We start from the raw sequence: 144,179 nt of genomic DNA, 5'->3' as shown, positions 1-144,179 counted from the left end.
ACTCAACATGTCAATGAAGTTGCATTCCAAGATACAACTAATGTTGGTTCATCTAGGAAAGGAAAAACTATTTATGAATCTAATGATTATGAAGGTTTATCAGTAGAAGAAAAGGAATTAGGAGATATTTAACTGCACCAAGACTGCCACAACATAATGGTATTGTAGAAATGAGTATTAGATATGTAGTAGAATGTGCTAGAAGACTAATAAGATAAAATGGAACCACACAAAAATTTTGGAGAGAAGTTGTCAATATTGCACTATACACACTTAGATGAGTAAAACTCGAGAAAGGATTTAACAAAATGCCAAATGAAATTTGGCATGGTCAAACACCTAATGTTACTTACTTTAGAATTTGTGGAAGTGAATTTTATATCAACAAGGATGAAATAAAATGAAAATTTTGATAGTAAATGTAATGAAGGAATATTCTTAGGATACTCTACCAAGAGTAAGGCATACACATATTTGAATAAAGAACAAATAAGATAATAGAAATTCCAAATGTAAGGATTGATGAATTTTTCACTCGACTGAAGAAAGTGATACTAAAAGATCATGAAGTTGTAGTAAATTAATTTATTATGAACCTAAGGAGATAGAGACAAAACAAGAAGGCATAGGTACCGATAATGGACAACTGATAAGAACATTACAACTGACAACTATTTAGCAAGGAGAAACTAGTGAAAGAAGAGAACAAATCCAAAATACAGAGCATGTGACACCAAGAAATAAATGGATTAATCATATTTTATCAAACATAATTGGCGACAAGAGTGATGGCTTTTAACAAGAAGCCAATTAAAGTCAAGGATACAACATGTTTTCTATCAAAAATGGAATTGAGAATAGTCAAAGATGCATTAAAGAGTTAAGATCAGATGTAGGCAATAAAAGAAGAAATTGGTCATATTGAAAACAACAAAACATGGTCATTGGTATCCTGATCTAAAGACAAGAATGTTATAGGAACTAAGTAGGCTTTCAAGAATAAACTCAATGAAAATGGTGAAGTAATAAGGAACAAAGCTAGATTAGTTTTCAAAGGGTATGCTCAAGAAGAAGGACTTGATTATGGTGAAATTTTGCACTTGTGGCCATATTAGGAGTCAAAATTTTACTTTCCTATGTAGCATATAAAGGATTAAAAATCTATCAAATGGGTGTTAAGTTGGTGTTTGTGAATAGAGTGCTTGAAGAAGAAGTTTATGTTAAGTAGCCTAAAGGTGTTGAAGTTGAACAAGGCAAAGACTTGGTTTGTAGATTGTACAAATATTTGTATGGATTGAAGCTAGAAATGAGAGCATGATATAACAGATTACACTCTTACTTAATCAATATAGGATTTGAAAGAGCCGGTGATAACAGTAATGTTGACTTGAAAGCTAAAAGTGAAAATAAATTTTTAATTGCTGAAATTCGCGTTGGATGATATAATCTTTGGAGAAAATGATGAATTAAATAAGTCATTTTCTAAAGAGATGAGGAAATAGTTTAAAATTAGCATGATTGGTGAAATAAAGTTCTTTATTGGTCTACAAAACCAACAGATGAAGAAATGGATTTATGCAACTCAATCCAAGTACATCAAGGAGATATTGAAAATATTTGGAAAGGAAGACTCAAGACTTGTCACTACACCTATGACTACTAGTTGTAAATTGACAAAAGAGCATGAATCTATGGAAGTGAATGAAACTTTATACAGATCAATGATTGGGAAGAAAAATATGTTGTTCATAGAAGACCTGATATTGTACATGTAGTTGAAGTTATCACTAGATTCTCATCTAATCCAAAAGACTCACATATGATCGTAGTAAAGAGGATATTCATGAAGATAAATATGTTGTTCATAGAAGACCTAATATTGTACATGTAGCTGAAATTATCGCTAGATTCTCATCTAATCCAAAAGACTCACATATGATTGTAGTAAATAGGATATTCATATATTTCATATATAAATATATATATATACATACATACACACACACATATACATACATACATACATACATACATACATATGTGTGTGTGTGTGTGTGTGTGTGTGTGTGTGTGTGTGTGTGTGTGTGTGTGTGTGTGTGTGTGTGTGTGTGTGTGTGTGTATATATATATATATATATATATATATGTATGTATGTCTATATATATATGTATATGTATATATATATGTATGTATATATATATGTATGTGTTTATATGTATGTATGTGTATATATATATATATGTATGTATATATATAGATGTATATGTGTGTGTGTGTGTGTGTGTGGCTGTGTGTGTGTCTGTGTGTGTCTGTGTGTGTGTGTATGTATATATATATATATATAGATGAAAATTGAGCAAAAAAATATTGACGACAAGAAAAGTACAAGTGAAGGAGCATTCTATCTACAAAGAAGATTAGTGTCATGGACAAGTAAAAAGAAGAATTGCATTTCAAAATATATTATTGAAGTTGAATATGTAGCAGTGATAATTAATTGTCAACAAGTGGTATGAATTAAGAATCTACTTCAAGGAATACATGAGAAGTTTTGAGGAACCTATTGTGATACATTGTGACAATACATTATCAGAAAAGCATGAGTAAATGAGCATTCTATCTACGAAGAAGATTAGTGTCATGGACAAGTAAAAAGAAGAATTGCATTTCAATATATATTGTTGAAGTTAAATATGTAGCAGCGAGAATTAATTGTCAAAAAGTGTTATGAATTAAGAATATACTTCAAGGAATACACGAGAAATTTTGAGAAGCCTATTGTGATACATTGTGACAATACATTGGAAAGGAAGACTCGAGACTTGTCACTACACCTATGACTACTAGCTATAAATTGACAAAAGAGGATGAATCTAAGGAAGTGAATAAAATTTTATATAGATCAATGATTGGGAAGATAAATATGTTGTTCATAGAAGATCTGAAATTGCACATGTAGCTGAAATTATTGCTAGATTCTCATCTAATCCAAAAGACTCACATATGACCATAGTAAAGAGGATATTCATATGTTTTAGAGGAAAAAAGGACTTTGGATTATGGTATGAAAAGAAAGAATATTTTGATCTCAAGGTATATATATAGATGCAGATTGAGCAAAAAATATTGATGACAAGAAAAGCACAACTAAAGGAGCATTCTATCTACGAAGAAGATTAGTTTCATGTACAAGTAAAAAGAAGAATTACATTTCAAAATATACTATTGAAGTTGAATATGGACTAGTGATAATTAATTTTCAACAAGTGTTATGAATTAAGAATATACTTCAAGGAATACATGAGAAATTTTGAGGAACCTATTGTGATACATTGTGACAATACATTATCAGTTCTTCTTAAATACTTATTTTGAATACATTTGTGCAATGGTAAATATTTTCCTTGTTGGCTCCAAAATAATGTGTACGTTCTCATAAAGAATTTATTGAACTCTTCTATGTATTCATGGAAAAATATTTTTTCTTGCTTCAACCATTGCATTTTCATCAATAAATAAATCTCATGGTCAACAATAATGAACTACCTCTTCAATGTTTCTAGCATTCAATCACATCCTATTATCTTCTTCTTCCCTCTTTTATTTATCTTTCATGTTTGGCTTTTGCAAAGCTGCCCTCTCAATATCTTATATTCCATATTCAAAGTACTCTTTTATATCATTATATCAAATCAATTGACTCTTCTAGATTAATATTTCCAAAAATGCAAAAACTTCAGTTTTTGGTATATTTCCAATCTTGAAAATGAGTCTAAAAAACCTAGTTTCATCAAGATCTATAGTCTTTTTATTTATCTTCTTCACATTGTCCTTCTTTAGATTCATCCTCACTCTCATTTCTTTCTCTAATATTGTTTCCTCTATACAACTTCTCTTGTAATGCCTACACTTACCCCCAAAGGGCTCTAAAACCCTCTTCTACCACACGCATTACTCTTCCACCATGCTTTTGGGGTCTGGGGTGCCCTCTTTTTCAGTCCATTCTAGTTTTGGATGCTTGGGGGTTATGAAGGGGCCCTCTTATGCCCACTCTATGCACAATGGTGGGGGTTATAAGACTATCACTAAACCGGCAGAAACTAAACCATTTCCTATATATCACTATTCTAGTCAATTTGGATGAAGAGATAGTATCAGACATTGAGAAATGGATTGTTACCCTTTCTGAGGATGTCATTGTTTTCCATTTTAGGTGTTTCTAGCCCACTCTCCTAGGGATCCATGCTTGGATCTCCAAGCACTCTAGTCCACATCTTACTAGTTTCTATCAAATCTTTCCTCTAGTAAAAGTTTTTTTTATTGCTAGGTTCAATAATCCAAAGGATAGGATATCCATTCTTTGTGATCATTTATTTACATGGTTAAATCATTTTCCTTTAATGGTTAAACCTCTTCATAAGGAATTTAACCCTTTCACTTAATTTTTTTGCAAAATGCCTATCTGAGAATGACTTTCTAACCTTCCTCCTCATCTTTGGTTGGATTTTTTTCTTGAGGTTGTTGGAGAGGATTTAGGTGATTTCTTAATGGTGGATTTGGAATTATCTAATATATATTTTTCTACATATGCATGTATTCTTTTTTATATAGATGATTCTAAAGGCCTTCTGGTTAAGATTAGACTTTGTGGTCCTAACGGCTCTTGGATCCAATCTTTAGATTATGAAGTTATTTTGTTCAAATGCAAAAAAATCTTTAAAATTGGGTATGTTGTGGAAAAGTGTGAGATTGAAAAATCAAACCCAAGAAACCTTATTCATGGTGGAAGGGTTCTTTGTTGCATCATTATATGGTGGTTTAAAAGTTTGCTACTGAGGAGGAAGTTCCTTGGATACTACTATTTATGGTTAGAAAAATGAAGGAGATATGGTCCCTTCTTCTGCTCATGTGTTGGAAGATGCTTATCCTACTATTTCTGGCCAGAAGGGCAGGAAGGTTGTGGTTTCCACTAGTTCTTCTTAAATAAAAATTTTGGATCTATGAGGGAGGATCTTGATCAACAAATTGCTAGCAATACTCTAGCGGTTGGATCTATTTATGGTATTACTTTAGCTACTTCTATTGTTGATCAAAAAAATATTAGTGTTATTAGTTTTGTCCAACATAATTTTGTTGAGTCTATTGAGGCTAGAAGTGACCAGCATAAAAATAATGTGGCTTTTGGAGAGAAGATTAATGGTATTGGCCCTACCCAAAAGGATTTTGTGGAAAGTGCTTATTGTGTTGATGGCTATGCTCCCCCTGGTAATCCTGCTTTTCCTATCATTTATGGTTTTGCATCTTCCTCTCTAGGTAAACCTAATGTTCCTATCATTGATGGTTTCAACAATTTTGCTAATTCATTTGCATGACACTCAATGGAAGCCAAGATCAGATAGGAACAGATTATGGCCAAAGGAAAACATTCAAAAAAAATCCCTCTCATTCATCGAACACAATCCTCAGCTCACAAAATATGAGAGCTAAGGGGAAATCAAAATTATGTTATCTTTTTATTTTCTTGGGTGGTATGGTTATTTATTATTTGTCCTTTCATTCACCACTAGTTTGTGTTGGTAGGGGTTGTCAGTTGTTTGGCTTTCCCTTCTTTGTCTCAATTATTTGTTTTCTATGTCTTGTTTATCTTTGTGGAGCATAGTTTTATCTTTGGTATTATTTGTAGGTACCTTAGTTTTGCACCTGCTTTGTACTTAGGTTTCAAGGTCCCTTTAAAAGTTGTTTTCCCTTAATCAAAAACTCTTCCACCATGGTAATTTCTTCAAGGAGGAATTTTTTGCACTTAAATTCAATGATCTTTGTACACATGAGCTTCTTCTCTGATACCTTATGATGAAGGTTACTCCCCTTGCTAACATAAACACACACAACACATAGAAAAATAAATGGAAAGTTGCAAGAATCAAAAAGTTACAAGGGTATAAATACTTTCTTTCTATTATCTTCAATAAAATGACATTAAAATATTCAAGAATTAATATGTTATAGCCACATAGGTATTTTCATTATATTAATTGGCAATTCAAAGCCACCAGATGCACCATCTTAACTTTCCCTGGTAACCTTTATTTTGGGAAGTTTAGATGCGCTAGAAAGTTCAAGAAATTGTAATCCAAGTTTTGAATTAGACCATCCTTATATTATTTTTCTCTACATAGGAATATGTAGACAATACATTCTTAAATGGATTTTAGAACTCATTTGAGTGTTTTAAGGGATTTTATTTTTCCTCACAAAGTAGTGTAACTTCTAAAGGCCATATCTTGTGGATTGTGGAATCGATTGGCTATTATAGCCACCATTTATAAACCTCTCGATGCACTCTACAACATTGAGATAGAAAAGCACCACCCATGAAAAGATTGACCCTCTTTCAGAGCATATAAAGCCTTCAAAACTAAGTTCAAAGTTTTTGTACCACCCCACCAAAACTAGAAAATTTAATATCTTCAAAATTGGACTTGATCTTACCATGAAACTTTACCCAGGCTTGCACATCCAAAATGAACCTCCATAGAAATGATTGAAACAATTTATGTTGAAATGAAAATTTTATTAAATATAGCAAACTTGATACAAATAATAACCCTAGCTAAAGATATCCCTTATTGAAGAACTAGATGATAATTTTGGTTGATTCAAGATTGATCTTGCACCCTAGATATTCCTGAATCACTTCTAATATCATTTCCATTAACAGATCAAGATATAAAATAATTAGACTTGCTAGAAATTACTTAACCAAAATAATTGAAAATGATATGACTGTTATCACCACACATCACATGAAATAGTTATAATAGTTATAATATAAAATGGTCATAGAAAAGTGATGTAATAAAACAACTGGCAATTTTGTCAGTTAATGTACAAAGTTGACTTCGATTTTATGTAGACAATGTTCAAACAAAATTGAAGAGATAAGTCTAACAATTAATTATAGATAAAAACCATAAATATCATTAAATTAGAAAATCAAGTATCTATATTTATGTCACAAGTGTGAAGAAAAAGTGCTTAGGACATATGCAATGTAAAACAACAAGCACTTTCCCATGATTTATGTCACCAATAATCATGCAAATTTTATTTTTTATTTTTTTTTATGGTATCGAGTTTTGAAAGTTTTCCTCTCTCCCATGTCTTCACCATCTAGGTTCCTTTTTCTGACCATGGATCTGGATGTTTGTCTCTCAATGGTCCATCAGAAAATATTGTTGATGCTTCTATGTTAGTTGTGAATGATTCTTTTGTTGTAACTGTGAATGGTCATTTGGTGAAGAATGGTGAAGGTGTTTCTTGGTAGGTGTTTGGGACAGTCTTTTCTTAGGAAGGGGTTGTTTATCTTTCTACCATGGATGTGTCTATTCTATAGGAGCTTATGGCTTGGAAGGCAATGTTGGGGGCCTATTTGGACCCTTTTATGCTCAATCCCTATGAAATGGTGGTGGTTTTGGGGTTGTCTTTAAGTCTAAGGCCTCTTCATCTTTTCCTACATGCAATCTTATTTATGTCAATATAAATAAAGAAATTGTTATAGAGATTGAGGAATGCACTAAGGCTCTTGAGGTGGATATGTTCATTTTTTGATTCATGGGATTTTGGCCCTCTCTCAAGGAGCTCCACGCTTGGATCTTAAAGCATTCGGATTAATACCTTACTAATTGTGTCTAGATTTTTCTTTTGGTAAGGGGTTTTTTAATTGTTAGATTTGATAATGCAAATGATAGGAGAGAAATTTTATGTGATCATTTTTTCACTTGGGATAACTACTTCCTTTTAATGGTTAAACCTTGGCGCAAGTACTTTAATCCTCCCTTTGAATCTTTTTGCAAAATGCTCATCTTGGTACATCTTCCTAACCTCCCTCTTCATCTTTGGCATGATTTGGTGCTTGAGGAAGTTGGTGAGGCTTGAGGTGATTTCTTAATGGTGGAATCAAAATCCTCTAATATAATGCACTCTACCTATGCTCATATAATTTTTGATAGAGATGCTTCTAGAGGTCTTCCTTCGAAGGTTAAACTATAGCCCTATTGGTTATTAGGCTCATTCACTAGATTATAACGGTCTCCAAATTAGATGTAGGAAATGTTTTAATACTAGGCATGTTGCAAAAAATTGTGGGGTTCAAAAGATTAAACCCAAGAAGCTCACTTCCTAGAAAGGGGTTTTGTGGGAACATTATATAGTGGTCAAATTTAATGTGGATGATCCCTGAGATGTTGATGCTCCTTAACGTTGCGAAGATGAAGTTGTCCTTACTGTTGTACAAGTTCTTGAGGTTGGCCATAAGGACAACTTTATGGATGGTTATGTTATTGTAGATTCTAATGTTTCTACTCCTAATGATAAAATGTTGGTTAATTTTTTTGGATCAACCCAACAAGTTGTTGTGATTGGTAGTGTTATTGGCCCTATTAGATGTGGTCTAGTTTTGGGTGGGTCCTGTGTTGTTGTAATTGCTTTTGCTAATCTTGTCAGATTTGTGGCATGTATTGATAGCTTTGTTGAGTCATCGACCTAGCATTCTATGGATGTTGAGATTGAGGAGGGATGGATCATAGTAAAATAAAAAATTCCCTTTCGTTCTTCTTCTAATCCCCAAAAAGTGGGGGATTAAGGGGAAATCTTAATTTCTGTTATTTTGTTGGGTGGTCTAATTTCTAATTTCTTATCCTTTCTTGGATCATCAGATTATGTTGTGGGGTTTTTTGTTCACCCCCTTTCTACCTTAGTTTCATTATGGTTTTTCCTAGTTTCACTTAGTTGTACATAATGCTTATCTTTTAAGTTGGGTTAGTTGGTGTTTTGTTTTACACCATTTTGTATTTGAGTTTCAAAGCCCCTTAAAATCATGTTTTCTTTATCAAAAAAATCCTAATTTTTTTGTGCTCCAAGATTATTTCCTACAATTTCATGCCCTGAAGTTACTCTCAAGAAAATCTCAAGTAAAAAATTGAGCAAATATTTATCAACTAATTAGACAAAGATCTAGATCTAGACCAATTGACAAGAGTGTACAAATCTTCTCAACTTTAAATTTTGCTAAGCATATGGGCACCATAATACAATTAAAAAAACATGTTTCAATTATTCTTTAGACAAAAACCAAACTTGAAAACACACATTAAAAAAAATATTAATATTACTTTCTACTTGTAATATTATCATAAACCAAAAAAATGCAACTTCCAAAGTTACTATTTTTCAAGAACTTCAAGAAGTACTCTACCCAGGAGCTCTTTGAAACTCTTTAAAGACAACTCTAGGCTAAATGGAAATTAATTATGTTATTGGGAGGACATCATTAAAATAAAGATTTGATAAATTGTATCTTAAGATGAGGTCATTGATCCATGGAAAACAAGGTCAAATTTCAAAATGAGCAATTGTAGAATCACAATTTCTTTGAAAGGGTGTTAGATATGGATCAACACTTCTTAGATCAAATGTATAGTAAAGCATTGAAATACTACGTAATATAGGAGGGAATGGCTCTCATCTATGGTTACCTCCATGGCCCTTAGTGCTCATTACTTGACTACCCTTAGATACAAGTGTGAAGTGTGTTGAAAGTGTGAATGAAAAATATAGAATGGCGAGATGAAAGAGAAAACACAAACACACAGATTTATCATGGTTCACCATAATTTGTGGCTATGTCCACACTACAGGGGAAATCTCTTATTGATTTTAAATCTAGCTTTCACATCACAATTGTAGCTTCAACTTGTCAAATACAATATGAAACATGGTGGGTGGATAATTTGTAACCAACAATTTTGTGAAAATCCAATCGCAAAATAGGTAGACCAACCACAACGTATGAGAAAAAGTCACTCTACCTTAAAGGGAAGACTCCCCCTTCTGACTCTTCCTTGGACCATCTCAAGGTAAGAAAGAAGTTAAGAGATTTGAAGGGATGTTACCAATATTCTTTCCTCTTAACTTTCAAGAAAGAATCCACTTACTCATGGAGCGAGTAATGGGCAAGATGAAAACTCTAACAACACTTCTATCTAGTAGTTGGAAACGATGATACCAATAAACCAATGCCAACTCAAAGGCTGATTGAAATCATACAGGTTTGGCTCTAAGTCATGTTTGTCTAATTTATAAGAAAATCACTACCATTGGGAAGTAAAGACTTCCAAAAGTAGATGATCTCTATTCTATAATTTATTTTTAGTTTTAATCTATTCTATAAGAAAAACCTCTACCATTGGGTCGCGAAGACTTCTAGAAGCAGAGAAATTCTAATTATTTTTTATAAATTTGAGATGGTAACACAAGCTACAGTCAAAGCTTCTAGTCTATGTATTACCACAACCACTCCCATTCAAAGCTTTGGCTTTGATTGCTTCTTAACTCACTATGGTCTATGATTAAACACACAATGATAACATGAATTGAAGATAATAGGCACAAATTACAATCAAAGATTCTAACTTGTGCTATCATAATTGCTTCTAGTCAAAGCTTTGAATCCAATTTCTTCCTTTATTCACTTTTCTCCCAAATTGGTATTACACATTCAAAGTTATGTTTGCACAAGTTTGGTAGAGATTGCTTGCATAAAAAAAAAAGATGATTTTTATAAATGAGAGAGAAACTCCTTTTATAGGAAGAGAAGTGAGAAAAAGGACGAAAATTTGGGAGCAACTCAACCACTTTGACCTAGTAAAATTAGGTGACAAAAATTATTGGATTACATGTCATGAGGGACATATAATTGGATTACATGCATTTGAGTCACATGCAATTGAATTACATGCAATCCATCTTCTGCATCTACAAGGAAGAAAACTACACTTGAAGAAAAGATGAAGAAGATGTTTGAATTGTTGACTCTGAATGAATCAATCCTATAGAAATTCAGCAAAATCCTTGTACTTCATAATGACCGTGGGATCAGGGATTCTTGTATTTAGCAACATTGCATTCCCTCTGATGAGTTTCTAGTTGTCATGTGAAAACATGATCTGATCAAGCTTTTTCTTGTTTGAGTTGTCATGTATTCTCCTTTGTAGATTGACAAATTCTAGTCTCTGACACTTTGAAAACCTTATCAATGGCGTTTGGATGTATACTCGAAACAAATTTGCATCAGCACCTTTAACTCTCTTTTTTGGAAGCAAAGTGTTTATCGTGTTCCCACACGAACTCGAGTTCTCAGACTACCATTGGGAAAGTGGAGACCAAATGAATTACTACTTCTTTTGATTTGAAGCACGCCTTGTTTACTGGATGTCTTCATTCTTTGTAGAAATTCTAGCATATCTTGACTTGTTGCAACATGAAAGTTTCACAATGGGATTGAATCCATGAAAGCTTTGAGATTTTTGAGTGTGGATGATAAGTCTATGAAGGATGAGTATTTGAAGTATGGACTAGATACTTATGAAACACATATGATGGCTAGAAATGAATTCAAAAGCATATGTATTTGGCCAAAAGGGGCCAAAATTATATTCTCAAGGGTGGAACACATATGGTCAAAGATGGGCTTTTGTGGGTATGGCCAAGAATGCAAGTTGGGTGCATATGGATGTGTGCAAATGGCAAATTTGGTGTTTAAAAGTGTGACCTTTTACCAAAATTGGGTTCTCTTTATAGAATTACATGTAAATTTATTTATATGTAAAACATGTAATTGTTACTTGATGAGGATGGAATTACATGTAAATGCATATGGATGCAATTGCATATATTGAAAAATGGATGAAATATGATTTGACAACTGTTGGTGAAGTATGAAAAGATGTGACGTACTTGCACGAAGAGGTGGAATGTGAAATTGTGCAATATGCACTTGCATTCTTGGGAAGGAAAAACTCTTTGATTTTCTTCCAAAAAAGGAAACCAAACAAGAAATCAAACAACGAGCAAAACTATGCACAAAACAAAAAAAACATACCTTTGGTTTTTTACTCAAATATGACAAATATTAAGTTGTTCTCTTATATGCAATTATGAAATTGGAGTTTGGGGAAATTCCAAGCAATTGAAAATATAAGTTTTATCTTATTTAAAGGAAATTTGAAAAATGCATGGCATGTCTTTGAACAAGTGTACAATGATAAGCCAAAACAAAACTTCTACCTATTTAGAGCTCAAAGAGCCAAATGTGGAAGATTAATAGGTTTGAATGATTGACTTACCTCCAAATTTGAATTTCCCAACAATTCCTTGAACTTTTCAATGCCTACAAATGATGGCTTTGTATGAGGCATTTTTGTATGTAAATCCCCAAAAATGTGATCTCAAACCTTCAACATGTCAATGTTTTTGAAGAACTCATGCATTTGGGATATTTTTGGAAAAAAAAAGTGCCCTTGTTTTGCAAGAATATCAAACATTTTTTGCATTAAATGGTAAAATAATGGACTTCAATAGCAAGAATGTAGATTGGAAAGCTCAAACACCTCATTTGAATGTGCATACATGAGCTAGAAACATCACTTCCTTAGAAGGAAATGAATCATTTTTTGCAAGAAATAAAGTATGAATGTGCATAGAAGTGCAAAAATGCCCCTTTCTAGACAGATTTCATGCCTTACAATGGAGAAATTTGGACATTCTCATAAAAAATGTGCCCTTCAAATGCAAGATCATGGGTATTTTTTGGCCTTCAAGAAAAAGCATGGTCTCCAATAGCAAATGCATAAGATGATATGCTAAATCACACTCTATTGGAGCCTTTACATGTTTTAAAATGGATGCATTCTTGGGAAAGAAGGGAAATCGCATCCTCTATGTGTTATTGCATGTTTTAAAATGCATACATATAACAAACAATGCAAATCGCACTCTCCAAGCTCCATTACATATTTTGAAAACATGTAATATGAATAAGAATGTAAATTGCACTCTCCATCTTCCATTACATATTTTAAAAATATACATTATGTAATAGGCATTGAGAAATTTTGGCCTTGGAAGGCGAAATCATGGACTCCATATGCATTTACATATTTAAAAAAGTCAAATCACATTCTCCCAAGGGCTTTACATGAAACACTTAATGCGTAAAAGACCATGTTCATGCAAATTGCCCTCTTGGAGGTCTATTACATGTTCTAAAAACTTGTTTTTAATGTTTAAAAATACTTTTCAAGTGCAAATCACACTCTCTCAAAGCAATTACATGTAAACATGTAAACTGGTTAAAAGTTGATTTTGCACAACTTAAGTGATCAATTAAGCACATGTTTAATTGATTTTCAAGGAAATGTCACTTAATTGGGTCAAAAATAATATTTAACACTACATAGTTAATATATCATGAGCAAATATTATTTAAAAAGCAATGTTTAACTTATATGTTTTGAAATAAAACATAAAGTAACTCAAAAATAAATCAAACTATATAGTTAATAATGTAGAAGTTGATAAAAACAAGTTCATAGTTTGACAAGATCACCTGCATGCAAATAACCTGTTGTTGAAAAGAAACCAAAGAGAAAAAAAGCTAAGCCTAGAAGTCTCAGTAAATTGAGAGTAAAATATATTCCAAGATAACAAAAATACAAAGAGAGATCATCCTTATAAAGGAGATCGATACCAAAAAAGGTAACATAAAACTCTTTAGGGTATTTAATAATTACAAGATAATTATTAAATACAAGAAGAGTATTAAACAAGGTATTTAATAATTAAGAGATAATTATTAAATACAGGGAGAGAAATAAATCTAGGTTGTATCATTTTTATTTTTATTGCTAAGAGGCTAAGGCCAAGGTTAATTTATTATTTATTGTGATTAATTATTTTGATTATTAGTTAAGCTTGAGTAGATTCGAACCCAAGACCTCTCAATTAAGAGGCTCACAATTCACCATTGTGGTGTAGGCTCTTTCCTAATCTGGGTCGTATCATAATATTTAATAAAAGATATTAATTATTAGATACCTAAGGTTTAGCTTAAGCAACCTAGAGTTAATTAGAAAATATCTAATTACTCTGATACCCCCCTTTAAGGAAAACTTAGGCAGTAGCTAAAAATCTAGAAACAACTATTGAAAGAAGATTTGGGTCCCAACAAAAAAGGCTTGATGAGGTACCCAAGGGCAACCAAATCTCTCTAAATTGGAGAAATAAAGAAAATCCAATGGGAAAACCCTACTCCAAAAAGAGATAGAACAAACATGCTGAAAAAAAACATGAAGGGAAGGAAGGCCTCAATAAGACCACCCAAGGACAACTTTTGTAACCCCAAGCATAGATTGGAAATGGCTCAAGAGACTCTCTCAAAAACATAACTACAACCAGCCCCCCCATGAGAGAGAGAAGAGACACCAAAGCCCCCCCAAAATGATGGAGCCTCTATAGAAAGGATCAAACCAATGAAACTCCAATGCGCAAGAAACAAGGAAATAGAACAAGGAAACCCCTGAATGAGAGGTGAAATTGGAAGGCCCAATTGATGCTCAAAGGAGAAAAAATGAGAATCCTGGAAGGGAATCCCCAAGGTAGGTGTGTTGACACTGTCATGAAAGAGGAGAAGAATCTCCTCTGTAGAATACTCAACAAGTGCACCTGGAGGCTTGATGAATGGAGTTGGAGGGTCGAGTAGAGCTGAAGAAGAATCTTGTTGAAGAGAAAAGACCTCAATTGGATGTGGTGTGGGAGTCAAAGCAGTGATCTCAGGAACAATACAAAGGTTCAAGTGTCCTATTTGCACCACATGATGCTCTCACGAAAGATAAGAGTTGTGCTCCGACAATGGAGATGGTGGACCAAAGTGGGAGGAGGTGTAGAGACGGGTGGTATGATCAACTATCCCTGTAGCAATAAGGCCTCCTGTTGCACTATCCCGAATGAAGACTAAATCTGCAATGAACTCAACTATCTTCCCTGATCCACTACGTGTAATCTGAGAAATCGAGAGAAGGTTTGCAAACAGAGATGGAACATACAATACATCATTGAATATACCATCCTGAATGCCAACTGAACCTTTCCCGCAGACTGGTAGGGCAGTGTTATTCTCCATGAGAATATGAAGAATGGGAGAAGCCTCAATAGTGGAGAAGACACCTTGAGAAGATGTCATATGGTAAGAAGCACCTAAATCCAATATCCAAGGGACCTAGGAAGGGGATGCAATGGATGCCCGTAATGCATGACCCTATCCAAAATCTGATGTAGATGTCAAAAATATGCAAGAAGACTGAAAGGCAGACCCCTATGAGGTAGAAGAGGATGGAGAGGAAATAGTGCTCTTCTGAAGAAGAGCTTGCAAATCTGCAATCTATTTCTCATAGCCATCAAATCTCTTCTGAAAATAATGTGACTCATCATGAGGTCCCCTATGACAATAGGAATAGGTAGGAATTTCAATCTTCTTTTTCACCTTCTTAGAAGAAGATGATGGACCAATAGAGTGTTGAGAAGAGGAATCTGATATCTGCTTCAGCTTTTTCTCTTGTGTATCATTGGCAAGCAATGCCTATAACTGTGACCTTGTAAGTGAATCCATCCTAGTGAGCTTAGACTACTCACAAGTTAACCTATCATAGAATATCTCATAAGAAGGTATTTGATGTTTGTTACCCAAGGCATCCATAGTGGAGTAGAAAGTGGAAGAAAAGATCTGATACTATCCTCACAACTTTGAGAGTATCAAAAAAATACACTATCATCTGTTTTGTTTTTTCCACATCCCTATAAAACTGAACACAGAGATTTGAACTTCATCAAAAAGTCCTCAATGGTGAGAAAGCTGGTAGGTGTCAAAGAAGTCAACTCTGCATCAAGTTGTAGTTCCCGAAACTCATTCATTGTGCCAAACAAGTTGTGAAACTTGGTCCAAATAGCCCTAGGAGTGGTCAAACCATCCAGGTGAAATAGGAGACTATTGGAAATGTTTAGTGCAATTAATCCCATGGCTTCATCCATTTTGTTTCTGTGTTGAAGAACCTCAAAAGGGCACTGTAGGATAGGTTGATTCTCATCCAAGCATGACCATAAGCCATGTGACATAAGAAGTTGAATCATGTGTTCTTTCCAATTGTGGTAGTTGTGTGGCGTCAGCCAGGCTATAGAGGGGTCTGACATTGAGAGAAGAAGACAAAAGTAGAAGGGTCAATTCTGATGTAAATTACAGAAAGGAAAATGCACCCCCCTCACAAGATATAAATATATCCCTCATAAACCAAAGAAACAACTAAGAAAAGCACAAAAAATTAAGAAGAAAACTTGGACGCTAGATGTAGAGAGGGGCGAAACTGAAGCCTCTACTTCAATGCCAAAAATAGGAGCTCAAACGACCACGTAAGAAAATAAAATCTCTAGATTGAAGAGAAAAACCACAAAAAGCTGAGTTTTCCATTTTCAAATCACGGCTTCAAGATCTCTAGACCAGGTAGCAGCAAGGAAGCTCTGATACCATGTAGAAGTTGATATAAACAACTTCACAGTTTGCCAAGATCACCTGCATCTAAATAACTTATTGCTAAAAAGAAACCAAAGAGGAAAAAAGCTAAGCCTGGAAGTCTCAGTAGATTGAGAGTAAAATATATTCCAAGATAATGAAAATACAAAGAGAGATCATCCTTATAAGGGACATCGATACCCAAAAAGGTAACGTAAAAATCTTTCGAGTATTTAATAATTACAAGATAATTATTAAATATAGGAAGAGTATTAAACAAGGTATTTAATAATTACAGGATAATTATTAAATACGGGAAGAGAAATAAATCTAGGTCATATTATAATATTTAATAAAAGATATTAATTATTAGATACCTAAAGTTTAGCTTAAGAAACCTAGGGTTAATTAGAAAATATCTAATTACTCTAACAAATAAAGTCACTCAAGTGAAAAAATCAAAAAGAAACTCAACATGAAGATATATCATAAAGTTCTCTATAGTCACTTAGGTGAAAAAGTAATTTAAAAACATAACATAAAGTGAATTTATGTTGTATTTTTCAAAGAGTGAATGTCAACAATGAAACATAACATGATATTCTAAATATGTAATTGCGTCTAGAGAGTCCACCTTTTGGGCACTTAAATGATCATATATTTTGACTGCCAAGTCTGATTAAGCCCTAAGATATACCAAATTGAAGAGAAAACCAAAAGCAAGGGTTTGAACAAAACCAAAAGACCAAAAGAAAATAAGCACACACTCAAAAACATGAAAAATGACATTTGAAGGCTTCAAAAATCAAGCATAGGCTTAATAAAAAGGAAATCGAAAAGGACTTGATGAAAGCCTTCAGTAAAAGGACTCTTTATACAAATTGGGATTGATTGGTTGATCAATGGTAGCCAATTAAATATTGAATTATCTCAGAGAAATGTGAAACTAGGTTAAAAAATTTGTGTACTATTATCTACATTTTGTGGTGACAAAATGTAGGACAACAAAATGAACCTCCAAATACATATATTTATAAGGACTCAAAAGAATTGAAGAGTCAAGATAAATTGGAGGCAAACAATAATAAAATAGAGAAGTTGTTGGGCTTCACCTACACCCAAAAGAATCCCACTTGAAGTCAAATGGTTTCAATGTTTGAGCCTCCCCTTCATCCCCTATTGTTATTTCTTTACTATACTAAGAGAAACTCGGCAAAACTTGAACTTGTCTTGTGGAACAACCTTTGTAAGTGCATCGTCTGGATTATCATTGGTGTTAATCTTCATCACTTGAATTTTTCTCTCCTCAAGTATACTTCGAATGAAGTGATAATGAACCTCAATGTGTTTGGTTATGCAATGGAATGTTGCATTCTTTCCTAAATCAATAGCACTTTTACTAACACAATACAAATTTGATCCTTGTTGAGGACAATCAAAATCACCAAACAAATGTTGCAACCAAATCAACTCATTTGCCCATTCACTGAGAGCAATATATTCAGACTCAATAGATGAAAGTGAGACCACTTGTATCAACTTTGATGCCCAACTTATCGCTGCTCCAGCAAATTTAAATACATAACCAGTAGTGGATCTTCTATTATCTGTATTTCCAGCCATGTCAGAATCAGTTTAACCTCTCAATGAAGCATCTTTGCCACAAAAAGACACAACTCAAAATCAAAGTACCCTTAATATAACTCAAGATCCATTTAACTCCGTCCCAATGTTGTTTACCTAGATTGCTCATTAATATTCTCACAACTCCCACTGCTTTGACAATATCTAAACAAGCACATACCATTGCATACATAAAGTTGCCCATTATTGAAGAATATGGGATGTTCTTCATCTAGTTTTTCTCTTCTTGTGTCTTGGGACACATGGCTAAAGATAAATTAAAATTATCGACAAGAGGGGTGTTGACCAGTTTGGCATCTATCATGTGAAATCTTTCTAACACTTTAAGAATGCAGTGTTCTTGAGATAGTTTGTTTTCCCTCTTGTGTCTATCACGAATAATGTTCATACCAATTATATGTCTTGTTGACCGTGACTCCTTCATTGCAAATCTTTGTGACAACTTTTCTTTCAATCCTGAAATTAACTTCATAGAAGAATTGGTTACAAGCATGTCATCAACATAGAAGAACAAAAGAATCATCAAGAAACTTCTTATAGTAGAAACACACAGATCAGATTCACAACAAACAAAGTTATTTTGAGTCATGAATATATTGAACTTGAGGTAACATTGTCTTGGTGCTTTCTTGAGAGCATACAAGTTCTTCCTCAATCTGCAAAATAAGTTTGTCTTCCCATGTTTGACAAATCCCTTGGGTTGCATCACGTAGACTTCTTCATTTAAGTCACCGTGAAGAAAGGCAATTCTGACATCTAGTTGTTCAAGTTCAAGGTTATGAAAAACAACCAAACCAAGGATACCCTAGATTGAAGTCACCTTGACCACGAGTGAGAAGATTTCATTCAAATATATTTCCTTTTTTTTATCAAAACCTTTAAAAACAAGTATGGCTTTGTATCACTTCTCACCTTGGCCTTCATCTTTCAATCGAAAAATCCATTGGTTTTTCATGCTTTCCTAATTGGTGGAAATGAAACCAAATCCAAAGATTTTTTTGCCAATGGAGAGTCCATCTCTTCTTGCATCATTTATTCCCACTTATGAGAATCAAATGCTTTGCAAGCTTCTTTGAAGCTTGCTAGTTCAACTTTGTTTGAAAGCCATAATTTTGGAGTGATTTGCTTCTTCAGAATACAAAAGTTCATAATCAAAAAATTTGGTAGGAAGCCTTCTCTATCTGGCAGATTTCCTCAATTCCTAAGAATTTTCGTATGCCTTTTGTATATTCATACGCCTACTGATATCAACACATTCCATATTTGTATTGATATTTCATAAGAGTTATTGCTTTGTAATTTGTGAGTGTTGTCTTTAGAAGAAATATAATGCTTCTTTTGTCTTTGAGTAGTATCAGCATTTTTATTTCTCATACACTTCATGTATATTTGAAGGTATATCATTAGTATTATTGTCACTAGAATTTGGAAATGATGTCATTGAGAACATCAATCATGTTGAAGAATCAAATCTATGTTATTTTACCCATCTAAATTACATTGTGTATTTCTAGATTGAAGGCCTTCTTCAAAAACCCCATGATTTATATGCTATAAATAGGGAATGTCGAGCCTGCAAGCTATTCCTAGGTGATCCTTGGGATGAGAATAAACTTGTCCAAGCTAAAAATCGTGACCAAGCTCTGTGTGAGTATTAGTCTCTGCAATGCGGGGTTGAGGAAAGGCTTGTGCATGCTAAGGGTGGAGAGGGACCCATGGACCATCACAAATACGGGCTTGAGAATGTTCAATACCCGTGTTTCCAAAGATATGTTTATTACTGCCATCATGGCAGTGATATTTTTTTGGGCAGGTTGTTAAGTTCGGAGTGAACACATGAAATAACAAGCTAGTGTAGATCGTTCACACGTGAGGATAGAATTAATTAGATCTTCATTCATATGTTCTATATCATGATTCCACATACTAGTAGAAGATAACATAAGATAAGATAAGATAATTGATTAATGTCCAACAGGAGACCACAAACAAGTCTCAGGGATTGAGAGTACAAATAGGGCCCAGAAGGTAGCAAGACCACCAAATGGTGTCCGAGTACAACAACAAAAAACAAGAGAATGGAAATAAGAAGAGCAAGAAGAAAAGAAAGAGGAAAAACAAGGGTGGTTATGAAACCGCAAAAACTAATAGTTCGTAACCATGGAAAAGTAGCTTAGAACAGAAGGATAACTAGTTGTGTGTAGAGAAATCTGAGTCTGATGTCGAAGAGAGGAGGTACATAACTGATGGTGGTGCAAATGGTCTCTGCATGGTCTCCTTGATATGGTGTGAGTATTTGTGGACGGGCACTGAGGCCGCTTAGTTCCCCTAGGAGAGGTAACCAGAGTGAAAAAAGAAGTGATAAGTGGATGAAGATATGTAGACCTAGGGGTGGATAGCTCTTGAAGGGTGAAATCTTGAAGACAAAAAGCCTCCTATAAATAAAGAGCAAGGCACCGCTGGTCCTCGTACCTGAAAAAGGAGGACAAAGACCTGCAGTCTCGGAATAAAAAATGAAACCTCCCTCTAATCTCATAGTATATGGGACAATAGAATATAAAATGTATCTCATTCTTGACTGCATCCATTTCACAACACTGACAAAACCACTCAGCTCTGCTGGTCTAGTGATTTGTCTAATGCCAGAGCCAATGAAAACCCACTTTGAAAGAACCCAACTGTATACATAAGGCATGGGGCCATCATCAAGAAGAGTAGTAAGGACAAACAATGATAATGTCTTGTATGTCAATAAAGTGCTCCACATAGAAGGCCATACAAGGATGGAGACCCCCTAGAGGGTCGACCCAAGTCACTTGGATATACCTCCTATAGATGTTCATCCTAGTAATCTCGTTCAACTCTGATTAAGAGGGAAGGAGATGAGCGGGCACATCCAATGAATACTAAAAAGGGGGAAGGTGATCAATATCAATACCAATAGTATTCAGGAGCCTAGAAACCTGAGAATACCAACAATGTGCACAACTAGTCGGATCTGAGGTAGAAATCAAAGTTGAGGAACAATAAGCCAGGTAAGAATAATGGTATCTACCATCAACAGAGTCCACAAAACCCCTGAGTCTGTGAAGTAACCACACTAGATCAAATATTGTGAAGAGTTTAAAGGGATGAGCACTGAACTCGGCTAAGATAATACTAGTAGGAGTAGTCGGCTGACAACGGATTAGGCACTGCAAAAGGAGAGTTTGGACTTTCTCCACCGAAGCCCAGTCAATGGTCCGGAGGGAGGGCCCCCAGATGGTCAAACCATAAAAGATAGTAGGTCTAACCAAGGAGTCTAAGATGGACATCTTAGATGTAGTGTCTTGAAAGTGGTGTTTGAAACACTATCGCTCAAGCAATCCCAATGAACGTAGCCCCTTATTTACACGCGGCATCATGGCTGGTCTCAAACTAAAATGTGGTCCTGAAAATAAAATGCCCAAATATGTGTAACTCGAGGTCCTCTCGATCTTGATCCCCCTAAAAAAAAATGGTGATCGGAGGTTCTCGAGTTATTGAAAACCATAACTTAGGCCTTATCCAAGTTGACCACCAACTGCCAAGAATCACAAAAGGAGGCCAGTTCATCCAAAAGTCTTTGTAACCCATCAGGTGAGGAGGACAGGAGCGCCACATCATCTGCAAAGAGAAAGATGGACACCCAAGCCCTATGAAGGTAGCACCTATCCTCAAGATGTGAAAAACCCCTCAAGAAAGTCTCAAGCTCATCAATGTAGATGCTGAAAAGTGTAGGGGAAAGAGGGTTGATAGAACTCTAAATGAAGTTAGATAAGCCTTGTGGATTCCTAAGACACCCAAAAATACTCTCATAAAGTCTCATGATGGCAATGAGAAGAATCTCAGAAACCCCAATATCTCTAAGTCACTAAAATAACACCGCCCGAGGGGACCGAATCAAAATTTTTGCGAAAGTCAACAAAGCAGCAATAAAATTTCATCAAGTGATGTCGACCGTCCTCAATAATGGCCCTAAGGGTGAGAATATGGTCGGTAGTCTGGAAATCTACTCTGAAACCTGCCTAGCCTCTAGCCCTGCAACCCAAATTGTCCAACTATCTCACGAGAGTGATATGTAGTATTGTGGCATAGAGTTTGACAAAGGTATGTCCGATCATAATAGTCTTGTAGTTGCCTAGATCAGACGTCGAACCAGCCTTATGGATTCGGTGGATAATATGGTGAGACCAAGAAGGCGAAAAACTAGTGCAAACCACTCCGTTGAAAAGAATTGAAAGAGACGATCCAAGAACCGAGATCCCCATCTTGAATAGTTCTTCTTGAAAACCCTCCTCATCAACAGCCTTACTACAACTCATGGTTCTAATGGCTTCAAAGATGGTAGAGATGGTAACAATGTGGCAATGGAGGGGGGAATGAAGAAAAGATGGGGTTGGTTAGGGATGTCATAAAGGGTGATGATGTGTGAAAGGAGGGAGCCAAAGTCAAGGTCTGTGGGAAGAGCAAGGGGGCAAGGAAAGAGCATGCACCAAAAGCATTTTAGGGAGACCTGAAGCAAGGAGTTGAGAAACCTACACTGCTCAAGGTAGAAGAGATGCTTCTTCCAACAAAGAAAGCTATGATAAGATAGCCTTTCTAGAGCAATGTGTGTGGAACGGAGCATGCGGTGGAAGGCCTTGTAGTCATCATCAAACCACTAATTCTGAGGACAAGATTTGGTATGGGAGGGACGAGCAGTGAAAGTGATAGAGGAGAGAGGAAGGGAGAGGGTGGTCAACTCACGGACCGCCATGGAGATAAGGTCAAGTAGGCTAGAAGCACAAGGCAAGTTTGTGAGGGGAGCAGCCAAAAGCAGGTGCTAAAGGTGGCTGAAGAAGAGGTCAAGATCGACATCGGTGAAGGAGAAGGTGGTGTGAATGGGTGAAGGCAGAGCCAAAGGGTAGGGGGTGGGGGTGCAAGGTGGGAGAGGAAAGGGGGTGGGGGTTGAGCAGAGGGGCACGAAGGGTGAGACAAAGGAGGGAGTGGTCTACCAAAGGAAGGTGGGAAATAAAGAAGTGACTAATGAAGGGAATGAAGGAGGTATAGGCAATGATGTAGTCAACAACACTAGCTCCACCACAATGGGGTCAGCAGGTGAAACAACTAGAATAGGGAAAGTAAGAGAGCCCATTAAGAACCACAAGAGAGGAATACCCACAAAATTTGACAAGGTGTCGACCATACCATGTCAAAGGGCCCTCAATGTCCTCGGAGGAACGTTATATATTAAGAGCATCCCTATCAAACTCGAAAGTGCACATAGATTATATCTACTGATCATAAAAAGGGGCTTGAAGATCCCTGGTGCGAGCATTGAAGTCCCCTAAAATGATTAGATTCCCTAGGGCTAAGAACCTGTCAATCCAATCACTGAGGTCACCATATGGGTCCCCCTTGGAACCATGGACCGCATAAGGGGAAGTAGCTAGATGAAAATAACAAACTACAATGAAAAGGTCTCTAACCAACATGCCTCTAATACAGGTCCACATGAACCTAGCAAGGTTGTCGAAATGCATAACGGTCATTCTGCTAACAAGACGGTCATGGACGAAATAGATGACCCCACCAGATCCCCTGATACCCCCAGAAGACCTAACCTCATCACAATAAGAAGATAGCCAGTGAAATCCAAGAATCCTGGGAAGAGGACGAGAAGGATTCTCATGAGTCTCTATAACAAGAATAATATCTATAGTACCAATGACATCCATAAAAAGACCAGGGAGAGACCAAAAGTACCATTACCGTTCCAACAATGGATGCTCAAAGAGTCTCTACACTCCTCTTCTTGAACCTACCATCGTCATTTAGTAATATAAGGGAGAAAGTGCTAAAACAGAGGTAGGTGGAAACACATTTGGAGAAGTAACTCGCACATCAAAAATAGAGAAAGGAGAATATTTAAACACTGATTTTTCTTCTGTATTAAAAGCAAGAAAAATAATCATTGAAAACTACATCTCTACTTCTAATATTTTTCTTCTCAATCAGATCCCAAATTCTGAAACCAAATTGTTCTTCTCCATAACCCATGAATATTCCTCTTTGTGATTTTGGATCACACTTTGTCCTCTTCTCCTTTGGAACATGAACATATGCTTCACATTTAAACACCCGAAAGTGAGAGTATGAAATTTTCTTGCCCAACCATTCTTCCTTTGGTTTGCCAAAATCCAATCGAGATGAGGGACTATGGTTAATCAATTAGACTATTGTATTACATGCATCCACCCAAAACTCCTTGCCTCAATCAGTATTGGAGAGCATTCAAAGAGCTCTCTCAAGGATTGTTCTATTCATGCTCTCAACTACTTCATTTTCTTGAGAAGCAAATGGAACAATATTGATTCTATGAATGCCATTATCCACACAAAAGGAATCAAATTCCAAAGACCAAAACTCACCACCATTATCCATTTGCAAGCATTTGATCTTATGACCAATCTGATTTTCAACTAATGTTTTGAAACCTTAAACATGTTGAATACATTAGACTTTTTATGCAACATGAAAATCCACACCTTTCTTGTACAATCATCAAGGAAAGTAAGAAAGTAATTTTCTCCTCCAATGGAATTTAGCTCAATAGGTCTGAATACATCAAAGTAGACCAATGCTAAGGGTGTTGTTGATGTTAGTTTTGTACCACTACATAACATATAGCGATTGGATACTTGACATGGAATGTCGAACACTCAATCCCTCTCTTGAAAAGTTAATACTCATTAAGACATGAGAAAAACTCCAATGTTCCCTACACCTATGGATACTAACTCAGTTATATCGATGTGATTTGTTGGTAATCACGTAGGTGGCCTTACATTGTTCATTTAAGGATGACTTGGGTTTTTGGATGATGGCGATGATGATGGGTTTGTAAAATATATGAGTTCTAAATAATGTTGATGGTGGTGATGGTGGGTGTGTCTACCAATGAGGCTTCTCCTAACCTCCTTCCTCAAAGCTCCAAATACTAAACTACTCACTACTCTACTCCTACTCCTATGAATGGAAAGATTAGCAAATGGATGAGGATTGAATTTGATGAAAGCTAACCAGTGGCTCTACCTCCATAGATGCAATGATTCAAGGGAAAATGACTAGATTACCACACAAGGCTTCCTAACAAGCCGCTAGGATGCTAGTGGCCTAGTTTATAGATCCCTATCAAGCATCCACTAATATCACCATGCAACTATCCATCTACTCTTATTCTTACTTAGCAACTTTCTCAAAATGAAATCTACTTTAACAACTTCAAAGGAAATCTAACTTTAACTATTTGGAAGTAGAAACCATACAATAACACTAAATGTTCTTAACCACCATGCAAGTCACAACAATGATAAAGAGAGGCAATTTTGGTATTATCTTAGCAACAATTTTCTTCCCCTTTACAAGTGAGAGCAAATAGCCTTATATAGAGGCCAAAATTACAACCAACGGTAGAGATTAAGAGGCATAACCAACGATCCAGATTGGATCCTAGAAACCCTAATTAGGGTTGCCACCTCATCGGCCAATGAGAAGACACCACCTCATCAATGGACCAATGAAAAAAAAGAAAAGTGGAAACCAATGAGAAGGCACCAAAATGGTAGCCAATCAAAATCAGACACCTATCCGACCCAAGAAGAAAGAGAATTTACCACTAGAGCTTACATCAAATGATCTTCTAATATAGTTCTACCCCTTTCTTTCATCTTTTTAGCCAAAGTAATGAATTTGGCTAGCTTGTCGTTGACTTCCTTCATGGGAGGGAAAAGTGTATGTTTCATCTTGAGCTCATCTAAATTCATCATGTTGCTCGCTGCTTGTAGTATTTTCTCATGATCCTTCTCATATTCTTTCGCATATCTGATAAAGACATTGAAGGAGGCAAGGGTGCCCAAGTGTTTCTTCTTGATGGCAACCTTCCCCAACTCATCCAATCTTGATCCAAACTCTATCTCATTAGCGTTCTCCTCTTTGATATCTTCAAAATCAAGCGCAACCCCAACATTGCTCATCCTTGTTAAAATGGAAGTGTCAACGTCTGGGCTGTGCTATGTAATCTCATTCTGTACCTCTTTAAGTATTCTCAATCGGATAGTCAAGGCAACAAACCAAGACTCCACCGTACTCAATCCTCCTTCATCTACCAACTTGGCTCTTTCCAAATATTTCTCTGGTAGCTCAATGAATGCCTATAGCCTAGGAATAGCTAAGTCCTTGACTGGAAGGAAATCCTTCCATTCACCTTCAAAAATTATGAATCTATCTCTAATAGCCACTAATGACCTGAATGTTGAGACAAAGGAAGACAATAAATTTCACCCATCTTGGATTGTATCATGGATCCAATACTTGACTTCACACAGCTGAGCCGATATCTCTTCTATGTTGCTCATGTTGACTTGAGGAAGGATTACCCAGTGCAACTATTGGATAGGCTGGCAATCTCTCCAATACTTGTTCTTGACCTCCAACTTTACAATCCTTTTGTTTTCCTTCCTCAACCTTTCTCTGATTCCTAGATCTCCTCACATTCCATGTCAACTGTGATTCTTCCCAAGTTATGTTCAACTATCTCATATTCCTGAGCTACAATCTCATCCAATGCCTTGTTAACCATTGGTATAGCAATCTGAACTTTTTGGTGACCATCATTGTCGCTCTTGATTACCTTTTCCACCATTTTTGCAATTTGTTTCTGGTTCTCGCTATCACCCTTTTCTACTAATCCTTGGATGGCTTCAACTATTCGGATAGTCACCACCTCACCTCTTCGCATAAGCATTTGCCTCAACCATAGTGGTGCAATGCATCTCCCCAAATCTGGATTCGATTAGACTAGTAAAGCATCCCCAACGGCCTCAGGCTCCTGGCTCATTTCCTCAATATCAATTGGTTGATCCTCTTCTTCACTAGTGACTGTCACATCCTCTCCATGTTTGTTCTCTGAGAGAGGAGAGTACTCGGTGTTGTTTCTAAAACCACTTGATTCTGAATCAAAGCTCACCTCTACTATGGCCCCTTGTCCACTTGTATTATCTTCTTGGCATCTGGCCTCGATTATGCTCTCTCTTGATGGCGCTACATTCTATCTCTTTGTTGGAGGTTCCTAATGTTCTTTACTTTTCTCGACCTCCAAATTTCTCTTCCTATTCTTAACTGTTCTTTGTTGTTGCTTACCGCCCTTAGCTTTATATCAGACTAATTTTGTTGGAACTTCCTTTGGTTTCATCTTCTCATAAGTAAGGTGTACCCTCTAACTTTGTAATTTCCTTAACTTCTCATTATACCACGACTCAATGTGTAGATCCACTGTCCTTGTAACTGCTTCCAAGGAAGGATCCTAATGATCATCCCAATCCACTGGATTCAACTTCATTCCATCCAGTGTATCATAATTTTTTCTAAACACATTTTCATCATTGTCCAATTGATCAGGAATATCAAGGCTTCTCCATTTGATTGCCCTCATCATGTTCACTGACAATCTTGAGAAAGCTAGCTTTCTCACATGAAAGTCATCTTGGGCATTGACTCAAAAATCTTCTATTGTAGAAACATGTCTAAATGTATTTCTGTGAGATGCCTTGATAAGACCATTAGGATCAAATCATTGCCTTGCTCTATACTATGCTAGATGATACCATTCTAATTCTTTCTCTACAGCTGCAAAGGCGACAAGATTGGGGCAACTATCATTGCCAATTCCAAATGAGAAGGTAATCCATGTCTCACCTTTAAGTTTCATCATTTTGTCATAATGCTCAAGTTGCCTAACCAATTCCATCAAAACTACCTTGTCGGGTGGGTACCTTAGAAGTCTCTTGGGACATATTGTGCTTCCTGCTACTCTAATATATGTGAATTGCGAAAATTGGATGAACCAACTCCCATACTTCTTGACTTTTGCTTCTGCTTCCGATGAGAGTCTATTAACAGTTGTCCCTTGTAATATCCTTACTGTCTTCATGGCAAAGGCATCAGAAAACATCTTATACTCCTTGGTGTTGTGCAGATGAAGCTGTGGATAGCACTCATGCACCAAACATTTCCGCAACCCATTGCCAATTACTCCTAAGGCCTTAAGTCCAGGATTTTCATATAATCTTGCAATCAGATAGAAAAGATAGGACCCCATATAGAATTGTTTTTTATTTTGTACGATCATAAGTTGCAATTCTAAATTCTCATTTATAATCCTAGCCCAATCAAACCTTCTTTTCCCATTTTCAATTCCATCAATAAAATAATACTTCCAATTCTCGAATTGCATACCTTGAACTAAGCCCATGATCCGACTGAGAAGCACAATGAGATCGCCATATTCTGATTTGAAATCTAACACGGTGAGCCTTGATGATTTGGTAACTCCCTTCTTGTCTTCGTGCAACCAATTTTACTTTAGGTGAATGAAGTAAGCCTCTTGATTATCCTGAAATAACTTAGCCGCCTGATCCATCATTATCACTGTCATTCTTTTATATTGGAGAATATTAAATGCTTCTTCGACCACTTGTCCACCAATGTTGGCCAACACTCTCTTCCCTTCATCAAAAATGATGGACTTGGTAACAATATCAAATTGCGATGCACACTCCATTACCAATTCTGGACAAGGCAAGGTAGGAGGGAAGGTTGCCGCATGTACAATTTCGCTTTTATAGATTTTCTTTGCCATGGAGGATTGCCCTTCCTTCAATCTATCCTTTAACTGCATCATGTTCACTGTACCAATATTGGTGTCACTTATTCGCCTCACTTTCGAGAAGCAGGTGGTCTTAGGCATCGTGTCTTCGTTGTCTTTTTTGGTATTCGCTCCCTTTGGATTCTTGCTTACACTAACATCTACCATCCTTAACACTTATTTATTCCCCTTCGTTCTAAATGATATAGACTACACTTATTAATCTCCAACCTTCTTTATATCGATAGAATTTAGCTTATTTAATCATCGCCAAGTCATATCTCTGCACTTATCAATCTCCAACCTTCAACCTAGGGGTGGGACTACCACTTATTTCTGCCTCTTCATTACCTTAGGATGGACTACACTTATATCTCCCAACTTCAACCTAGGGTGGTCTAGCTTATTTCTACCTCGCCAAGTGTCCTATCATGAAATCTACACTTATCTCTCCAAACTTCAACCTATCAATAGGATGATGAAGTGGTGGATGATGATTGCGAGAAGAATCTAAGGGAAACGAAACCAAGCAAGAACAAGGAATAGAATCTGCCTTTAACAATCTTCACCTCTAAAATGAATAGAATTGCAACTTAATTTTGTCTTTACCAATAATCGAACCCTCTTCAAGTTCAAATCAGTTTTTTGAATTTTTAATCCTCCTTGCAAATAATGATGCCCTAGCAAAAATCAAAATTTGGTCCCCTTGAAATTGCCCATATATTTGCCAAAAATTGAACCTTAGATCATGTATCTCCTTTATCACATAAAATCACCCAAATCTAGGGCAGAAATTCATAGCCTCTAGCAAAAATCAGAACTTTGAGAAATTGCCCAAGCAAGACAAAATATTCAAATCTGCTCCCAAATCACTTAGGGAAAAAATTCACCCAAATTGGATGAAGGAGAATGGTGCCAAGGAAGGAAAATCTGCTCCAACAAGAAAATCACCTAGGCTGGAAATTGCCTCTTCAAGAAAAAATCGACCAACACATGAGGAGGAAGGTGGAATGAGGAGATAAGAGGTGGGGAGCCCCTCTTATACCACAATTTTATGTCTCTCTGAGCTGGCCAACTTGCCCTAGAGGACAACAAAATTAAATTAGCATCCTTAGTAATGGCCCAGATTTAAATGTCATGCTAAATTTACTTAGCTCAAAGTGCAATTAACCTATTTAATTGTCGGTTGTGATCAAAAATTGCAAAATAAAACAACAAAAGCCTAGGAGATCCCAAAATTTCCATTTAACGTTTTAGCAATTAAAATATCATTAAAATCAACTCTAACAAGCCAAAATTGATTTTCAATTTTAATTTACCAATTTCTTTTGAACATAAAAAAATCTCCTAAGCAATATTTCAATCGATTTAATGAGATTTTTGCAATTTAATCCAATTTTAATTTTGCAATGCAATTTTAATTTTTAACCAAAATAAATCATTTTTCTAGCATCCAAAATCGATTTTCCAATTTTAATTTCACTATCAAAAAAATTATTTTTCATCAAAAAATTCAAGATTTTCTAAAACAATTAAATATTTAAAAAATGTCATGTTGAAAATGTCCAAGTCTATACAATTATTTCCAATTTTCAAAATCTGTTTGAGTCCAAAATTTTGCAAATTTATCCTACCAAATATTATTCTAACCATAAAAATGTTGTCTTTGAAATTTCTTTGGCCTAAGGATAAAAAATTACATCTTTCGAAAAATCAAGTTTCGCATTAGGCGAAAAAAGAAATCCAAATACATCCCTCTTGGCCCAAAAGCGTCCAAAGTGTAAAATTTTGAAATCGAAAACGTTTGGACAACTCCAGAAAAAAATGCTTAGGCAACCAAAAAAATTTCAAAAATCCGCGAAAATTGCCAAGGCTTGCTCGAAAAAGGGGGTCCCCAAAAATTTTGGGGTGATGGTGTGAAAACATCACAATAGGTGTGCCCTTCTTTTCATGCCCGGACTCAAGAAGTTGACCCACTTTTGTTCTCCATAAAGGCAATCTTGGAAAATTTGCAAATCAACTGATTTCAACCCTAGTAATTGCTCCCTCTTATGCATGACATCAAGGCCCTTTTTGCTCATATGACAAACCCTTTGATGTCATAATTCAGAATTATTATCTCCAACTATCATGGATCCTTTTGTGACTTTGTATAAGTTGTTAGAGAAGTGAAAAAACCTTGTGTGTAGAGTTGACTCACAAAAATCATGTTTCTTTTTTTATTTTGGAACATGACACACATCTTTTAATAACCATTTAGCACCTTTAAAATACAAGAAAATATCACCTGTGTCAATGATTTCATATGCTTTACTGTCACCTAAATGTACTTCACCAAACTTGCTTTCTTGATAATTTGTGAAGTATTTCGTACATGGAGAGGCGTGAAATGACACGTCGGAATCCAATATCCAAGAGGCTAAAGTAGTTTCAATTGTTAATAGTATCAAGACACCATCATCTTTTTCATAAGCTATGTTTGCTTCACTTTCCTACACTCTTTCTTGTGCTCTTTTATAATTTCTACAATCTTTCTGCACATGGCCATTTTTGCCACAAAATTAGCTATCTCCTCCTTTTCTTTCCCTTGATTTTTGAACACCTCGCTGATTTAGATCTTCTTTAATGGTGGTTTCTCCCACTATTGTGGCTTCTTCCTCAAGATTTGGTGTTGATCATTGTTTTAGATTACAATAAAAGCAGGTTTTGAAGGGACCCCGAAACCCTTTAACAAAAAGCAAAAAGATAAAGCATTACAGCCCAACAAGAAAAAGAAACCTGCAACAAACTGTCGAACAGCATCAAAATCAGGTTTTACAGGGACCTGAAACCACTAGAAAAGTCCAAAAACAAACTAACCCAAGTTTTACAGGGACCTGGAACCACTAACAGTCTAAACGAGAAAAACCAAAAATCAGGAATAGAGACCCCAACCAGTAACCAGCACCAGACAGGAACAAAACCAGAGAACCTGACCCAGAGCCACTATTGCAGCTCTAAGATCATGTTAGCAGTTCCTTACCAATTGCTGCAGTCTCTTGAATGGTATCAGCAACCGAAGCAGCAGCAACTTTCATTGCACTCTTCCTCGAGCTCTGCCTTGTTCTTTTGCTTGGACCCTCAGCCGAAGTGATTTCTTCATTAGCCCTTTTGCCCAAGCTTGCAGCGGCTGCACATATACTCAAGGTGACCTGCTCCATCTTAGTGCCACTCTCCTTGATTAACATTCTGAGGTTCTGCTCATAGTTGTTAAGTTTGTTAGGGATGTCTCCCATCTGCCCTTCCAGTTGGCTAAGTTTGGCAATGATAGTATCCTGGTTTTGTTGCAGAATTTCCACCTTTTTCTTCAAACCCATCATTTCATTATAGATCTAGGAATCTACTTCGAGCATGGTGTCGGCTTAACCTTTGCAGAATGCAGGAAGGTGAGCATGGTATCCCTCTGCATTGAATCGCTATCATCTTCAGCAGTCTCATGTGGGGGGGAGCGAACATTGTCATTGTTTTCCTCCATTTCCGTTTGATCCTCCTTTCGAGCCCCGGCAGAGTCCTCTATGTGAGCAGAGTCCTTCCTTTTTTCTTCCTCTATCCCCTTGACAGGAGAAGCAGTCTTAGCCATACGGTCCTCCTTACTCTTCTCAACAGGGTTCCCGACAGTGTTATCTTCCGCTTTATCACCCCCACTAGATATAGCCTGGTTACCCTCATTAACAGATTTACTCTGTTCAGAATTACCTTCACTATTGGCTTCCTCTTTCCCTTTTTCATTATTACCTTCAGTCTCTGAGTACCTGTCCAAATTAGAGCTTAAATCCCCAGCATCAATATCATCCTCATCCTCAAGGTTAATATTCTCACAGCTTTCCGAATTCTTGGTCTCAGACTCCTCATCCTCATGTTTTTGAGAAGCCGAAGGTTTCAAATTCAGAGCTTTATCTTTACCTTTAACAAAGTCACCCTTCTTACTCTTAATGGAATCCTCCTTCTTGTCCTTAGAGGGAGTAGAGGCAATGTGTTTATTTTTAGAATACCCCTCAATAAGAAGAATCAGCCCTTCATGTAAAATGGGTCTGGACTCCTTATGAACTTCTAAACTATGAAGTAAAGAAAACCGCAAAAAGAAGGGGAAAGATATTCTATCTTTGTGTCTAAAGTGATTTAAAAAAACAAAGTGGCATTTATGAACTCTTTTACTTCTTCCATCAAGTATGAAATACTCACAGATACAGCAAAGAACATCCCTCCAGATCTCCTTTATCTGATGCACATCGAAGAAATCGCCACTCTTTTCCAGTTGCTTCTCCTCATCTTCCGTTTTCGTAAACTTTTTGTAGGCTGCATTTGAAATACTGGTTTGCTTGGTGAATTTTATGCCTGCCGTGGGGAGCCCCGTGATCTCTGCAATAAAATCCTCCATAAGTTTCACAGTAACACCATGGAGAGTGACTTTGTCATTGGACCAGTTCTTAAAGAAAGCCGTAGTGATGTGTGGTTTAAAACCATTGAGTCGCTCCAGATAACAAGTCACATTTCCTTTCTGCAGAATTTTCCATACATCCTCACGAGCCTTCCAGGCATCACAGTTTTTTAGTTCCTGCTTGCGCAGTTCGCCCCCCATCTGTAGAGAATAGAGAACGCACTCAAACCAGAGTAACCAGACGCAAAGAATGAAAGGGTTAAAATGAAAACTGTTTTTCGTCCCATCAAAAGAGACTCCCTTTTTCGGAGATACGTGTGAAAACCACATCACATTCATTTGAGTGCACTTCGTTGGGGAAGAAAATCTGGCAATAATATGATCACTCCACGAAATCATTAACTTTCTAATCTTTACAAATCTTTCCCACTTGCGCATGGATGGCTTCATAATGAATAATTGCTTTGAGATCAACTTGGTTAGTTAATTCATCAGTCCACCTCACCATTTGCCCCGTTGGGACAGCATAGTTGGCTATCCAATCAGCAACACCGTTGGCCTCCCGAAAGGTATGGGATATGACAACTTTTTCAAATTTTTGAATAAGGTATTTGATCTTCTTAATTGTGGCCTCTATCGACCATGAGATAGAACTTTTATTATTTAGGATATTAACAATATTTAAAGTCACCTTCCAACCATAAATTCGGACATCCCAAATCCACGACAATTTTCATAGTATAAAGGGCAGTCGTTGCTTCAGCAATGTGACTATTAGTCTGGCCTATAGGGATTGCTATAGCATCTTTAACATTTCCCATATGATCTCTCAACACACCTCCACAACCTGCACTTCCCAGGTTGCCCTTAGCAACACCATCAAAGTTTCAAAGTTTCCCAGGTTGATCACTGTTAAGGCTTCACCGAGTGAGGATTCCTTATTACTTCTTCTCATATCCTCACTAAGTAGAGTGACCACTACCTCATCATAGACCAGCCTTTTCTTACCTGAAATTGAAGTGCTAACTAATGTCACAACTCCATCCCAGCTGTCAAGTAAGGAACATAACAAGATGACAGCCATGGTTTTGTCATCTTCAGTCATGCCAACCGAGGTTGCTTGACATAATAAGGTGTTCAACTCATTTATTTGATTTGACATCGCAGTCCCTTCATCTTGAACTTGTAGAGCTTCTTCACAATGAAAAATATATTTGCAACAGATGTTGTTTTATACATTCCTTGGAGCTTGTCCCAAACCTCTTTTGTTGTCTTTTTGTTCAATACATTGAACAACACATTTTGGGACAATGAATGAAAGGTTGTTGTCATCGCATTTTCATCAAGCATTTCCCAGTCTTCATTTAAGATTGAAGTTGGCTTCTTTGTTTTTCCCTAAATTACAAGGGAGAGGTCTTTCTTAACCAACAACTATCGCATTTGTACAAAAACACAAACTGAAGTTCTGTCCAGAGATTTTTCGCACCCTCAAATCTTCCAGGGCTCTGAAATTTTAACCATCAAAATCACTTCCAACAACTATGTCAAGTTGTGATACCAATTGTGAAGTGCATTGAAAGTGCAAATAAAAAATACAGAACAACAAGATAAAAGAGAAACCACAAACAAATGAATCTATCATGGTTCACCATGATTTGTGGCTACATCCACACTGTAGGGGAAATCTCTTCTTGATTTTAAAACTGATCTTTACATCAGCTTGTCAAATACAAAACGAAATGAACCTCCAAATACATATATTTATAAGGACTCAAAAGAATTGAAGAGTCGAGATAAGTTGGAGGGAAACAATAATAAAATGACATAATAAAATAATGAAGTTGTTGCGCTTCACATATACCCAACAAGCAGCACCCAACTCATGGATTCCAATCAAGCATCATTGCCCCATATTCAATTGACATCAAGGCTTCCAGGGCTAGTTGTGTTTGGGCCCCTCTTTATAAGCATATTGTTTCTTCGAACACCTTACAAGCTAGTCTCTAATCATCAATGATCATTCACTAGTGTTGGAAGTGTTTCTCTACCTCTATGAAAGATAAATCGTCCTTATGATAAATTTTGCGAAGATGTATAAGACTATATTTGCAAAGGGCTTGGTGTCTTGGAATCTCAAAGGTCATCATCAAAGGCATGATCGAGCTTTTCCCCATGCAAGGGGTTTCTTAAGTATATGTTTTGACTCTTGCAAAGGACAAGGATTCGGTGCTTGATGATAGGTTGTAATCATGGGGTTGGCACCAACCACATCCTATATGAGGCATTCTACTTCTACTCTTATATTGATGGACATTAATATAGTCAATCCTCTTCATGAGGATGTGGTTTTGATGGTGAGGGATAAACCTTAGACTCAATTGCTTGAATATGGGGATCTCCCCTTAAAATGTTGATGATGCTTTTCCACCAATCGCCTAGCTTTTATATTGTCCTCTCTATGGATGCAAAGGCACAATGGCATGGTGGAAGAACGCATGTGAAACTTGCTCATTCTTGCCTGTAAATACAAATCATCTCAAGAGATTGATACTCTAGAGCTTGGTGCAGCTTTGATATGCCCTACCTCTTTTGCTCCATTGTCTCCCATTGAAGAACCCCAACTACCACCTATATGGATCATTTTGCCCCTTTGCCTTTAGATTTGGATTTGCTTCATCCTATTCATGGTGGCAATTCATAGATTGCCCCCATGTAACCCAAAGTGCGTTGAATAACCTACGAGGATCGTCGATGGAGCACATCAAACCAATGTCTAAAGAATTTAATTATTAACAAATATCCAAGTCACATCTAAACAAGCCACATATAACCTAGGCAAAGTAAGCCCACCATTGTATCAAAACATCTCTAGATTTACTTGCCTCATAGAATATTATCTATAGATGTAATTTTGAAGTACCATGTCGATGGCAAGTCGCGCCTCCAAAAGACAATCAACTAGGATCTTATTTGTTGATAACTTGATACCTTTGATGAAAAACAAAGCAGGCTTGCCAACAAATTCCAGATGGTATCATCTTATTTGCCTGAATAGATTTAAGTTCTGCATGGAACCCACTTTCTTCATCCATATGTTCATAGAAATCACCTGAAAACCACCAACCATCTCAGTGTCATTATTAGAACCAAATCCAAACAAGGTCAAAACAAAAAGATAACAATTCAGGACAGGCCTCAAGAACAAACCAAAAACACCTTAAATGGAGAATTTTATATAATTTTAACAGGGGCTAAGAACACGCCAACAGATTCAACAGCCAATTTTCTCTTAAATGTAACTAGCTACAGATAATGTTAATAAGCTTTACAAGTACATTAAGATTCTCAATTATACTATCAGGACTGCTTTGTAGGATTATTGACTCTACTCAACTAACAAATTTGACTTACCTACTTCAGAATTATAAGTAATACATGTCCTTGAGGTACAGATATGGGAAATTAGATTATAAGACTTGTGAAAAAATCTACTCGGAATGGTAACTTCTTGAACCATGACTGTTTGCACACACTTTCACCTTGAAAATAAATATTAATTGGAACGCATCAATGCTAAGCAAAAAGATAGCTTGCTTCTTCAATTGATTGCTAGAAAACGAAAAACAAGTTGCTGAAAAGCTAAGTACAGTTGTATCCACTTTCAACTACAAAAAGAAAATGCAATAATTAAATTATAATTATCGCATTACAAAACATTGTTTATCTCAATGGCCACAAACAAAATAGTGCCTGAAGCAGATTGTGCCACATAAGTATAAACTTACAGAAGCAACATGTGAAACATGCATTTATCAAATGTCTCTGTCTGTACCCTCCTCTTCTGCTTCTCTTCATAGACTGGTATCTTAACCAAAATTTAGGCAAGGGCAAAGTGGAACACAGAGTACTGTTACATTCAAATACAACAGCCTGTTTTCAAAAATAGATGACCACTTCCGTATCTGGCCTATGCAAGACCCTGTAGAGAGAGATGAATGAAATGCAATTTGTTCCATTGGGTTTTCAAGAGGAATAAGACATGCTCTTAATCTCTGACCTCTCCACTTCCTATTGGCCTTGGAGATATTCCAGAACAAAAGTTACAAATGAGCATTTCAGACTACAAATCTTCTTTGTTACGAGTAGACTGATTTCAGATGGTATCGATTAGGAAAAAAATAAAAGAATGTGATTAATTTACACTGAAGCAAATTAGAGGGCTTTTCAGTTGTAAATAGAACTCTATGATAACAGTCACGTGTCATAGTCTGTCTCCTCCATGAACACCTCGTACTTGGTTCCTTTCAGTTTTTTGTACACCTCGTCTCTGTTTTCAATCTGCTCTGAAAGTGGCCGCGTGTGAATTTTCACCTGACGACTCTCTAATTTATGTGGGGGCACTTTGAGAAACTCCTCCACCTCCCTCATCTCCTAAAAATTAACAAGAAATATTGGTATGAGCCCTAAGAAAACGAGTAGTAATTTTCGTGCCTTGGTTTTAAATTACTGAAAAACCTAAAATTTGTAGAATGTTTTAAGGAAATAAAGTAATGAAAAAATACTAGTTTGTTTGATCATAGACTAGTTATAGCTATGCTTTGAAAATACCGTTTGGTCTTTTATCAAGTCCTCATAATACAATATCATATGACGAGTGCTTTTAAAGAACTTCACAGCATCATCTGTAACTTCCTCAATACGTTGCAGATTAGTTTGTAAGAAGGTCACATTGATATGAGGTTTATATGCAGCTAGTAGAACTGCCTGGAAAAACATGATAATTTTTTAAAAATTAGTACATTGCCTTATCAATAATATTTTGTGTATGATTCGCTTCCTGGGACAACAAAATAATAACCCTGTCATTGTGCTCAAGGAATCTACAAGATAAACACTTAGTTTAAGAGCCATTCCATACAAACCTCTTGCTTTGAGTGCACATGGGATTTGTGTGTCCCGTTCAGTTGCTTAGCACTGCGGTCATAAGCATTTGCTAAGACAGAGATCAATCGACGTAGAATATTACGCCTAAACAACAATATGACTGAGACACCCCTTCTCTTGAAATATTCTACCACTTCTCTGTTGTATTCCATTGCTCCCTGACATGTCAGTAGACAGTGAACTGTGAGACGTGTCTTATAAACAGCAGCTACTACAAAGCAGTAGTTGTTCAAAAGCTGAGGCACAAAGCAATAATGGTAAAAATAGAAAAAGATATCAAAACTATTTTATTTTATCAAACAGGCGGACAGATATAGAGAATCGATTCAGCCAAATATTCAACAGACAGTACATATAACCAATTTTAAAAAATTTGCATTTGAATGACATCAGCAGTTCAAAAGTATATGCATGTAAATCAATTTGGTCTTCTTAAAATAACGCATAGTTTCTAATAATAATATAAGAGGGCATACTTCAGACTAAAAATATTCACTTTTTATGACCCGATAAACATTTAATATAATAGGAAAGCAAAAAGAGAGTCTTTTCTAGGGGAGAAAAAGAGTTATAATTTTTTAACATAGCATTAGGTAGAGAAAATTGGAAAGCGGTAACTGTCTTTGGGGAGCAGAAGAATTACAAGAACCTTAAAAGAAGCATCACAGATTCACACAGAGAGATGCGGACTGTCTGAGTATTAATCTGAGCATCATCAAAGGTAAAGCTAAGAATAAATGAGAAAACTTTTGCCTGCGGGTTCAATATTTACTGGATCTTTGCAAAGCTACTATAATGCATCGAAGCTTATAGTATTATGGTGTATTAAGTGGTAATACTTAAGAAATAATGTATCAGGGCATGATATATTTTGTCTATCATCCACTAGTTAATTAGAACAGAAGTATCCAACATGTGTGGAAAAGTGATAGTTATAGCTAGTTGAGTGGTATGTAATAAACAGACTCATGACGATTGATAATAACAACATTATAATGTTTGGATCTCAATTCAGATATAGTGATATGGTTCCCTTCCAATAAGGAATATTGTATGGTGTTCCCTTACCTCAATGGTTTGATTCATTATCTGAATACATTTTTATTTGAATATTTCTATTATTCACCTGTGAGATCTTTCTTTTATAATTGGGTCTGTTGTCCTCAAATTTTGTATTTGCAACATTGGGGCAACCATACAGAAGCTTTTGTGGGATTAACTTTCTAAGACATTTTCTTAGTTATTTTGTTTGATTTTGGTTTTGTTTTTGCCCTAGGATTGTGGCATTTTCAATTCTGCTCTTTTCGAACTATCTTAGGCCTCAATCAGAATTCTATTTCAAGAGTTATTAAGGTATTTAGTGTACTGCATGTGGTATTTTTAGGCTTGACTGCATATCTTCATTCTTTGATTAAATCTTACATACATTTGTGCGAGGATATATGATTTTTTTAACGAGTTTTTAATGTAATAATGGCCTTTTTAAGTCTCATTACATATTTCCTTTTTTAAATTTGCTTGTGAGTACACATGAGAAGCCCATATGTGTCAAGTCATTAACTATATGCAAAAGGTGGCAATTTTGGGAACCATAACATATTTTAAAACTTTGTAACGATGTCTAAACATGTCTTTCTCTTCCAAAGCCCACCACGCTAAATGCACATAAATGCAAAGGATTTATGGAAGCCCATTTTTATCCTAGTGGCAATTTTTTATGTTTTAAAATACATGCTTTGACTTGTGATCACTTCCCTAAAGCCCGTTATGAGTCCTAATGCCATTTTTGAGGCATACAAAGTGCAATTTAAAACCCGTATAGAGAATTTAAAGCTGTGATATCGCACAATATAGTCCCAGCACATATCATAGACCTTCTAGAGCCTATTTTAACTCAAAAACTGCATTTATATTGAGTTTTACATGTCTACAAATGCAAGTTGCATGTGTACATGCAAATAGAAGCCCATCTTAATGCATTATGAGCGGTGTTTTCCTTCTCCAAGCCTGGACTGTATTTTTAGGAGCATTCCCATATGGTAAAATGCTTTCTCAATGACATGTCATTGTGCACTATGACTCGTGTTTTGCATCAAAACCTATTATTATACACAGGCAGCAGTTTTGGAAAGCTTTACATATTTTGAGTCTCTGTTTTACATGCAAAGGCTTTTGAGAAGCCCGTTATTATGTATAACCAGCATTTTAAAGGCTTAGAAACATCATTTTTATGAGTAACAACCTCTTAAAAGCCTGTTATTATTTTTGCAAGCCTTCTTCACATATGTAAAGGCATTTCCAAAGCCCATTTTAGAGCACAAACACGACTTTAGAAGAGAATTGCATGTTAAAGCCCATATAGGGGATATTTGACTGAATTTTGCAAGGAAAAATAGAATCTACCTGCGATGTCTTCCAACAAGCCCATCTAGGGTAGAAACATTCATATTTCAGCCTGTAATCATCATAGTAAATCGCGTTTTTACCCTCCAAGGCACTGTTTTTGGGTTATTTTACATCCATCTTGCAATTTCAATTAGAAACATCGATAGAGTCCTCCTTGCTATTTCTTTGCATTCTTCCTCTCATTCATGGCCATTTGTCAGAGATTTGTGGAGGACTGATTTTTGTCTTCATTCTTGGGAAAATTTGGTCAATCTCAGGTGCCTACATAGCTACAAATTGAAGGTCTTTCTTGGATCCGAAGTCATTAATATTTGAGAAATTTGTCGTTTAGAGATTTTTAGTCTTTGGATGGGAGCATTGGTTTTCAAAACAATGCAAGTATTTCCCCTTGTATATTTAAGTGCAATTGTAACACAAATTATTTCTTGAATGATGCACATTGCAATGAAGAAAAAGCTCCAAACACTCATTTTTTTACCTATGCAGTCGGGACTTAAAATCTTGTCTATACAGTTGTCTTGCATAAAAAGAACAAAGTTTTTCCCCTATATGGAATTCAACCTGAAAAGTCCACCTACAAGCATTTTCTAAGCACATTTCGACTCTTTTTCAATGCTGCAAATGGGCTCCAAAAACCCATTTGTAGGCAGTAATTGCTTTCCGAATTGACTTGTAATGGGACTTAAAAACACCACTTACAAGAGAAGAATCTTCCTGCTTATCTATATATGCTTGTTCAAGGAGGCGAAAAATGGATTGAGGGCAACATAGAAAGCTTTCAAGACTGATTTCAAGCAGGTGATTTGTTGACGTCTTCAATACAGAACAATCAAGGATGCAGATTCATTCGAGTTTGAAATGCTTTCACCAAACCTGAACACATCAATCATGAATCATCCTGTAGCAGTATGAAGACCAATAAAGGATAATGTAATAGGGGTTGTGTCTTGTCAGGCACTCAGTTTAATTTTTCATCATGCACTCTATAAATTTGTTTTTGACAAATTACATGTAATTGGTGAACAAAATGTAATGGCACATGATAGTATCACCTGCACAACTGTAACATGCAATCCAACTGCAAGTCCAAGTTCATTAAGATTCACAGTTTGAATAAGTCAAACTTAGTTAGGGAATATTTCAAAGTTTGCTGGCTTTATCCCACCTTTCTCTCTCAGCCCCTCACCTATAAATAGAGGAGGGTGCTCATTGTGATTTCATCTTTTGGCAATGCAAGAAAACTCTGCCCGTTTATGTGTATTCTAAGACTTTGTGCTTCGATTTAAATCAGATTGCTTTCAATAAAAGAGGCAGGTTGTTTTGTGATTTTGTGCCAATTCAAGAGGACATTTTGTTGAGTTGATTATGAAATTTGGTGCATTGTTCAAAAGCTATTTGAATTCAATATTGCAGATTTGGAGCTGCATATTGTGTTCAGAGTCATAGTTCAATTTGAACTTTTGAAGATTTTGTATTGCAAGAGGTCAAATTGTTAAAGTTGATAGTGGCTTTGAATACTTAAGGCTGAAAGACTTTGTGCTTCAGTGTTTAGTACTTTCATAGGAATCAGCAGATATTCAGTAAGAGACTTTGTGCCTTACTGTTTGTTCAGATTGTTGAGTCTTCCTTTGGAATAAGCACAGGAGACTTTGGGGTTATTGTATCTATTCCACCAAATATAAAAGTAGATCATTGTCTTTGGTGTTGATCTTATGTCAACCCCTGAACCACCAATATTATCGTAGCAATAGGCATCGTTTGTTAAGTTGGAAAGTTGAGTTGTTTGTAAATCATTCCTAGAAAAAGAGGAATTGATTGAAAGAACCACCCTTTTTGTAATTTCACTTAAGTTCTTGTTGAAGCCACCTACAGTAAGAGAAGAGAGAAAACCTCATGAGACGTTGCCCAAACTAAGAATTTTGTAAGTTGTAGTTTTTGTGACTTATGAAACTTTTGGCCAATGGGGTTATTTATATAATTTTACATAATGTTCTTAACAGCTGGTAACAGAGCTCTATCAAAGGAAAAGTTGTATGAAATTTTTCCTGCTGATTTTTTTATTTAGAGCCTAATTTCTTGCAAATGTTTGTCTCACACAAGTCTTCAAAAAACTTGATTTTTCATTAAAAACAAATTTTTGAGAACTTTATAAAAAGTAATCACATTAAAAAAATTGGTTGGTATCAAACAAGATATGACAATCTAAAATTGTCCATGATTCTCATGTCCCATAAAGTTTTTACATGCGGCTTTTTTAGCAATTTGGTCGAGGAAATCCTATTTTGCTATTTTGCAAGTGAATAAAAAATATTCAAATCTAATTTTCTACATCATTTTCTTTTTAGATTTTGGTAAGAAATGATTATTTTGAAGAAAAAAAATATCAAACCCTAGTGTGCATGGAGGTACCTAAGTTTGAGGGAAGTGGCAATGCATTAGAATAGAATGATGAGTCCTATTTAAAAAAGCTTATGGTCCAAAGAAAGCATGGGAAAAAAATAGTTATTGCAAACCAAAAGTTGAAAGCTCTGAAACGACTTAGACAATTATGAATTGGAACAAATATTTTTAGAGAGATGTACACCAACAAAAGTGATTGTTGAAAACGGTAGCCCTAAAGAATTGGGAACTAAAGAAGCTGATAAGAAAGAGGACAATATCAGGAAAAATATGAGAGAAATGAAAGATAAAACAAAATGCATTTTTACTCCATGAAAGGAAAGTTCTATTTTCCGATTTCATGGATACATTCAGAAGGCGAGGGTTACTGTTTTTTTAAACACTAACCGCCAGTATAACTTTATTAACAAACTTAATCAACTACAATTACAAGCAAAGAAAATCAAGGACAACCAAATAGAGGATAGGAATTTCTTTTTTTTTTAAATTTAAAGCTCTCTACAGATAAATATGTTTTGCATTGGAGAGTTGCACTGTTGTAGAGTTGCACTTGTTTTGAGAGTGGAGAGTACATGCTAGGAAGGGTAGAGAGTTAAGTAAGGGAAGGTTAGGAAGGGCAGGAAGGGCAGTATGAGGCGTTTGATGTCCTTTAGAAGAGTAGGGCTAAATCGAATGCTGCCCTTTTAAGGATAACCCCTGTTTTGCAGTGGATACAGCAGCGGATACGATTTAGGATGAGAATTCAAGCATAGTCTACTCCCCAATGCATAGATAATTGACAAACAACAGAGCGCCTTACTATCTATAGGCAGCGGATAACCATTTCTATATAAATGGGTTGGATGTTGTTCTTGGATACCCTTGCGCAAAAACTTTGGAAACAATCAACATTATTGTTAAAAGAGAGATTTTGTTAACTTTTGGTATAGAAATAAAAAAAATTACGCTAAATAAGGGCCTTTCATAGGTATGGGACTTAATAGACCTTGCAAAACAACCTCTGGGATTTTAGAAGCCAACTCTTTGTTCTTTGGGGTTTGGAAAGTGGAAGAAGACTTTCCTTTAAGTAAATGCTAGGCTAGGGGACAATGAACCAATGCAAAGTTTTAACAACATTTGAAAGCTTCTCTGGATAGTTTTCACAGCACCTTGAACTCTTCAAACTCAAAGACCTATCACCTTCCTAAAGAAAAATGCAATGTACCACATAACCCCATTGTTGGGAAGGAGAACAAAACACATGAAGTAACTAAGACATAAAGTGCAATGTTCAAAACCTAACTGTGGGAAGCACCTACAGGGGATCCAAATAAAGGCACATATTTCCCTTGGGATATATGACTTTTCAAGAAGAAAGACACAATATGGAAGAACTCCTTTCAGCCTAGATTAGAACGGAGAACAAAGAGCACTGCTCAAGATCCAAACAAAAATAGTTTCTATAAAGTTGTGATAAAAGTGCATACATCCAGATTTACAAAAGTTAACCATTCTGGAGAGCAGACTATGATTGGTAGAATTCATCTTCTGTTATAAAAACATGCAAAGGAGTAAGAAACATGCATGTTCCACAAGTTTTCAGGATAAATGGAAGACAAAGAGACCAAAACAAGTAAATAGGGCCTGCTATAAAAATTATCATCACATAACACATTTATAAAAAGCAAAAGAAAGACCATAATTGGTCAATACGAGAACTATATTCAGAGAAATCATGTTAAGGCTGGTAAAACAGGTCACACATTACAAATGTTACAGAATTTATTTCAATTTTCCATAACGATATTCCAGAAAGATAAACAATGTGCTCTTCCGCCAAAATTGAAGAATTTGTGCTTAAAACTATCCTTCTAGAGCTCCATCTTTTACATTACAGACCGGGGTTCTTATAGATTCATCCTATCTTTTGCATTCAAGTGACATACTCATTAATCATGACCGCAGTCGTAACTGTCTCCATGCCTAAGATTTTTACATTTTTTGATCTTTTATCCCTGTGGCATGGGTGCCTGTTGTGCTTTCTTCAATTGAACCACCATTGTAGGAGATTAACTTAATAATTCCTTTCGGGGAAAGTAATTTCCTTCAACCACATTGCACCATCCTTGCTTTAATCCCACGATGCCTTTTTACAAAATCTTTTATCTTGTACTGCATGGGGCAGAGCTTTTGAACATGAGAATATGTAGACATGTGTCATGTAGGCAAGTACTCTTGAGAATGGTTTTATGATACAATCTTCAGGTTTGGTCATGCTGCCACACGTCCTAGGCGTGAATTGTGAAGAAGCATCGAGTCTGAAAGCACAATTGTGAACATGATGTCGCCACATGTTCGGAGTGAGGAATATCAAAGGAAAAACTTAGGTCATTGAAAACGTTAAGTTGGGGTAGCCGGCTGTTGTAGAAAACATCTACCTAATATTTCACATAATGAAGACCAAGTGTCAAAGTGGAGCATATTCGTGAATCTACAAAAGATTACACTACAAATTCAAAGGTCAAACGGGAGCAAGATGTAAACAAAACAAAAAGAAAATATCATTTGCAAACATGAGCCAACAATGCAACATGGCCGAAAAAGGTGAACAATCAAAGAAGGTTCCAAAAATAGCGAAGGGTGAAACACTTGTTACCAGGGTTCACTATTTTGCCCTCTGGAACACGTGTTGGTTCAAACTAGTACCTGGTTCAAGGCCCATTCACCAAAATTTTGGCCAGGGTTCCATTTTTGGGACCACGGTTTGAACCCGAGCGAATTTTCCTTAAGCAAGTCGAAATTCATGCAAAACCTATCAAATTTAGCCCTACGGATGACGTTTAAGTGGTTTTTTTAAACTCGTTTTATATATTTTTGAGTTTCATAACCCTAAAAAGTAAATGTAAATGGCTTATGTTGGTTTCTAACACTCATTTGTGGTGTGCAAATAGGTTATTTTGTCTTGAGAGCAAATATATATATAAACTTATGCTTCTAAGCTTCATAAATTTGCATGTAGACAATTTTTACATGTTTTTGTATGAATGAACCCAAAACCCTTTCCAGAATTTTGCCATACCGGTGAACCAGTTCTTCAAACTCCTATTTTGAATCGAACTCGAACCGTTAACTAAAGTGAAACATATAAGCATCCAAATTATTGTGAGAAGCACCAATCATGGAGGTATTGTACTACCTAGGATTAATTAATTAGTCATTATGCTGTATACATGAAACCAAAGGAGAAATTATAGCCCCTGTTTAACTCATAGAACCATTAGCTCATGGAGAAAAATGGGAGGGATTCTCATTGTGATGCACAAAACCAAAAGTAAACAATGATCTAGAATGAAAACTAGAAGCCATCTATTACGATAATAGATAGCTTCTATTATTATCTATTATTATTTAATGGTTATCTATTTGTAATCTACTATAAATATTAGAATGTTTATATTCTTTGCAATCGTTTCCAAAGGAAACATTGTCTAATCATTTGTATGCATTGATCTATTGATCACTATTAATAACAATAAAATATTTTACCTATGGCCCTATGGTTGCTCCTCTTATTCTTGGGTCCAGGTTTTTTTTGTCATTTGTTGATGATTTCAGTAGAAGGATGTGGGCATATTTTCTTAAAAAGAAATCAGATGGATTTACTATAGTTTAGAAGTGTAATCCTCTGGTTGAAAAAGAGTCTGGAAAATCTATTATTGCTCTTAGGAAGATAATGGTGGGGGAGGGGGTTTGTTCTACTGAATTCTCTAGCTTCTATGATATTCATGGCATCAAGCACCAATTAACCACAACCCCACACACCACAACAAAACAATGTAGTTGAACATTAGAATAGAACAATCACCGAGATGGCTAGATGCATGCACAAACACAAACATGTTCTGAAGAAGTTTTGGGCAAAAGCAGTTAGCATTACAGTTTACCTTCTGAATCAATCAGCCACTATAGCAGTCAAAGGTAAGACTCTGAAAGAGGCTTGGTCAAGTCACAAACCCAACATCAATCACTTGAAGGTTTTTGGCTCTCTTGCCTCTATTTGGATCCCTAATGCGTCACGCACAAAGTTGGATGCCAAGAGTCAGAAACTCATGCTTGTTGGATACAATAGTCTTCACAAAGCCTACTACTTGATCAACATTGAGGCATCTTGTCTTCTGTACAATCGTGATGTATTCTTTGATGAGCAGCAAGGACCATTCATGCATGTTTCTCTTGTTCCTGATCCAGTAGCCTCTGAAAACTCATGATTTCGAAGTCTAGCTTCCATTAGGTCCACCTAAGCGGAGGGCTTCAGTAGCTACTACAACTCCAGTGATTCCTGCACAGACACCTCTGGCTTCTCCTATAGGATCACCTAGATTTGTAGATGCTTCACCTGAATTTGATCCAGATTCTTCCAAAGAGGAACCTGATTATAGAGCATCTCCTAATGCTAATGTTGGTCCTTCTCCTCTCCGGCCTAAGTGGTCGGCTAAGACACTTGTTGATCTTCGAGATGATGAGCTCATCAATGGGAGAACTGCTCAGAAAAACAGCAAACCTACAAAGTCAATTAATCTTGCTCTTACGGCCAACATTCATAGTGCTTGAACCACTGACATAATCAGAGGCTAAAGGAATTCCAAAGTGGGAACATGCCACTCATATGAAGATGTCAAGAATATTTTGCGTTTGAATCTCATACTAACATGTAGTGCTTAGTTGCTTCCTTCCAATAAAGAGCATTGTATGGCGTAGCCTCAAGGGTTTGATTTATTCTCTAGATACATTTGAATGTCTATAATTAAGTTGTGAGATCTATCTTCTAATATTGAATTAGTTGAATTACTTTATGTGAGGATCTTAACAGCTAATACATGGTTAGAAAATAATTGCATCCATCTAGACCCTTTTTAAATGCAGCTGTTGTCAGCAAGCCATCAAGTTAGTGGCTTTGCAATAGATTGTGAAAAAGGGAACCAAAGTCATATGATGAGGAAAAAATTATTTATAGACACCATTCAAATAAGTTTTAAAAAACACCTTATTAAGTCAATGGAAATGTGGAGACGAAAGTAATCTAAATAGCTAAATCCTCTAAAAAAAATTAAAAATTTAAGTTGGCACACTTCTATGCCCATTTCAAGAAGCCCTAGGAGTAACCACGTATGCCACTCTCCCAGGTATCTAAATAACTAAATCCTCCAAAATAATTTAATAAATTTAAGTCAGCCCACTTATGTGCCCATTTCATGAGGCAGGTATGCCCTAGGAGTGACTAAATATGCGACTGTGCAACTCTCTTGATTTGGAAATCACATAAGCCATACTTGAAGTTCAATTTCATCAACCCATCTCTCAACCAACATGGAAAACATAAAAGACATGGAGGGAAGAAGCTATAGAGAAGCAAATTTATGTATTCAAGGATGCGCGCTTATATTTGCGCCCCAACACTGTTTATCAAAGTATCTTTACTGTAATTTTTCTTCGCTAAATTCAGTTACTAACTATTTTAAACTCATTAATGGAAATTAAATATTATTGAAACCAAAATGAGTGTGTATTATGATAATTTAATGCCTACCATTAAAACTGTCCTGCTAATAATATTTACTTTTTGGTTTGTTAATGACAAAGGTTTTAGTAGCGATAATGATGTTAATCCAAAAAAAATTATGATTATTATTTGTCATTTTAATATACAATTGATTATTTTCATGATGACTAATCAATTGGTTCTTGACATGTACCAATAACACCTGGAAGCAGGTCCAAATGAGGAATTTTGTGGGGAAGATAAACTTCTGTGGTGGGCAGCAGAAAGAGCAAAGCTGATCAGTACACACATATCACTTAGTTTGATAGAATATGTTTTAAAGCCTTGGGGGTCACTGATAGAAAAGAACAGTCAGATCTATAAGAGTTCATATGAATAAATTAGGAAAAAACAATATAGATAAGTATAAACTTAGAAAAGCAACTTAAAACTCATCCACAATGGAAGAAGTTAAGAATCACAGAATCACCATATGTAATATCTATTATTCACACAAAAAAAGCTGCATCTTGATTTTCCAATTCACACAGTTCTTGAGTAATAGAAACTATGTCCAAATGTATGGATTTTGTGATGTCCCTGTTTTGGAATAGGATTTAATAGTAAAAATAAACCAATGAATGAAAGAATAATAATAAATAAGAATATAATTTTTTATATTAACTGTGATATTAATGGAAAATTTAATATATTAATTAATAAAGTACGATATAATATTATATATTAATATAACTCATATATCACAATACTAATACTAAGTTACCGATGTGTCTGGCCTGGAGGGGGGTGCGGATGCGGACTCGTGCGTGGATGCGGGAGGATGCGTGGTGCTTGCTATCAAGAAGCACCATCTTCTCCTATGGATGAGCGCAGGGTGCTCCGAAGAGCATATGGAGAGCATCTAGGCACATCCCCTGAGCATCCGGTTCTTTAAAGCGTCCAGTGACTTAAGTGACTTAATAGAACATGTGATTTAAAAAAAAAAAAAAAATTTCATCCTATTTGCCTCACAACCCTAAAATGACCCTAAAAGAGGCCATTCATTGCCCATTCTTCCCATTTTGTTTGCAACTGGGCTCTCTTCACATTTGGTCTCCATTGTAGCATTTTGAAAGCAAGGTCATTAGTTTTGAAGAGGATCATTCGTAAGATGTCTATTGAGCTTCCACAAAGGACAATTAAGTATCTAAGCTAAGCATTCGATCCATTTCATGAGCATTTTTAGTTATTTTTTTTAGTTTATGAATTTATCAAGTTTTAGAAGAAATTTTTCAAGATATTTTGTTTTTTTTTTTTTTGGTAAAGAAATGGAGTAAGTTTTTTTAAACATTTCCAAGTTAATTTTTTCTATTTTCTTATTAGATTCATAGTTTCTATTGTGCAAGAATGGCCACTACTGATAGTCAAAATTCAGCAACAGGACAAGAACAATGTGATAACTTCAACATTAATGTGGCATCTCCATATGGAGACAAACCACAAGATCATCACAAGTTTCCGAAGGTGGGTCATACATTTGGAGATGCAATATATCTCATAGTAAACCATTCAACAACTCATATTGTCGGGTCAAAGCTCATTTTATGGGCCCTACTGGTAAAGGAATAGCATTGTGCAAGGGAAGTAAAGATGGAAAAAGGTTGAGCAATGCACAATTAGCCGAATTTATAAAAGAACAAGAGGCTACTGATTGTTTAGTGAGCAAATCAAAAACAAGTTTATACAAACCTTCATCTACAAAGAGCAAATTGAATGTGCCCACCGATTATGTTGCATCCTCCAAACATCCATTCTTGGAAGTGGGAGAGGAGGATGATGAAGTAGAAGTTATTGCCCACAAAAGAGGTCCATTGGATCAAGCATTCAAAATGGAGGCAAGAGAGATTGTTGATGAAGCAATTGTACGTTGCCTTTATGCCAATGGTCTTCCTTTCAATTTGGCAAGATTGCCATATTGGAAGGAAATGGTTGCAGCCATCCTTAGAGCACCAGCTGATTACATTAGCCCCGGGTATGAAAAGGTGCGTACTACTCTTTTGCAAAAAGAAAAGATTTCTATAGACAAAGCTCTTCAACCAATTAGGACATCATGGAAAACTTCTAGCATAACATATGTGTCTGATGGATGGAAAGACACAAGAAACCGACCATCGATAAATGTGATTGCAATGTCCCCCAAAGGGACAATGTTTTTGAGGGCTATTGATTGTGAAGGACGAGTTAAGGATTCACAATTCATTTCTAGAATTCTCATTGAGGCAATTGAAATGGTGGGTAGTGAGAATGTGGTCCATGTGGTCACAAATAATGCCACGAATTGTAGGGGTGCAAGTGCTTTGGCTAAGTCTCGATACGACCATATTTTTTGGACACCATGCACCTTACACTCTCTCAACTTGGTCATGCAGCAAATTGGAACCCAAATAGATTGGGTGAAGCAAATATACCAAGAGGGAGAGGAGATACAAACTTTTGTGACAAACCACCACATGTCACAATCTATATTCAGATCATTCTCCAAGTTGGAGTTGTTGTTGGTAGATTTAAAATTGTAATTACTTAGTTTCATTTATTTATTTATTTTGAATAAGTTTTATATTCATATTAAATATCAAATTTCTTGTTTATAACTTCGTTTCATATTTGATGTCATACTGTCAACTTGCTTATAGGTTGCTAAGACTAGATTAGCATCGCATACTGTTGTTCTAAAACGACTCCTCATGGTGCAATCAGCATTGGGCCAAATGGTTATTTGTAACCAATGGGCTATATGAAAGGCTTCAAATCTAGAGAGAGCCTTGAAGATCAGGGGTATGATCTTGGATAAGCATCGGTGGGCTTGTGCGCAATTTGTATTGGATTTCACCGAGCCTATCATGACTATGCTATGCTTTGCCGATATAGATGCACCTTGCTTGGGGGATGTGTACGATGGCATGGACACCATGGTAGAAACGGTAAAGCTTTCCATACAAGCACATGAGACTAACCCCATAGAATGTGGAGCCTTGTGCAAAAAGGTGGAGGATATCATTCATCATCGTTGGGAGAGGATGACTACCCCATTGCACTTGCTTGCATATGCCTTATCTCCAAGGTACTATAGCTAGGAAATACTTGCTATGCCGAATAGAATTGCACCATATGTGGATGAAGAAGTTGCTAACGGGTGCTACACTACATTTGCAAGACTCTACCTAGATTATGAAATGCACAAAAAGGTGAGGCAAGAATTTGGCTTATTTGCTTCAGGATCAAAACTTACTCCATATGCAATAAAGGACCAAAATGACATGGGCGCTATCACATGGTGGTACATGTATGGTCAACCATTCAAGCATCTACAACCTCTTGCAATCAAGATCCTCTCACAAGTAAGTTTTCATTTATTTATTATTTAGCAATTGTATTCTACACTTTAGTGTTTAACATTCTCTCATTTGTTTTTCATTTGTATGTTTAATTTTAAATTTTTATGAACACCATTCAGATTGCAAGTTCTTCTTCTGCTAAACGGAATTGGAGTACATACTCCTATATCCATTCAATGAAGTGCAACCAGTTGGGCTCAAAGAAAGTTGAGGACTTGGTTTATATACATACCAACTTGTGTCTTTTGTCACATAAAGAGAATGGATACAAGGAAGGGTCAACCAAGCTTTGGGATGTAGCCCCTAAATCTGCAAACTTGGATGCAACACTTCAGGATCTTACTGTGATGACAGATGATGATGTTGGTAACATCATAGCATCTACATGTAGCACAATTGGAACCATGCATGGTTCAAATGAACTTGCAAGTGTTGCAAAAGGAGGAGATGATGAGAATGTGGTTTTTTTTAGAATCCTTATGATTTTGAATGACTGAATGTGATTTGTGAATCTTGGACCTTGACTCTTGATTAATCAACATTGTGATTGAACCATGAACTATATTTTGATTTTGTAATTCAAATTGCATTCGAATCTTGAACTTGAGCAATTTACTAATTAGACATTACTATTATTTCAATTTGATCATGATAATGATTCAATGAATGATTTATTTTTGTATATTTAATATTTCTTGTATTTCTTTGCATACATAAATTATAGCTAACAACTTTACATATAAATATATACATATATACATATATATACATTCACTTATGTATGGACGCACCCAAACGCATCCAAAATCCCCCCAAAAAAAAATCCATGCATCCACGCATTAGCACCCTGCACCCGCATCAGCATCAGAACCAGAATCGTAACTTAGCTAATATATAATATAATATATTATTCATTAAATATATTAATAATCACAATATAATCAAATCATAATAACAAAACATAATTAAATAAATAGATACTAAAATTAAAAACAGAAATAGATAATAAAATTAAAACATTAGGGATTCTCATTATCTTTATTCTGATCTGCATTTTGAAGCCTTCACGATTGTCAATATTATTCTTTTATATGTTGTTCAAGTTCTGTTAACTATGAAATTATCATGTGACGGTTGCAAATATTTTTCTTCATTTTTTATTAGTCGAACTTAGTAGAAAATGATCTCTCTTTCCATTAAGTAATGCTAAGTTATGATGCAATTATATATATTGCATTTGTTGGTTGAATGCTTTTCAATTGTTACTTAAGATAATTCAATTAATCGATTATAATTGTTAATCTCTTTCATATGAACATGTATAATAGTTGTTATATCTGCTTTCTCATGCTCATGAATATGAAAAAATAACTACGTTCAATGATATGATAGTTGTTAGTTAAGGCTGGAAAAAATTGAATGTTGCATATGGTATTAGAGCTTTGGGTTCGACACTGAGCTTTGGGCACATCATTGTTTTCAAGGAGACTGAAAATGTAATGTTAACAAGGCAGGATGGAATCCTGATTTACTCCTCAAAAGAAACCCCACCATCTTGTATTTTTTTTTCAGATTAAGAACATGCCAAAATATGATTACTTCTGAACCTAAAGTTGATGAGACTCTAACCCAGGCCTTGCTCCAAATCAAGAAGGAAGGAGTTGCGTGGACTCCTGCCAACAAGGCAACTATGAGAACCTAACTTAGCAAAACTTGTAATTCTAAATAAACTAATCCACTTATGATTTATCATGAATCTCGTAAAGGGCACGATAATCCCAAGGAAGGAAACGAACAAGATACCCAAGGATAGGGTGTCTGATTTCTTTAAAGAGTCATGTTTGATTTACTTTACATAATTGAATATTTTATAAAGCAAGCTGAAAAATCACATCAGGGATCATCAAGGATAGCCAAGAAGGGTTGAGATGACTGGTGTAATCCATATGAAATGGTCGGATGGATAAACCTGCAAAAACAGGAAGATGAATCCAAACCATAAAAAATAACATAATTGGAATCTAGTCTATCTGTCAAGTCGAGCGGTGGGTGATCGGGCACATAGTGTCCTGCGGAAATCCCTAGCCAAGGTAAGTTTAGTGGTGAATGATGTTGCTACAATCACTAGAGGTCAAGATGACTCATAGTCGGATGGATGGACTGTTGGGAGGTACTCGTAGTCTAGCAGATTGTATAGTTGACGACTCTAACACCGGGATGCTCAAGTGGCAAGACAAGATGGTGTACATGTGTCTTATTCCGTACAGGGTAGGATCATTCTCAATAGAGAATGAGTGGGGATTAAACTAGGTCCAGATGCCTAGACTTTCACAGTACTGACCAATTTCTACTTCTCTTGATGTGGTGTGATCTAAACCTTGTTAGTAATCAGTTATTTCTTTCAATTGCATGTTTATCTCAGTTCAGCTTTATACTTTATGCAATTGCATTCCTGTTCATATGAAATAGTAGTTAAGATTTTGCAATTAGATATTATTTTACAAATGTCCCAATTGTTATAAAATGATCCAACTAAATTAGTATGCACATAGGTGCATAAATTGAAAATGCATTATGTGAAATAATTAATATTGAACAAGATATATGATATGCACTGATGCTATGAGAAGCATTTTATGGATCTTCATGGAAAGATGAAATTTGTGGAAAATAAATCTCTATGAACCTTTTTATGATATTACTAACACATGGGTGATTATATATGAGACATTGCATGAAACCTTTTTCTTAGCAAAGCACATTATTATGAATTTGATCGTGGATAAGCGAGGGAAGCTAACCACCCTTTGGTTGGGATTTATATAGGTAGAACCCCAAGGAAATGTTAAGTTTTGTGGGATGATCGCATCCAGGGTCTGAGCCACACTTGGAACATTTTATGAATAGAACATACAAGCGTCTGGGCCACACTCTCATCTAAGGATTTGCATGTGGACGTGTAGTCCAATGGCTTAGGAGACTGGGATGAAGATAGTGTGGTACCATGTATATTATGACCTCGATGATCTTGATTGGATGTATTATGATCTTCCATAGTATATTATGGTTATACTTGTGGATGCATTGTTATAGATGTATAATACACATGATGTATTGATTCCATATAATAATGAATTATCATGATGTAATGGGATACATATGTTTATCATTAGCACACTTGTATTACATTGATTGCTTAATCATATTACGATGAAAGACTCTAAGGTCTTATATGGTTTTAGAGCATGTCTAGATGATCTACTTATCGAAGAGAACCCTATGTTAGATGGTACGTATGACTGATTATTTATTTTACTCATGATCAAGATGTGATTAAAAATGAGTTAAGCAATCATAAGTTAAAAGGAAAAATGTTGACTTGTGATATTAAATTGAAATGTCTTCTTGAGCTATTGACATTTTGAATGAACTAAAAGCATTGTGAGTGTGCATGCATGAGAATGATAGGAAGTAGATATCAAATATCTACCAGTGGAGTCAAATCCATGTGATACCAAGGTCTGGTACATAAGCACAAGTATGTGTGTGCTATCACGTGATTTTAAAGTTGTATGCAATTTAAAGTTGGAAAATCATTAAGGAAATATTTGATTTTATATATTATCTGATATTTGAATTGGTTTATGGTATGCCATGGACCGATGTTTTGGTGTTGTTCCTATAAATTCTTTAGTGTTTAAATTGCAAAGTTCATCTAGGACGATGAAACACAAGGGGGAGGGTATGTTAAATCCCCTATTTTGCTCAGTTTTAAAATATTCTATATAGCTGTTGAGACTTCATGCCAACTTGAATTGATTGGTGAAAAATGGTTATTCATTATGGTTTGATATGAAATTGAAGTATTGGTTATTCGTTATGATTACATGGGAATAAGAAATATTGGTTAATCATTATGATGTCATATGAATTGGAGATAGTAAGTTCACATGGGTATTTGATTTCATTAAAATGATTTGGGAAATATGTTATTACCATGGTCAATTTCTTTTGCAAGAACGCGACAAAGACAAGGGAAGCATTGTCAAAAAAGGAATTGGGTATCAAGGGCACCACCTGCCATTGAGTTAATAGGTATGAGTCATAAATCACCATGGCCAACAGAAAATGGACTAGGCTATACCAAGTGATCACAATGAGCTAGCCTAGGTCAACATATTTAATAAGACAATAAAAGTATTCACTTGAGCATGAACTAACTAAGAACAATTGTAACTTATGTTAGTAAGTAAAGTATCACTATGATAAAACATAAGGAGTAAAATCATTATTTCTATCCTATGTCAAGGTTTTATTATTATTTCCATTTTATAAATATGTTTTAATATTATTATTATTTTGAGTCATCGGCTTTTATTTTTTCCAACGGCCTATTTTGAAATTGTTAAATTAGCCATTTGTATTATTGATGGCTCTTGGAGGTAAATCTCATTTCACAACCTTCCTCATCTTGTTTGTGACTCCAACCAAGAGTGCATATCTTGGGACCGAGCATGCAATTAAAGGAGAAACGTCATTCTTTATTTAAGTCATTTGCCTTCTTATTTAGCATAACACATTCACTCCTAATCTCGACGATTGTTTTTACCATCCACGCTCTGCATTCATAGTGCTACATATCTGAGATTTCATTTATTCTAGCCATCCTTCTTACATGCGATCATATTCCATGAGTCGTTGAATTATATCTCAGAAAGCATTCGCACTGGCCATTGGCATTATCTGCGATTAGATTCCATGAGCCATTAATTTATTTCTGAGATAAAATTCATAAGCCAATTTTTTCTCATCTGTGATCTGCACATATAGTGTCGTTCACTCACTTACGCATTAAATCCATTGTGAGCCAAGGAGCTGTGTCGGGCATACCAGTTCTTACCAGTGTTGGGACTGACCAGAACTCTTTTTGCAAGCTAGGTCGTGCTTCCTTCCTGTCCATCGTTTTTCATTTCTTTTTATGATAATGGAATCTGAGTTAGGCATGTAGCATGAGTAAATACTAATGTCATAAGCAGAGCCCAATGGACTAGAATATGTGTTGATGAATTGTTCATTTCTGTTCAGCCATTGCCATGAATTGCTCTTATAAAAACAGTTTGAACTGTATGCTGTATATTTACATGTTTTATATTAGAACTTCAATAGTTTAGAAGATTACATTACTGTGCCATCCCTATACAATGGCATTACTCATATGTCTCTAAAATGGGGAAGGGCACCATCATAGATGTTATTAATTATAAGAATGAAATGTCAAAGAACCTTCTGTTACAGATCTGTTATATGCCTAGGTTGGGGTGGGAAATCATGTCTGTAATACAGAGTTAATCAAGAATGAAGGGACAACCGCACCAAGATTCATCAAAGATGACCAGCAACATCAAGATTTATCAGCACTAAACAAATCAGTATTGAACATAAGCAAGTAATTTAGACCGAGTCAGCTCATGGTGATCAATGGGTAAAAGTCTTGTTTTTTGCTAAGGTAGGTTTAGTGGCATGCTTGCTGCTGTCATCACTAGAGGTCAGAGTTGCTAACAGTTAGATAGATGGGCTGATGGGATGGACTCCATAGCCTAGCTGGTTGCATAGCCAACACTCTAACACCAAGATGCTCAGTGGCAAGACAAGGTGTCCCATACCTAATCCCGGGTAGGAAGGACCTTTCTCAGTTGAGATTGTGTGGGGATAATTAAGGGTTCGCGGTTGGGAGGTTAAGCCCCTGACAATGCTTCTCCTCTCCACCAAATGTCAGGACTTGCGTAGGACAGGGTCAAGATCTGCATTCTAAAGCCTTCACGATTGTCAATATTATTTTTTTATATGTTGCTCAAGTTCTATTAACTATATAATTATCATGTGACGGTTGCAAATATCTTTCTTCAGTTTTGATCAGTCAAACTTAGTAGAAAATTATCTCTCTTTCCATTACGTAATGATTAGTTATGATGGCAGATATATATATTGCATTTGTTGGTCGAATGCTTTTCAATTGTTAGTTAAGATAATTCAGTTAATTGGTTATAACCGTTAATCGCTTTCATATGAATATGTGTAATAGCTGTTATAACTGCCTTCTCATGCTCATGAATATGAAAAAGTAATTGTGTTCAATGATGTGATAGTTGTTAGTTAAGGATGGAAAAAACTGGATGTTACAGTATACTTGATCTTTTGGAAAAGAAAGACATGCTGTCAAGCTGAATAGAAAAGTACCTAGCATGTTGCAAAATAGCTTCCCTCTCAACAATATGTAAAGGCAACTCGCCAGACTGGTTACACCCATCTAGAAGCAAGAACTAGGCAAATCCATCACATGCAACAAGTAGGCTTTCCTATACCATTCCCTAGTGAGGAGTCGTTAAAGAACTCTTTTCATTTACTCCCCCATGGAAATTTCTAACCCAAAACAATATAAATAGGCAAACCTTTGTACGCTGAAAAAAATTAAAGGAGATTTATCAAGAGCCATATCGAAACAATTTAATACAGAAGGCCAATTTCTTCTGTAATTCATTCTTTGAGACTTTTGGTGAACAGCTGTAAACTTCTTTAAACCGTATTTCTAGTTTATATTTCATAATGAAATATATTTTTAATAAAATTATGAAATGTGAAATTATAAATTTATGAAAAATACTACATAATACAAAATTCAAGTTAGAAGTAAGCAAAATCTAACTTGGTAACACCCTTATGAGGACAGGAAAGCAGACAGAAACCTATGTTGCCATGGTATATCTGTTGCCAAAAGAGTAACAACCACAGGAGCATGCAACTGTAATACAAATGAAAAAAACAACAGCAGCACATCAAATAAAATCCAACAAGAGTCAGAATTGACAGCAGTTGGAAGCACATTTGTTTCCTCTAGTAATCTTTAGATGCCAACATATAGCAATTCCGTGCAGTGCATCCTTTTCGAAGTTGCGAGCCACCTTCTACTTTGAATGCAGGGATCCATGCTGTGAATTGGAGTGAATTAATCAGCTGTCATTTTGCTCAATCTTATTGAGATTTATGTTGAATAACCTCAACAAGCCTTCTTCGTTCCAGTCATCTGAATGGAAAAAGAGTTTCTATAGCTTGTGTTCAATTGTGGTGGTGCTGTAGAATCAAACATTCAAGTTGATACTTCATAAAAGATTTTAGTATATCCTTATTCTCCTTGTAACAGTGGATTTGGGTGAGGAGTGAAATGCACTGCTTGAAAGATTGCCATCCACATCCTATATGTCTAACAGAGTGACCCAAAGTGTACCATTGATATTTGCCAGGGAGAGAGCCAGAGGAAATGGAAGAAGACACAAATTATGGAGAGTTTCCACGTGTAGTATTTGTTATTCTAGGTAGCGCAAAAAAGGGGGTGATGATTTGCATTTGTTTGCAAAATGGACATTGACCACAGAGGAAGGGTATACCATGTGAAAATCTGGCTTAATCTCAGCAAAAGATAAACATACAGGTTTAAAGACCCATTATACATGAGAACCATAGTATTGAAAGCAGGATTTTGTGAAAGAGAGAATTGCCCAGACACTTTTGAAAGAAAGAAGCCTAGGAAGAATTGTGGAAAAGTAGAAAGGCGTGTTTCCCTGGTGCAAACATGAAACCCACCTTCCTTATCCTCCTCCACTGAAATTGGCTCTTGGCTGCTGGGTTGCATTTCAATAGAAAGATTCCTGGACGAAACTATGATAGGGTTTCAGGTGCTTGTTTGTATTGCTAATACTCACACCCATAGAAGCAAAAAACTGGAATAAAACATGGTTATAGCCAATTAATTGGGAATCGCCTACAATGTTGAATTATTCCCCAAAATATACAACTGATTGGTCAATAATTTCGGCATTTTTTTAGGCAATTTTTAGGGTGATTAATCTGGTAAAATCGCAATTAATTGGCAGCAAAAAAACAGCACACATTTATGAAACCCTAGACAGAAAAGGCGCAAATTCTTAAAAAATGTTTCCAAGTGACATTTTTGTGTACGGTGCAAAGATAGTATTTGTAAAGGAGAATCTTTTAAAAGTAGAGAATAGGAGCTTTTTGTAAAGGAGAATCTTTTAAAAGTAGAGAATAGGAGCATTATGTTCTTCTATTTTTATTCTTAATTCTCCCAGTGCCTCTACAGACTTTCCTAGAAAGACTTTACAGTCAAAAAAATTATGCCCTGCTGTCTAACAAAGTTTGGTATGATAATATTTTAACCAATGCTAAAGCCTGGCTTGGATGGCTTGATTAGGTAATTGTTGCTGGAGAACTTTAATGACTTCTGTTTACCTACAAATTGATTTTGCATATGTAGAATAGATTCTTCATCTCATTACAATTAGGGCACATATTTGAGCCACCCCAACCTCTTTTTCTCAATTAATCCAGATTAGGGATTTTTCCATGAATGAAAAGCCAAAACTAAATTCTCAATTCCCAGTATGAGTTCCTGATAAGCAAAAGCAAGCATTTTAATTTTTTTCCATACCACTCTCATTTTCCTGAAAAAACTGTATTTTGAGTTTGGCAAGCACATATCTTAGCAAATTACACTGGATTTGGTAACCGTGTGATAATTGCTATAAAATATGCTAACACCAAGTTAAGCACTAAGGCACAAATCTTGCTGAAGAATTTGCGAATGGGGCAGCCAACTAAGTGGGTTTAACCTTGCGGGAAACTCCATGGATAGGTGTGTTTAAGTTAAAGAAGTACTGAGTTGAGTGACCTCCCAGGAAGGCCCAATGCTTAACCTCTAGGAGCTCTATAAGGAATGATTCGTAAGGCACAACACTTGCTGAATGTTTTCCAAATATGGTATCGAGCTAAGTGGGCTTAATGTAATGTCCCCTATCTGGGATTGCCTCAGATTTTGCCCTCTTAGACCCAATGGTCACTTGCATGAACGCTGGGGTTGATATCTGTCATACTATCTAGAGTGCTTTAGACAACCCTTTGCACTCCTGCAGTTAGCTTGCAGTTATTTGCATAACATCTACGATAGGTTCCTCAATCCTCACCACTTTTGAAGCTTCTCAACTACTCCTTCCAAGAAATTTATAATAGCATCCTTATAAATGCTTCTAAACGTAAAGTATTTTTTATGTTTGCATATAACCTGTATCATTTGTTCATCCCTGTAATGTCATTGTAGCTGGTCAACATGTCACTGACAATTATTATTCATTATGTTCGCCCATTGAAAACAATGAATGTCCCTTTCTAGATTTTATCATTCTCTCTGCTCATAGTTAAATTGTGAGACAATCAAGGTGTTTCCCTTTTAACATTGTTTCAGCAACTACCTCTTAATCTCCAAGGCTACCGATATATTTCCATTTCCCCCATCCTGTAGTTGCTTACTGTATCGTTCCTAGCCTGCTGATTGAATATTGCTGACTGAATCTATTTACTTTTCTTTGCACTAATTCTCCAACTTCGATTATATGAGTACACTAATTGGAGGACTCCCTTCCTACTCATTGTTTATATCTTCCTCTTATTTGCAGAATGCAAGTTCTTTGTCATATATGTAGTCAGTGGCAAGATATTGGTAGCAATACTTGCTATATGAATTTGCCGCTAATATGTACTAAGTGGCACGATATTGGTACCAAATCCAACACTGTTCTAACTTCCTTAGGGGAAATGAAATAGTCTTCAATATTCTCATAAAATATTTCATTGGTGAACAATTACTGATGATAGTAAGCAATTGTTTTGAGCTGGTGGATGCCAAATGATGTCACAGGAAAAATACAAAGCATATAACTAATTCTCTATGAATTTTCTTTTTTAAATATCAAATATCAAATAAGTCACAAGAACTTTATCCTCAATTCAACAGGACATGAGAGTCTGCCCTTCCCAAGATTTCTTTTCCTCAAGCAATGTCAGTTTCATTTCAATCCTTGGATCTTTTGTTATTATGTTGATCTCAACCAATGCTTAGAACAGTAGTGCAATTAGCTTCTGCTGCACAACTCTGCTCGATTTGAAAGTTTGAACTAAGATTTGTTTTTAATTCACGTCAAACTAGGGTATCTCAATGACACAACCAGGAGTTGGATGACAAATTGATAAGTATGTGTGTGAATGCTACAAATGGTCAATGAGTGAAATTTGATTTTGATTGATTGGTTGCTAATTAGATTGGTGAATGTATGATAAATTCATAATCAATTGCTATTTGATATCTGATGACCGATTGTTATTGATATTTGACGATTGACCATTGATCTTTCAATTGATTAGTGTTTGTTGATTGAATGATGCATAATGACAAATTGCTGGTCGATTGATACATTTCTTAACTGAGGTTTGGAGCAATCAATAATATGATTTTAAGCCAACCAGCATGAATTGTTTGATTGATGCCTTGAATGGGAATTATTGATGATTGAATGATGAATGTATGATTGATTTACATAAAATGAATTGTTTTAGTGCCTTATTGCTGTGGTTGATAATGTATCCTGTGCTCTATCTGATGAATGACTGGATATATAATGAATTTATGCACAGAAATGATCTTTTCAAATCAAATGCTCTCTTTTATAACTTCCAATGTGAGGGGGTCACAATTCATTATAATTAGGCCATTTGTCTGATTTACAACTTCTCATAGCTGATTGCTACCCTTGGGAAAATATGTTTTATTTTAATAAATTTACCATATTCTTTGGATAAGCTTCATGCGGAGGGTGGCAAAAACTACATCCAGCCAAGCAAGTAATATTTATAACAATTACCACTCTAACAACATTTAACCACTGACACTTATTAATAACCTTGGACTAATAATATGATATTTTCAGCATAATTCTTCTTGTACTACTAAAGAGATACCTCACTTTTAAGAAAGATAAATCCTCTTAGGGAGACATAACTCTTGTTAACAAACCATCCTCATCTTGTCTACAATTAACTCATCAACAAACTTGTTACTTTCTAATCAAACTTCAATAAATCCCTTTGGCTAGAATATCACCTATTGAAGCATATTTTCTTACATATAATCTTTAGCAACTTTGCATTATTCCAGCATCTACTTGCTTTGATTACTGTTGTTTATACACAGTAACTATTTCCAAATTCTTTTATCATTGTACATAATTCCATTTTCTTTCCTTATTCTACAATATTTATTACATCACTCTAGTACTTGCATTAGTAATCTTCCATAGCTCATACTTAGTGAAAATTATTTTTGGATTTCAAACATTACAGTATAAAGCCCAGACCTAATCTAGAGGCAAATTTTGTTTATATCAATATATTTAGTATAGAACTCAAAGGCACACTTGGACTAGTCATGCAGAAACACATTAGGTATGAACCAAATGCAGAGCATACACATAAAAACATGCATTGTTAGATTCTTTCCCATTGACCAGAATGATTTATTGATTCATATTTACCCTGCAGGATGGCAGGATCATGCTCAAATACCATTGTGATGTCCCCTTCCTAATTTTCCCTTGACTTTGCCCTAGAATCAGAGTTGTAAAAAATTAAGGTTAGGGATACATCTTACCAAGCAAAATATCTCTTCAAATGGTGACCCTGGATTTAATCATGTAATCATAACATAAGAAACATCTCCACATATGTGTGTGTGTTTGTGTTGACTACACACACATACATACATACATGTGTGTGCGTGTGTCTATATACATACATGCATATATGATTAGGGATGGTTCATTACACATGATATTAATATAATATCTATAGCATCATTTCAACACATTAGACTGTCAGCATGATAGGTCCACCTGAAGCCGACCCGCACTAAGCCCAAGAGCATAACCTTGGCCCTCTTAGACCCAGAGGCAGGTACAATGGACTTCCACCCAAGGTTCCTCTTCCTAGTGGGGTGCTTGTACCTACTTTCCCTATTCAAGGTTCATCTACTAAGACATAGAAGCCATCATTATGAGTTGGAGAGGATATCATAATGGAGATTCCTTGATTGTCCCATCAAAGCCCAAGAGTGGACAGCTTTGCTCCTCTTGGCCCCAGTGGCAGGCAACATGGACATCCACCTGAGGTCCCTACCTAGAAGGAAATCCTCATAATTCCTCATTCTCTTACATCTCCTTCCTTCCATAATTATGAAAGTTTACAAACAGACTATTGATAATGAATTGTATATCAATCATAAATAAATATATATAAAGATAATTGATTGCCAAATTATGCAAAGGCAATCAAAATACCATGAGAGTAATTAACATATTAATAGATGCTTGAATAACAGTTATGAAATATAGGTGTCTATTATGCTCAATCTGGATGTTCCTGCAACTACCTTCTGTTCTAATGATAGTCAAGAATACTACTGCAGAATATACTTCAGATTTTTGTACAAGTCTACCTGCTGTATGATATTGAATGTTCATTGTAATTTCTTCTTGTCGATGCCTAAGTTGGAGCTAATATAACAGACTAATATGTGTCTGTATATTACTGGTTACTGTTTTATTTACTGTGCTTGTGGTCTGTACTAGATACTGATTGATCTTCCTTTCCTGAATTCGATGATATTCTCAATCCCCAAATGTTGCCTTTCTATCTTATAGATGTAATTCGCATTGCTGTCCCTTCTTCTATTCAATGAATGCTATCTGTGGCAATTGATTTTATTTCCTGCTGTTTCCTCCTACTTCAAATGAAGTTCCCCTCCTTTTACATCCTCAAATATGAGGGAGAGTTCATGACTCTTCAACATTTTACCCCTTTGAAAGAGTCGCAACACTTTTGTTTAAAAGTTAGTTATATTTTAATTTCTAGGAAACTGCTGCCTTCTAATATCAATTATAATCACTAATTTAGATTAATCGTGGCCTCTTGAAAATATACTCAGCAATTTATTTGATAATCGCTAGTTCCCTTAATATTTCTTCAATAAAATGGAATCATTGCCTTTAATGCATTTGTTGTTGTTCTTAATATAATGTCTGCTTACTAATGCTATTTCCTAAAGCTGACATAGCATCATATCGTTTGATGCAAGTATAAGGGAACCCAATCTGACACTGTTCTGACATCCTCTGTGGGTTGTCTACTAAAGGCAGTGACTTAAGCAGAAATGAAATGAGCTTTTAGAGCAGTTATTGACAATCTGAAGCATTTGTTTCAAGCTGGTGGATCCCAGATGCTTTCTCATGAAAAGTACAGAGCTCACAATTAATTCTCTAGTAAAATAAAATCATTTAACCAAATAAGTCACGAGGCCTCTATCCTCAATTTGACAGGACATGACACACCAAAAAATGGTCTCTTCCAAGGTAATTTCTGCCTCTTATAATTTGACCTCATCCCTTTTCCTTATATGGCCATTGAAACCCAATCTAGTTAAGTAGTTTTCTAACCTCAATAATCACCAATTAGGGAAAGAACTCGACTGTGTAGTGATCAGTTTAGGAAAAATTAAAATTGTGACTATTTATGTTTATCGGCGCACAGCATTGTTTTATTATTTTACTCTCTTTTGGACACGATGGCGATGCATTATGGCGGGGACATGACAGTAGCCATAAGAAGTTTCATTAGAGATTAATTATATGGTCTTGTATTTTGCTCAGTACCCTAATGAAGTGCTAAAGGTAGGTGCATACAACCTGGCTGACAACTCTCAAGATAGACACAAGTGACAAATGAAATAATTTTTGTTATCAAATTCTTTGTTCTGAGTTGTATTCTACTGATTAAGGTCTCCTAAAGTCCAACTGCTACCATCAGAAAGTTAAGGTACGTAATTGGATAACACTGCTTTTTATGGCACAGTATTATTAAGGATTCTTTAGTCTTGTGAGATTTGCTAACAGTATGACATGCAACAAAAAGAAAAACCTGGCACACTCAAATATGACACAAAATTTACCCTAGCAAACTCTTTTGGGTAAGAAAATGAAAAAGAAACACCAGTTACCGTATTGACAAAATAATGATCACAATAAAATCACATTACTCTTATGTTACTCATTCGGTGCAGCATATGCTCTATAGCTAGCCTAACATACTAGGATTTCCTCAATATCTATTCTTCTGTATCTCAAAACAAGATATAATTTTATTATGATTTTATAATGCCATGAACTTGCATTTATAGGCATAAATGCTCTTAAGAAACACCTAGAAGCTTTACAGTACTGTGGGTACAAAACCATGGACCGTGAACCTTCATACTCCACCTCTCCAAATGTGCTACACATGACTCTTCATGCCCCGTGACTCTGTGTTTCACATGCAACTCCACACCCCACATAGAACTCTTTGTGTTACATGACACCACATGCCACACACATGACTTATGTTTCATAGTTAGGGTCCCATTAGGAAAGGTAAAGTGCAACATATAGCTAACAAGAAGTACATGTAAATTATAAAGCATACAATGCAAATCTAAAATCCTCCACCTTGTTGACTACTTTGCATCGAGGTCAAGCACACATAGATGATCTAAAATATTTTTAAAAAACTCAGATATGGAAGGTGTAATGTCCCCATTAGTTGTCAGCCTCAGAATTTCAGGGTTAGTCTAATATTGGACCCTCGTAGGCTAATGACGATGGTTAGAGGGTCTTCTGAAGATTGATTCATCTCCAACTTTCAGCGATTTATGGATTTGGCTTTCATTCGATGTCATTTGGACTCCATTTGCCATACTTACTATGTATAGTAAGTCAAGGGTAATAGAGATGGACCCTTTCTATTTTTAGAAAGTGTATTTGGTCACGTGGGGAATTATGAGGAGAGATTCCTATTTCAGACGGCATGGCAATCAGACAAGTATTTCAAGAGATATTAAAATTCAAGTGACTTAAGTGATTTATTTAAATATTTTAATGTTATAAAGTTACTTAAGTGACTAAAAGACGAAATTGGCTTTTAATCCCACATTGCCTAGTTGTTTGTGTCTTCCCTCATATCGAGGTTATAAAAGCATGGAGCTACATTGGGATGGACACCACAAATATATGTTATTATTCAAATCTTAATTGGTTGCTTGAATGTGACTCAATATTTCCTAAGGACGAAACCCCTTAAGGAAAAAGGTGGGACTAGACGCAAACCTAGCGTCTCACATTACATTTCAGAGCTGTGATTCGAATTGATACACTGAAGATTTATAAGAACTTGGAACTCCAACAGCAGAAGAAAGTCAGGAGATTAAAGTCAGCTCCAGGCACTTGACACATACAGAACTGTGTTTTATGTTTGGACGGCATGAAGAGAGGTCTGTTATTCCCTAGCTAATATAATGATGGAAAGAACCTTGCATATATCCATTTTCACATGACATTGGTTCAAACGTTATCAACATTTGGCCTAGCATCATACCCACAGTAGCAGAGATGCAAGTGAGTGTTGAAGGAAGCTGGACGGCATAGTGAGCAGTCCCCATAGCTGTGTTAATGTTTGGCACCCCAACGTTAGTATGATGCGGTGATATATGTTGACAACACTGGCAGCGCTCACTTCAGCAAGGAGGTGACAGTAGCAAGGGTCACAAGTTAGTGCAAGGAAGACTATGAGCACACCCAACCCTACCACGAGCTCACCCATAGGCACCATTATCTGCAGTGAAGTCACGAGACAAGAACACTATGTTATGACACGTTTCCAGCAACTGGTGAGCACGCTGGAGCTATTGGAAGTTGATAGACTAGAACTGAGATCATTGAAGGTATACCGTAGACAGCAGCATAACTACCCAATCATCTGTGAATTACACCAGGTTCTACTTATTTCTGTTATAAACTCAAATTGGTAATGCAAGCATTAACATGTGGTATACATTCATGTAATCACTCCTCTATGTTTTCAGAATAGAAAGTTTTGTAAGAGGACTGCTGTAGTAGAGTAATATAAATTTCGGACTGTCATTTCCTGAGTTTTCACATTGTTCTTTCAAAGTATTTTAGTCATATTACTGTATTTCTAGAGTCAGATTTCTTACAGCAATATCAAAACTTAAAGACCCAAGAATACATGCCAATTGTTTGACAAAATGTTTCTAGTCCAGACTGATTTTCTTTGACCAGAATAAGTACAGATTATTACAGTGGTATCAGAGCTATGTATTCTGCCAGCCTATGTGATTTTTTGGAAATTGTTTATCAGAGATTCTAATCAAAGATTTCATCAGAAACATTTTTACAAAAGGTTTAATCTGAATGGTTTGAAGTTGTATTCTTTTGGAGGTGGAAGAGTATTTCTTTATGAGAAATAAAGTGAGGCACTTTGTTCAAAGCCTAGTTTCCTGCCATCCTGTGGGGTAGGAAAGTTATTCTATTTTCAGTTTTGCTATTCCATTTGGAGTGACCAGCACTCTAGTTTTTTTCCCTATGGACATACATAAGAGCACTGGTAGTTCTAGAAGCCGGTGGAGTAATGAGGACTTTAGCACGAAAATGAATGCTTTGCAGAAGAGTATGAAAACACTTAAGCTTCATCAACAGAGGTTGATGGAGAGCTTGTCAGATCTAGAGATAGTTGAGAGGACAGCGAAGTATATAGTTTCTACCTTTAGAAGGCCGACATCGAAGTTGCAAGGAAGGAAGTTTCAATTTTCCCCAACAGGTGTCCATGATGCAGATTTATCTGTATTTAGTACGACACCTGTTAGTCCTATCTGTAGTGTTGATGGTGGACCCATTTTACAGAGATCAGTAGATGTGTTTGTACCCTTAGTGGATGGCAGCACTAAGCTTCAGCATGTTGAGGCCCCTAGAGTTCTTGTTAGTGCAGAGACAGTTGATGCAGTTGTTATTACTAATACTTCAGGCTCTCTTGAAGAGGCGATTATTATTGGAGATTTGTATGGGAGTTGTCATAGTGTTTCTCCAGTGCAAGAGGCAGTTGCTTTCTCGGATGGGACCAATGCATGCATGGAGTCACCCAGCCGTGATGTTGGTGATTTGGGTGTTACAGCGAAGTCAGTAGATGTGGGTTCATGCTCTAGCATTATTGATTCACAGCCTGGCATAGAGTCATGTGTGCAGAGTCAGGTGATGAAAGTTGAGGCTCTATTAGGTGATGGGGATGCAAACAGTATGGACACCTCTGGTGATTTATTGAATGATGTTATAAGTTGCACCGGGTATGATACCCCTTGTCAAATATTGGGTGATGACTTTGAGGAGGTTGTGGATGAATCCCAGGATCGATGTTTACAGGATCTTACTATTGAGGTGGAAGTTGAGACATGTGGCAAGATTGATATTGCGAGAGCTTCTATTTCTTTGGAGGACTTGTTTGAGGTACATAGTAGTTGTATCTCGGATGCAGAGTTGTGCAAGGACGATAGCACATGTATGAGCAATCTTGTGGTGGACAGTTCTAATTCAGTTTCCTATCACAGTGCAGTTAGTGAGACACAGAGTTTGCATACGAATCAGGGGTTACAAAGGCATCATGTGACTTATCAGCTAAAGGTGAGTGATAGTGACATTTATTCATCTCTTAATCATTATGATGCTATTTGGCATATGCTAACTACATCTGGTTGGGGTGCCCTGGTGTCAGATGAGCACAGTGATAGTTGTCCTTTCCTAGCAGAGGTTCATGCCTTCGAGAGGATGTTAGGATCTTGAAGCATAGTTACTCTCAGTTAGTTGATGATAGAGATTACCTTTTGGAGTGGGGTAGCAACTGCTATGAGGCATTGTTAGGGAAAGAGGAGGAGGTAGTTGAGCCCACCTGGGAGCTTGCGGTGACGGTGGACTCTCTTTAGTATACTCAATTGGCTCTTCAAGAGTCACAGTCACAATGGGGTGAGGTTACTGTGGAGTTAGAACGGGTACAGTCAACACCAGCCCCAGACCTTGTTCAGTTGCATATCGTGGTTGGTGGTGAGTTTGCTTCTACGGTTGAGGATGAGGGACGTGATGATGTGGCGAACACATTCGTCCAGGATTTGAGTCTAGTATGTATAGAGGAAGCGAGAGCATCAATGGAGACAGGCTCACATGGTGATTTGCTTCCTTCTACTGGAAGTGAATCTATTCCTTCTTTTCTTACAACTAGTAGCATTGGATAATTGGCATTATCACATTTTCAGAGAGATCAGTTGTGGATTGCGAGGGAGCAGATTGATGCTTTCACATATAATTTCTACTATACTGAGTCATTCATGGAGTATTTGCTTAAGAGCTCAGATTGGCGGGCAGTTTCATACGGTATATTTGAGGGTGCTCTCATTTGGGGCTCTAGTGCTATTCAACGATTGGTGAGGAAGATTGTAGAGACCTTGGCTACAATGCTTCCTAATAGGGATTTTGGGGTTGGGCTTGTTGAGAGGGGGTTGGGCTTGTTGAGAGGGTTGCCTAGGATCCTGCTCGACCAATAGTTCTGAGTCAGAGATTGGAACCATCTTCTGATTTCCAGTTTGATGACGATGAGCCCTTGACAGAGATTGGGAGTTTTTATCAGCATTACATTTGAGGAGTGCACATCACTTTTCTTTTGACCCACAGGTGGAGGACTTGGTTTTCAGTATTATGGATGGTGACAGAAGGTATGGTATTCATTACACCCACAGAGGGCATACTTCTCCACTAATGGAGGGAGATTTTGAAATACAGGGTATTGTAAAACAGTTGGATGTGCTAGTGAATGAGATGAATCAAAACCACAAACGGATGACCCAACTGATTTCAAAGCTGAGATTTGAGTAAAGAATGATATCACTTTTTCTAGGAACATATGGTAATGATACAATTGCGGCTTCAGATTTGCAAGACATTTCTTATGAGACACTGTATGAGTTGGGCACAATTGAGGTGGAATGTGATGAGGATTTATGTCAGGTTAAGTCAGATGATGCAGTTGTTGGCATGAATTCTCTTAATCATGTATTTGATGGCGATGCAGTGATAGTGGGAGTAGGAGCGTGCAAGGATACTGTCATGTCAACAGCCACTTTTGTGTCAGTTGAGCCATCCATTGAGAAGTTTAGCAGTATGCAAGCGGTTGTATATGTGTGCTCTAATGGTAGTACACTTATTATTGTTGATGAGGTGAGCAATGTAGTATTAGAGTCATGCTATACTATTGATCAAAAAAGAGTTGATATTCACTTCATGAATAATCCTATGTTTGACATGGATGCAACATTGTCTTATGACAATTCGTTGTTTTGAGGTTGATGTTGATCACTCACCTGAGTGGAGTTGGGCTTAGTTTTCACCATCTGTAAAGATTCAGTTTTGTATTGCAGCAGTTAGTAATGTTCCTATGTCCACAGATTTTGACATGGCTACACCTATGGTTGATACAATTGGCATGAGTGCATATGGTTCTCCTATAGCTACATCTCTTCAAGGGATTGTTAATCTGAATTCCAGTCCAGTTTATTATATGGGTGAGAACCAGGATGAAGATATTTCTTGTGGAGGATTCTTTTAGTGATATTCTAACTCCTACATCATTAGCACAAGTTTTGAGTGTTATACGGCAGGTTACGTTGTTGGTCCTGATGATGTTAGTGGTATGCAATTGGTTCAATGGTAACAGGGGTCTCACGTACTACTTCATTTGGGATCCAGGTGGAGGTTGGATTTCACTATTATTGTTGGATTGCTTGAGGGCAACCAATCTCGGGAAGGGAGGACTGTAATGTCCCCATTAGTTGCCAGCCTCAGAATTTTAGGTTTAGTCTAATATTGGACCCTCGTAGGCTAAAGAGGATGGTTAGAGGGTCTTCTAAAGATTGATTCATCTCCAACTTTCAGCAATTTATGGATTTGGCCTTCATTCAATGTCATTTAGACTCCATTTGCCACACTTACTATGTATAGTAAGTCGGGGGTAATAGAGATGGACCCTTTCTATTTTTAAGAAAGTGTATTTGGTCACATGGGGAATTATGATGAGAGATTCATATTTCAAACGCCATGGCAATCAAACAAGTATTTCAAGAGATATTAAAGTTCAAGTGACTTAAGTGATTTATTTAAATATTTTAATGTTATAAAGTTATAAAGTTACTTAAGTGACTAAAAGACAAAATTGGCTTTTAATCCCACATTGCCTAGTTGTTTGTCTTCCCTCATATCAAGGTTATAAAAGCGTAGAGCTACATTGAGATGGACACCATGAATATATGTTATTATTCAAATCCTAATCGGTTGCTTGAATGTGACTGGATATTTCCCAAGGAAGAAACTCCTTAAGGAAAAAGGTGGGACTAGACGCAAACCTAGTGTCTCACATTACATTTCAGAGTTGTGATTCGAATTGATACACTGAAGATTTATAAGAAGTTGGAACTCCAACAGCAGAAGTAAGTCAGGAGATTAAAGTCAGCTCCAGGCACTTGGCACGTATAGGTCAGTAACTATGTTTTATGTTTGGACGGCAGGAAGAGAGGTCTGTTATTCCCTAGCTGAGATAATGATGGAGAGAACCTTGAGTATATCCATTTTCATATGACATTGGTTCAGACGTTATCAGCATTTGGCCTAGCATCATACCCACGGTAGCAAAGATGCAAGTGAGTGTTGAAGGAAGCTGGACAGCATAGTGAGCAGTCCCCATAGCTGCGTTAATGTTTGGCACCCCGACGTTAGTCTGGTGCATTAATATATGTTGACAACACTGGCAGTGCTCACTTCAGCAAGGAGGTGACAGTAGCAAGGGTAACAGGTTAGTGCAAGGAAGACTGCAGGCACACCCAACCCTACCACGAGCTCACCCATAGGACACCGTTATCTGCAGTGAAGTCACAGGACAAGAACACTATGTTATGACACATTTCCAGCAACTGGTGAGCATGCTGGAGCTATTGAAAGTTGATAGACTAGAACTGAGATCACTGAAGGTATACCGTAGACAGCAGCATAACTTCCCAGTCATCTGCGAATTTCACCAGGTTCTACTTATTTCTGTTAAAAACTCATGTTGGTAATGCAAGCATTAACATGTGGTATACATTCATGTAATCACTCCTCTATGTTTTCAGAATAGAAAATTTTGCAAGAGGACTGCTGTAGTAGAGTAATATAAATTCCGGACTGTCATTTCCTGAGTTTTCACATTGTTCTTTCAAAGTATTTTAGTCATATTACTCTATTTCTAGAGTCGGATTTCTTACAGCAATATCAAAACTTAAAGACAAAATGTCTCAAGTCCAAACTGATTTTCTTTGACCAGAATAAGTACGGATTATTACAGAAGGTTTCTCAATTAAACACTGTTGCAGGCTGTTTAAGGGTATGCTACAGGGGTGCAACAGATTGCTTCAGGTATACTACAAATTGTTGCAAGTGTGCAACAAACTGCATTAGAGCATTGGTGCAACATTCTTTTGTCAAGATTGTTTTTTAGGACAATTCTTATTGCTTCCAGCACTATGGTAAAGCATGTGGTGGGTATGAGTGGAGATAAATAAGCATCTTCTGTTGCAAGGTAGTTTGGCATTCTACAATGATGCTCGTTTTAGAGAAGATTGAAAAGAGACTTACTTATCTTTAATATCCTTTGTCTTAGCTGAATTTCCTTCTTATAATGATGTGGCAACAGGTCAGCAGCTGAGATCATCTTAGCGGTGAACATACAAAATTGAGTAAAAATTATTAATGGCAATGCAACAGCATATGTGACAATTTCTAGAATAATTCAAGAGGGGCATTTGTCACTCTGTGATATCTACACAGCTTATTGCCCTGACTGTCTTTTGGAGGAAATAGGTAAATTTTATTATGTGAGACTCATTTGTTACTCTTTGGCCCTCCTACACAGTTTGGTTCTCTGACCTTTTTGAGGAAATAGGCAAAATTGATTGTGCGAGACTAGTTGTTGAAATTTTAAGGAACATCACAAAACATATTATAGTGAATCTTCCTTTCTCAACTTGTCGAGAGATCACACCAAAGGGTAAGAGTTTGTTTGACTGCATGTTACAAGTTTAGCAACTAACTTTCTAAATTCTAGCATTGCAAACCTTTGTAGATTATTGACATCCTTGAAGCATATATTTGTCAGTTCAGGTGGGTAAACTCAACATATTCAAAAAAGACCAACGGAGAGAGGACCAAAAAGACAATTATTTATAAAACTTTTGAGAAGTGAACTAAATCATCAAGATAATGTCAAACTACAATTTACATTTCAAATTACATTTTTATTTTCAGTTTTTAAAATTTTCTACGTTAATGTTCAATTTTAATTTGTTTGTAGTTTGCCAGTGTTCAAACCTTTAGTGAGGGATTGGAATTGGTGGATGGGGAGCAAAACCCAATGGGATACATTTATAAGGTTACTGATTGAGCCAAAGAGGCCATGCAAAACCATTACACATGAGATAGAAGCAGGTTTGATCTCATTTGGAAAATCACTGATTGGAGGTGAAACAATCAACTCCACAACCCATTCATGTAATAGGGCACCACCCCAATCCCTAGTTTTACTTTTTCAGAAGCTTCACAAAAATGCAGAAGTTATGGTGAGAGACATCATAATTTTATAGTTGCAAGATCACAAGCAAGCTAAGGGGGTCCCTTTCCTTTACCACTAGCTATCCAAGGGAGATACATCCATATACTAGGTAACAAAAATTGGAATCTTTACTTATATCTTACGGGTTATAACTATAATTATTAATAAAGTACAACTTGCATGCAATTTTATTGAAACCTTATTTGTAGGTTAAGGTGGTAAGACTGGGGTGCAAGTACCCCAAATCTTTAAAAGATGGCACTTTTATTGTCGCAACCTTCTTGCACTTCTGGCTGTGAGTACAACCAGAGATTAATGTCATTCATGCAAAAAAGAGTAAATGGTTAACTCAGAAATGCCTCAATGACCAAGTTTTTGTGTAACACAAACTTCAACATCACACAGGAAATTTGGAGGACAAATCACATGAGCTTGTTAATTTTTGATGAGACTAAATTCTTAAGTGACTAGACTGCAAAATAGCCGGAGCCTTCCTTGCTTACAAGGGATGAGATTGTTGATATTGAGAGGCTGGCTATGGAAAACAGGGGGGATTGGATTGGATTGGATGGAATAACATCAATGATCCAACATGAGGCAGAGGAGTCATTACCATCTTATATTAAAGTGATGACGTAAGCACCTTCTAGTGCTAGCAAGGATCTGCAATCAAGTGTGAGGACTAGAACCCCTCCCCAATCTTTCACTAGAAAAAGGAACAGGAAATTGTAAAATCTTGTAATTTGTTACGTGAATGCAAGTTGTTACTTGAATGCAATATATAACGATACTTCTCAAATATGATAATCATAAATGCATAATAGTTATTGGCTAGCTGTCATATTTGAATGATGATGTAGTTTTGTACTCTGTTTATATTGAAATCTAATAGAAAATAACTCCCCAATGTTTTACAAACTCATTGGATAAAAACTATATGATCTAAAGATAAATATTGCACAAAGAACAACTTTAAGAAAGCTACTAGAATCAAAATTAAAGAAATTATTAATTTGTTACTCTTTGCTGGCATACTCTACAGGAAGATGTCTATCTTCCACTAGCAATGTCTATGCTATGAAACCAAATAATACAAATGTATAAGAATGCCTATCTTCCACTAGCCATGTCTATGCTATGAAACCAAATAATACAAATGTGCTAAAAACATGACAAATCACCTGATTAAGCATCCATTTAAGGCCTACTGCAGCTGTGCATTCATTCTTGGAAGCACTGCTGAACCAATCAAGATTGTAAACAATATCTAATGTTTGAGAAATGGTAGAGAAATTCTGTCGTCTTTCTTTTACTGAAAAAATTTCTCCATGCGAACTGATATTGGGATGGCTATTGAGTAATGTTTCAAACCATCCACTACCAGACCTTTGCATGGATAATATAACAAACAACTGTACAGCTGTGCATGCACATTCATCCCTGATAAATCAATTCCATGTCAAAAGATGTGGAGCTTACAATGTCGCAAACAAGGAAAAACATCACAATTATCTAAAACCAAAAATATATGCCAGTTCAGGCACATGCACCTGGTATATGTCTTGGGAATAGGATAGTGTAAAGGCACATTTTCTGCTGATTTCGTGACGGGAATCTGACAAGAACCTTTGTCCAATAGTTGCCTGAGGAGTGTATATCTTGATCTCATGTGAATATTTATCTGTCTACCACATACAAAGAACATGTACAGACCACATACTGTTGCAAAAATCAGGAATAGTACCCTCCATACTACAGGTGATTTCTTCGATGACTTTCCAGGTTGTAAATCCTGCAAGAGAAATGACAATATTATGACCAGGTAGTCTGAATGTAGGATATAAAGAACACAATTGAACCTCAAATTAGACAGTCAAGGGCAAAGAACTTAGAAAACATAAGCTTCAATGAACAGTTCAAATTCACTCAAAAGCAATGATAAGTTCCTATGCTCTGAAGAAGTAGACTGATAATAAAGATTTGAAGTTCCTTTATTTATTTTATTCAAATTTGACCTCAACAATAATGAGAGCATGGTTTAAGGTTACACACAATAGCTTCAATCAATTGAAGAATCCTGGGCACAAGTAATCATTTGTCTAAAAATATAACACAAACGCAAAAGTGTTTAGGAAGCTAGCAAGTCAACTCAAATTCAAGAAAATCAAAAAGAGAAAATAGGAAAAGTTAATTTCTTAAGTATTGCAGACTGCAGACCATAGACAGAACTCTCAGATCGGTGATGGTTTTCAAAATATTGGTCTATCACAACTTAAATCTCAACTTTATAGATCATTTTTAAAAATTATACAAAATAGCTTCAGTTATTTGAGAAACTTAATAATGAAGCAACATTCTTTGCTCCTAATTTATTTATCATTTATAAAATCTTCTACAAAATGGATGTCGAAGTAGTTCAGTTATGGCTCACCTATATGTTTCTGACATCCATTGATACTTACTACAACATACAGGCATCTTCAGATAACATTATATTTGGGCTCAACATTATATCTCTAAAGCATGTTAAATAACTGAATGTATGACAATGGGAAAACCCAATTTCTAATAATGACAAAAACACCAACTTAAAGGTACAAGCATGGAACAGAATTCAACTCAACAGAAAAGGAAAGCTGTTTAAAATCCATGTAGATGGGGTTTAGTTCAGTAACATATGTCGCGTAGAGAACTCCAAATTGAATGAAGCAATTGTTGAGAGTCAAAATTGAAGCTCTGATTTTGAGTACCATCCTGAAAACCAAGTCAAATTAAGACCCTATAAGAGCTTTTCATGCATATGTACCTATTGGCCATTTTCGGCCCCCCTATTCAGCCCATCACTAATATCCGATCAAAGAAACCTTCAATGGGCTAGGTTCTTTGCAGAGGGTTAGCATCACGTAAGTTGGCAGCTAACATTTCACGTTAGTTCAATTTCTTCTTTTGTTGAGTTGGCTTGGTTTGTTCATTCATCGAGTGAGCTGCAGTTTCTGCTTCTGCCGAGTTAGCTCGGTTTGTTCTTGGTCGAGTTGACACATGTTGCGATGATCAATGGCTCTCATGTTTTTGCAAGCTATCTGCCCATCTTCCCGAAAGCATGAGACGCTGCCACGAGTCGCCATTCCAGCACTTCCTCATACTGCAATGTTTTCTCAAGGCTCCGAAGTCCGTAATTGTGCCACGTGGCGGAGAGTCCCATCTCCGGCGCTTTAAATTAATCCAATATGCACATGAGCAAATCGACGGTGGAAATTCCACGAAAGGTTAAAAGATCACCGTTCATTCTACCAAGCAGCAACCATATCAATGGCCCGCGTGTTTTCGTGAGATGGTCTTCTTGTCTCACGAAAGCGCGAGACATTGCCATGTGTCACCATTCCGACGTTCCTTCATACCGCAGTCTCTGCAAGGCTCTAAAGTATGGAATTGCACCACATGGCGGGGGTCCCCACCATTCATGCTATCTATTTTCCTTCGTTGGGAGGAGTCTCCTCACAACATCTCGATTGTCCATTTCAAAGGGATGATCTACATCGACAACCAACATTCATTTTCGGGAAAACCATATTCCCACCACACCCCCCCGCGATCAATCCAACAAGACAAAGATGGCCAATCAAAATCTACCACATGTCATGGTTGGTCAACCAAGTTTGACTCAAATTTGAAAGAGGGAAATTTCAAAGTGGTAAAAATATATATATATATATATATATATATATATATATATATATTATTTTCCATCTAAATGAATGTGCAGTCTTTTAAAATAAAACTGGGTTTTTATTATAAAGTCCAAACTTTAAAATAAGATAATTTTTTGCAAAATTGAAAGGGTCTTGAATCAATTATTGAACCTGAATATTCAAATGGACGCTAGAGGCCTGACTTTTTGCCGAGATATATAAGTTTTGTATATCGTTAAAAAGGGGAGAGAACGAAGAAACCATTTTTGCAGTCTGAACATGTTCAAGTATAACCAAGCAAAAGATATTTGCAGATTTGTCCAAGGTGCTTCATTTTCAACTACATTCTAGTATGGGTAATTCAGATTTAGTTTGTAGCTGAATGGTGACATGGGTATTTGCCAAACTTGGAGAGAATCTTGTTGCTATTGTTATTTTGCCTCCAAATCAGTTCGGTGGAACTTCTAGCAAAGTTCTGACCCCAAATCAAATATTTTATCATAAAAGGACTTTTCTCATCATTCAGGGAGATATCTTTAGAGTTGGTTATGCACAATGATGGGATTTGATCCAGTTTTCAGCTGTAGAGAGAAGAGAGAGGCTTGGCTTCAACAAATGGAAGATTTTGAAGAGGACAAATGGCATCATCAGATCAGTTCCAAGATTCCTTCCTTCTATATCTTTCTTTCTTCTCTCATTGTAGAAGAGGGGCTCCAGACTTTTGGACAAGTTTCCATAGCTATGATACCGCCAAGGTTGGATGGTGTTGGTTTCAGACTATTGAGCAGAGCTCTAGTTGTGATTCCACCATCTTTCTCTAGCATTTCTCTCTTGTATGAACAGCAGCAATGAAGTATAGAGTATAGTTCTGATCTATTGTGTGTTTTATGAGCCTTTCATGCATCTTGAATGTACTTGTTTCAAAGGAATGAATACAAAGAGCAGCGAATCATTTAGTTTCATTCTAAGTCTCATCTCCTACCTCTGTTGTTTGCAATCTTTTGTGATATGCGGACAAATAACATAGGTCCAATTGCATCTCATTTTGAGTTGTATATCTTGATGTGTTTTGCTTTTGGTTCAAAGAATCAAGTAAATGCTTGATATATTTTGATAAGGTTGCAGATTTCATGAGAAGGATGTTCGATAAGTATGAGGTTCAAATTAAACATTGATGTCTGATTCACAAAGTGATAGGATAGATCTGATATCTTGATATATGAGATAGATGATTGATATCCTAGATGTATGTTGTGATTTGTGGAATACCCAATGAATAGAGCACTGACCAGCTACAGGATCAATTTAGTTTGTTGCTGCATATGTGAGGTTTTGCTGATTCAAAATCAGTATATCAATCATATATTTTTCCTTTCTGTTTAAGAGCTGAAAGGATACCCTCACTCAACTTGTGGATTTCATAGGTTTTGTAACTTGCTATTGTATACCTTTGTTATTGCATAAGTATAGGAGAAATAAGGGTTTAATCTGCTTTCCACAGATTTAGATGTATGCTTTGAACTGGTACCATATGAACAAATCTAAAGGTTTACCCACCTAGGTTTTGCAAAGCCTGAAGTAGAAGGAGTTCAGCCTTATAGTTGGGCCGGGTTCTTAACAAATTGTGTCCATCGTAGGAGATAGCTGCCTTTAGATGCAATGTTGTCTTCGCTACCTGGCAGTTAAAATCACTATTAAATCAGGAGCCAACAGCACTAAATATCTTGGTGACTACTCAAAAATTCCACAAACTCAGAAGAAAAAGGAAGTTTGGGTTACTGCACATTGAATGAAACATCTAAAAGAAAAATCAATCCCTCCAACTGGATAAGAAACAACATTTACGTGAACCCTTCCAAGAGCTATCAAACTAGGCTTGGCAATCTAAAGATCCCAATCCAACCCATTTGAAAAATCTGAAATGTCAACATAAAGGAGTGGCAAGTCATTTGCAGTTACTCTCACATGCTACACATGATCCAATAAAAACAGCTTCACTTTGTGCACAAAAGTGATAAAAATTGGATCATGGAGGCAAGTAATTTGGTTAGATAAGAAACTAATCTTGATCTAAATGTTTAATTGACTAAGCACACAAGCTCAAGCATTATCTTGTACAAGACAATATGCAAAAACAAGAGTCTGTAGAGGATAAATGTACAAGACACGGGTGCAAAATGGTTGGCAATGTCTGTCCAGCCAACAGAATGGGTGTGATTAGACATATAGTGGCTATTTATTAATTAAAATAAAAACACAGTACCATGGTTTCTGATTTTTAATTTATTTTAAAATAGCAACTAAACAGCCATTCTGTCAGCTGGATAGCCATTTTGAAAATGGTTCAAGAGTCATCTAGACATCAAAAGGTCAAAGGTGATTGTGACAATAGGTACACCTGGCAGGCTCAGCCATGATCAAACTAAAAAAACATTTTAGACTGCCGTTGACCAGTCCTGTACAGTACATGGCACTTTAATGGTTTCAATTGGAATCAAAAGTGTTAGCTGCAAGCTCCATGAGATGCTGAAAAATTGCAAAGTATGAAATTATATGCTTTCAAAGGCTGCTGGTGTTAAGGAGTTTATAGTGAGTTTTGTCTATATGTTCTGCCAAGGTGACATCTAGTGAATTGAGGTAATGTGTGAATTCAGAAAGTTGTGAATTATCTTTCAAGGATATTATTATTATTTATTTCAATTGGTTTCCTTTAAAACCAAACAGAGGCAATAAACTTGTAGATTTAGAAACAGTGGGGCTGAAAAAATTAAAATTATGCATTCTTGAAGGTCATTGGCATTTAGGAGTTTTGTACTTGCCTTTTTTTGAATTTTGTGTATATCTACAGCCATATTGGAATTGAATATCTCTCTAGCGTGCATTCAACATGTTGCAAAGTTGTTTTAAAAGTGTTAGGATAATGTTACTATTGATCAGTGTCGCTGCAAGCTTAAGAATGGCAATAAACTTGTAAATCCATAAAGATATAATGGAAAGAGAAGGTAAGTCCTTAATCTTAGTTTTACCAAACTATGTTTCTCCAAGGTAATCTCTTGTGTTATTGCTAATTCCTTTTATGTATTTTTTCAGTTGTTGTTTCAATACATGCATCAACACTTCAACAACTGGTTTATAAGCACATAAAGGCTATTTAATTCAAGGATTAAAATTTGGGCTAATTGTTGCAAAAGTAGTTACAGTTATTGGATTTTGCGGCCTTTCCTGTAATGCATTGACTAATTTTGCAGATTGATATCAGTTAACAAAACAACTTATGCAAGAGAAAAAAAAACAAGTATATTGCTAAGTAGGAGATATTCTTCCAAAACAAGTCAAATTGTGATATTGCCATCAGGATTTAACTGTGTAGTTTTCGAGTCAAACTCATTGACCCATATTTCATGAGATATACATTTGGAAGTGGCATAGAGATGTGACAAACATGATCAATGAGGCAAAATTAATGCCCCAGGGTTTAAAAACTGTAAACAAGAACCATCAAATTAGGAGAATATACAGCAGGCATATCTCAATCCTTTGGAAAGCTTAAGCAGTCAAAGAAGGTAATGGATACTCTCAAGGGAAAGCTAGGAAGATCAATGAAGCATTTCAATATGTTTGAGGATCTGAGGAAATGACAACCACAAGTCCACAAGAAGAAGAAGCCCCAAACCAATAAACATCTCAAACATCCACCTTATGAACATTTAAAATTTCTCACCTTACTCCTCCGTAAAAACAAAATTGACTCACACAATAAAAAGCAACAAATTCTGTAAAAGACAAAGGAATGTCACCATCAATAAAGTGAACTCCGTGTTTAAGAGCGGCAGTTCCATCTTATGACGATGGTTCAAATTTTTGTAGCAGCTTGAGGCACCTTCTATGGTCTCCCAACCGGTGTTCCATAATGAAAATGAGTTTGTTGGATAGAACTTCGAAGGAATCCCATACAACCTATATCAGGATACTAGAGTAACAATTCTCATTTCCAAGCATTATGTAAACCCTAAATAGTCCCAGTAGGGGACATTACACATCAACATTCAAAACCTAGCATCGCAGAATACCTAAGAGAGAGAGAACATAACATTTACCAGAAATGATTAACTTGATATGATGAAATTTAATTCAACAATCTGTAAATTATATTTCACTAATAGGAAGATTACCAAATTCTTTTATGAGCAACACTAAAATCCATTCTGTTAAAATTGCATTCCATTAATAGTGGCAAGAAAATTACAAAGAAAGTTGAATAATGAAAAAGGAGAAAAGCCCTACTACCATTGGATGTAAAATTCCAACCCTAACACTTATTGGAATAACTTTATTGATTTTTCTAAAATCTTTTTCTCTTTGAAAGCTTAATTCTAAAATCTAACCCTGGTTAATTCTGAATTCTGCTTTAAACTCTACAGTGGAAATTATTACATGACAATTTTCCACCTTTATTTTTTGTGCATCTTGCTCCATACTAAAATGTTTTGGCAACACTTTAATAATACATTCATTATAAAAGAATTTTATAAACTTATGTATTTGTAAAGATAAAACTAACTTGAAAGTAAAACCTATCAATGACATGGATTACCTGATACAAATTCTTAAATACATTTGCCCAGCTTAAAATGAAAAATAGACCACATAAACATTTGGTATTAAATTTACATCAATCAATGCCTTATCCATTGGACAAACTCTTGTGTACCAATGAGCTCCAGAGCGGCAAAATAGAATTTATAAATCAACAATTTCTGTCAAATACATTATTTTGAAATGGTGCCAAATGAGGGGCAACTTTGACTGGAATGCTGAATAAAAGGATAATCCATCTAGAAAGCTCAATGCTGAATGTACCCAAGTGTTACTTTATGCCCAAGTTTTATAATATAGACACTAGAATCATAAAAGGACTCAAAAACGAGCATTAAGAGTTGTATACACTATTTGAAAGAAAACAAGGGGTAATGAATGGATGAATAAAAGATTTTAATAACGTCCACAAGGCCAAAGTAGCCTATGTGACCTGCATGCTAGCACAGAGCCCTACAAAAGGGGGAAAGAACCTAAGCAAGTTGTAACCTCTTGACTAACTCGTCTCTTTATTGAGGGATTTTGATAATCAGATTTGCAGTTTTGCCCAACTACTTTTCCTTAAATAAGTTGTTACATCCCAATTTTTGACCTAGCTTGAAATATAGCCGTTGAGGTTCGCATGAAGTCAGTTGGCAGTTTAATTTGATATAATCTGGCGAAATGGTAAGATAGTTGGTCGTTATGATTTCAAGTGAAGATGACATGTTAGTTGATTGTTAATCACGAATTCATGGAAGAAAAGATGAAAGGTTAATTGTTATGATTAGTTATGATTAAATAATTTATAATTTAATTACGTAGAAATTCCTTGCAGGGAGCATGTCGAAGGGGTGGAAGCATTGCCAGAAAAGAATTAGGCAGGGCATTACCATCATCACTGGGCAGACGGGTAAAAGACCTAGCGATTTGAGATAGAATACATCTGCGAGACTCGCATGAGTTATTTAGTAATTTAATTAAATTAATTGAGTTTAAATATAAAACATATCTTAAAGGATTTTATTTTATCTTTTGTTATATTTTTTTAATAATTATTTATATACGTACATTAAAATGTAAAATGATTTAGCACCATTATAATTTAATAATTAATTAAGTGATGCTGCTTATTTATATTAGATTTTAATAATTATAATAACTTTTAAAACCTTTTATCTTCTTTCTTTCTCACTTTTCCCTCCTTTCTTTCCTTTCTTTTAAACCGATTTGAAAAGCTTTCGAATATAATCTTGTAAACGAAGGTAGCCGTAAGGTCTGGCCCAATCTATATTATGGATTCTTTATGGTCTTTTGGCATTCTTTTTCATGCACTCTTCATCGGCTTTCCTATTCTCTTAGCATTTCGAGTTCCTTGTTAGCTGCTTTGTAGAGACTGAATCCAGTTCAGATTGTATTTTCGCTTGAATCAAGCCAATATCATTTTTCATAAGCCACTAAGCTAGATAAATGGGTTGATACAAGTGCGGGCTCTTCTTAGAAATTGGTGATAGAGAGAGTCATGTAAGATATTCTAACTTGTGTAATTCATTTATGCCTTCCTTTGGTAATATGACTGCAGAACGTAATCCTTGAGCCGGCTGAACGATATGGGGTAGTTAGACCCGATTTGCATATAAGTTTACTGTACTTCATTACAAGTTTGTCATTTTCTTTGTGGTATACGACTTGATGAATGCATGAACCCTGTCATACTCTTTAAAAGTTTGCAGTGTTCTTTGAAAAGTCGGTCGACTGCCTTTTACAATAACATTGCAATACTCAAATCTAACGTCTTCTTTCATATATGTAATTTCTCTGAATTTCTTTTTAAGAAAGTTATCGTTTTTCCCTTTTCCAAGTCTGACGATTTCATTGAGATAAAATGGTATTGTTTATATAGTCAGTTGTATTCCTTGTGATAATATGATATTGTTTTTATACATAAAGGCCTGTCGTTTCATATATAATCGACTATGTGAAATGATAAAATAGAAATTCTTTAAATTCATATGCAGCTCAAGGTATAGATGTTATCATTCCAAATGGAATCAATTTCATCCTGAATACATATAAATATATTTAACTAAGAATGAGATATTGAAACCAAAACATTAAGGAATTCACCAGGTGAAGATGCCAGTATGTGGTGAAGGTGTAAAGTATCATTGTGATCTTTAATCTAATAACACCTGGGAATCACCAGCTTGGAGGCTTGAATAAGGTGAGGAGGTGAAGAGAACCGGCAAAATGAGGATGACATCAATATTCATAAAAATAATACATAAAACATTTTTATAGCTCATGCATGTTTCACTCATGAAGAATGTTGTCAATTTTGAGATCTTAAAAGAACATAATTATGTAATCAAAGTATGAAATGTTGGATGTATGTAATCTTCTTGAATAATTGACAGTGTCGTCTACTCTGAGAAATCCAAATATATGAGACTCACCCGGCTATGTAGCCAAGAAAAAGGGGTGACATATAAGAGATAGAATCATGGATTGCTTTTCATTTATATTAATATCGATTATAAGCATATTTCTAATCTTGAGATACTGTCACAATTAAGTGATCGAAGGGAAAGGAATCTGAAGTCCTAATTGACTGAGAGATGACTGGAACCCTAAATGATTCAGTGGTATCGGAAGCCCTAATTGACTCCGTGGTATTGGAATTCCTATTTGAATCAGTGGTATTGGAAGCCCTAACTGTATCCGTGGTATTGGAAGCCCTAAACGAATCCGTGGTAGCGGAAGCCCTGAGTGAGATAGTAGTATCAGCCCTAAATAAACCGAAGGTAAACAATGCCCTAATTCATACAGTGGTATGTGATGCCCTAATTTAACATATAGTGGTATTTACTTGTAATTATCATTTGATTTTAAGATAGCGGTTTGTAGATGATAGTCATCATATGAAATTGTTATAGTGTATTTGTGGACTAACCCATGTGGTTGCAGAAGCATCCCTAATTTGATTTCGAACTCATTTTTCTGAGGTAAGTGGTTTTCAATTTCTGTAGTAATTTCATTTGATGGTAATTCAAGTTTTTAGTTAAGAAATTTTGTCTAACTGATCTTGACGGTCAATCTTATTCACATGAACATGAATGATATAACTGTCTTTCTATGAAACGAAGTAATAACTATTTTCTTTGAGTATGTTAGATGTTAATTTAGACTCGAGAAAATGAGATGTTACATAAGTAGTTTGCAATATCCCGAACAGGATATTTGCTGTTTTTTTCCTTCAACAATACGCTCAGAAATAAAAACCTTGCAGATAATTTCCAGCACATTCAAAAACCAGTAGAAGTTCCAATTAAATCACTTTTCTCAGATACAATATTCAGTCTCGGATGTAAGCAAAAATGGTGTACAATGCTATAATAAGACTAGAAGATTCTTCAGATGAACATAACCAGTTATTTCACAATAGCATTCAAGAAGTCGAACATAAAACCATGAATACAAACTAATAAGGTAAAACCAGCAACTCTTATAATCCCTAAATTACATTATTGTATTATACAACAGCAATACAATAACCAGCACTACGAATCCAATCCTAAACACAAATTAACAATCAGATTGGAATACTAGACTAAGAACTTGTAAGCGCTACTGAAACACCTAAAATGATGTTTCCCGAGACAATGGGTATGCGTCCACTGTCTGCTAGCACGAGGGGCTACGTCCCCCAACTAGCTGAAAGCTGAAGCTTTCTAAGGCTCTCAGAAGAGAGGAAACTGAACTGAATAATAGAATCAAGCATATCCAACAATGAGCCTCTTTCCCCTTTTAATACGCAAACCAAGACTCTTCGACTCCTCTCTGGTTTCCGTCTTATTCCCTTGTGGCTCTTCAACTACCCTAAGGCATTTCATCTTGTTCCTCCTTGCCCCTTTGTCCTTTATATAACAATATATCGATCTTTTTAATATTTTGTGCCTATGTCTCAAAGTTAATTTAATATTGCATAAAATAAGACTTCAATATTCTAATGTTCCAAAAGGGAACATTACAAATCTCCCCTCCTTAAAATTGTTTGTCCTCAAGCAATTAGTACCAAGATCCCATACGAGTCTGCATGCAGCCCTATAATCCAAATTGAAAACAATTTCGGCCATACTACGAAGCCAAATGTCTCTCTGCAATCTATCTCTCGACCGGATCCCTAGATCCCATATAACTCTCTAAAAAAAAATCAGCATCTGCACCTATAAACCGATCAATACCATGACCACAATAAAATCCTCGTCCAACCATAGATACAATTTGCCAACACCAGGATCCCAAACTCTGTTAAGTTGCCTCGTTGCTATGATGAGATAGAAATATATCCAGGGTCCATGTATAATTTAGTAGAATGTGAAGACCTAACCTAAGCGGATGATGTAAGAAATGAACTGCTCAAAAGTTGAAACTATCATCCCATGGACATCAAAGTTCATATTGTCGACATAAACTTGGAGAATTCTCAAACGCATAGGTGCTATGAGTATGAAAGATGCTAAAAATCTACCCACAAACCTCAAAAAAATACTCCACCAAGAACTGTTCAGAGGCTGATGAAGAAAATTCACCCAACTCCTGAATGGAATGAATTCAAAAAATATGTTGGGACTGATCAAATGATAAACAACAGAAGTTGATTTATCATTCCCCTACTGAGATCCGAATTCACTGCTAGAATCTGAGCCAGGATCCCAAAGTCTGAAAATCAAACTCTTCCTCTTCATGACAAACAAGAGATGATCCTTCATTTAACATAAAAAAAGGATTGTCGAACATCCAATCAGCAACAACTTCAAACAAAGAGTTGTTAACAAGCTGAAAGTGTTCTGAAGTTTTGCTACTTAACCATTTGGGGCAGCTATCCCAGTCATACATCTGCTAAATGCTTTCAATATCGTCAATGACTTCCTGGAAGAACTCTTGCCTCATTCTATTCTCATGTTCTCGAGAGTGTTCCATGAGCTTGATTTGATTTTCTGCTCCAAGTAGAGATAATTGAGTTTCACTCAGTGCCTCCCGAACATACTTAAGTCTCTTGTTGAGATCCTCAATCTCATCCTTTTCCCGATTTGACTGTGCTGCATAAATCTCAGCAACCTTAAGAATATAATCCCTATCGGACAGCAGATATAAGTAATCTAATTTCATAGTCTCTAGGGCTGTTTTGACTTTTCGTAACTCGGCCACATGCTAGTCACTTTCCCCTTCCCTTGGGACCTTCCTGTAGAGCTCATCAACCAACTTGTGGGTACTATCAAACTCTATGTTCCCCCGAGTTTTCAGTACGGGGACGATGGGACGGGTTTCCGGGACGGCAAATTTTTTTGGCGATTTTGGGGACAGGGGGGGACGGCAAACGGGGATGGCTATATATATATAGGGAAATTTTAAAATATACATTGAAATTTGCAAATATACATGTCATTCATATGAAACTAAGCACAATGCATATAATTTAAACACTATAAAACCATAACATACAACATTTGAATGCCATCTAGGAAATAATATCCAATTTCAGTACTCAATTGTCAAAATGCATATCAATATCAATGAACAATATCATAATGATAAACATGATAAATCTAAAAATCTAAATCTGAATATGCCTAAAGCGATACGCCCAAAGGCTAGAGGGTTGCCATAAAGTATTAAGTACCAATGTATCATAATCATATTGATGTTCAACATAAAAAGCATAACATAGAAAAATGAAGCAGACTGCTGCTCCTATTCTGCCTCTACCGGATTTGGAGGAGTGGGGCCCACCTCGGCGACCTAGTAAGGAGCCTTAAAAATATTTTTTAATATTCACTTTTTAATTTTTTTGCATTAAAAAAAAAAAAATTAGGGACGGTTGGCCATACTCGGTACGGTTGGGGGACATCTAGGCATCCCCTTTTCGTACCAGGGACGGCCTTTTTTTCCCCAGCCGTCCCCAAGTTTCAATTTGCCCTTTTTGGGGACTGCTGGGGGATGTCCCATACCCACCCCCCGTCCCCGAGACATCCCCGTCTCCGAAACACCAGGTTTTAGGCCGGGTACGCATCCCCGGGGAACATAGATCAAACTGCACCAAGGATGCCACAACATGTCTTCACTAACCTTCATTTGATTCTATACGGCATGTATTTCATTATCTCCCTACTGAAACTGTTCATTGTCTTGCAGTGTCATCTTAGGCTGTTCCTCTAAATTCATAAACTGAGTATCATGAATATATGGTTTATGATACCAAGGTACCAAACTGCTACTACCTTTGTGCAATCTATTTCATTATTCTTCCTGACAAAGCTTACCTCCAAGTCACCAATGAAGAAACTTGCACCTTGTGTAACAATGTCTATGTGATCGCAAGAAGGCTGCCCATCTCTGGTAGTTGTCTGCTCTTCTATTTCAAGATCATCCAAATGATAATTCTAGTCTATCAAACTTTCTTCGTACACCCCTGTGTGTTGTTTGTTAGCAAAGAGATCCTGGACCAACTCCAGATAACTTCTTTTTGCCATATCCATCATATTTTGTTGCCCTAGATAAAAATCCACGTAGTCGCTGAATGATAAATCATTCCGAATTCAGTTAGGAAATCTTTTATACTCTCTATAAATGTCAAGGATTTCTACTCTTACGTTGGCTTCAGACCTCCAAGCTAACTGTTCTTGTAGTTTCGTGGTATCTTTTAAGATTTTACCCCAAAATCCTTTATTTGCCAAATTGTCAAAAAGGATGCTCTTGTAAAATCTCGAGCTTAAGCTGATTTCTAATTTCTTCTTCCACTTTCTTTGCTTCTTCAATCTAAATCAACTTTCTCATGAGTGGTGTCTCTTCAAAATCAAATTCTTCATCAAAACTTTCACAAGAAACACATTCCACGTCTTCCTTGAAACTTTTAAGGCATGCCCCTTAGATTACATAAGTGAACCTCAACTCACCAAGAGCATGAACCCTGCTCAAATCACAAAACACTACAATACTTCTACCCAATTTTCAACTTTTTGTTGATCTTCACAAGGATTCAATATTCAACCATAAAGTCTAATAGTCCACATGCATTTGATCAATACTCAGCATCATGGAAGAATACAACTCTCAGCTTGGTTTAGTTTAATAGAGGACTGAATCTGAGAGTTTAAGCTATTGCAAATTTCCTCTGACAATCTGAACTTGGAGTTTTGCTTGTGTTCTTCTAGTGTACCAAGAACCTTTTCACTACCCCTGTTCTTCTGGGCCTTCAATCTTCTTCCCACGATATTTTGTCAAACATATGAAATCCTTTTATGAGCACAACAAATCAAACTTCAACCCATGATAACACCCATTGTAGACTATAATGGAGAGGTGACCAATGATACACCAGTTTTGTGTTGGGTGTTGAGGGATATAGTTGCTTCAACCTGAAAAATTCAAGGTAATGATTGTAGATAATTCAATTGGAGATCTAGCAGCAACAAGTACCATGCCAAAGCTGATATTATACTGGAACCTATAGCAAATGTACTACTTTCCGCTAACTACTGTGTGCCTTGATTATTGTAAGTTCCCTTGCACTTTGTTCTGAAACGTTGATGTGCCATTCCACAGCCTTTACCTCATAGATTCTAGTGTTGTTAACATTTTCCAACTGTTGCAATTGGACCTATCCAAGTATCAACACAGAGAGCTTGACACTTCACCACAGAAATTTAAACCCGTTGATTTGTTTCTCTCAGCCTCTGTCTAACAAATCCTGCTTTTGGAGAAAATGGGGATTTTTTTCAGTACATATATGCAACAGATTTATATATTCGGCGTTGTTCGTAATTTCAGTCGAGAGAGTAAAGAGACCAAGAGTAGATGAGGCGATATTTGATTTTAATACAAATTATCGATCCATACTCATTGGAAGCTTTGGTGGCATGCTGTCCAATTGATTCCTTATATGATACTGCCTTCCGCAAACGTTTTCCACACCCAATAGCTGCTTCTTAAAATATAACTCTCCAAGCATGCGATTACCATATAGGTTTCATTACTTTCTCACCGCCGCTGACGATCACACATTGTAAGAGAATAGAAACAACGCGACCCTCAACTTTTAGAATATAAGATGTCGATTATCCTTCATTCATCTGACCAAATGCATCATCTCTGTCTCGTCTATTACTCGATGCATACTAATGACACTTGTCGCTAATATTCAGAGGCGTTAATACACGTTCTAACAGCAATTTCTGTCGTCTAACACCTAAACAGGTGTTCCACAACAACACTTCATGATCGGGTGCCCGCCAGATGTATCCTAAAGTTCAGACGCAACTTGATTATCATGCCAAGAGTGGCCAGACTAACGTTAATTTATCGAATTCAAGCCACCAAGTCCTGTCAGTATTCTTGATGTCCTTCAAGTTCCTGTCAGTTACATCCCTTAGTGTTATTTTGAGACATTCCCATCGTTTCATAATCCAATTATGAGATTCACATAGAGGAGCTTCCGATAATTAAAATTATAAACTTATTCTCATTATCGTGAATAGCTTAACTTCTCCCTAAAATCACGATTCCGCGTGGAGTACGGGGTCACCCGTTCATTCTAATACTCCCTACGGCCAGAGCAATTACTCCCGACGCTTTGTGTGTCCTAATATATTCACTGTCATACCTTGATGCTACCCTATCTCTAGTATGTTACGGTTGAGTAACCTGATACAGAATGCAGTTTGACGCCGTCCTCCATACTCGCCTCCATGATGTCTGCCTGTTTATTCCCGTCGTGAGAGAGTCTTGTTTATCCCCGTCGTGAGAGTCCTGTGAGGTGAGTCTACTGGAGATGGTCAAAGAGATTTCGTTCTGCCGTTTTGATTTCTCTGTGATCATTCGACGCTGGCAAAATTACTTTCATGGAGTCAAGTCGATGAAAATGCCCACAATACGATTCTTTCTCATTATGATTGCTACGGAATTTACAAACAACCTGTACAGAGGCGATACCTTGTTTCCTCATGCTCTGCTTGTTTTCTTCTTTCAGACTTCAAAATCTTAGAGCACCCTTAAATGTCACTGTATCTCTCCAGATGTGTAATTGGAGCTAAATACAACGTTGCATGGGAAGGAAGAATTAGTCCTCCAGATTTAAGCCAACAATCCCTTGCACTAATCATGGTAGAGAACATGCTCTCATAGAGAAGCATATAGCCCATCCCCTCGGAAACAATGACATCGACTTTTTTCATCAACTTCCCTTTACTTAGCAAGATCTGAGAGTTGCTTGCCTATGGGTCTCAGTTTCACTGAAACCTTTAACCCAAATGAAATTGGTGAACTTTGTACATGCATCAAGGCAAATTATGCCAATGCAAAGCGACTGAATATGACAAGGTGGGTAAGTTTAATCAGTTGCTCTGTTAAGACATCTTTTGAATAGTATTGGCCATTGTTGCTGAACTGTAAGTGAAAATCGAGTTTTGATGTCTACACCCGGAGGTATATCTGAATTAAAGTTTCTAGAGTGGTTGATAAAACCAATCTCAGAAAAAATAGCCTATAGCTGCCAAGATATGGGCAAGACAGGAATTCACCTGTCTGTAAGCATTTACTTGTACACTTCACGCAACCTTAAGAAGTCCCTGCCAGGAATATCACTTCTAAAAAAATTACTTCACCTGATATTTCAATTCAGAATAATCTTTATCTTTCAGGAAAATTGATTTCTCATGTTTGTGTACTAAATTGATGACCTTCAACCTTGGACAAAATAACTCTCCAATTTTATCAAATTAACCCACACAGGCTGGCAAGAAAACCAACTCTGATACCACTGTAATATCCTGAACAAGATATTTGCTGATTTTTTCCTTCAACAATACACTCAGAAATAAAAACCTTGCAGATAATTTCCAGCACATTCGAAAACCAATAGAAATTCCAATTAAATCACTTTTCTCAGATACAACATTCAATCTCGGATGTAAGCAAAAATGCGTACAATGCTATGATTGGACCAGAAGATTCTTCAGATGAATATAACCCGTTATTTCACAATAACATCCAAGAAGTCAAACATAGAACCATGAAACAAACTAATAAGGTAAAACCAGCAACTCTTATACTCACTAAATTACGTTATTGTATTATACAACAACAATACAATAACCAGCAATACGAGTCCAATCCTAAATACAAATTAACAGTCAGATTGGAATACCAGAATAAGAACCTATAAGCACTAATGAAACACCTGAACTGATGTTTCTCCGGACAATGGGTCTGCGTTCACTGTCCGCTAACACGAGGGGCTACGTCCTCCAACTAGCTGAAAGCTAAAGCTTTCTGAGACTCACAAGAAAGGAAACTAAACTGAATAATAGAATCAAACATATTTAACAATGAGCCTCTTTCCCCTTTTAATACACAAACCAAGACTCTTCGGCTCCTCTCTAGTTTCCGACTTATTCCCTTGTGGCTCTTCAACTGCCCTAAGGCATTTCGTCTTGTTCCTCCTTGCCCCTTTGTCCTTTATATAACATTAAATCGACCTTTTTAATATTTTGGGCCTATGTCTCAGAATCAATTTAATATTGCATAAAATAAGACTTCAATATTTCTAATGCTCTAAAAGGGAACATTACATAGTTAAAGTTGTCGTTCTCTAAAATCTTTGCAGACCCGGATCTGATGCCATTGTATGTCGAGCACTCTATGACAAAATGATGCTCTATCTCAATAGCCTCCATGTCACAAAGTAAGCACGTCTTGTTTTCCCATTCCTCTTTTAGCACCCACCATCTACCTGTTTCACATCTTAACTGATGAGAGTCAATTCTAAGCTAGCTTATAAGCATTTTTGCTTTCCATCTGATAGCTGCTCCTATATACGCTTTTTCCTCATGGTTTGTAGTGGTTTTAAATTCTTTGATATAATAGGAATTTTTCCACCCGTTGTGCCTTGTCCATATGAAACTACGAAATTTTTCACGAACAAAATTCTTTATTTCTTCATTACTAATTGGACACCTATGAATGTTAACATCCCATTTTTGCATCCACTTGTCGCTTTGCTTCATCCACGTGCCTTTTCTCCTGCCAAGCTTTTCCCTAGCGACTAACTTAGGCCAACGATGGCTTTCCATTCCCTGAGTTTTATTTAAGTAACATAGAAGTCATATCATCACAACGGCTTCTAAGGGGAAGATCTCATAAGGCACAATGATTTTGATTTTAAGGTTGTTGATGATAAGGCGTTTTTGTATTCTTTCAACTTGTCTCCATTCCTAATCTAACATACTGCTGCCCCAAATTTCAAACCCATTCAAGACCACTAGGGTGACAAGCAGACCAAATAACATTTTCTTGGTCTTCCGGTCCCATAATTATGCGCTCATAATTATTCTATAGAGAATACAATGCCTTCCAGCCCCCTTGAATTATTATTTTTCTGCATGTTTCCCAACTGAGTTTGTTTTGAAAATCGACTCCCAAATATTTGTACTCTCACAATCTCTAGAGGATTACCCTCAAAGAGAAACGTGCCCAAGGACCTCCTGTTTCTCTTCAATGAAAAGATCATAACTTTGGTTTTGTTCGTCTTTACTTGCATACCCACCTCTTGACAAAAGCTTTCCAATTCCTTCAAGTGTTCTCTCAAACCATTAGTTGTCTTAGTGATTATGATGAGATCATCCCCATACAAAAGTAGTTTTATCACATAGCTAGCCAGTTGCAGCCCCTCCTCGCTAGCCCTATTTAACCATTCTTCCAACTTGTCAATGTAAAACCCAAACAAGGTAAGCGATAACGGGCACCCCTATTTGACCTCAATGTCGCTGCCAAAGCATTCAAACAGCCCATCTCTAGTTCTAACTTTAGCCTTAACATGCTCATACAATCTATGTACTACAGTCCTAAGTTCCTTAAGAACTCCCAGCTCTTCCATTCTATCCCAAAGTTTGTTACATGGCACTATCTCAAAAGCTTTTTTAAAGTCCACAAAACAGCAAAAAGCCCCAGTCACTTGGATGTCCCATGTTTTTTCAACCAAGTATCTAAGAGTGACCCTGTGATCAATAGTGGAATACTTTGGTCTAAAACCCACCTGCCCCTTTGCTCTGTTTCCCTCTATTTCTGCCCATTTACTGATTTTCCGTTCTACCATGCTGCCAAATAACTTGCCGAGGAGGAAATTGATCATGATAGTTTGATAATTTGAAGGGTTGTTTATGTCTCCACTTTTGTGAAGTGGTATCACCGCACTAGTAGTCCATTTTTTAGGGAAACCCTCCTCATTGACATTGTTGAAGATACGACTAATATGAGGTGCAAGAATATCAACCCCCCATTCAAATATTCAGCTTGCAGCCCATCAATATCTTGGGCTTTACCTGCAGCTAACCTCCTCATGCCTTGGATAATATCTTCATTGCTTAATAGATCAACTATGGACTTAGTTACTAAGGTTCTATGTTCTCCCAACTCGCGTTCATAAAGTATCTTGGCATACTCCACCCGTTGATCCACATGATATTATTCTCTATTTGCTTCCTTTTTTGCCAAAGCTCCTTCCAAAACTTTTTGGGAATGTTTTTCCCAAAGTTGATCAACTCAAACCTTTAAGACCACATAATGCTCTTTCTTTCGTCTTAACAAATTTTCATACTCCTTTTTATTTCTTTATTCATTTTCCCTCTCATATTTCTTTTTGCCATCTTGCACTCATCATCGAACCACAGATTGGCCGAGAAAGTATTATTGGTGTCTCTTTTGGGCCTTGATCTTTTTACATTCCTCAAGGGCCTTGTTGATAATAAGGACAAGGTTACCTTTGACCAGAAGGTGCTGCTTTGGAACGTTTATATAATTTTCCTAAGTATTAGAAAGCCAGTTAAGAGAATCTTTGAAAATTTCCTGATTTTCTTGTGTCATTAAAACCTTGCAATCGAAGGCACTTTTATTCCTTGGTAAGTGGTTTGCATGTTTTGTTGTCCTTTCAGGTGAGTGGCCAGCTTCGGCAAAATTGGATTACGGTCACAATTTAGCCCAGTTGGGCATTCCCCTATCTCAACTTAAATTATCTTTGAGGTATAGCCTTGAGAGAAAATGACATAATCAGCCACACTTTGCTTGTTGTAGGTTTTACAAGTGATGCTTCCCAACTTAGGCCATATTTCCATACCATTGCATATAACCATGTTGTGAAGGCTGCAAAAACCCAATAATTCTGCCCCATAGTGATTGACCTTGCCCTTGTTGTCTTGTGATGACCTTTCCCAATACTAGGTAACCTCTTCTTCTAACCATAACAAGTCCTACTATCTTTGTAACTCCTTTTGAGGTTGTGAGTTTGATTGTTTGTTGTCCTAGCACTAAATTTGCCTATGATCAGAATTTCACCTAAAGAGTTAAATGCAGGAATGTCCTTTTTGAGTGAAGTAAATGGATATTCCCGGTCGAGATTCTTCTTATATATTTTTTAGCCTTTAGGAGCAAAGTAGCAAGCTGCCACCCTTATTTACATCTTCTTTCTCAATACTTATAAATCTACCCCATGTTTTCTTAATTAAAACGGTAATACCTTCATGCCCCTTGCCACTTTCAGTTCTCTCATTCCACACTAGGACTTTCTTGTACCCCTCAAACTTCGGAACCCTACACCCATTATGTTCATGTGTCTCTATAAGCAAAATAATGTCATTATCTCTAGCTATGGGCCCTAACCCAAGTCCTCTTCTCCAAGGGTAACCTCTAAAATTCCAGCTAACTACAGTTAAGTGCTCCTGGTGGGGCCCAAGTTCCTATTTATCATGTGTTATTTTGTCAGTGATTTGGGCCCTCCTGTTTTGCAGCCACACCCATTTGCCATTTTCTCTTGCTGCTTTTACTTTTTCCCATACTTTCCTTCTTTCATCTTGTTGGGTTATGGTGAGGTCATTGTAAAGATAGATGTGTGCCTTTGAGAAACCTCTTGTTTCTTAGGATACTGTTTTTATCTTTTGTATTCCTCAACATCACCCTTACGTGTCTTCCCTTGCTACCCTTCATCCATTTCCAATTCTTTGTGTTTGTAGGATTGCTCCATTCCAATCTAGTTGATCTCTAAGAAAGTTTTTAATTAATTATTTTGTGTTTTCCTATTCACTATAGTCTCTTAATCCTTTGATGATGAGGTTTGCTGCCTTCTCACTTCTTTTTCTTCCCTAATCTACCTCCTTGTTTTTCTATGACGTCGTTAGGTGTGTTTTACGGCCCCTTATTAAGTGGGTCCACAAATATAACTTCTTCAATTTGTTCTCTTAGTTGATTCTCTTTTAGTTCCATGTTGACCATTGAAGATTGTATTTCTTTAATATGTGGGTCCTTATCTCCATCCCTTTCACCGCCTCCTACCGTGTCTCTAGCTGCTATTTTGTCTCTACTAATTCCTTCCTCAATAAAATCAGCTCATTGACCCCGTTTTTCCATATTAAACTGCAGTTTTTGCACTTGCTCTCTAAGTATATTGATCTCTTTTGTTAGTTTCCAATTGTTTTCAGTGATCTCTTTTACTTTACTATCGTCCATGTGACTCTACTCTTCTAATGCCAACAACCTCTCCTTCATGAGCACTAGGTCATTCACATATAGGTTTGGACACCAGATCAGAGGTGTTTTTGTAGGGCTGTAAGTATTTGACAGCACATTTTCCGATGTGCCTGTTGAGTGAGGATCATCTACCTTACCTTTGCCTTTGCGAGCTGGAATTGGGCTAGACGTTTCAATCTGCTCCCTTTGCCAATATGGAATTAACCCATGTTTTGTAACCCCAGTTACCAAGGCTTTTAGTACCAATTTCGATAGTATACCTGCTAGTTTTCCCCTTGTTCACATATTTAACGTTTTTAATCTTTCTACGTCTAATTATTCTGTTGTATTGTTTCACATTCACAAACACACAATTCCCCCCTGAAGATGATGCATTGAATTGGGGAAAACCCAACAAGCCTGGTAGCAGATTGCTACTTGTATCTCCCAGGTTGTAAGAGTTCCCGAACCCAGTTGGAGAGAACATCCGTGGAAAAACAACAAAAACCCCTGATTTATCATCCCAAAGACAAGATTCTGCAATAAACTATCCCCCTGAGCCATTTCCAAGGTATTGCTACTGGACCCTATGTTGTTGTGCACTATAGCCTCATCTATGCCTATTTTCAGTTCCTTTACCTCTGACTGATCAATTGGTGTGATTTGTGTGAGAACAATTTCAGCTGGCTGAGACCCATCAGACTCGTGTGTCTCAACCTGCACTTCCCTCCATAAGGACTACGCAGGGCTCACTGAAATTTTACAGGAGTTTTTGCACAGAGTGTAGAGGGCTGAGACCCATCAGACTCGTGTGTCTCAACCTGCACTTCCCTCCATAAGGACTACGCAGGGCTCACTGAAATTTTACAGGAGTTTTTGCACAGAGTGTAGAGAGTTTTTGCAGTCGTCCATTCGAGGTAGGTAGTTTTAAGCCTTTCCACAGCATTGAGAAAGGGAAACAAAAGAAAAATATTGAGCAAAAGAAAAGACCAGAGGTAAAACATAGGTCACACCTTGACATTCTAGCAAACCCTATAGCTTTGTCATTGATAGCCAACTCTCGTCGTTGAAGAAAATGCATGCATTCAAGCCCTGTGTCTCAAAAACTGATCAGAAAACCCTTGCTCCCTTATTTCTGTGGTGCAAATGAGATGTTTTGCCAGTAAGTGATGTCCATTCAAAGTAGAAGCCACAATTGAAATATTGCTATATGTAGGTAATGTATTGAGAAAAATGGTCATTGATTGTCTAAAATTGCAGTATATTCAGTTTGTATAATATAAGTAGGGAGCTGAAAATTTCTTTCACAAGAATGGAATTGGTTATGAGTGTTGTGTTGTGTAGTAATATTATATGTTATATCCGTTTTTTATATTTCAATTTTGTTATCATCAAACTTGTGGATTTTCATCAAGCCTTGAACTTTTTAAAATAGTCAAGATAATCAAAATGGATGCTTGGTTTGAATAATCCATATAACATCCATCCTCTCTTTTGTAGTGTAACCTCTTTTCCAGACACTGCATTCAACACCTCTCATTTCTAGCTTGCATCAGGTCACACTCTTGTAAAATCATGTCAACATATAAATCGAAATCTTGATTATTGTATTGGTGGCGCAGATATATTGGATCAGGATGTTGACCCTAACACTTCTAATGGTCATTTATTGGATAAAGATATGTAAGCAAATTTGATTTTGAAATGTTTAAACTGATATTGTAGGGCTTTCTTGAAGATGTGTCAATCTAAAGCATGATGGCCTACAGCCTACACTGTAGGGACGTGAGGGCTAACCAACTATCTAAGTACTAAATACCATATGCATTGAAATATCTCTTTAGAATTTTTTCATTTTTCATTTTCATTTTCATGGTCATGCATAGTTTTGCATATTTCAAATCCTTTTCTAAGTTCTGAAATATAGGGAACCTTTCTGCTTCTAAAACTACCAAAATTTTAAAACCTTGTGATAAAAAAAATAACCAGGTGTTAAAACCCAACATTAAGTCTTCACCACAATACACAATCATGCATTTGTTACCCCCTCCTCAAACTAAACCTAGAATAAATATTCAGAAATATTTCTAACAACAGAAGTAATCTCTGACCTTTGTCTTTGAAGACCAAAAAGACACCAAAGGAAAAGTAATGGGCAACGCTTGTCTAATTAATACAATGATATTATTATTCAAGTTTCTGTTATGAAAAATAAAGGGGTATTATCATAAGTTATATCTATGAAGAAAAGAAGTTATATAAGAGAAATCAAAAGGAGAAGGAAGCATCATTGAGTATATTTTATATCCAATTATTATTCCTTGTGGAGTGTGAACTGTGGTTCAAAAATCTGAGGATGAAACCCCTCAAGGTCTAAAATTAGAGACTGAAAACCCCTGATTCACGCAGCTTTTAAGACAAATCAACGACATTTTAGTGATGACGGACAACTGCAGATTTGAGATAATATAACAGCAATTATAAAGAATAAGTTCCTATTTCTGATATATAGTTTAAATATTATATATGAATTAAAATAAAGTGAAACTATCAAAACTGCAGTTTTCTGAAGTTGATGTCATATTTATAATAGACTGTTGCTACACTTATCATTCAGATTTTACTATTTGCATAAAAATAAGGAAGATTTATACGGAATATTACATAATTGGTAATACAAGATCCATAAGGAACATGTTTAAAGGCATTCATATTTTCTTATCATTGTAAGATAGTCAAAAGAAGATTTTGAAGGACAGAAAAGCGGTTTGACGAATTATATTTACTGGCAAAACATCGACTAAAGCCTCTTTGCATTTTCCCAATGTATGTCAACCCAGAACCTGGAATATTTATTAAATGAAGATTTATCGGATTCAACTGTGTAATTTAATCTTTCTACCAGTATTTTCTGGCATTTGCCACAAGATCACATAGAGCACCTTGTGCACTCTGTTCCAAGAAAAAGGTAGCATTTGCAGTCATTCAGTGGGCTTCAAAGAAAAAGGAGTATGTCAATGGAATCTAAAGAATAAGATCAAATGATAAATAGGAGAAATACTCAAACGCCCTTATTCCAAGCATATTTTTGGATATTTTTAGTGAATGATCGCTGAGAAAACAATAAGCAGTTATGCTGTGCTATAGATCATCTTCTAAAGTGATGAAACAAGTTTATTATTATTATTACTAAATCACGCAATTTTAATAGATTAAAGACATGCTAACGCCGCACAGGAACTTTATATTTTTTCTGCTCCAGTCTGATGAAGTACACTAATAGATATTACGGGAGGGCGAGGGAAACATTCAGTTTATATTTGCCCCGAATGAAAAGCCATCAATAAATTCCATAAAACATTCAAGAAAGAACAGCTTTTTGGCCCAAGAAATTACAACGATCGTCGAGCACGTCTTACTACCATCTTCTTGAAATAGAATAAATCTTGTAAAAGCCTTACATTATTTGAAGCGGGGTAATAATCCGCTGCGCCTTTGTGAACAATCCTCCGCTCTGCGATGTCAGCAGCACACGCCAACATTTTCAACATTGACGGAGTAGACGCAGATTTGAGCGGATCTATTAACAGCTTATTAACGGATTCCCTTCCATTTCAATAGCTCTGAACGAGGCGAAAAGGCTGCCCAGCGCAGAATTACCACAGCTCACAAAAAATACTGCAATGGCGGAAGATTCAGAGGATCGAAGTTTCAAAAATAAATTCAGTGGCTAATTTAAGCACCCTAAATATTGAGGGGGGAAAGCCGTTTCAAAATGATTTAGCTATCCATAAATGCGTGTGGCTGTATCATGTCTCCTCCAAAGGCAGAAATGCACCCACCATAGCAGGGGCAGATTAGGAACAGCTAAGCCCTTAGAATCCGCACTACATGTATCCAACTCAAGTACCTAGTTCCAGCACAAATTCGCTGACACCACAGGTCTCGGCGTGTCTGACAAAGTTTGAGAGTTGAAAAATAATTGACCTTTTCAGGAGACTGTACGACGTGGCAAACTCCGCTTTCCGGTGTTTTCCATTGCAAAAGCTGTTTGCCTAGGTCTATAATTATTCATTATTTTTGAGTGCCTTGTAAGGTTGTTCATTGATAATTGCAATCCTCATGACCATAACCCCATTGTAACAGTTTATTGTTATTGTTGTTACACGTGGGTCACACTTACTCTGCAATAGTGACATCTTAACAAACAGTGATGCATTTGAATATGCACTTCACAGGTTGTACATGACCATCCTAAACTCAAGCCTCATCCCTCACCCCACATCAACTTCGCCAAGATTTTCATTGAGCATTATGGTATACGTACAATACTTGATTGATCTTGTGAATCACCTCTTACATAGGAGGGAATAATGCCGTTGGACTTCACTAAATAGAGGGAGGTCGAACTTGCACTCATTTCCTAGGGTTTCGAATTTCATGGAGAGAGAAAAGACTCACTTGTCGTTGGTCTATCTAGAATTAAGAATTCTTAAATTGTAAGTCGGATTTTGATGATTTTTTGGTGTACCTCCATAGATGAGTGAAGAGGTTAAAGCTTAGGTTTCAGCTTTTGGGTATTCATGTCCATTTTTCAATAGGGGTTGTGGAGCGTAAAGTGATCAAAAAGTCTTATTTCAAAATGCTCACCCAATAACCACTATGTTCATGCAACAGTAGTCGCGCACTCAAAAACAAGTATACTTGTGGTTAAATGTCCTGGTAGTCTTTATGAATGTCCCAATAGTGGAGCACAAATTGGTCAATCGCCAACTAAAAAAGATAAAAATGATTGACTATTAGTACATGTGTGATCGGCTATTAGTACATGTGTTTTCATTTTGGGGGTTCTTTTGAGAGAGGTAATTGGAAGGTATCTATGAGAAAACTATTACAGTCATTGGACCCCCTATCAAGCATTGGGTATATTTCCCTAGGTCTCAAGCAGAGAAGAGTAGATTTTTTCCAAGTATGGAGACGGTGGGTTTCAAGCAATGGTTTTAAACAATTAGGATTTTGAGTTTTTGGAACACTTGTATCCCACCTCTTTTTCTTTTAGTCCTATTTATTTTTTTCTTTTGTTCTTTTTGCCCCAAATCTTGAGCTAACATAAATCTTAAAACCTTTGGTACTTGTATTATAAAAATACAATACATCATTTAAACTATTAGTAAACCTAAACAAGGGAGTCATTGTAGAGGGGAGTGATGTTGAAGACACATTAAGACATGTTGGGTCTTGATTAAAAGAAATAGTAGTTGAACACAACATGTTGATAAATCATACGAAGAAGACTGAGCCACAGACAAGTATAGCAGAAGTTGCAGTCAATAACAACTTAGGATTTAGTACTAAGGCAGATGGTAACTCAAAGGTTGTGGAAGCGTTTCAAAGGGACAATTTACATTAGAAACTCATTTTTAGAAATCTAACTTAGGCAGGTTTCCTAATGTTTCTATGGTTGTTCACTCCAATTGGGTTTGAAGACTCTAACTTTGACAATCAAGTTGAGAAAGTAAGTAGCACTCAGGTGTCAAACTTATTATTGTTAATATTATCCAACTTTATTTGTGAGTCTTAATTTATATGATATATAATCTTATCCTAATTCCTTTTGGTAAAATATTCTTATGATATTGTGATAAATATCAACATGTGAATATCTTTATAATATATATTGAAATAGAGGAGATGTATGCTGACAAAAAATAGAAGGCAAACCACTTTATACAACTTGATATCTGTTAGTAACTGGCAATGATTGAACTTGAATAGGAATAGAAAATTGTATTCTCCAATTACACTGAAGACTATGATTGTGATGTGCTCGTTGTGTATTTTGCAGGTTCAGACTTGTACTTTATATGTGACTAAATAGTTGTGACTAGACTAAGGACTCACATTCAATACGTGACTAAACTATTGCATCTAGTCGTGGTCTTGAATCCACGTTGGCGCACATAGTGCTAAATAATCAAACAATTATATGATTAGCCATCGGTCAACATTAGTCAGTTAATTTATTATTTATTGCGTATTGTACAGATTTCATATAATAAGATCTGAAATATATATATTTATATATATGATGTGAAATGTATTTTGTAATGATCAATAATAATAAATAATAAATGGAAATGTTTTCATTAAAATATTTCAATATTTTATCCGACTGAACAATACCATTAACACTCCCTCTTAGTTTAGAAGGATAAACACATGTATTGAGTTATGTCATTGGTAACATTCTCAGTAATAGAAATTCAAGGATATCTTTGATTAGAAGATATCTTCTATTTTGATATCATATTAGATGTCATGAGTATTGACCTATCAGAATATCAACACATGATATTCACCAAATACTCTAAGTAATGGCCTATCAAAACATCAACATATGATATTTACCAAGCATTCAATAAGGTAATGGCCTATCAGAATATTGAAACATGACATTCACCAAATACCTATCAAATATATCTATACACATAACTCATAGATTGTCAATTGAATGATATATAAACTTAGGTGTTGGTTTACTAGATATAACCTCTCATGATCTATTTCAACATTTACATAAAAATTCCACACTCTACAACTTTTTCCCACTTTTTACTTTTCAAATTCTTGATGATGGATCTTGGGGAGGATTCGTCCTCCCCCCTATCTCATATGGCCATCCTTTGACCCAATGTTGGTTAAAGCAGACCATGGTCTACCACTAGTGGAGACAACAGAGGTCCTTGGGATGCAAAACCATGGTTCTAAGGGGGTTGTCGGGCTGGTGATCTCCACCAAGAATGGCTGGAATTTTGCACTTGTGGGGGCTTCCAAGAGCATTCTAGAATCAATCTCGGTTAATATAAATACCATGGATGAAGGAACAAAGATTAGGCTCCCTGACTCAGTGGTGGACGAAACCATGGTGGATCTGCATTTGGCGGTGATGATTAGATTTCTAAACTTCTAGCCTTCGATTGAAATGGTCAGGAAATGGGTTATGGGCTAGTGGAAGTTGAAAGGAAGTGTCTCCACCTCAACTATGTCGGGTAGCCTCTTCCTTTTCAAGTTCATTCCTAATGAAGATCTTGTTGGCATTAAGTTATTATTGTCATTAGTGAAAACACTTATCTATATCAGTATAGCTACCGAGCTCAGCACTCAGTTTCCTACACTCATCGAGCTTCACAGTTTACACTGAGCATTGGAAGTTGCAATGTTTACCGAGTGATGAAAGTGTAATGTTTACCAAGTAATGAAAGTGTAATGTTTACCGAGTGATGGAAGTGTAATGTTTACCAAGTGATGGAAGTGTAGTGTTTACCGAGTGAAATCAAGGTAAATGAAGGATTCAGTTTTTACCGAGTAACACTATATCTACCGAGTAACACTACATCTATCGAGTCACCAGTAGTTACCGAGTTCAAAACTACGTTGAGTGATTAGTATGGACTGAGCCTTCACTTCTACCGAATGCATGACAATGTCGAGTAATGCAGTGGATGTCGAGTATTAGAAGGTCATCAAGTCAGTTCAGTAAACCCAAGTTATTTACTATTGGGCTGACTTAGTAATGTTTTGTTCACTTGTGTTTTAGCCAACCTTGCAATTATAATTATTGGAATGATATATATGTAATGTATTATATCATTTACAATGTATGCATGAGAGTATCAAGGAATGGATATGTAATGCTTTAAGAAGAATAAATGTGAATCAGCAACAGAGCAGAATATTCAGCAAGGTCTACAAGGAGCGGTAAAGCTTCATCAGTCACAAGAGGTGATCTATACTTCAAGGATCTAATTAGCAATCAAGTTTGTAAGTAGATCCATTGTTTCATCCTAACAAGTGAATCAGTTTTGTAAATCCTTTAACAAAGTAGACTTAACAGTCTTTGTATAAATCTCCTAACAGAGTGCATACTTCAGTGTATGTTTGTAAATCCTCTAACAAGGTGGACCTAGCAGTCCTTTGTGCTCCTAATAGGGCAGATCACCAGAAGTGGTCAATGTAAGCCTTAACAGGCCAACTTTATACTGCAGTATTGAAGTTTTGTGGGTATCATCCTCACCCCAGTTTTACTTTCTATTTGGAAGGTTTTTGGGTTACCAAATCACTGTGTACATGTGTTATGGATGTTTGATCTCTCATATATGCAGTAGATTAGATGAATGAATGGTGAATAGTATATATGATTAAAGTGTTGAATTGTTTTGAAGTTTTGAAGTTACTGATTCACCCCTCCCCTCTCAGTAACCTGTCATATCTTGAATATTTCCAACAATTGGTATCAAAGCTTTGTGGTTCTCAGGATAAAGTTTGATAGCTTGAGCAAAGATCTAAAGGACAAATGGAGATATTCAAACTTGACAAGGCAATTGAAAATGAAAAGATGGATCTAGAAATGGCCATGGCTCAACTCAAAGAAGCAAAGGAGCATCTTTCCCAATCCCTGAAAAGAAGGAAGGAACTTACAAGACAAATGAATGACCATCAGTATGTTGAAGAAAAGATTGAAGACCTTTTACCATCAAGCAGTTCAGATGAAGCTAATGAGGCAATCAAGGAACTCCTAGCAAAGAATGGCTCTCTGCAGGAAGAAGTAAGAAAGCTTAAAAGAGAACAAGAAATCCAATCAATAAGGCTATGTGAAGTTTTGGAACAGAGAAATAAGGAAAATGAAGACTTGGAGGCAAGAAATAATCAATCCAATCAGCATGAAGATCTTATAGATCAACTATCTAATGCAAATGAAGAAATTATGAATCTGAGATCTGAAAATGAAAGCCCGAGGAATGATTTAATCACTAAAAGACAAGTCAATGAAAGTTTGGAAAATGACTTAATCACTAAAAAGAAAATAATTGAAATAATGATGAAGTCTCAAGAAGATATGAATCAATTAAACCAACAAAATGAGTAGAATCTTCATAGACAAAAGAGTAAAGTAGGACTTGGATATAATGAAGAAGGTGAATCTTCCAAACAAGGTGCTCAACGGAATCAAAAACCTACTTGCAATCACTGTGGTAAGTTAGGTCATACATCAAATAAATGTTGGAGTAATGGAAAAGAAAAATTCAATGGAAAATGCTACAACTGTAGTCAGCATGGTCATAAAACTAATGAATGCAAGGAGAAACCAAAATTTGAAGGCAATTGTCACAAATGCAAGAAGCATGGTCACAAGGCATTCTAATGCAGATCAAACTCATTGAATCCAGCTGAACAACTTGTTAATGCAATCTTTCAATGGGATTACAATACTTGGTGCAGATGTCATTATTGTGGAGAATATGGACACATTGGCAAAGACTGCTCAAGGCATCACTTGAGGAAAAGAGATACAATAGTAAGATGTTATACATGCACCGAACTCGATCATATAGCTAAGAATTGCATGAATATAGGAAGAATTGAAGATGAAAAGAAAGCTAAAGCTAATAACATTCGGAAGCAGATGAGGCAATAGTGGATTCCTAAATCTACTGAACAGAACAGTTCAAATGATGGCAATGTCACTCAAGAAGTGGGTGACTCCACCATTTCCAGTTAGATCCATAAACAAGGATATGGAACTGCATCTTCAAGTGATATCTCAAGCAGTTTCAAATGAAAGAAAGCAAATATCCAATCAGTATTTCAGATACAAAGGGTCACAAGAAATGAGGTCATACCGAGCAAGGTCAGTCTCATACTCAACCAAGCTAGGTAGGGAGTAACTAAAGTTTTGTTCAATCACTGAGTTGCAAGCTTCTACCGAGCAAGTGAATGATAGCCTGTCAAGCACACTGTCATCTCATCTACTTTCATACTGAGCATTAATGGCAAAATTTTCATCAAAAAGGCAGAATTTGATTTCATTCTTCATTGTGATTACAAAGCTAAGAGATTTCCAGGTGCACTCAAGCAAATTCCAAGCGATTTCAAGTGATTTTCAAGTGGAGAATTTGTTCAAAAAAAATTCTTACACCTACCATGCAGCGATGGCATTCGGGAGTAGTAGTAGCAGCAAGGCAAAGAAGGGTTCGGAGATGCTGGTAAAGGGTGCAGAATGGAAAGCGCCTAACTTCAAAATTGTTCTGGCCATTGCAGAATCTCTTGACCCTAATGGAGCTCAATCCCAAATTCCACCAAAGGTACTCCTCATAAATGATATTCATACACATTTTAAATGTTTTGTTCAAGAGATTAGAAACCTAGAAATGGAAGATGCCCTAGGAGAAATGAGTGTTGATGGCTCTTTGAAACCCGAGCATAAGCATCTAGAGACCAAAGGATTAACCCATATCTTGCATATGCCAAGAAGTTTCTAAATTAAGTGGATTAGGTACATACTCAGTCGTGTTCACAATGGGCAACTATGGTTAGAGCAGCCAATTTTAATCACCAAGAAGATGATTCATAAGATTACTGGTCTCCCCATACTCAGCAAAGCCAAATCTACCAAAAACCTAGGTTGGGAGGAGTTACAAAAGAAAACCCTAGCTGAATGGGATGGTAGAGGTTTGAAGGTTAGCATTGTTACTGATGTTGAATTAAGGTTTGGCATTCATGTCATTGCTCACAAGATTTATAGCTCTAGTCGTTTGAATAGTGTGCCCTGTGAGGCCATGGATTTGACATTCAAGATTGTGAAGAAAAATCTAGAATTTGACCTATTAGAATTATTGTTGAAACAATTGAACAAGAATATGGACAACATAAGGACCTCAAAGAATAATCCCTGCAAATTTGGCTCCCTATTAACTTGTTTATTTTTCTATATTCAAAAATTCTTTCCATCAAAGGGCTCAGTTGTATGGAGAAAAGTCACCCCAATTCTATATCAGATTAATGAGTTTATTGCTGACATGGGTGAAAACTTTGAGAAGGTTATGTCTAATTATTTTGAATATTTCAAGGAAAGAAAGAATAATAGGTTTTAAATTCCACCAAAACTGGTTGAAGATTACAAAGATGATGTATGCTTCATGGTTGACTATGATAAGGTATACATTTAGGTAATCAAACCCTGAGTTGCATGGGTGAAACCTCTTCCTTACGAGGTAAATATTGATGAGGCCAGGGACATTATTGAAGCACTAGTGAATGAGCCTATAGATCCTAAGCTTCCTACCTTTGGCACTTATGATGAAGTCAAGACTAGAATTGAGCTTGAAATCAAGCTACCCAGGCTATAAGCAAAGGAAAGAGGAAGATAGCCAAATTGAAAACTGCATCTGGCCCTCTTATGCTTACTGAAGGTAAAGGAGAGGATGAAGAAGAAGAAGATAAAGAAGAAGGCAAAGAAAGAGAAAAACAAGAATCTGAAAAAGAAGAGGAACTACCAAAGAAGAAAGGTAAGGTGTTTATCACCAAACCTAAGAAGCAGCCAACTGTAGTATTCTCTAGAAGAACCAGACAAGGCAAGCAGGAAATTGTACTTGTCAGGCCTCCACTCACATTTGAGGAAAGGCTAAAAAAATTAAGGACTTGAGCAAGCATTAGCAGTTTTAAAGCTCTCAAATATGAAACTTGGACTCCCGCAAAGCAAAAGAAGATTGAAGACTTGGTAATGGAAAAGTTAGGAACTTGGAAATTCTCTCCTGATCAAATAGCATCTCAAATTCTAGCAGTACTTCTTGACAAAATAAAAGTCAGATGGGAGAACACGGTACAAACTGTCAAAGATATATTTGAGCAAAAACTGAAGGAATTAGTACCCAGTCTGATAGATGCATAAGTCAAAAAGGCATTGAAAGATCATGAAGGAAGACTGAATAAGAGATTCAATACTTGCCTCATATTATTAAAAGACATTGAGTCAGTTGTAAAAAATGCTATAGATATTTGGAGTGATGCATATCATCTCAGGAAGCCATCAGATGATCTTGTTGAAATTAAGGATGATGATAGCAGTGACAATGATGATTTTGATAACACTCCATCTATCACAATTACACCAGGAGAGCTGCATGCACTAATGGAAGAAAAAGAGGAAGAAGACAAGGAGAAAGAAGCACTCGAGGAAGAAAAAGATGAAGAAGATCTAGTAAAAATTGCAGTAGAAGTTATTGCATCCCTTCCTCACTCTCCACCAAAGACTGTTACATCTATTATGGAGACAACTTCTGCAATTGAAATTATTGTTCAATCTTCACTAGCCACCTCCCATCACACCAAAATCAAATATCTGGCAGATGTGCAGGCAGAACTATTGAGAGAGGAAGCAAGGATCCGATCTACACTAATAGACATCTAGAACATGATCCTTCCTATCATGGATACAATGTAGAAACATATTGCTCACTGCAAAACATTGATCCAAGATCAGAAATTCTTAGTGGCTGATCACATGATTCAATTATCAGTAGAAGTTCAAATTTCTCTCTCAGCCTGTCAAATTTTGTAGCAGACTTGGGATAGTACTTTTACCACCATCCTTAAGGTACATCAAGATTTTCTATCTCACTTTGGTGTAGTCATATAAACTATATATGTAGTCCTTTGGTATTATTGTCAAAAAGGGGGAGAGATTCAACATAATAAATGAGGAGAGTTATCAGTATAAGTGAAAGGGGGAGTTATCACTCAATAGAGTTAGCATGTGTACATAAGTATCTTTATATATACATTATAAGTCATCAAGAAGATATATAGAAATGTATATGCAGTAGTTCTATAAAGATCAATTTTGAAAAACCAAAATTCATTGAGTCAGGTTATGTACATATGTTTTGGCTTATAAGTGTTTTGTCACTAATGCCAAAGGGGGAGATTGTTGGCATTAATCTATTATTGTGATTAGTGACAACACTCACCGAGCTTCATAGTTTACATTGAGCTTCACAATTTACACCGAGCATCTCAATATCTACCAAGCAGTCAGACTGTGTCATGGGAATCTAGTGTAAACCGAGCATTGGAAGTTGCAATGTTTACTGAGTGATGAAATTGTAATGTTTACCGAGTAATGAAAGTGTAATGTTTACCAAGTGATGGAAGTGTAATGTTTACCAAGTGATGGAAGTGTAGTGTTTACCGAGTGAAATCAAGGTAAACGAAGGATTCAGTTCTTACCGAGTAACACTGTATCTACCAAGTAACACTACATCTACCCAGTCACTAGTGGTTACCGAGTTCAGAACTATGTCAAGTGATTAGTATGGATCAAGCCTTCACTTCTACCGAGTGCATGACGATGTTGAGTAATGCAATGGACACCGAGTATTAGAAGGTCACTGAGTTAGTTCAGTGAACCCAAGTTATTTACTATTGGGCTGACTCAGTAATGTTTTGTTCACTTGTGTTTTAGCCAACCTTGCAATTATAATTATTGGAATGATATATATGTAATGTATTATATCATTTACAATGTATGCATGAGAGTATCAAGGAATGGACATGTAATGCTTTGAGAAGAATAAATGTGAATCAATAATACAACAAAATATTCAGCAAGGTCTACTTGGAGCAGTAAAGATTCATCAGTCATAAGAGGTGATCTATACTTCAAGGATCTAAATAGTAATCAAGTTTGTAAGTAGATCCATTGTTTCATCCTAACAGGTGAATCAGTTTTGTAAATCCTTTAACAAGGTAGACTTAACAGTCTTTGTATAAATCTCCTAACGGAGTGCATACTTCAGTGTATGTTTGTAAATCCTCTAACAAGGTGGACCTAGCAGTCCTTTGTGCTCCTAACAGGGTAGATCCCCAGAAGTGGTCAATGTAAGCCTTAACAGGGCAACTTTATACTGCAGTATTGAAGTTTTGTGGGTATCATCCCCACCCCAATTTTACTTTCTATTTGGAAGGTTTCTGAGTTACCAAATCACTATGTACACGTGTTATGGATGTTTGATCTCTCATATATGCAGTAGATTAGATGAATGAATGGTGAATAGTATATATGATTAAAGGGTTGAATTGTTTTGAAGTTTTGAAGTTATTGATTCACCCCTCCCCTTTCAGTAACCTGTCATATCTTGAATATTTCCAACAGATCTATCTATGGTCCTTGTGGGGTCTTGGTTATACGATAAACACCCCCTTAAATATGGCAAAGTGGAAGTCAGGGTTTGACCTAACAAATGACCTTTCATGTATGGTGTCGATCTGGATTAGATTACAAGGACTCCCATTGGAATTTTGGGATGAGAAAATATACTGTTGGATTAGGGATTCTTTCAAGAACTTCATCACTGTGGATGGTGTTACACTATCCAAATCTAGACTTGTGTTCACATGATTATATATAAATGTGGCAGTAAACAAAACCCTTACCACCTTTTTCATCCTAAAGTCAAGGTTCAAGAAGCATATAGAAGATCTACTATATGAAAATGCTTCCATGTTTTGTCAAAATCGTAGAACTGGGGAACACACTACAAATACTTGTAGACCAAAGGAACAGAAAGCAAAGGAAAGAGTTTCCTCCCCGAGGATTGTGAAAAACATTGAGGGGGAAAGTTTAAAAGATAGCAAAACCACCACCCAAGATATTCTTGGAAAAGAGTTGGAGGAAGGAGAAATCCTCATCTCTGTTTTAGGTGATGTAGATGTTGGAATCTTAGAAGGTGAGAAACTCCAAGAGACCTCGGAGGTCCAGGAAGGCCCTCAAGGAGAAGTATTCCAACTAACTCTTTATGACAGGGAGACACAAACCATTGATACTAACCACCATCAGTCGACACTAGTATTTTTTGACAAATATGTGACTACATGACTAAAACTATTAGTCACGCCACTAAATTTTTTAGTCAAGTGACTAAAACTAATCACATTCTACTTTGTCTTTGCAATTTCCAGCTATGAGTGACTAAATAAGTGACTAATTTTGTCATCTAGTAAAATCACAAGGTCAACTGACTAAATAAATTAGCAAACAAACTACTAAATGATAGTTAGCCATTAATATTTAGTTACCCAAACAAAAACTACTAAATAAATGATCAAATAAACTACTAAATAATTAGTCACTAATAACTAGTCACCCAAACAATTAAATAAAGGCTTACAACATAGTCCAATGGTTATTTCTTATCAATGTTGTTAATTATTTTTATCTTTTTAGATAAATGGTGTAAGAGGATCCATTCTTGTTTATCGGGGGCTCATTTTTCCATTCTCATTAATGGTACTCTAGCTGATTTTTTCAATGCTATGCTAGGAGTGTGTTAAGGAGACCCACTGTATCATTTTTATTTATTATAGTGCCATAAACTCTTAGTCAATGTATATCATACAAATGCAACCTAGTACTATGCCAAGGAATTTTGATACCACCTCCCTTAAACATCACACATACTTTATTTGTTGATGACACTCTTCTTTATGGTAAAGATACTTTATAAGCTATTTCAGAAATGAAGAACACCTTGGAACTCTATTCTTCAGTTTCTGGCCAAAAGGTGAACACTCATAAATCCACTATCCATATTATGAACATTCAGAAAGGTCTCAAATGAAGGATTGTGAAGATTTTGAGTTTCCAACAAGGTGAGTTACCAAGTGCCTATTTAGGCATACCCCTCTTCATGGGGACAAATAAAGATTCTCTTTGGAATACTATTATTAATAAAATCAAAACCAAAATTATTGCTTGAATAGCTAGACAACTTTCTTTCTTAAGATGTCTTATTTTAATCAAATATAGAGAAAATCACAACAATTTTTTTTATCACAAGACACTATATCTAATGAGAAGAAAATCCACCTTATATCAATCCAAAATTTAGCAAATGAAAACGAAATAGGGGGTGCAGGGATGAATAGAAATAAATAAATAAATCTAATTAGGCTTGTATTCAATTTTTCATTCTTTAGAAATAATTAGTGGGCTTCAAGTTGATTGGAAAGTCTAGATCTCACACCTTCTTCACATTTTTGTCTATTTAGATATTGTCAAGGGGAAAAAATTACGAGTCTTGAAATTTTATAATTATTTAATCTAAAAGACAATATAAAAATTAAATAAAAAGATAAATATTAACATTTTGTTTTGTGTTTTGACATCAAATTTCTTCTATTTTTCAAATTTATTTTGAAAAGAAAATGACTCAAAAAAAACCAAACCACATTTCAAAGAGAATAAACTAAAATGCCCTTACTATTCTTGTTCTTTTTAGAATGCATTCAAAGCAATGAGCAAAAATGTTAGCCACTTGTAGTGTTTTAAGCAATAAAATTAATGAGAAGGAAACTTTATCATAAAACATTTATTTCGCATGTTGGAAGTTGAGGGATCCATCTTTATCTTTGGAGGGAAAAAATAAAATAAAATTGTCTCTTCGTATCTTTGCAAAGCTTAATGGAACTTTAATTTTGTACAAGTTATCAAGTTAAATGATGAGTAATGGGTAAACCCTTAACTTTTTGTGAGAAATCAAGAACATGCAAGAGTAGGATTATTATGTAAAAGATCACCATATAGTTGAAGATCATGAAGGGGATCTATTGACGAGAGAGCTTGTGTTTGCTAGGTTGGAACATCATTTTTTCCTTTCAAATTTTTTAATGTTGTTTAGAATCACACTCTTTTCTTTTGTATTTTTTTTCTTCAAGTAGGGTATGTGATGTTTAGGTTTCCACTCTTTGCTTCTATAATAGTTTTGCTTCAAACCCTAGCATTATGCAGTAGGTTAATTAGAAGAATGGTTTTAATAGAAAAGATTTTTTTTTTTGTGTGGAGAATACATAATAACATTTTTTGCTAGGGACCAAGCTAGGGCACAATTACCAATTCATTATAAATAGATTTACATGTATCGTGTTAATATAGAAATTATTTAAGTTTTATCTAGAGTTGTGGGTTGTAGATAATCCTTGTTTCGGTCATCACAATATTTCCCCATTGCAGTTTGAAGATTAAGCCACCGAATGGATGATATATATCTTATAGATTTTCTAGATGATTTGTTAAATACAAAAATCCCATCTCTGAGTAGTTGGTATTTTCCACATCAAAGACAATTGATTTAGTTGATGCTTCTAATATTTTGTTAGTCTTGTTGTGCTTTTCTAAACCTAACCTTTCTAAAACAATAGAGAAAAAATAATTATCCATTGGATATTTAAAGAAATGTCATTCATATGTTAAATTGATTATGATAATTATTTTTATGTTAATTTAGAACAAACTAAAAAACAAAACACAGGCAAGTAGAATGCTAACTATTTAGGCATACCCCTCTTCATGGAGACAAATAAAGATTCCTTTTGGAATACTATTATTAATAAAATCAAAACCAAAGTTATTGCTTGAATAGTTGGACAACTTTCCTTCTTAAGATGCCTTATTTTAATCAAATGTAGAGAAAATCACAACAGTTTTTTTTTTTTTTTATCACAAGACAATATATCTAATGAGAAGAAAATCCACCTTATAACAATCCAAAATTTAGCAAATGAAAAGGAAATAGGGGGTGTAGGGATGAATAGAAATAAATAAATAAATCTAATTAGGCTTGTATTCAATTTTTCATTCTTTAGAAATAATTAGTAAGCTTCAAGTTGATTGGAAAGTCTAGATCTCACACCTTCTTCACATTTTTGTCTATTTAGATATTGCCAAGGGAAAAATTTTATGAATCTTGAAATTTTATAATTATTTAATCTAAAAGACAATATAAAAATAAAATAAAAAGATAAATATTAACATTTTATTTTGTGTTTTGACATCAAATTTCTTTTATTTTTCAAATTTATTTTGAAAAGAAAATGACTCAAAAAAACCAAACCAAATTTCAAAGAGAATAAACTAAAATGCCCTTACTATTCTTGTTCTTTTTATGATGCATTGAAAGCAATGAGCAAAAATGTCAGCCACTTATAGTGTTTTAAGCAATAAAATTAATGAGAAGGAAACTTTATCAAAAAACATTTATTTCTCATGTTGGTAGTTGAGGGATCCATCTTTATCTTTGGAGGGGAAATTTTTTTTTTAAACTGTCTCTTCGTTTCTTTGCAAAGCTTAATGGAACTTTAATTTTGTACGAGTTATCGAGTTAAATGATGAGTAATGGATAAACCCTGAACTTTTCTATGAGAAATCAAGAACATGCAGGAGTAGGATTATTCTATAAAAGATCACCATATAATTGAAGATCACAAAGGGGATCCATCAACGAGAGAGCTTGTGTTTGCCAGGTTGGAACATCATTTTTTCCTTTCAATTTTTTTAATCTTGTTTAGAATCACACTCATTTCTTTTATATTTGGTGATGTTTAGGTTTCCACTCTTTGCTTCTATAATCATTTTGCTTCAAACCCTAGCATTATTTGACAGGTTAATTAGAAGAATGGTTTTAATAGAATTTTTTTTTTTTGTGTGGATAGTACATGATAACATTTTCTGCTAGGGACCAAGCTAAGGCTTAGTTACCAGTTCATTATAAATAGATTTACATGTATCATGTTAATATGAAAATTATTTAAGTTTTATCTAGAGTTGTGGGTTGTAGATAATCCTTGTTTCGGTCATCACAATATTTCCCCATTGTAGTTTGAAGATTAAGCCACTGAATGGATGATATATATCTTATATATTTTCTAGATGATTTGTTAAATACAAAAATCCCTTCTCTGAGTAGTTGGTATTTTCCACATCAAAGAGAGATGATTTAGTTGATGCTTCTAATATTTTGTCAAATTTTTTAAAGTCTTGTTGTGCTTTTCTAAACCTAACCTATCTAAAACAATAGAGAAAAAATAATTATCCATTGGATATTTGAAGAAATGTCATTCATATGTTAAACTGATTATGATAATTATTTTTATGTTAATTTAGAACAAACTAAAAAACAAAACACAGGCAAGTAGAATGCTAACTATTTAGGCATACCCCTCTTCATGGGGACAAATAAAGTTTCCTTTTGGAATACTATTATTAATAAAATCAAAACCAAAGTTATTGCTTGAATAGCTAGACAACTTTCCTTCTTAAGATGTCTTAATTTAATCAAATATAGAGAAAATCACAACAATTTTTTTATCGCAAGACAATATATCTAATGAGAAGAAAATCCACCTTATATCAATCCAAAATTTAGCAAATGAAAAGGAAATAGGGGGTGCAGGGATAAATAGAAATAAATAAATAAATCTAATTAGGCTTGTATTCAATTTTTCATTCTTTAGAAATAATTAGTAAGCTTCAAGTTGATTGGAAAGTCTAGATCTCACACCTTCACATTTTTGTCTATTTAGATATTGGCAAGGAAAACAATTTATGAATCTTGAAATTTAATAATTATTTCATCTAAAAGACAATATAAAAATAAAATAAAAAATAAATATTAACATTTTGTTTTGTGTTTTGACATCAAATTTCTTTTATTTTGAAAAGAAAATGACTCAAAAAAAACCAAACTAAACTTCAAAGAGAATAAACTAAAAAGCCCTCACTCTTCTTGTTCTTGTTAGGATGCATTCAAAGCAATGAGCAAAAATATTAGCCACTTATAGTGTTTTAAGCAATAAAATTAATGAGAAGGAAACTTTATCAAAAACACATTTATTTCTCATGTTGGAAGTTGAGGGATCCATCTTTATCTTCGGAGGGAAAATTTTTTTATTTTTTTGTCTCTTCATATCTTTGCAAAGCTTAATGGAACTTTAATTTTGTACGAGTTATCAAGTTAAATGATGAGTAATGGGTAAACCCTTAACTTTTTTGTGAGAAATCAAGAACAGGCAAGAGTAGGATTATTTTGTAAAAGATCACCATATAGTTGAAGATCACGAAGGGGATCCAATGACAAGAGAGCTTGTGTTTGCCAGGTTGGAACATCATTTTTTCCTTTCAATTTTTTTCATGTTTTTTAGAATCACACTATTTTCTTTTGTATTTGTTTTCTTCAAGTAGGGTATGTGATGTTTAGGTTTCCACTCTTTGCTTCTATAATATTTTTGCTTCAAACCCTAACATTATGCTGCAGGTTAATTAGAAGAATGGTTTTAATAGAAAAGATTTTGTGTGGACAGTACATAATAACATTTTCTGCTAAGGACCAAGCTAGGGCTTAGTTACCAGTTCATTATAAATAGATTTACATGTATCATGTTAATATGGAAATTATTTTAGTTTTATCCAGAGTTGTGGGTTGTAGATAATCCTTGTTTCGGTCATCATAATATTTCCCCATTGCAGTTTGAAGATTAAGCCACCAAATGGATGATATATATCTTATAGATTTTCTAGATGATTTGTTAAATACAAAAATCCCTTCTCTGAGTAGTTGGTATTTTCCACATCAAAGACAGTTGATTTAGCTGATGCTTCTAATATTTTGACAAGTTTTTTAAAGTCTTGTTGTGGTTTTCTAAACTTGACCTATCTAAAACAATAGAGAAAAAATAATTATCCATTGGATATTTAAAGAAATGTCATTCATATGTTAAACTTATTATGATAATTATTTTTATGTTAATTTAGAACAAACTAAAAAATAAAACACAGGCAAGGAGAATGCTAACTATTTAGGCATACCCCTCTTCATGGGGAAAAATAAAGATTCCCTTTGGAATACTATTATTAATAAAATCAAAACCAAAGTTATTGCTTGAATAGCTAGGCAACTTCCTTCTTAAGATGTCTTATTTTTGTTCAACTTCTTTAGCCCATATTGGGGTCTACCACTCTTGAATTTCAAGCCCTTCCATTGTTTTTGGCATCCTTGGTCCCATTTGGAGAAAGGCACGTCCTTGCCAAGACTAGAGGCATTGGCATTTGCTACTTCTCTAATAGCCAAATCAAGTCTTCCTAGGAATTTCTTTGAGGTCTCATACTTAGCTTTGAAAATCTGCCTATTCCTTTCCTTCCAAATATCCCAAATAACTACAAAACCCAAAGGCTGGAAAAGGCTAAGCGAGGCATTTGGGAGGGCCAGCGATAGAAAAGGTCTTTATGAGTGTTGGGTAGGGGACGCTGCTAGCCCAAATTGTTATGCACCCACTTCTAAGCCTCCCTTAAAAAGCTACAGTCCAGCAATAAATGATCAACAATTTCCTCATTTTCCTTATAGAGGTAGCATCTAGAGGGACCTATCACACCATATTTCCTATTCTTATCATCAGTCAGGATCCTTCTCCTTACAACTAGCCACGTTAAAGATCCTTCTTTTGGAAGACATTCTTTACCCCAGAATAGTTTAACTAGCCATTCCTCATTTACCATTTGTTGTGTCAACATTTGGTAACCAATTTTAACTAAATACTCCCCGCGTTTTGCAGCACACTAGATGAGCCTATCTTCTCTACCCACCCTTATGATTGGGCAAGATTTAAAGACGTTGTCTATTTGACCCTTAAAGGAAATAGGGATATCCAAGTCTTGCATCTTCTTCTAGCTCAACTCCCTACCATATGTGGTCATGTTCTCTTCCATGTAATCAGTGAGCCTGATGTCCCGTATGTTAATCATTGCTCTACTAACCTCTTCTAGTATACCTTTTCCATTCCATGAGTCCTCCCAAAAATTAGCCAGTTCACCAGTGCCAACCTTCCATGTAAGATGTCGGGTGATAACCTCTCTATAGTCTAAAATGAAATTCCAAACACCCAAGCCCTTAGGTGGATTCCTGATTGTGAGAATCATGTTATCCATTTGGAAGTCAAGATATTTTTCCTATAGAAGTTTTACACAAAGAAAATTAGGCCTAGAGTAAAGTTGCCTAACAAGTTTTGCACCTAAAGCTTTGTTCATAAGGTCCGACACCCTTAGTCTGGTGCCTCCATTTGATTTTTCTTTGCATATGTCTTCCCAAGGAAATAAGGGACATTTTTCCTCCTCTCTTCCACCATTCTAGAAGAAACAACACATCCTTTTTCCAATATATTTAAAATCTTTTTGGGGACTTTCATACACATCATTAAAAAAACTGGGATTTCTTATCATAGTTTTAAGTAACAAGATTCTTCTAGCTGATTTTAACCATCTACTCTTCCAGTCTTCCATTCTCTTAAGACATTTGTTAGCCAATTCCTTGCAAAGAGAACCTTTGGATGCCCCTTCGAACAAAGGAATGCCAAGGTATTTACTAGGAAGATTCCCAATTTGCATTCCAAGATCTCACTGATGTTGAGTTGAAGTTGATGACTGGTGTTAAAGAAGTGCATTTAAGATTTATTCCAATTGAATGACTAGGCAATTGTTACCATTACCATGGTTGGTAATACCCATATTTAAGACAATCAATTTTGATTAATTTGGCGGGTCTAATAAATTAGACCTTTATTACCTTACAAAACACATGTATGAATTGTATAAAATTCCTATGTTATATCATACTAAAACATATCAATAATGCTGATAAAAGTAGGCTAGAGAAAATCAAGGGCAAAGATATATCTAACATTACATATTCAATACGTTGAGAGTAGATTTTACTAAAACAACTAGTCAAGGATTAAGATTATTTAGATATGAGATTACTAGTAAAATCTATTTTAAAGTGATATCATCTAGTCTTAAAACAGAGTGTTGTTTGTGGTTTGAACTGTAAAAGATTCTTGTTGTGAAATGATAGGCTCAAGAACAGAAGAAGTTTGTTATAAGCAGATTTTTTTCAAGCACTTATTCTGATAGGAGCTAGTGGACATAACATTTTACAAGTCCATATAAAATTATAAATAAACATATCAATCATTAAAGAATCCAACTGTTATCATGAAATATTATGCCTCTAGGATAAGGATATATAAACCTAATTTATTTTTAAGTGAAAATAATATTAAAATTGTTCTAACCCTAAACAATGATCTGGAAGGAATAGGAACAACTATATGCAGCAAGGATGCCATTGGGTGATTTTTTACAAGTTTCAACTTTCCAAGCTTGTGGTGGAATTGGAGAAAGTGCAACATCTTATATTGAATGTTGGGGGGATGGATGACTGAGGCGTACAAAGAGGATCAACTTGAAAATTCAATTTGGTGTTGACTCAAGCAACTGCCTTTAGGTTCGATATGAAGGAAATGTAGGAAAAATATGTGGCCCTCATGGAGACCTATATGTATTTATTGAAGTTCTCTCAATCCCATATTGAACTATGATGGGTCAAATATACTCATAACATGCAAGATTTCTTATATTGATGGTATTCTAGGGATAATTATTATGGTTCCAACTATAGATGGTATGGTTAATCTTAAAATACCATCTAGTACATAGCCTAGTACAACTTTAGAGATGGAAAATAAGTGAGTTTCCTTACTTGGGAAGCCAAATTAACATGGGGATTAGTTGGTGTGTGTCCAGGTGGAAACTCTTAAATTGCTTAGTGCTGCGGAAAGAAAATTAATTGAAGATCTTGCTGACCTTAAAAAACTCAAGGCTGCAAGTATATGATATCTTATGTTTAATGACTTTCTATCTAAAAATTTTAGCATTTGGCTCAAAGAAGTAATAAGTATGTAGATGAGTCAAGGGCTGACATAGGTGATGACTTTGCTTTTTTGTAAAGCTCGACTTCTTGGCCTAGATTCCATGGATGGGAAATAGGAAATTGTTCAGGTATATTAAGATGGGGGCTGTAAGGATGCCAATACTATAAAGTTGACTTGATTGGTTCATGAGGATGATTTAGATGCTTATGTTTAGTGGAGTTATTTGTCTTTCCAAATGGTGTAGACCAGAGAGAACCCTTTAGCATTTTGGGTAATGGGATTAATGATACATTTACTAGGCAACAAAAAGATGAGAGAGAAGAGCAGGACCAATTGTTGTAGTGTTATTTCTTCCATACGTGCTATTGATAAATCTCAAACTTTCATATTCTTGCCTTAAAGCAATAGTCATTTTGGAAGCAAGTTTTAGGTTTTGGTGTTTGTAGATTGAAAGTTCGTATTTTTTTAGGATAAATTGGTTATGTTTTTGACCTACATCCTTGCCACCAGTATCACCATCCTACTGATGTTAAGAGATTTGTAGGTATTAGTGAGTTCAAAATGCCCAGCTTGATTGAATGACATCTACCTTGAGAACCAAAGGCTACCAAAGGATTAGGTTTTACCAAGCCAAAGGAGAAAATACTATAATATTGTTTTCTAGCATGTAGTTGTAGGTTAAACATGGATTTGATAGGTAAAGAGGAAGTTGCAACTGGTTGTTTATTTGTGAATCAATGTTTCTAGTTAGGGTTTTCATTAGTATATTTCTTAACACATAGTGGGGTCACTTTGGATTTGTTGATATTATATTATGAAATTTTCTATATTCCTAATATTCAATTTAATAAAAATAAAATTTAGATTTTTTTGACCTTTTATCTTAAAAACAAAATTATTTGCCATAAGCAATCTGTGGCTATTTTAATAGAGTTAACCAAGTTCTATGACATTATCATATATTTGTCTAGCAAGTATGTAATGAGACCAAGTAAGAAATTATTCATGTCTATAGAATTGGTACTTCATTCAAAATTTTGTGTGTGTATATAGGGTCATTGTGTGGGTTTTACATTAATCCTCTTAAAAAATCACTATTTCAAAAAAGTGAAAATATATTCATTATGTCACTCTATCAAATCAATCGTCATGCCTTTGTTATTCCTTTTCCTTTGAGCTTCCAGATTTGTGCATGACATTTGGTTCGTATATCTCCACAGTAAATTGTCATCTATTTCCAACTAGGATTGCATTAATGATTCATCATTCATTCCTTTCAATAGAAAAAGCCTTAATATACTAGCCTTATCTTTTTAGTACAGTAAGTATGGCTTCCATGCCTTCTTGTTAGGAGAAGTGTTAATAGTCGTAAGGGCTCTTGCAAAAATTTATTAATTTTATGTGTTTTAGATTTACAGCTGATTTGATGCTGAAAATACATAACAGATATGACAATTATTTAACAGTTGAGTAAATCTCAAAAGCTATACTAAATTAAAAATACAATAGCAGTTTAGCAGTGTTTTTTTAATCATACAAGCAACAAAGTACCAATCACTCTATTGAGTTAAACTTTATAATCTCTAGAGAACATTCTTTCATTCCCATCACCTAATTTCAATGTATAGTTTTAATTCAATGATAAATCTTTGCATAGAATCCATCCAAGATAAGTTATGTCTCTCTGTCATTAGTGTCTCATATCTGCACAGAACCAAAATAAATAAATAAACTGAAATTATTTGCAACAAGTTTAGTGTAAAATAATAAAATATAGAAAGATATTTTTTAGTTTAAATTAATATAAGGAAGATTTATTATTGCATATTTGTTGCATTTATAATCTTCTAAATCATTACTGAAGTAACATTAGGAATGTTTCTATATTATGGTGTGATTTTTTTGTTCGAATAGAAAATAAATATATTCTCTATTTAATAGTAAGTAATTTTGAGATTTGAAAGTATTTCTATGTAGCAAAAGTATTCTAATTTTATTATTTTATAAAATTGTTGGCAATGCTATTAAAATAATTATAATATTAGAAAATAATCTTATCTCATAGAATATGAGAGTAAAATAATTTTAATTAATATTATTTATTCGATGTTCATTTATTTTCCACTTATTTATTTGTAACAGTATTTAGTAAAACCCTTTTTAAGTTGTTTGTGCAGACAATTTACTGTCTCAAAACAAGTGGACCATCTTGTTTGTCAAACTACAAGCATTGACAATTTGTGCAACATGTATGAGGGTTGGACACCCTAGATATGATGCCTAATTTTTTTTTCGTGGGAAAGTGTATTTCATTGCAGGTTGGTTGATATACCTATTATGATATTTCAGAAAGTTTATTTATCACAGACCTCTTAGAAGTTTGGTTGTCGCCTTTCTTCATTTGGGCTATCTACATATATTTGCACAAGTCTTTTATGATTATTTTAGAGAATGGAAGCATGACAAAGAAATTGATCGAGCACCGTATTGGATGTGCAAGGACTGGTTGCTTCAGCTACATAGCAAAACAAACGATCTCCATTAAATAAGGTATTCTCTTCAATTGTAGTATTCACATTACTATTTAGCTACTTTTTATTAATGGTCTATTCAGAGTATTTCTAGCATTATCTTGTAGATGCCTATGATATAATTGAAACATAATTGAGTCCTACCTTTCTGTATTTGTTTTGTAGTTACCTTTTCAATCATAATCTCTCAAGTGCCCAACTCTCTCTAATCATCCTTTTTGGGTCACCTCTAGCTCCTTGGCCTCTGTCAATGTATCCTATAGCCATCTCCCCTTTCTCTTTTACTAAGTGACCTCTTGTGGAGGAATATCTCCATGCCACCTTGTCCCCTATGGTAGTCTAGTTGTACGAGATATACCTCTGTATTAGTTGATCGATCACAAAGAGAAGATCATCGAAATGCATTATCCTCTCCAGATTGACAATATCAGAGTTCAAGTTTCATGCATCTAGATTTTTTATACAGTCTACAATATAATTGCAATTTGAAACTATACTTAACTAATTATCATCTGCAAAACAAAACTAAGTATGATTGTAAAGGCATATGTTAAGGCTAATGATTCTTCTTTGTCACAATAGTTTCAAATAGTCTATAATACTTTGAGAGTCATCTTCACATTGATGTAGGTACCCACTTGGTTGTTACTCTTTGAGGAGATGAAGAATATGAGGACTTTGATCTTATCAAGAGTGTGGATCCTATAATTCTTCTCATAAATCTTCCCAGTGAAGAGGAGAGGGTGAACCATGTCCATGAAATTCTATGTAATGGTTTGAGAAAATATCATGTTGTCAATTGATTTTATTTTCAATTTTATATTGGAAATAACTGATTATTGATAAGTACAATATTTTGTTTATCAATGCTAGTAGTGTTGCAGGTTACTAGTTACCCTATCATGTTGAGTGTTTGTTCTACCTTATTCTTCTCATTTTGCAATGTCAACTAGGCTAGATTGCTTGTTTCAAGATATCTTTATAGTTGCCTCTGTAACCTTCAGACATCAATGTAGATAATTTTCAAATATTGTTACCAAGAGTTAAGTGATCTATTAAAGTTGATGTCCTAATTAGGAGTGTGATTATTTAGTGATGGGCTTATTTATGGATTTCTCACCACTTGGTTCTAGTTTTTCTCAATATTCTCATTGCATTACGTTCAAGCGACATTTATTTTCATGGTAGCTATTTGTCTTATTTCTCAAAAATTTTTGATATATGCAAATTAGAACTAAGACATGTTAGAGGAGTGAAATTATGGTCTGGTAGCTTTATTGAGATGTAATTGGGACTTTTCAATTTGTTTAATATCATGTGTTCTTTTAACAATAATTATTTATTGTTCTTCACTATGTAACAATGTGTGGATGCATTCACTGTCTAGAAAGAGTTCACGACCCTAGAAGGAAGAAAGTAGTAATCTCATCCTTGCATAAAATGCTCTCAATTTTTAGACAATTTCAATTGCCTTGAGCTCTACTATTATCAGATATCTAAGTATTTGGATTATAGTTGTCTTCTTTACAGGTATTATTACAACAAGGTTACAAAACTTTCCAAGTGGACAATTCCAGATGATCTAAGGGTTTGTATAGCTATTTTATTCCATCTGCAAAAAATTCAAGTATAGCTCTTCCCTTATATTTTGTTTTTGCAAAATAATATATAGGTAGTTTAACTATGAAAAATGTTGATGACGTGCTTATGTGATTTCTCTTATGAGAAGGAATTTTCTATAGTTGGTTGTTATTGCCTGATTATAGAATGTGTCACTATGAGATACTAAATAATTTATTAGTTAGGTTTTAAATTTGATCTTGGCTATCTTTTGAATATGATTATTCATGTTATAGTAATTGGCCTATGCTGCTTTCCCAAATAATCCAGAGAAGAAAATGATTTCAACAATATTTTTAACAATGTGAAGAGCACATGTTTTCCCAAGCTAGTCTTTACTTGCAATTCAACAATATTTTTAACAATGTGAAGAGCACATGTTTTCCCAAGCTGGTCTTTACTTGCAAACCCTAATGCAACACAAAAATATGCACTCAATGTTGGCACTTGGTATTACCCTCACACAAGTGGTATTATGCACTTACAATACTCTCAAGACTTGGATGTTTTACCTGAGAAACCAAACTTTATCAAAACTCACTACCATCCAACCTTTACTAGTGTAGCCTGCACTATTGTAGATTCACCATCTCCTGAAGCAAGGCCAATACATCTCGACTCCATCATTAGCATGGAAATTGCTATGATACTCTACTAGATCATTGCCTGGCTGGCTTGGTGATTTCCATTCTTATGTGATATTTTATTGGGACTTATTTGCATATTTTTTAGTAAACACTTATCGACTCAAATTTTTGGATAATGTTTCACAAGAACTCTGCTTTTGGGATTAAATGACATAGTTTGAGATTTTTATCCTTGTCCAGCTCTAGTCTATTTGTTGTTGTAGACTTTATAGAGCCTGATACTTTGTTTTGTGAATGATCTTAACTAATTTTGAAGAAGATGGTGCACCAAAAACATGATTTTTTTGCACTATTTAGTGTTGTATAAATAGTCTCACTATATTCTAGTGTTACATTTATTTTTTTAGAAATTTTTATTTGAGTGCACTAGGAATATTATTCAATTGCATTACTTACTATGGTGTAAAATATTCTTATTGTATTATTAGTGTTAACATCTAAGTTTGTAGAAATTGTTAGAGGTGGCTAACCAGAAAAATGAGGCAAGCAAACATTCTTGTATTGATAGGTACATGGATGGTATGGATTATGAAGAGTTCAGTGTGTGCATTTTATGGCTCATCTGTTTATGACTGGTGGCTTTTCATCTATTAGTGAAGATTCATGCCAATGGCTAGCGCAAAGTGTCATTAAGGCAATGGCACTATATCTAGTACATAGTGTCTATTTTTGGATGACACACTTGAAGCAATCTTCTAGTCACTATGCACTTCTACATTGTTAGTAAAAAGTTGGACACAATATCTTTTATTTTTTTCCATTACCCTAGTTCCCTTTTCCTCTAGCTGATTTAAGTTTGACAAACTATAATTAGTTTTTGAAATAAAAGGAGCCTTTAAACTATTAGCTTGATTGTATGTTGCCTTGTTGCCCCCATTTGAAGAAATATAGGTCCATAACCTTTTTGGGTGCTATATTGAGAATGAAATGAAACAAATAATAATTTATTATGTATTCTTTAAAGGGTGCTAGCTCAATGGAAGAGCACCTGCTTTACAAGTAGGAGGATGGTGGTTCAATTCCATCATCCCCTATTATGACCAAGTACACTACCAAATATATGATTAAATATGATATTCAATATTTGACCAAATATATTATTAAATATGCTACTAAATACACTATCAATTATGTGCCAAATATGTGAGTAAATATGCTACTGAATATGCTACTAAATATGTGACTAAATATACTATTAAATATGTTACTAAATACACTACCAAATATGTGAGTAAATATACTAAACATGTGATTAAATATGCTACTAAATGTGTGACTAAATTGATGATCAAATAAGTGACTAAAATTGTTTAGTAGTAAATTTAGTAGCATTATAAATGACTAGATATTAACTACTATTAGTCACGTGATTGCTTTTAATCACATATATACAAATTTTAGCAGTTTATTAGTCACATATTGTTGTTTTTGTACTCGTGGTCGGAAGAGGAGGTCCTAGAATTTAAGGACCCCCTAAACCAACTTGTAGTGGTGGAAGTGGGAAGTACCATGGGTATGATCTTCCAACATCCTGAGGAAGGGGAGACCCAAGAACAAGATCTACAAAATTTAGCTGGTTTTGTAAGAGAGACTTCCCTCGAGGATCTAGTTACTATTATAGACCTCTTGGAGACCACAATACTCAACCCCTCACTGAAGGGTTACACCAGGAGGAAGACCTATGGTAGTAGGTGGAGGAGACTTCAATGGAAGTTGAAACTAAGGAGGAGGAAGGGGAGTGTAAAACTCAAAAGAAGAAGAATAACACCAAAAGACTACAAAGCTAGATGTAGGTGGAGACTCCATACGAGGAAGACCAAAATAGAAGGTTAGACGTCAGAAAGTCATTGCAAGGGAGATTAATACTAGAAGGTAACTCACCTTAGACACCCATCGAAGAGGTAATAGATGATCTTTGTATCCTAGAATATAAGAGGGCTAAACAACCCAAAGAAATATTTTGTTATTAAACAATACATTTTTTTAACATAAGGTGGACATCTTGCTAATCCAAGAATTTAAAATAACTTTCAATAACTTTACCCATATTGTTAACAACCTCTAGCTAGGGGCCCTATATTTGTATTCTGAATCCAATGGGGTTTATGGAGTTATTTCCACCCTTTGGAGTCTAAATTGAAAGGCTCCCTCCTCTCCTTTTTCCAAAACTATCATTTGGTTTCTTTTGAAAAAAAACATAACTCATGGCAACTTTTCAATGTGTACACCCCCAACACTAGGGCTAGCAGAAAATCTCTATGGGAAGAAATACATAATTATTTATAGTCTTTCCCTTTTGACAATTTCCTATTGGGAGGGGACTTTAACTCTCCTTTGTACCCATCTGAAAAGCTAGGGGAGGGGGGGAGTGTGGGGCAACTTGCTGACTATAATGATAGATGAGAGACCTTGTTAGCTTCATAAATAAATCCAATCTTGTGAATATAAATGTCACTGGCAACCCTTTCACATGGAAAAATAATAGGAAAGGAGCCCATCTGATCCAGGTTAGATTGGATAGATTTCTTGCCTCCTCTACTTAAGTGGCCTCTAATGATTCTCATTTGAAGTACATACCCTGGATTGTCTCTAGTCATAACCTGTTGATGTTTAGGTGGAAGGATACCTCATTATGTGGCCCTCCCCAATTCAAGTATGACAATATGTTGTCCTCCCACCTGTATTTTAGGGAACTAGTTAAAAGGTTCAGGTGGAACACTACCATAACCAGCACTATTATGTTTAGAATTTCTTCTAAATTGGAGTAATTTAAGATTGGGATCAAAGGATAGAGTAAGCATGTTTTTGGAGACATCTTTGCTACCAAAGATCTTGCTTGCTTGCTATCCAACCTCCAAGTCCAGCTGACTAAAGGGAACGCCCCGTTGGATGTTCAACACAAAGAGGAAAAGTGTAGAGGGGACTAGAAACAACTACTGGACAAAGAAGCCGATGTGTAGTGTGCAAAAATGGTTGGCGAGAGATGTAGAAAGGAGCCGGTGGGGGATTTTGAGAAATGGAGAAGTAGGCCAAAAGTGTGGGAAAAGCTTGAAGTGGGTGGGGTTACCAATTATATCATGAAGCTACATGGATTTGATCAGGAGGTGACCAAAAGCATGGTGGGGTCTTGGAAGGATGGCAGGGTGAAGGTGAATGGTATCTACTTTTGGATAACAAAGGAGGTGATTGCGGTTGTCACCAAAATCCCTATCGAGGATTTTAAATTCTTCAGGGATAAGAAGCTCTCAGCCAATGCGGTTAGGGACTTTGTGGAGAGTGAGAAGGAATTAAAGGCGTTGAAAAATATTGACACCTACTATATCCCCAACTCCATGAAGAAGCGGTGGAGGCATGTTCTAAAAGCTGTTATCAAGTACATTACTTTGGACCCTAGGTTTGATAGAGCCCGAACCCACCACTTTGTCATTTTGAATCATTTCTAGAATAATGCCAAAATTTCCTTTCCTTATTATCTGTTAACCTCAATGAGCAAGGCGGTGGATAGCTTCAAAAAGAAACCCATCGCAAACCCAGCTCTGCACGAGGGGTTGCTGCTGCTTATCCATGACCACTTCAAAGCTCAGACTATAAGCATTGCCCCCCCTTAGACAGAGAATGTGGAGTCTGGTAGTTCCAGCTACTCCTCTAACTCGGATGATATTCAGAGCCTCAGCTCTGAGAAAGGAGGGATCTCTTCTTCGGGGAAAGCAACGACTTACCTTGCTAAAAATCACCCTCCCCCATAACCCCAGTAGAAAAATCCCTAGGGATCTCAGGCAGAAGCCTCCAAAGAAGGTAGAGGAGGGAGACAATGATGATGAGGAGGAATTGAAGTTTGAGGGGGTGGTTAAGGAGACACAGGAGGAAATTAAGGAGGAAGGTGGAAGGAAGAAATGCAAGAGGAAGAGTTTGGAGGAAGTGCGCTCTCAATTTGAGGAGGTGTCTGTGCTGCCCCTTTCTCCTGTCCATCTCTATCTTGAGGAGCAGATAGAGGAGAAAGATGGGTATGCAGAAGGGGAAGTGTAGACTAATGATAGGAGGAAAGCATGGATCAACTTCAATGTCAAGACTTCCAAGATGGGCATCTTCAGGGAGCCCATGAATCCCCAAATCCTCATGGATAATCAAGAAGAATAGTAGCTGGAAGAACTCATTGATCCGACGATTGTGGCTATTTTGGATAGAGCCAAGGAGATAGGTACAAACCTCTTGAATAATGCTCGTAATAGTATGATTGATAATTTTAGATCAATCAAATGGCTTTCCACGAGCTCGAGGAGGTCAAAGATCAGGTGAGACATATTGAGGCAACAAGGAAAGGGATGGATGCTAGCAGGGGGACAGATTCGGCTGACAGGCTCAGTCTGGTAGAAAAAAAGATTCACAACCTGGAAAACTACAATCACAACCTTGCGAATTAGATGTTCTCCTTGTTAAGCTCCATTAAGAACAACATCATCTCTCTCATGGGCTAGATTAGAGATAGAGAAATGCACGAAGATGAGGATGGTAAAGACAAGGATGAGGCCAGAATGGAGGATGACTCTGCAAAGGAAAACTCCATTCCTGATCAGGACTAGGAGAACCAAAGGGTGCAACAGATGGAAGCGGAGGAGAATCAACTGGCCTTTGAGGCTGCTTAGGTTATGTAGGATCTAGAGCGAAAGAATGAGGAATAACTCTTGCCTGTTCTTTTGTTTATCATTGTCTTTTGGCTTTTTGTTCTGGCTTTAGGTCGTGGCTTTGCTTGTCTTTTTTCCTGGTATTTTCTTAGAGCTCTTTCCTTTGGCTGGGCTTAATGCTTATTATCAGCCTATGAACTTAAACTTTTTTGGCTAGGCTTTCACGCTTATTATTAGCCTTTTTTTGTATTAACTATTGGGTTTCAAGTTCCCTGTAAAACCTATTTATCTAATCAGAAACTACTGGACAAAGAAAAAACTTATTGGAGACAATGCTCAAGGGTCTAATGGCTAACAAAAGGGGATAGGAATACTTCCTTCTACCATAGATTTTTATAAATCATAAAAGAAGGAACACAATTGACACTCTTTGATATGAAAGGGGAGGAACCTATAATGATAAGTTGCTACTAGGGGGGATGTTAGAAATTAAAATCCACCAAGATAATTGAGAGGGGGTTGGGGGTTGAGGGGTGAATTAGTTATCCAACTATTAAAACACTTATCAAACTTATTAATCCTTAAGCATGTGAATCATCAATAACGAAGACCTCATTATGTCAATCATCTGTTCCAAGTTTTCAATCAGCTCAAGTATCGAAAGATGTTGTTCTAAACTAACTACCAAGAGTCCTCAATGACTCTTCTCATCATAGATATTCCCCCATACACAAAGCATTAACATTCAATCCATACAAACAATAGTGCTATGTACCATTGGACTGATGCATTATTTGCATCATCTACTCAAAACTATGTAAGGGCATAACCCCACACATACCTCACAAATACTCAAATGTATCTTTAGGAAAGGGATTGGTAAAGATATCTATAATCTACTCTTTTTTAATTACATACTCTAATCTAATCTCTTAATCTGCAACTTTTTCTCTCAAAACATGATACTTAATGGATATATGCTTAGTCTTAAAATGCAACACAAGATTCTTGAACATACTCATTATACTTTTGCTATCACAATGTATGATAATAGGCTATAAAAATTCCATCCCAATATCCTTCAGCATTTGCTTCATCCACATGATATGATTACAATTGTTTTATGTTACTACATACTCTACTTATGTTGTACTTTGTGAAATACAATCATGTTTCTTGCTTAGCCAAGAAACTAATCTTCCTCCAAGAAAGAATGCTCCACCACTAGTGCTCTTTCTATCATCCACTGCTTGTCCAATATGCATCAGTAAATGCACTCAAGGTAAAATCACTTGATTTTTCATACCATAGTCCAAAATCAGGTGTATCCTTCAAATATCTAAATATTTTATTTACTGGTGCATAATGTGATTCCTTAAGATTAGCTTGAATTCTTACTACTATCCCAACTACATTTTCTATATTTGGTTTAGTGTGAGTCAAATATTGCAAACTTCCAATCATAGATCTATAGTCCTTTTGCTCAATTATAGGTGTCTCCTCTTTGCTAGATAACTTCTGACTAGTTATCATAGGTGCACCTGTTAAGTTTCAAGATTTGCACCCAGTACTGAACTAAACAAATTTAGTAATCCTGACTTAACATGGGAATCACTTCACTTTGTGGGACATGAAAATGAAATGAGAGCTCTGGATTCTAGGCCAACTCCTATTGGATATTCAATGATATTTTCAAGATCCTAATCTAAACTTCAGGGAAAAGGGAAGAAATTGTTGAAAATGAACTTAAACCTACAGCCTAAACTAGGAGATGGTGATGCACCAAAATGATATGGAAAACTTAAACACACTTAATAGAGAAGGATAAGACAACTACTTGGAGTACATGCAAAAAACACATCTTTCTCTAAAGACCTCCATAAATGATTTGTAATAAGGTTTTGAAAACACAAACTTCAACCTATAGGTAGACTTACTTTCTTACACCCAGGTGCTGAAATGAGACAAAATAATAAGGAACAATAAAAGTCGCAAATTACTTCATCAAGTCATTTTGATACACACACAAAACTATAGGAAGAAAGAAGGCTTAATAAGTAACACCAAAATAACATGAACACAATTATGTCACCTGTATTGAATTTCCCAAGATGAATTACAAATTTTGCAAAAAAGAATAAGGACTCAAAATAGAAGTCACATCCACTTCTCTACATAATTCAAACTCCCAAAAATGAGTTGCAAAACTCATTAAGTACAATCTCAACCCCTTGGGTCAAATGCAAAATGATAGCCCCAAAAAGAGGTCTCAATAACTCACATAATGAAGTCCTACCCCTGGAAAAACTCCATTACCTCATAAAGAAACCAATAAGTCACTCATAACTGCCCTAAAAATTCTCTAACAACCAATAAATCTCCTCCAACTACTAAGGCAAAGTCAAATTCGACCAAGAAAGCCTATATTCCCTCTAGATGTTCCCAACTGATTTCTGACTTAAAGACCATAACATAGGGATATAATGACTCTCTTCTTTTACATGATAAATAGAAAAAAATTAAATGACTTATAAGGATATCATTTAAATGTTTTTCCTTTACAATATTATACCCATGCAAAAGAAAATAATTAAAACAATACCTTTTTTTTTGCATTTTAACAAGAAAATAATATTAAACCATTTATTTGCATAATTTAATATTATTTTTCCTACATTCACAATATGCAAAAAACACAAAAAACCCCCCAAGGTATAACATAATTTAACCACTCTCTCAACCAATATAAAAAAACTTTAGAAGGGATTAAAATCCCATTAAAAAGCTGCAGACTTCAAAACTTAATGAAAAATACAACATGGCACGTTTGAATACCCTAAAAGCCCTTTTCATTTTCACATTTGGAATTTGATGAATCTAGAATGAAGAAGGAGGAAACAAAGAGGGTTTCACTGGTTTTTGGTAGCTGCCATGTTTGAGATTCATTGTGACACTCGAGGGTTTCTTGGGCATTTGATAGCCACCATGTTTAAGATTCACTATCACACTCGAGGGTTTCTTGGGAATTTGATAGCCTGCAAGTCACCATTGTAAGGAAAATTGGAAGGTATGTTTACTGCTATTACCTATGAGTGCTATCTTTTGAATGGACTTGCAAAGCCGAATGGAGTTCATGTTTTAATTGCTTTTGTTTGATGAAGTCTGGCCGCCATGGAAGATATTGAAGTCATTATTTTTATAAACACCCAAATGGGGTTTCCTATGTAGAACTTCATGCTATATTTTTTGCCTTCTTCATTTGTGTTTGTTAATAGCAATCTGGAACTCATGAGGGTTTGTTGTATTTTTGTTGTTCTAGATTTTTGTATGCATATTATTTGTTGTAATTGCTCTATACTTGATGCTGACATTGATTTCTTTGTGTTGGAACTTCCATGCTATCACTATGACTTCTGAGGATTCAATGGAGAATTTTGTTTCCTTTTTTCTCTTAAGGATTCATTGCTCAGGATTTTAATTGGTATTTGGAATCCCTTGTCTGATGATATTGTCTGATTATGAGTGTTGTTCTCTTTATCCTCACTAAAAGGCTCTGTTGATAAGAATAATATGCCAAAAGTGATGCAATAACTTTCTTAGTATTTATGTTTCTCATACAGAATACTCACTTTTGTCTGTAAGTCTGCATTAATAAAGCCCCATTGATATAGCTCTTTTGCAACATTCATGGTATATTCAGAACTTATACCAAGATAATGGGAAGCATGTTTTGTGTAATTCAATGGTGCTTAGTGGATAAGGTAGATATTTCTGCTACTCTTGATGAATTACATCTGTAATAGTTGCATTGGGCTCCTCCACACACATAAAATATATTACTACAACACATGTATAATTAAACAGATGCCCCCTGTACTCAATATGTTCCCAGCATTCAACATCACAATATCTTAAAACCCAAAATGTGGATATCTATTGAAGCCAATAATTTCTTTACCCATTCATCAAAATTGAAGCCACTGTGGGGAACTTCACCTCCTACATTCCATGTTTCCACAAATACTCTGTGATCCTGCATTTTCATATATATCTGGCTGCTTGCATTGTGACTGTAATCAAACATTTACAACGCAACTAATATCCACATGGAAACATCATGAATTTAATGTTTATCTTTTATGACACACAGGGAACTTTTCCTCATCATTTTACTTATAGTTTGTTCATTCTTGAAGAATGATCATTTACTAACTTGAACCTTTTAAAAATTGATTCAACTCAGACCTCTACTTTATAAATTTAGTGCTTCTTTAGCAAATGCAATGGTACCCATACTTTCTCTTATTCTTAGCAAAAATAACTTGCTCTCATAGGCTTTAAATAATTCATCCATTTCACAATGTGAATATAGAATCTTAGAATTAGTTACTTGGCAATTCAAGCAGTTTCAGATATACTTAATATAAGCATCTTTAGGGTTATCCATCATCTTACCAATCTCCATAACATGATCAACTAGAGCATTTCAATCCATTAATATCCAATCTTTGTTCCACTGTGAGGAGGAATTGAAATGAGATGCACACATTTGTGCATAACAAGACTCGTGCATATTTTATTCTTTTAGTTTCAGTGCACGGTGGTCAACTTTTAAATCTTTGTTGGCACTGCTTTTTATGCAAGATTCTCTTTCCTAGTACTAATATTGTTTGTTCATGCTTTTTGTAGTAAGTTATATATATAAATGGTATCAATCATTGTTTCTTTGCTAAAATCTTTTGTATCCTGTAGCATATTATTTATGAGGTTCGAGCACGGGCTCGTGACACTCAGAAATGACCTTTATTTCTTTCAGCATTAGATTTCAATGTCACTACTTACTTTCTTTTGTAATGAAATGCATCAACAGATAGAATATATGTAGTAGCAGAGATATGTAGTCATTGCTTAAATCCTTCGGGATCTAATATCATTTTCCTTCATTTTTTGCAGCTGCTAAAGAATGCGAAGCTTGGAGCTAGATGACGAACATGCCAGGGAATTCATAACTAGTCAAAGCAAAAGGCAATGACTGGTTATCTCTAACCTCATTTCTTTGTTTCAAACATATTTATATGTCTATGTATTCCTTTATGAAAGAAAGTTAGTATAGTAAGCTATACTCACGACTTGTGTGAGATCTTTTCTTTTCAGCATATCAATTCATTTCATTTTTTGAAAACATCAATTGTATATTTGAAAATGAATAATACAAGGAAATTTCTATTTTTGTGAAATGAATGATATTTATCTACTTTCCTTATATGAATACTTAAATTTTACACATGTGCAAAATTTTAGTAATAGTACCAACATGCTTACAATTTTCCAAGCCAAAATTTTTCAACAAGTTTTTCAAATACTTAGCTTGTGATAAAAAAATACCATCACTATTTTTTACAATATGTAGACCTAAGAAAAAATTCATCTCGCCAATCATACTCATCTCAAACCCATTCTTCATCTCATCAGGAAACTTATCACTCGCTTCATCATTACCTCCAAAGATTATGTCATCAAGAAATATTACAATGATCAATAATCTATTCTCAATTTCTTTCAAATATAGGTTACTACCTATCATAGCTTTAGTAAATCCTAATTTTTCCAAATATTTGTCCAATCTTGCATACCAAGTTCTAGGTGATTACTTTAGGCCAAATAGTGCTTTCTTCAATCTACATACCATATCCTTTTCTTATGTCAAAGGAAATCCTTTAGGATTCTCAATGCAAGCTTCTTCTTCAAGTTCTCCATTCAAAAATGTTGACTTTACACCCATCTTATATACTTTAAACCTCTTACTTGTTGTGTAAGCCAAGAACATTCTTACTGCTTCAATTCTAGCAATAGGGGCAAATGTCTCTTCATAATCCATGCCTTCTTGCTATGAATATCCTTTGTATACCAATCTTGATTTATTCCTCACAAGTTCACCTTGTTCATTCATCTTATTTCTGAATACCCATTTAGTTCCTATAGCATTCTTGTCTTTAGATCTAGGAACCAATTCCCATGTCTCATTCTTCATAATCTAATCTAAGTATTCCTTCATTGCTTGAATCCAATGATCATCCTTGCATGCCTCATCTACACTTTTTGGCTTTACTTCCAATGATCTTACCAGTGGGTGATTCTTTGTCAAATTTATGTTCGGTGTAGGAGTTACTACAATTCTTATTTCTTCTCTTGGTTATGATCTTTGTTCATCCTTTGTTCAATAATTTGAACATCATTCTGCAAATCATTGTTAGTCTCAAATAAAACTTCAATGTTCTCTCTAACAGGTTTAAGATTATCCTCTTCTTCATCAAAAATATAATCCAACATTCTCTCTTTAACTCCAAACTTTTCATTCACTTTCACATTTGAACACTCAAAAAATGCCTTAGTTTTATCTGATTAAAACATTTATAAGCTTTTCTTTTCAACGAATAACCAAGGAACATACCTTCATCACTTGCATCAAACTTACCAATATCATTATCTCTCTTTATGTAACACTTAATCCAAAAAAATTGAAATATTTTATTGAAGGTACATGTCCAAACCATAATTTATAGGGAGTCTTATTTGTACCTTTTCTTATCTGTATTATGTTCATGGTGTATATTATTGTGTTGATTGCTTCTCTCCAAAATGTCTCTCAAACATCATTGCTCATGGTGCTTAAGTTACAATCCTATTTTTTCTTTTAGCAATCCCATTTTGCTTAGGAGTCTTAGGTGCTAATAGTTGTCTCTTAATACCATTTTCTTCACAAAAGATGTTAAATTCTCTAGAAGTAAACTCTCCACCTCTATCTTATCTCAAACATTTTATCTCCACACTAGATTCATTCTCAACTATATTCTTGAACAACTTGAACTTTTCAAATACTTCAAACTTTTCTTTAAGAAATGCTACCCATGTCATTTTAGTGAAATCATCAACAAAAATCATAAAGTACCTTTCACCATAGAATCCTCTTGTTCTAGTAGGAATACTCAAATCTATATTAATAATTTCCAATTTCATTGTGGTAGTGAACTTCTTGCTAGGAAAAGAAACTTTCTACTGCTTAGCCATAATACATTCTTTGCAAACAACATTAATAGGCTTCATGATTCTAGGTAGATCTCTGACAAAAAATGTACTACTAGCCTTCACAATGTAATCAAAGTTTATATGAAAAAATATTCTATGTCATAGCCAATTTTTATCTACCTTTATAATTAAAAAAGTCATCTCTATAGGGTTCACTTGGAATACATTATCTTTGGACCTTGTACCAATTCCAATCAACTTAACATCTTTATCCTTAATGATACATGTCTTTTTTTGCTGATTGCAACTAATAACCTTTATCAACCAATTGTCCAACACTCAATAGATTATGCTTTAATCCATCAACAAAATAAATATCATCAGTGTTAGTCTTTCCATCGAGATTAATAGATCCCATTCTCATGATATGACAAGTTACATTGTTACCAACTCTAAAAATTCATCCATCGTGATTTCTAAACTTAAAAAACCTGTTCATATCTCTAGTCATATGGTGTGAACACCCACTATCTATAATCCAATCAGATTTCTTTTCAACTTATGAAACTAGGGCTTTTTCTTCTCTAATTTTGTTTTCATGATTTTCTTCTTTTATAGCCACAAATCCTAATTCATCATCACTTTCACTCTGAACTCTTTCCTCAAACTTGTCATCTTCATTTGCATTCAAACAATCTCTAAGTCTTCTAGGCTTGAAATTATTCTTATACATTTTCTCTCTTTTAGGACACTTAGAAGCATAATGACTAAATTCATTACAAGTCTGTTATTTAAAAATTCTCTTACCATCTGGTTCTCTTCTTACAAGCAGGGCAATTCCTTCTTCAATTTTTCTATCTTTCTCAAATTTGGATTTGTTGCTATTAGCATTTTCTCCACTGGTGCTTGCACTTTGTGATAAAGAAGGATGAACACTTAATGCACTAAAGGTTGTTTCTACTCTAGGTAGATCTCCATATTGCTTCAAGCTTTCTTCTATTGTTTCCAATCTATTAGCCTAATTTTTCACCCAACAAAAAAATTTGTGATATCTTTTGAAAATTAGGAAGAAAGTTTATCCTGGCTTAAAGAATTTTAAGTTGTGAAGGTGTGAGAGATAATCATGACAGTCAAAGTTTGAGCAATCACAACCTCATGTACAATTAAGGTTAACCTAAGATTGAAATTATGAAGCATCAAAAGCTTATGATTGCAGTTTCACGAGGTTAATGATGTAGGAACATCTAGTGGTGTAAGGGCAATCCTATATCACTCAAAAAATATGCTTAGTGTTAGTTTCTATTAAATATGTTTTCATTTCTAGATACCCATTTGGGTTAAATAGAGATTCCAACTCTCATAGTTCCACTATTAGTTTTTTGAGTTAGAGTTTTTGAACACCTCTGGATACGTGCCAATGTAGAAAATAGGTTATTTTGTAATTGAGCCATAAGTATGATGAGTTAGAGGATGTAAGTTGGAGGGATGATTATAATTTTAATTTAAAGCACTCCAGAAAAAGAATTAGGTCAAAAGGCTTTACCGTTTGAAAGTTATTGTAGTTTTAAGTTGCCTAAAGACCCCCCAAGAGCACTTCAAAGTTAGATTTGAGGCACTAAGTGACCTCATGCAGACCCAAAAAATGGGGACAAGAAAAGCTAGTCCACAAGGATATAGAGTGCTTGGAGATCTTTTTGGAAATGTAAATGGTTCGTCAATCAGAGTCCCAAATCAAAAGTTATGCCTCCCAAAAGTTGGACTACCATTTCTAGATTCTTTTGACTTTTGACATGTTTTCTAGAACCATCTATTTTCACAGTGGATGCCAAATGGCATATTCTAAAATCTATTCCTAACCCTAAACCTAATTGGGTTACTTAAGGTCATTTATGGCATTATAAATGCAATTTTTGGTGGAGTTTGGGAGAAGGTACTGGAGGAGGGGTTTTCTCCAAAATAAGACAACATTGTAAGCCCTAGGGCATGTCATTGGGTTTGTTTTCATTGTACTAAATGTAATAGCATATCACTTTTGATAATAATATTCCCCTTTTCCTATTGTATTTTTTTTGGTCTTGGATTGTGCCCTCATCAAGTGGTACCAAAGCGAGTTTTCCTGAGTGTGTTGACAGAGTGTTGACTGTGAGGCAGTTTGCACCAGGACTGTGTGGTTATGGGATTTGACATAGAGAGAAAATGCCTCCAAAAAGAGAGTATGGTGGAAGGGCTAGAGTTGTTCCTCCTGAGGTTAGATCCCTCTAGAGACAAGTTTAGGCATTGCAAGAGGAGATCCGTAGAGGGATGAATATTGCCATAGGCGATAGAAGTGAGGAGGAAAATGAAGAAGAAGGAAATATTGGGAAGGAAGGGGAAAGAGACGAAGAAGTCCTAAAATAGGTGGAGGAGAATATTTTTAGGGCCATTGCCAAGCTTGGAAAAAGACCTAAAATTGATGTCGACATGTTTTCAGGAAATCTAAACTTGGATGAGTTGATCGATTGGATCAATCAACTAGAGGAATATTTTGAGTATGAGGATATCGGGGACCCTAATAGGGTTAAGTTTTCAAAGGCCAAAATGAAAGTTCATGCCAAAATCTAGTGGCAAGAGATTTAGTTGGAAAGAAATAGAAGAGGAAAGAAAAAAATCACAAGATGGGATTGCATGGTGGACAAACTAAAGAAGCAGTTCATTCCTGTCGATTACAAGATTGATTTGTTCAAGAAGATGCAATGGTTAAAGCAAGTGAGAAAATCTATCAGAGATTACATAGAGGAATTTTATCAAGTCCTTATTAGGATGGGGCATGCAGAAGCAAAAAAGGAGAAGGTTGCTCTTTACCTTAATGGGTTATGGCCTAGCATTTAGGAGGAGTTAAGTCTAATTAGAATGACTAACATTGAAGAGACATGCCAGTTTGCCCTGAGAGTTGAGGAGAAGCTAAACAAAAATTTTGATGGAAGGCAAAGAGGGCATAGTCAAGGAGGAAGGGGTGGTGGTAGGTCATTTGGAGGCCAAAATGAGAACCAGAAGAAAATTGAAGATGTGATTACTATCCGAAACTAGAGGAATGAGGGTTTCAACCTCTCCTGTGATCAAAAATTTGGAGATGAGAGAGGAGAGGTAGAGGATGTGGACAAGGTACAAGAAGAGGAGGCTTTTGTGGTACCTATTTTCATTGTGATGAAGAAGGTCATCATGCCTATGAATCCCTCAATGCCAAGGAAGGATAGATAGGAGAGCTGATGATCAAGCAAGGGTTGCTCATGTTGATGATGATGCATAGTCATTACATTCAAAGGATGTAGAAAGAGGAGAGGTTCTAGTAAATGAAAGGGTCTTATTGAGCAATGAGACTAAACCTAAACAAAGGAGGAGTTCTTTTGTACCAAGTACAAGTGTCAGGGTAAATGTTGTGATGTGATTATTGATGGTGGAAGCACTGACAACTTGGTGTTAGAGGAGATGGTGTCAAATCTAAAGCTCAAGAGGGAGAAACGCCCCCAACCTATTAGATTGCTTGGGTGTAGGATGATCATAAGGTCCTAGTTAGTGAGCAATGTTTGGTAAAGTTCAAGATTGGGAGTTATCATGATGAGGCTCTTTGTGACATCATCGCAATGGATGTCTGCCATTATTGTTGAGAAGGTCATGGCAGTTTTATAGGCATGATATACATTATGGTCATGTAAATACATACTCTCTAACAAAGGATGGAGTTTACCACAAATTGAAGCCCTTGATAAAGGAGGGTGAAAAGGTATGCAATAGTGCTAGGGTGTGTCTTGTTGATCGAAGATTTTTTTTGGATGGCATGAAGCATCACCATATTTGTCATGCTTTAATTCATATAAAGGATAAGGAAGGTAGTTGTCAAGTTTCACTTGAAGTTTCAAGTCTATTAAGTGAGTATGGAGATGTCATTTGTGATAATGTGCTAGAAGGGTTGCTGCCAATAAGGCAAATCAGTCATCATAGATTTAGTCCCTGGAGCTAGTTTTCCTAACAAGGCTACTCATATGATGACTTTTAGTGAGACTAAGGAGCTAAACAAACAAGTTCAGGAGCTATTGAGGAAACGTTTGATTTGAGAGAGCTTGAGTCTGTGTGCAGTACCTACAGTGCTTGCACCAAAGAAGGATGGAGAGTGGAGAATGTATACAAACTCTTAGGCTATAAATAAAATAACCATCAAGTACATATTTCCTTTTCCAAGGATGGATGATCTTATGGACTGCTTAAGTGGAGCTTAGTACTTCACAAAAATAGATCTCAAGAGTGGCTATCACCAGATATAGATATGAGAGGGAGATGAGTGGAGGACTGCATTGAAGACCAAGGATGGTCTATATGAGTGGTTAGTCATGCCTTTTGGATTGACCAATGCACTAAGCACCTTCATGCAGCTTATGAATGAGGTACTAAAGAAATTTTTGGGAAAATTTGTTATTGTCTATCTAGATGATATTTTGATTTTCGATAAATCTGTGGATGAACATTTATTGCACATTCGTAGTGCCCTTGATAGGTTGAGGGAATAGAAATTGCTAATTAATTTGAAGAAGTGTAGCTTTGTCAAAAGGGAGTTAATCTATTTGGGGTTTGTTGTATCAGCTAAGGATCTCAAAATGGACCCAGAGAAGGTGAAGGTCATCTTGGAATGGCCTACTCCAAGGTCTACCATTGAGGTGAGGTCATTCCATGGTTTGGCTAGTTTTTATAGGAATTTTATTAGGAATTTCAATAGTATATGTGCATCCCTAACTGAAACAATGAGGGGGGATAGAAAAGAGTTCAAGTGGACTACAAGAGCTACAAGGAGTTTTGAATTGATGAAGAAGAAGGTGATCGAGTAACCTGTGTTGGCACTTCCTGATTTCAACATAGTGTTCTAGGTGGATTGGGATGCTAGTGATAGTGCTATTGGGGCTGTGTTGAGCCAAGAAGGTAAGCTTATTGCCTATTTTAGTGAAAAATTGAATGATGCAAAGAAGTATTTTGTTTATGACCAGGAGTTCTATGCAATAGTTCAGACCTTAAAGAAATGGAGGCATTATTTGTTGCCAAAAGAATTTGTTTTGTATACTGATTACCAGGCATTCGAATACCTAAATTGCCAAGGTAAATTGAATCAAAGACATTTGAAATGGGTAGAGTTCATGCAAAGCTATATATTTTTATTGAAACATAGAAGTGAAGGGTCTAATAGGGTTGCAGATGCATTGAGTAGGAGATAGTTGTTGCTGACAGTAAGGTAGGTTGAAGTGGTTGGGTTTGATGAACTCAAGAATCTATACCCTAAGGATCTTGACTTTGTAGAGGCTTGTAAGGCTTGTAAAGAACCTATTACTCTAGACCGGACCTAGTAGCTAGATTACATAATTTAGGATGGTATGTTGTTCAAGGGAAGTCAATTATGTATTCCAAGGAGTTCCATGAGGGAGAAATTGATCAAGGAGAAGTATAGTGGATGGATGACAAGATGCTTTAGTCAAGATAAGACCATTGCTATTATTAAAAAACATTATTTTTGGCATCAATTGTCATAGGATGTGAAAAAGTTTGTGCAGAGTTGTCAAGTATGCCAAACAACTAAAGGATTTAGTCACAATACTAGACTTTATCAGCCATTGACTATTCCATCAAAGCCTTGGGAGGACATAAGTATGGATTTTTTTCTTGGATTGCCAAGGACACAAAGGGGTAATGACTTAGTATTTATGGTGGTTGATAGGTTCTCCAAGATGACACATTTCATTCCATGCCACAAGACTCATGATGCAGTGCATATTGCAGATTTGTTTTTAAGAGAGGTGGTGAGGCTACATGGTCTCCCAAAAAGTATTGTTTTTGATAGAGGTACTAAATTTTTTGGGTATTTCTGGAGGACTTTGTGGAAGAAGTTAAAGATAGAATTGAAGTTCAATTCTGCACATCATCCATAGATTGATGGACAAACAAAAGTAGTAAATAGAAGTTTGGGCAATTTGCTGAGGTGTCTAGCAGGAGATAAGCCCAAAGGATGGGATTTGATTCTACCACAAGCATAATTTTCTTACAATAATTATGTGAATAGGAGTATTAGTAGATCACCATTGCAAATTGTGTATGGGAGTAGTCCAAGGACTACACTAGAGCTAAGGAAGATGGAGCAAGGGGAGAGGACAAGTGATGAGGCAGAAGACTTTATTGAACATGCCAAGAACCTACATGAGGAGATACATGCACATATTACCAATATGAACCTACAGTATAAGGCTAGAGTAGATCAAAAGAGGAGACATAAGGAGTTCTAAGTTGGGGATCTGGCTATGGTATATTTGAGGAAGGAATGATTTCTAGTGGGTACCTACAACAAGCTGAAGATGAAGAAATTTGGCCCCTGCAAAATTTTGAAGAAACATGACTTAGGAAATGCATATGAGGTGGAGTTTCCAGATGGGATTCATATTTCTCCTATTTTCAATATTGTAAAATTAACAGAATATCATGATGATGGTACAAATGAGGAGTTGATGCTAGAGCCATGTCCAATTCCTACTTTTGAAAAGGAAGAGATTGAAGAAATTCTAGATAGTTGTGTGGGCCGAAGTACCAGAAATAGGCAGTATGAAGAATATTTGGTGAAGTGGAAAGGATGAGCAATAGAATATTCAACTTGGATATTCGTAATAGAGGTTGCCCATTTGGGTTTTCCTCTACCAACTATAAAGTGATAGGGTCACTTTTCAATCTACCCTAGGTGTCTAATGTAGGAGCATCCAGTGGTGTAAGGGAAATCTTATATCACCCAAAAAATATGCTTAGTGTTACTTTTTGTTTAATGTGTTTTCATTTCTAGATACCCATTTGGGTCAAATAGAGATTCCAACTCTCATAGTTCCACTATTGGATTTTTGGGTTAGAGTTTTTGAGCACCTTAGGATACATGCCAATGTATAAAATAGGTTATTTTGTAATTTAGCCATAATTATGATGAGTTAGATGGTGTAAGTCAGAGGGATAATTATACTTGTAATTTAAAGTCCTTTAGAAAAAGAATCAAGTCAAAAGGCTTTATGGTTTGTAAGTTATTGCAATTTTAAGTTGCTTGGAGACCCCCAAGAGCACTTCAGAGTCAGATTTGTGGCCCTAAATAGCTTTGTACAGACCCAAAAATGGGGGACAAGCAAAGCTGGTCCATAGGGATATAGAGCGCTTAGAGAGCTTTCTAGAAATGTAAATGGTTCATCAATCGGAGTCCTAAATCAAAAGTT

At 35.7% G+C, this 144,179-nt stretch overlaps 1 protein-coding gene across 2 annotated transcripts; it reads right to left on the bottom strand.

Annotated features, from left to right (window-relative positions):
• Window positions 1-35,926: 35,926 nt before the first annotated feature.
• LOC149552533 (uncharacterized) lies at window positions 35,927-101,183 on the bottom strand. 2 transcript variants are annotated; one of them, XR_016352947.1, is made up of 7 exons: window positions 100,566-101,063; window positions 75,838-76,079; window positions 75,469-75,727; window positions 38,086-38,265; window positions 37,772-37,927; window positions 36,949-37,594; window positions 35,927-36,272 (listed from the first exon to the last, which is right to left on the bottom strand). XR_016352947.1 is itself a non-coding variant. In XM_089788116.1 (6 exons), exons 1-6 carry the CDS (start codon window positions 100,653-100,655, stop codon window positions 37,418-37,420), a joined length of 1,104 nt encoding a protein of 367 aa, XP_089644242.1. In that variant the 5' UTR covers window positions 100,656-101,183; the 3' UTR covers window positions 36,823-37,417. The 2 variants fall into 2 exon arrangements, 1 of the variants encoding a protein (XP_089644242.1); XM_089788116.1 differs by lacking the exon at window positions 35,927-36,272 and having other exon boundaries at window positions 36,823-37,594; window positions 100,566-101,183.
• Window positions 101,184-144,179: the final 42,996 nt, after the last annotated feature.

Source organism: Cupressus sempervirens, chromosome 6 (assembly GCF_028749045.1).
Source record: "Cupressus sempervirens isolate cs-2001-9-10 chromosome 6, ASM2874904v1, whole genome shotgun sequence".
NCBI lineage: Eukaryota > Viridiplantae > Streptophyta > Pinopsida > Cupressales > Cupressaceae > Cupressus > Cupressus sempervirens.
The sequence above is the reverse complement of the archived record's forward strand: the minus strand, read 5'-3'. Positions and strand labels throughout refer to the sequence as shown.

Excerpts from the sequence above, each read along its gene's own strand:
- LOC149552533 (XM_089788116.1), bottom strand. The coding sequence starts at position 100,655 with ATGTTGAAAATGTTGGCGTGTGCTGCTGACATCGCAGAGCGGAGGATT. Across the intron at positions 76,080-100,565 it reads ATTACCCCGCTTCAAATAAT|GATTTACAACCTGGAAAGTC; the intron begins GTAAGGCTTTTA and ends TTTCTCTTGCAG. Across the intron at positions 37,595-37,771 it reads ACTTGATAAAAGACCAAACG|GAGATGAGGGAGGTGGAGGA; the intron begins GTATTTTCAAAG and ends GTTAATTTTTAG.